Source organism: Pinus tabuliformis, chromosome 2_1 (genome assembly GCF_031772625.1).
Source record: "Pinus tabuliformis cultivar Carrire ecotype Pingquan chromosome 2_1, CPIR1, whole genome shotgun sequence".
Lineage (NCBI taxonomy): Eukaryota > Viridiplantae > Streptophyta > Pinopsida > Pinales > Pinaceae > Pinus > Pinus tabuliformis.
This window is the reverse complement of record NC_142299.1, coordinates 429392967-429537145: the sequence shown is the minus strand read 5'-3', so window position 1 is coordinate 429537145 and position 144179 is coordinate 429392967. Positions and strand designations below refer to the sequence as shown.

At 39.4% G+C, this 144179-nt stretch overlaps 1 protein-coding gene across 3 annotated transcripts; it reads left to right on the top strand.

Moving 5' to 3' along the window:
* Nucleotides 1-51439: 51439 nt before the first annotated feature.
* LOC149200726 (uncharacterized) lies at nucleotides 51440-120139 on the top strand. 3 transcript variants are annotated; one of them, XR_016253850.1, is made up of 9 exons: nucleotides 51441-52914; nucleotides 53644-53806; nucleotides 54092-54292; nucleotides 54423-54668; nucleotides 112414-112564; nucleotides 112725-112796; nucleotides 113620-113788; nucleotides 113936-114412; nucleotides 119832-120139. XR_016253850.1 is itself a non-coding variant. In XM_089402778.1 (8 exons), exons 1-8 carry the CDS (start codon nucleotides 52287-52289, stop codon nucleotides 114301-114303), a joined length of 1998 nt encoding a protein of 665 aa, XP_089258904.1. In that variant the 5' UTR covers nucleotides 51441-52286; the 3' UTR covers nucleotides 114304-114480. The 3 variants fall into 3 exon arrangements, 2 of the variants coding, with proteins under 2 accessions (XP_089258905.1, XP_089258904.1); XM_089402778.1 differs by lacking the exon at nucleotides 119832-120139 and having other exon boundaries at nucleotides 113936-114480; XM_089402779.1 differs by lacking the exons at nucleotides 113936-114412; nucleotides 119832-120139 and having other exon boundaries at nucleotides 51440-52914; nucleotides 113597-113776.
* Nucleotides 120140-144179: the final 24040 nt, after the last annotated feature.

The window sequence follows — 144179 nt, the reverse complement described above, 5'->3', positions numbered from 1 at the left end:
TTACATAAATTGCAAGGGAATTTAACTTTGTGGGGCTGATTGGAAGGTTTCGCCATACTAGTTGCATGGGTAGCAATGGTTGCTTGGTTGCCCCCCCTATTTTTCTTCTTCTGCTTCGTCCTCTTCTTCTTCTTAGCTTCTTGGTTACTAAAATAAAGTATTTCAATAGGAGAAGGGTAAGAAATGGATGAAGAAACAACAAGTGAAGAAGGAAAAGGGTCAACTTTAGGATTAGTTTGAAGTTGATACTCTTTAGGTGGAGCACTACTTGGTTGAGAAGAAGTTTGGACATTCTAATCCAAAGAGGTAAAAAGTAACCAAAGTGGAAAACCAATGGTAAATTTGGCAAAGGACAATGTTGCCATATAAGGAGCACCAAAATTTCCAAAAGAAGGAAAAGGACTAGGATTCCCACCCTAAGGGTTTCCTTGGTTGGTAGACTTAGGAACTGTTGCCATTAATCTCAACCTAGTATCCACTAAGCAGTTGTTCCACGGGGAGGATGTCGTTCCGTGGTCAATTAATTGATTTTAGAAATTAAAGACACAAACAAAAACACAGAGGGGTAACTAGGAAAAGGGTTTACCAAGTCACTGTGAAGTGAAATATGGCACCTTGGTGAACCAATGATTTATGTATGGGTAGAAAATCTCCCCAAAAGTTGTGTTCGGTGTATCACAATGTATAAGGCGGTTGACTCAGTTACCTATGGTGAGGATAGCAACCTATGGTGGAATTCCAAAACATATTCAAGGGTACGTGGAAGCGCAATCCGTTTGTCTAATGTGTAACCGTTTGATGAGAGAATTCCCATATACTTATCATGCGTGGAGCGCCATCCGATATACCCAAAGGTATGTGGAGAAAGATATGATACACTTATGTACGTGGAATGGGATATCACCCCCAGAATTCAACGCTGGAAAAAAATGACAGCTCCTATGTTTAAAGACATCGGAACACATCTCTAGCCTAGACCTTTATGTGTGTTGTTAATGTTACAAATGCTCCTCAGGTTAATTGAGTGAATTTTAGAGTTGATCTTGAATTATATTATGATTTCAAGGTTCAAAACTCGATGTCAATTGAACACACCTATGATGCAACTAATATAACAACGAGAACTCTTTTCATTTTCCTTTAAACAATAAAAGGCTTAACTGAGTAGGGGAAGAAGAAATCAATAAACAATGCAAAAAACAAGAGATGCAAAAATCGATCTCCTAAACTTCATTATTCTAATCAAAATCAAAGCCCTATATGTGATGCATGATGCATAAGACTTTTATTTTGGATACCACTTAATTTTCAAAGAAAAAATTAGATATTTGCATAATCATTGATAAAATAAACTATTCAGAATGATGACTAAAACACCACTTCTTTCAATCCCTCAATGATCAAGTGATTCAGTTTTCTAATGACCTAATGACAAGAACAAAGGAAAATCTAAGAAAAATATCATCAAAGGTACTCAAAACCAAAAGAAAACAAGATGAAAGCTTATGAGAGACCAAGACACACTTAGGGACATAAGGAGGACCAACTGGAACAAGGTTAATTAGAGAGAAAATCACAATAAGGAAATTTTTTGCATCAAACATGGAACAATGCAGGTGTTGAAAGGGTTAGGGTTCACTGCAACGTAGGTGAAAATAAGGCTAGGGTGCATTGCAACGCACTGTCTCCAGACCAAGGGTTGTTGATCAAGGAATCTCAAGTTCCGACACAAAAAATGCAATGGAATCTCAATGACAGGTCTTCCTATGTCTAATCAGGACTGACTCAAACTATAAGGATCAAAACAAGAGGCAAAATAGAAACTAAGGGCAAGAAAAAACCACCAAGGGACTGAATCGATCCCTAATGCAGTCGCCAATTTGTTATACGGAATCTACAACTGTGAACATAAGTGTCTTCCCTAGGCTTGGTGGATTGACCTAGAACAAAATAAAGCAAAGGGCACAATTTCTTCCTTAAAGTAATTGAATGATGGGATGAGGCCTACCTGGAATCTGTTGCAAGCTTCGCTCCTTCCTCAGCTTGTACGCTCCAATCCTAGCTCTGATCGCTATAATTAGAACCTGCACAATTAAACAACACAAGCCAAAGATATACGACATATATGTAGCATAATCCAATCACTTCATTCAATAGATCAACATGGTATTGAAATACATGAAATCATAACATCATATATAGGAAAACAATCTACTCTTTCTATTAATAGAAATGGAGAGAGTTACAACCAAAAATAGGAGTTGATCTTGTAAAAGATCTCCCCAAGTTGACTTGTCCTTTCCTTGCCACAAAGTATGCCTCTATGTAACCCTAATGCATGGAATAATTACTCTCAAAGAAATAACATGAGGGTAGAATCAATCTCCAAAAGCCAACCCCTTGCCTATGGATGGTTGTAAATATATAGATGAGGGAGGTAGTTCATGAATTCTTATCCATTTACCAATCTAGGCTTGAGATCCACTTGAGATGGGAGGATGATCTCAAGGGATAAGAGGTGAAAACTCCAAGGTAGGATCAGATAGGATTCAAGACTCTTATCCAAGGTAAATGGTTGAAACAACCTCAGGAAGCTTCTAGAAGAGGAAGATTTGGGATTCTTTTTATTTTTCCAGAATTTCTAGGATCAATGCATCCCCAAGGCTGAGAAACCTGTTAGTGATTAGTGCAAGTGCAGAGAGGTTCAACTTGGTGGTCAACGTTGGTCCCTAGAGGGCCAGGGTGTGTTAGGCCTTAAAAGCTTAAAAACGCAGCAGTCAAGAGCAGAAACTCAGGGATTTAGCAGAGTCATGCTTAGGGCTTTGTTTAGGGATGATGACAATATGTTGAAGGATGTGAATTGATCTCATTTGAAGGCCTATTGACGAGATGTGACAAAATGGCCTATAACATAGGTCACAATCCAATGCAAATCCAAAAGTAATAATGCGTAAGAGAATAGTTGAAACCATTTACCAATGTTCTCTGGAACAACTCAAATTTATATTGAAGCACTTAAAGGGCATGGGTGAATTTTAAGATAGCCACTAAACATCATTGTTTTCATATAAACAATGTTAGAAGTTTTGACTTGTATACTACTATTAAGTTTGATGTATTATAGGAAATTATAGAAAAAAAGTGCTTCCTAATCCATAGACTATGAGATACAAGGGTGTCAAGGTACAAAATGTTATAGGATTATTTTTGTTCCCAAAGAACAAGGAGAGTAAACTAATGTTTGAACAAGTATACTCCCTGAAAATCATGGCCAAATAGATTTTGTCCTACTAGGGACTGAAAAGTATGTTATCTCAAGTAGCTAGGATGAAATTAAGGGTGTGAGCCCTAATGTTTGACCAGGTCACTTGGAAAATGCCCAAAAGTAAGAACCCAAAGCGTCTAGAAAGGGAAAACATGTAAACAATGTTTAAAAAAGGGGGTAAAATATACGAGGGGGCCTTGCCTAACTATTGAAACAACATGTAAAAAATATAGTCATGTACCTAGGCTATATATGGTGATTTATGGGATAGTAAACTAACAAAAAGGAGTTTTGGGAAGGGCAATTTGAAAATAATTGTTATCCATGAGTTAATGTATGGAGAATACACTATAGGTACTCCCTATATAAACTTTCGAAGGGGTATGTATATGAGGAGCATGGAGTGATATATCCATACACTATAAATTGCTCCATTATATGAGCTTCTATCCATGAAGTGGAATAAGAGTGAGTTGCTTGGAAGGTTAGTTCAAGTTGTCAGACAAAAAGAGGGAGGAAAAAAAATAAGGTTGCAACAATTGGAAAACACAATGATAAATGAAAAGGGTAAGGTGTTCTATGGAGAAATCCCATGACATAAGGAAAAACTTTGATGTGGCAAGGTTTAGCCTCATGGCCATCATGGAGGTCCTCATACCCATACATCAACGCAAAAGTGTAGGGCCACAAGAGATGCACTTCAAAGTATGATGGTAAGTAGAAATACAAATGGAAAGGGAAGGTGACATCAACATGTTCAAGACAAATAATGGATGCTAGGAAGGGGAAAACAAGAAAATAAATTTATCACAAAAGTAAGCAATAGCAAAACTATGAAAACAAAGAGTGGAAAATAAATGTTTAAATGATAAATAAGAAAGGGAAATAATGCTTACACTTACCTATCTTAAAAATTTGTTGCACTACCAAAGAATAATAAGTAAAGGCATAAAATAAGATATTATATTACTAGCCACTTCTAGGGGTAAACCTCCAATATTATTTCAAGAGGGTGGCCTCCAATAAGTTCACATATGTTAGCATAAAACCCCATGCATGTGATGCCTTATGTAAAGAGTAGAAATAAAAAATAAATAAAGACTATATTGGATATGGGACAATAAGTGTGGATCTTACATATCATGTTAAAGAATAGGAAGCTCAAGATAAAGAGAACAAAAGAGCAACAATGTTGGTAGGTACATAACATAACTTGCCTTTAAAAAATATCTTTGGCCTAAAATTTTTATTTATTATTATTATTTTAAATTTTGGATATTGTAAAAGTAATTCCTGTGATTCCCATGTGGCATCATTAGAAGGAATATTCTTCCATTTGATTATATACTTATTTATTGTCTTATGAGAGAGTCTCTAGCTTTTGGTGTTTATAACTAATTATGGCTCCAAAATAGGTTTTCCTTCTTCATCTAAATCTAGTAATGTTGTTTGAGTTGGAGTGCATTAGTAAATAAACTTTTTGAGATAAGAGACATGGAAGATTTTCCCATTGCAAAAGCTGCAAATAACTCTAAGGCATATGTAGTCTTCCCCAGTTTCTCAATAATTTTGTAGGGTCCATAGTACTTTGGTGAGAACTCTTTCTACATGAATTTTTTTTTGTATGGATAAAGGTGAAGATAAACCTAGTTTCCAATTGTAAACTTTATTTTTTTAACTATTCTCACTACATTGTTGTGTAATTCCATTTTGTGTGAGCATAAGATTGTATTGGATAAGTTATAAGATGATCATGGACCTTTTATATGTGTGCTACAATTGCTTAAATCTTACAATTAGAAGGAACATAGATATCAAGGCTTGGTAGAGGATAGCAATAATGTGGTTTGAATGGTGTCATCCCGGATCTTGTTGTTGAAGTTGGTCTTCATAATTGTATTTGTCAAAAAAAAAAAAAAAAAAAAAAAAAAAAAATATTGTAAAAGAGAAATATTTGTGAAGCATGGGTTTCAAGCTCTTTTATTTATTCTCTAGGTCATAGCCTCCATTGAAGGCTTCTAGGTTTTGTCATGAGTCAAAAGAGTCTTTGTCACTTTTATTAGACCCTTCTTGGGCATTTGTATCATGTAAAGAATTTTTTTTTGAGTAAAAAATGTCATTTGTCACCACCTCACCAATTCAGCCCTATCTTGGAGAAGTCAACTGACAAAGAGGGAATTCGACTCTGTAGAAGAAGTATAAATAGAGGTAGCTTGACTCATTTGAAGAACACACTCACAAGTTCGATCTACAAGAGAAAGAGGGCGAAAAAAGAGAGTGAATTGTAGGAGAAGAAGACCTAATTGAAGGAAGAAGCAAAATCAAAGTTTGAAGTATATCTCTCTCTCACACATGAGAAGTTTTTAGGGTTTATGGGCTAGTAGTTGGGGCCAATTCTTTTTAAGTTACTACAGGTCTGAAATTTTTTATCTAGGGGACCAAAAGTTTGGATTGAATATGCATCTAAGAAGTCGACACTTGGAGACTTTGGATGAGATCATATACTTGAAGGAAGGGTTGACTTGGTGATTGGAGGAGGTCTTTGTCTAGGTCAAAAGGGTCTTGGATTTTCTCATCTTGATTTGGATCTACTAGTGGAAGATTTTGATTGTGTTTTCCCTTTGATAGGGGTTTTTCCCTAGATGAGTTCTTACATATTCTGATCTTCATTAATTTTTGATTTGGTAATTTCTTGATGAAAAGATAACATAATAAATAAGAAAAGAAGTCAACATGCATCACAAGTAATTATCAAGAAAAGAGGAATCTAACTCTAATCACTACAAGCATTGATTTTTCACACTTGTATGGTATGAAGTGTTATACCACCATCCAACCAAGGGTAGCCATTTAATCCATTAGGATCATTTATCATCAATGAAACAATGAAGGTAGTATTCAAGGTGCTTGTTCACAACCTTAGTTTATCCCTTTGTTTATGGATGATGGGTTGAGATCAGAGCTACTATTATGCCATCAAGCTTAAAAAATTATTTTCAAAAGTGAATGGTGAATTTGATCCCTATTATAGACAATAACCTTCAAGTAGCCATGAAGTCTATGAATAACCTTAAGGAAAACATTTGCAATTTAAATAGCATTGACAATGGACTAAATGAGTAATAAATGGGCTAATTTGATCCATGAAGACAAGGATGGGATCTTTCCCTTCTAATTTGAGAAGATTTGTAATGAAATTCATCAAGATTTCCTTTCAACGCTAATTTGGAAAGGACAGGGGATGAAGTAGACCAAGAAGTTTGATATTTTCCTATTTATTGCAATGACATGTCCCATGTTGAAAGAAAAACTTACAAACATCATCCTTAATGCCATTCTAAGAGAAGGAGCATTTAAATCTATATTTTCTTAAAAATCCAAATTGACCCATTGTAGGTGAGGCATGCAACTTAGATAAAATTAACTCATTGAAAATGTAATCCAAGCACAAAAATAAAATGATTTTTATACCTCAAAACATTCAATTTCCCAAGTATAATGATTTAGAACCATCTTGAAATTTGTGTATCAATTTTTATGTGGATGGGATAACATTTTTTTCCATGGGAAAATTGCAATTTTCCTAAAGAGAATGGAAAATAGCCTTCTCAAATTCATAGAGAATGATACATAAAATTAATGATCAAAAATTATATAAATGATTAAAATGTATAATGGTGACTCAATGTCCTACACAACAACTCTTTGTCTTAATGATTAATATTGGTTTAGATTTGAAACAATGACCAACTAAATGATTACTACTATGGATACTCCAAATTATTTGCATTTTTATTACAAATTATTGTACATTATCCTACATCATCCAACTTTTTTTGGAAACATAAAAAATTAGTAATACAAAATATGGATCTATACATATGCCCTAAAAATATGCCTCAAAAAAACTTGAGGGATCCATCATATACCAGGGAATAAAGAACCACTAAAATATCATTTTTTTTTATCTCTAAGACAACCCTATCGCGACCTCTAAAAACATAGACAAACACAAGTCCTACATGCATATTTGTAGGTAATCAAAAGACTAATTAGAGGAAGATATTATTTAATCTAAGAATGAAAGAAGCAAGGATTTCATCCCTAGATTATTCTAGTTCCAAATCCCCTTTGGTGAGTCTTCAGTGTTTTGTGAAAAGAGTGTCAACTTCAACATGTTAGAAATTATTGTGTATATCTTAAATTGCTCATGAAATTAACTAAAACACAAGACTCAAATCTACTCTACTCATCTGTGGAAGTTAATTCATGATCGAGAACACAAATCATAAACATGCAAGAATATTTATCACACATACACAAAGATTTATCTAGGTGAAATGAATTTCTCAAAACCCCTTACTATCTGTATTTCATTAATCTAATAATAGAGATGAAATACATATGTTTCTCAAGCTTGAGCACAACCTGCAAGTGTATAGTCTATCCATGTGCCTGACTGACTAACTTTGGACAACACTTAGCTAATTTTCAAGCCCTCCAAGCTCCTATTTCCTTGCACTATTCCTTGAGGAATTAGGTCCCTATTAATTAGGAAATTCCTCAATTGGAATTACGCAATCCTTCTAGGCTCATCTTCTAACTGTATGCACCACTTGTACACTTTGGAATAGTCTACAAATGATAGTACATTTCCTTGGAATCTCCATCTCAACTAGGTAACTCAAATTATCTTCATGCATCATTTATTTTGGGTTAGTTGATTAGTTAACCGGTTGATCACTAAGTGAGCAGAAGTTACATGTAACAGCCCAAAATAAACATGTAATTAATTAGATTATAGTCAACATGCAATTCTCCACTAATTAACATCAAAGTTCAAAACTATGAGTAGAGACACTTACCTGTGACTTCAGTTGAAGTCTGCTAACTACAACAAGGATTTGGGGACAACTCCCCACCCAATCGTAGGCTCAGTTGCACAAAATCTTGCTATAACTGGCCACCCCTGAGCCCTCGATCAACATACTACTGCTAGGGAATCCTTTGTCTTACACACTGTTCTCCCAAGAGAATGGATGGTGGAATCATAGAATGATGGAATGCCTCTCATCTTCCTCACCATTTATTAAATAGAGCAAACATTAGAATGGGAACCACATGCACACACTCCATGTGTCAACATGCACTTTACTGCTTTCTTGTTTTATTCTTTTGTTTTTACTTTTTGATAGTTTTTCTGATTTTTACTATTTTTCTTGTTTTATTTCTTTTGTTTTTACTTTTTGATAGCTTTACTGATTTTTTACTATTTTTCTGTTTATTCTTATTTATATTTATTTAGAGCATGTAATTAATTTATTATTTATTTTATTTATTATTTTATTTTATTGTTTATTATATATTTAATATTTAATATTTTTATTATTTATTATTAAGGGACATTACATACTCCCCACTTTAAGGAACTTCGTCCCGAAGTTTTTTTTTTTTTTTTTAAGTGACATTACATTTATTTGGTTATTTATTACTTCATGTAACAGTCCCGGCACCCTCTGTTGAACTAGTATAACCAGCAGGCATCGAAAGTTTCACAACACCCGGGAAATCCCAAGGAATCTATGTCCTTTTTCCCACTTTCGGAATCAGGCATAAGCCTCCCACTTTCGGAATCAGGCATAAGCCTCCTCGGTTTGTATCCTAGTCCAAGGCTCGCACCTAACTCAGACCTCATCAACCCCCAAGGCCCCAAGGCAGGCATCGGTACAGTGCTCAATGTCACCGGGCATCTCGCAAGGCTGGCCCACTCCCTCCACAACTCACTAAGGCGCACAACCCCAGGCATCGAAGTCCTTACACCCCCACCAGACTTCGGCATCCCAATCTAATAACAGGTACCTAGCCTAGAACATCAGGCACTTGGCCTCCTCAAGATGGTCCCATAGCCCTTCAAGAGCTATCCATCAAGAGCTACACAAGACAAAGGAACCACTAGCATATGTAGTGTTGATTGAGTTTGTCCCCAGCCCATATGGTGTTACTTATTCTCCCTTGTGTGTATGGGCTCGCACAAGATCATCAAATAAACCAGCCTTCTTGGCCCATTTGTGGAGTCCTGTGAATCATCACACCTCAACATGCAACCAATGCATTAGCTATACCATCACATAAAATAATCCATATGCCAAGTTTTGCATGTCATCATGAGAACATTCATCATTGTTATCACAACATTCTAAATAGTAAAGAACTACATTGCATGCAATTACCACATGTTTCACATCATAAAACACCCTCATAAGTTATAACATCAACATATTTGCATTAAAGATATATCATGACATCACATAATAAACAAAGCACTTGTCAATATAACCTCATATCATAACATCATTATCCCTATGCATATCATATTCATCATGAGCATTCAACATCATTATCATACCAAATAAATAAATAAATAAATAAGCACCACATATACGTCATTAACCTCTCATGAGAACTATATCCATTTACCACATACCATGATATCATGAAACATCATTAATATGAGAATCATCAAATACTTTATCAAATATAGAACAACAATACACTATAAGCATTCTTATCATGAATTAATTTTGTTTACATATATAAACAATGAATGCTAACTATGAATTAACATTAGTTAACATCCCTCTAGGATTTATGTTATCTTATGAGTACTATTAGTGTCATGATTTCATCAAGTTACCAACTACCCTTCAATAACAAATTCAAATTTCCAATTTACATCATTCTTAGTGGATTATCATTTAGAAATCAATATTTAGCAAAACATGCAATCTACTCCATATGAATAAACTTGGAAAGTTTCTCATCACTTGGTTCTTATAGATCTGATGTTGATTTTCTATCTAAAATCACTTCAATACCATCTCACCATTCAACTACTTAAGCTTTTAAATTTCTCTCATATTTCATGAACAACCCAATGTTATATATTTAACTAATAACTAAAAGGATCTATCCTATTGTGAATCTATATTACATCTATTAACCATAATGTTCAACCATACCACATTAAAATTTCTTGAGTTAACATTTTATAACTACTTGTATGTTGGTTTAGCAGTTTGACATTATCATTAAATAAAAACTCAAACACATAAATTTTTAAATATTAATTTAATTAATATACACCAAACTTGTGATTTTTCTTAAACAATATCCAATTAACCCTTTGTTTTTAACCATTTCTCTTAATAAATAAATAATTAAAATAATTAGATACTCTCACAATAATATAATAATAAAAAATAAAAAATTTATAACTTTATAATATATGTAACATTGTGTTTTTTTATGTGTTACATGTTTCCAGAGTATTTGTGAATTGTAATATTGAATTTCTAGATTAGCCATATTTTACTAATCAGATCCGCTTTCTTTAATATCCATATTTGTTGAAATCAATAATCTATATACTATATTTGTGACATTTTGTGAGATAATAAAATAATGCGATTTATGTTGTGTGTAATAATGCTCTCTCATTATTAAGTAGATGTGTAACCCTTCAATTTTTAAGGTATTCAAGATGTGTAACTCAAGAGTGTAAACCATAAACATCAAACATGAAGTCCAATACGAAGAAGAAAGAAAGATGTGAGATCGATGTTAAGATTGAGATTGATCACCTAACTGGTAATTTAAACAGAAATGAATGGACAAAATAGTGCTAAATTCATAAGCAATTATATTTAATTATAATAAATTTAATAGTAATTTGCAACTTAAATTAGAATATAAATAACATATAATTATATAAGAGCTTATAGTTTCAAGAGTTGGATTGAACACAAAATATAAAATTTAGATATTAGATTATTATATTTTTTTCTACATTAAAATGCCTATAGGCCTTAAGAGTTGAGCCTAAGCTTTGATACCATATGTAACAGCGCAAAATAAACATGTAATTAATTAGATTATAATCAACATGCAATTCTCCACTGATTAGCATCAAAGTTCAAAATTATGAGTAGAGATACTTACCTGTGATTTCAGTTGAAGTCTCCTAACTGCAACAAGGATTTGGGGATGACTCTCCACCCAACCGTAGGCTCAGTTGCACAAAATCTTGCTACAACTGGCCACCCCGAGCCCTGGATCAACGTATTACTGTAAAGTAATCCTTTGTCTTACACACTATTATCCTAAGAGAATGGATGGTGAAATCATGAAATGATGGAATGACTCTCATCTTCCTCACCATCTATTAAATAGAGCAAACATTAGAAGGGGAACCACATGCACACACTCCATGTGTCAACATGCACTTTATTGCTTTTTTGTTTTATTTTTTTTGTTTTTACTTTTTGATAGTTTTACTGATTTTTACTATTTTTCTTGTTTTATTTCTTTTGTTTTTACTTTTTGATAACTTTACTGATTTTTTACTATTTTTCTGTTTATTCTTATTTATATTTATTTAGAGCATGTAATTAATTTATTAATTTATTATTATTTATTATTTTATTTATTGTTTATTATTTATTTAATATTTTTATTATTTATTATTTATTATTAAGGGACATTACATTACACTTCCACAACTTGACTTTCCACTAGTTCCTCCAATAGTTAGAACTATTTTAACTGGCTATAACTCAATTTAACTGAAAGAAATTTCTACAAATTAGCAATCAATCATATTGAGAATAACTCAAGCTTCCCCAACTCAAATTAATTGAATTAACTAAGTAGCAAGTGCCATGTCACCTTAGTTAACTACCTATAATATTTCTGCTGAAATGGAAATTCGAATTTTCTCTAGTTTGACCAAGGCAAGGTCAAACTGAGATTTTCTTGTTGCATTTTCAACACTCCCTCTCAATAAGAAAGGGATTATTAGTTACCCCAATCCTGCCTCTATGGAACTCAAATTTTCCTCTTGACAAAGCCTTTGTCAAAATGTCTGCATCTTGTTCCTCTGTAGGAATGTATTCTAAAAACATAATCCGCCTTTGCACACAATCTCGTAGATGGTGATACCGAATATATATATGCTTGGATCGATCATGAAATACAGGGTTTTAAAGAGTTTGATACAAATCTGATTATCACAGTAGATCACATTTGGATCCATCATTTGACCAAATAGTCCCTCAAGAATCTTTCTCATCTAGATAGCCTCCCATGCTGCTTGATTGGAATCCATGTACTATGCTTCTGCTGAGCTGGGTGCCACAGATATTTGCTTCCTATTGTACCAAGAAATAGTTGCGGACCCAACACTGAAAATTACTCCTAATGTACTCTAATGGTTTGATGGACTCCCTACCCAATCTGTGTTTTTTGAAGCCACATAAATTCACTCCCTTTGTCTGTATGTACCATAATCCAAAATGGGTGGTGCCTTTGAGGTACCAAAGAACATGCGTAGCTTCCTTCCAATACAATTTGGTTGGCCTAACCATAGCTTTACTACGATGGTTGACTACATAACACATATATGGTTGCGTGTTCACAAGATACATTAGTGAACCCACAAGTTGTCGTTAAATGGTAGGTTCCACTTCCTCACCTAAAGTGGCATCCCCTTTCCTCCAATTTCCTATTAGAGGAGTCTCCATGGGTTTGCTACTCTCCATGTAGATCTTCTTCAGTATCTCGTTGGCATACTTGCTTTGAGATACAAACAGTTCCCTATCTCCTTGCCATACTTCCAAACCAAGGAAGTAGTGCATGAGTCCCATGTCCTTCATTTCAAATTCTCTTGCAATGTCCTCCTTACAAGATTTGATCAACTTCTCATCACCGGTTAAAATAAAATCATCAACATATAAGACAATAATCAATAATTTACCTTCTACCACAATATGATAAAGGTTTGCATCTGCTTCACTTTTGGTGAAGCCCAACCCAGTGAGATAGTTGTCGATCTTGGTGTACCAAGCATGGGGTTCTTGCTTGAGTCCATACAATGCTCGCTTGAGTCTGCACACATGCAACTCTCTGTCAAAGGTCTCAAAACCTTTTGGTTTCTCAATGTACACCTCCTCCTCAATAAATCCATTGAGTAATGTTGTCTTCACATCCATCTGGTGGATCTTCCACCCCATCTACACATCTAGTACTAGAATTGATCTGATGGATGAGTACCTTGCTATTGGAGCAAAGGTCTCCTCATAGTCAATTCCCTCAACTTGAGAGAACCCCTTGGCCACAAATATGGCCTTGTACTTATCTATTCTTTCATCTATTTCATGCTTTACCTTGAATATCCATCTCGAACCCACCACTGATTTATCTTCTAGCCTTGGGACCACTTCCCAAACATTGTTCTTGAAAATGGAATCTTATTCCTCTACCATTACATCAACCCATATAGGTTTCTCTACTACTTCCTCAAGAGAGGACATATCAGTCTCTACAAGCTCATTCATCAAAGCCATGTAGCCAGTGTGCCAATCAGGTGACCTTCTTTACCTTCACTCTGAAGTGGGTGCTCCCACATTCTCTCTAGCTTCATGTAATAATCTCTCAGCTTCCCGAGTTATTTTCCTTCCTTATCTGGATGTTTTTTCTTGAGTGGTTGTCTCCACTCTCTACTCCTCAACTTGTGGATGCTCTAAAACTTCCTAAGGTTCTTCCTTTGGATCCAAAATCTCTTGATCAAGCTGCAACTGAAACTCCTTCTCTAGAGAACATCTCATTTCTTTATCCTCATTAAACATTACATCCCTTCATACAATTGTCATTTTGAGGGATAACAAGTACACACGGTAGTTGTGAGGAGTTTCTATGTACCCCACAAATACCCCCAAATTTGCTGTCAGCTCTAGCTTCTTCCTTGATTCTTTGGAGACATGGTAGTAAACTAAGGCTCCAAAAAACCTGAAGTGTGACACATCAGGCTTCCTTCCTAATAAAGATTCCTCCGATGTACTCATGCCAAGAATCTGATGAGGACTCATGTTCTGAAACTAGACTGTTGTGTTGCATGCTTTAGCCCACAAGTGTAGTGGTAGGCCTTGGTCATGGAACACCACCCTTGCTTCTCCCACAATACTACACTTCTTTGTCTCAGCCACCCCGTTCTATTGTGGGTTGTGGGTTATTTTCAACTCTCGTCGAATGCCTTCTTCTAAATAGAAATTTGTAAACCCATTCGACACGTACTCACCTCCATTATTGCTCCTGAGAGCCTTCACCTTCTTGCCAGTTTCTTTCTCAACAAGTGCCTTGAATTCAAAGAACTTGGAGAATGTCTGATATTCTTATGCATGAAGAATATCGAGCACTTCCATGAGAAATCATCTACAAAGATAACATAATACTTATGCTTGGTAGTGGAGGTTTTTGAGAAAGGTCCACAGACATTAGAGAAGATCCTTTTAAGCACTGCATGCACCTTGCTATCTAGATCATGGAAAGTGGTTTTTGTGTACTTCCCCAAGGTACACCCTTTGCATATATCTTGTTGCTCTAGTTCTCTTTGTGGAGGCATGTGGTAATCCGCTACATAATCTTCAAAGCACCATGATTCAAATGGACAGGTATTTTATGCCATAGTTCATCTACATCTCGGCTCTGCACCTTCTCTTCCTTTCTGCTCAATGCAGCACTTTCTTCCGCATCCATCTTGGGTTCTTCACACGAACCCCAATCTAATTCACTTGTCCTATGGCTATGTGCCTCAGGAATTATTTTCATTTGTTGAATATCACATTGTAACCACGGTTTTCCAACACTGCAATGGAGATTAGATTCTTCTTTAGACACGGGACAAACATCACATCCTTGAACCTGAGAAGGTAGCCTGACTCCCTCCGAAAGATGAATGTACCAATCCCGGTCATGTTATACCTTTCATCATATCCCATCTCAATGTGCATCTAGAGATCTTTCTCCTCCAAGCCACTAAAAAATTCTTTGTTCCCCGTTATGCAGAACGAGGCACCATTATCTAGGTACCACACACTCCCCATCATTGTGCTCACCATGCATGGAATGGGAGTGAAATCAAGCCCGAAATATGAAGCCAAAGCTTCACCTACTCCTCCTCTTGAGGTCTTTTTGCTTGCTTTTTTGTGTGGACAATTTGTGGTATAGTGCCCAAGTTCGTGACAGTGAAAGCACTTGATTTTGGACAAGTCTTTCTTCTTGCCCTCTTGACTAGATTATGCTTTGGATTGGGATTTCTTCCTTTCCCCTTCTTTTCCTTTCCATCCAAGGCATAATTTTCTTCATCCTCACACTTAGATAAAGTCATGTCTCTAGTATTTCTCCTTATTTCCTCTTGTACCAAATCAAACCATAAGCATTCCCAATTTGTTAGTTTCTCCCTCCCATTCACCAAATCTTGGTAGTTGTGTCAACTCTTAGGAAGGCCTAGAAGGGATATGCTTACTAGATCATCCTCTACAATAGTAACACCAATGCTACCAAGTTCATCACGAAATTGTGTGAACTTGACCGGGTACTGCAAGATGGTGTTGTTCTTCTACATCTTGATATTTCGAAGCTTGTCCTTGAGTGCCAGCTTCTTGTGGTCACTACTATTCTGGAACAAATTTGTCAGTTCTTGCCACATTGCATACATAGTCTCTTTCCCATGGAGATTTGAGACAATATGGTCTCATACTCCCTCCAATATGATTCTTCTCACCTTGGCTACACACTTTTTCCATTTTGCTAGATTCTGAGCATCAACTATTGTTGGTTTTTGGATATCATTATCAATAAATTCCTTCAACCCATTATCTTCCAACACTGCCTCCATGCATTCCTTCCAAGCAACATAATTTGAGCTTCCCTCAAGGGCATACTCAAGTCTTAGTCCATAGAAAGACATCCTGCTAGCTCTAAAGAATTGATCCTGAAAATTTGATCCTCCTGCAATAACAATTTTGAAATCTCTTCTCTATTATGAAACTTGCTCTGATACCATGTAGAAATTATTGTGTAGATATGAAACTGCTCATGAAATTTACTAAAACATAAAACTCAAATATACTCTACTCATGTGTGGAAGTTAATTCACGATCTAGAACACAAATCATAAACATTAAATAAGATTTATCACACATACAAAAATATTTATCAAAGGGAAAGGAACTGCTTAAAACCCCTTCCTATATGTATTGCATTAATCAAAGAATAAAGATGAAATACATATGATGCTCAAGCCTGAGCACAACCTGCAAGTGTATAGTCTATCCTTCTTCCTAACTAACTGACTTTGGAAAACACAGCCAATTTTCAAGCCCTCCAATCTCTTATTTCCTTGCGTTGTTCCTTGAGGAATTAGGCCCCTATTAATTAGGAAATTCCTCAATTGGAATTGTGCAATCCTTTTATGCTCATCCTCTGACTGCATGCACCACCTGTACACTTTGGCATAATCTATAACTGATAATACACCAACTTGGAATCTCCATCTCAATTGGGTAAGTCGAATTCTCTACATGCATTAGTTATTCTGGGTTGATTGATTAGTTAACTAGTTGATCATTGAGTGAGTTGAAGTTACACTTCCACAACTTGACCTTCCATTAGTTCTTCCAACAGTTAAAACTATTTTAATTGACCATAACTCAATTTAACTGAAATAGATTACTACAAATTAGAAATAAATCATACTGAAATGAACTCAAGCTTCCCTAACTCGAATTAACTAATTTAACTGAGTGACAAGTGCCATGTCACCTTAGTTAACCACCTCCAAAATTTCTGCTGAAATGGAAATTCAAATTTTCTCTAGTTTGACCAAGGCAAGGTCAAACTGAGATTTTCTTGCTGCATTTTCAACTAAAATTTAGCTTCCTAACGATATGTGTATAATATGTTTGTTAAGAAAATTGTGGTGCTTCCTTTAATTGATTTTCAATGAGCCCATGATAGACATTATTGATATGAGAAATAACTCACATCCAATTTATCAATAGGGAAAAATCGCCAAATATATAGATATATTTGATATCCCTCTCCACTACACATTTAGGAAAAAATATCATAGACATGAAGTCAACATAATAGTTGGAACTCACCCCCTACCTTTCTTTAAAATTAAATAATGAGTAGGTGAGAAAAAAAGTCCCTTTAAGACTACTAAATTCAAGGGGCCCTATTTGACTCCATTGGAAAAAAAGCACTAGCATAGTACTTATCTATAACCACTTCTTTAAAAATTATACATGCTGGCAAAATTTTAGAGATGGTATATACATGGGTTGAATCTTCATATCATGGGGAAAATACATCAACCACAATGTTATCCTATCCCTTTTTTAGATAACCTCAACAACATAACCATCCATTTTCGTTGTCCAATTTTTCTTCTATTCAGAACAAGCTCCTTATTGCAAAAAAAATTAAGGCTAAAATTATTAGTCTTAGTCTTGAAATGCCTTCCAAGTAGATATTGATGCCATACCTTCACTACATGGAAATGGTCAACATTTCCTCATCATAAGTGTATTTTTCAAGATCTTTTCCTTTGGGGTGCTCACTTTCAACATAAATTTGTATACCCTCCTACACTAAGAATGCAACAAGTCTTATTTTGAGAAGTATCACATTCAATGATGAAAGCCTTATTAAAATCTAGAGTGTCCAAAAAAATTGTACATGTCATAGCTTGCCTCAAAGTGACAAAAGTGTTGGTGGTCTCGTTGGACCTCTAAAATGAATTATTTTTTAGAACATCTATGGGGGGGGGTAAATTTTTTGGCATAACTATGAAAAAACCCTCTATAGTATTCAAATAGTCCTAAGAATACTCTTAATATTTTAATGTTTTAAGGGATGTACCATGTTGTAATGTATTTTATCTTGTATGGATCAACTCCGCCCCCTTCTAGAGAAATGAGATGCCCAAAGTATACAACTTCTTAATAACATAGGTACACTGATTTCTTAATGTATTATTGGTTCTCTTATAATATTTGAAGCATTGTGTATATTTGAGACATATTACTAGGGTATGTCTTATTGTAACCAAAATGTTATTAAAAAAACTAAAACATGCCTCCATAAGTACAACTTGAAGATATTATTTGTGAGCCTTTGGAAAGTAGATGGAGAATTGTTTAATCCAAATGAAATTACTATGAACTTGTAGTGATCGTTCTTGTCCAAAATGAATTTTGGTAACACCATCCTCTCAAATTTGTATTTTATGATAACCAGAACAAAGATCAAGTTTGAAGAAGTAGGCATCATGTGGAGTTCATTAAATAGGTCATTGATTACTGGAATGAGAAATTAGTGTTTCATTATAAATTTATTTAATTCCTTGTAATTGATACACAAGTATGATGATCCATATTTTAATTTTCCTAAAATGATAGGTGAAAGGGAGGCACTACAATTGGGTCAAATTACTTCTGCATCCAATAATTCTTGAACCAAGCACTCAATATCATTTTTTTTTTGGTAAGTGTAATGGATGAATAGGTATGTGCTACCACACACATCAAGATAGTAGTGATGTATGACTACTTGAGCACACATGCATAACTTAAAGGAGAAGAGATGATACTAGAGTCATCACTTAGTTTAGGGTTAAATTGAGAAATTGTAGCATAAGGCAAAAGACAATGAAACTAGGAGAGAAAGCCATTATATTAATTAGGACCCTAAGATTTGGTTAACAATATCCTATGGATGTAGGTGATTAGGGTAATTTTATTAAATATTATATCTAGCTTTACCATATTTACTTAAAAAGGAAAGAGAGCCTACTAACTAAGGTTCATTAGCTTCCCATTCCTTTAATGAGCTAGAAACCCTAATAATGGAAATGCACGAGAAGAGGAAAAAAACACACCTAGAATTTACTATTGTATATGATGAAGCTTATTGGGATGAAGTGAAGAGTTATGATAGCTCCAAGAGTGATCCATGCCCCAAAATTATGTACACAGTCATATCCAAATTCTTAAAAGAGAAGACTTGCCTCGATCCTAATACAAAGATATAATTATATGAAATATAACTAAAACACTAGATTCACTATCGGAAATATAAACCAATGAAATATGAATAGAGAGATTGTATTACCTTAAAGGGAATGACACCTCCCTTGGTTTAGTTGTGATGGAACCCCCCTTGAGGTTGGGCTGAAACTTCCAAGACAAGAGTGGATTTATACAAATGAAAATTCCCTAGGATGAATCAATAAAACCTACAATATTGGAGTTAACTTAGGAAAGGGAATCATTGTATAGGTGATGGAGATGACATATAAAATCATCACCAGGGGCTTGAAAGAGGTGGGAGGAGATCAATTGTTATTTTTTTATGTGTACTTGCAAACTAAGTTTTTAAAAGATATAAGAGTTCAAGATACAAAAGGATTTATAAGGAGGAATTGAGAAGTATAAATAGACAAAGGAGCAACATCAAGATGTAATGGAACATTATATTAATTGTTGGTGTATCAATGTTGTTTGAAACCATCATATTTCCCTTATTGATTACATGTTGAAGATTTACTATAATTGTACCATAGGCCTAATTGAGGTCCAAAATAACCCTTTGTTATAAAACTCATAGATGGATAATCGTGGTAACCCCAAGGAAATTCATGGTACGATTAGTTCGAAGAGATTAGGTAGGTTTAAGAGTTTTCCCTAAAGTTCTCCACACTAGATAGTCTAACACGAGTTTGAATGACTTTGGGCCCAATTTAAGGCATCCTAAGTGATCATGGACCCCATCATGGTAATTGTACCCTCGATTGGACCCATGGAGTTGTGGAATGCTCTAATCCCCAAGGGGTCAAAATGGGTCAAATGAGTGACCAAGGGATAAATACTAAGGGAAGAGCATGATGAGGAACCCACTAAGCACTGGACATCCCTATGAGGTCCTAATTCTAAGCTATGGTGAGAAAAGCTCCACGAAGGTGAACCATCAAATTAGAGAAGTAGTTGAAAGTTACCATATCATCATTATGTGGACCATTCATGAATATGACATAGGGGGGACTATACAAGGTACCTTTTGGTGGGTAGATGTATGAGAGTACCCAAATATGAATCTCACATGCTATATCCCCCCCCCGGAAGAGAAACTATCTATGAGACGAAAATGGTTGTGAGTTGAAAGGAAGGAGAGAAGCAAGAAAGTAAATAGGAGTAACATGGGTGTTCTTGTAGTGTAAGCCAATGTGTCAATATTGTGAAGTAAATCCTCCCTTGGATAGGTCTAATATTCCACAATTTGTGTAATACCCATATGCCTAAGATTTTAGGAAAGTGATAGATAAAAGAAAATGAATATCAATAAGAAAGTGATGCATGTAAAACAACATTGTTGAAATAAGGGAATAAGCATGGTTATTAGCTATGATGTAAGGATGATATCCATTAAAATATTACATTTAAACGTAATGAATTTATAAATACCACGTTAGTGAAATAATAATTCAGAACATGAAATGAAGCATGATTGAATTCAATAGAGATAAATAAATGCAAGGAAATGATACCCGTGTTCACCCATATGAGCTCCAATGGTGTGTAGGTCTACTGCAATTAACTAGGTATTCACATCATAAACATTAGAATATTTCCAAATTTGGGGTAGGATAGTGAGACCAACTCTCAAGGAGATGACAAAGGATATATAGAAATAGAAATGGAGAAGGTGAAATGCTAGGTGCTTCTAACAAGGGTAAGAGAAGAAAGGGGAGAATGTTGGCAAAAGTATGAGGCAACATATGTTCACTAAGATCCAATGTGAGCAAGAGAGGTGACAAAAATTAATCTAAATCCATCATTAGAATAATGGCAACATATGATAAACGAGATTTAGTGTGAGCATAATAGGTGGCATACACCAGCGAGGGGTTGATGTGAGCACAAGAGGTAACATACACTAATACAAGGTTATTGCAAGAAAAAACATGACATAAAATGACCTTGATTTAGTTCTAATACAATAGGTGACATATATCAAATTTGGATCGATGTATTAATAGGATTCAACATATGTTAACACTAGGTTAATGCAAGCATAGAGAAGATAAATGGAAATGGTATAGAAGTAGAGGTAAAGAAAAAAGGAGAAAAAACTACCATAGAAGGGGCTACATAGTTGTAGACTATGGAATGCAATCAATGGAGGGGGATATCTTAGGAGAGATATTAAGGAATTGATAATATATTATAAATAGAGAAAGGTTTCCTTTAGTGGTTTTCTATTGAAGATAATGACCCAAAAAGGATGAAGCATTGATAATGCAACAAAAGAAAATGGATAAAAGGGGATGCTTGGTAGAGAAGATAAAGAAGAGGGAAATGATTTTTCTTGAGTGTTTGAGGGACACGTGAAAGAAGAGCATAATGAGAAAGAACATGGGAAACCAAGATAAAGAGAAGGCGAGGGGATAAATAAGGAAAAATAAGAGTTATTTACGTAAGATATGGCCAAAATCACAATAGGATGTCCAAGATACCTCCACAAATATCCCATTAGGGATGAGGCTTAATTTAACTTGGAAAACCCATGTTAAAACATGGGAACATTTTGAGATATCAAAGGTTATCTCATACAACTCATGGAAAATAGAGGAAGGGGATGAAGGGAAAGGGAAGGCAAGGAAGAGGAGGGGACACTCTAAGTGGATCAAGATAGGCACAAAGGTGAAGCAAGAGAAGTATCAAGTGGTCAAAAACAACTTAGAGGAGGCTCTAATGCATGTCATTTAGGTGAAGGTGGAAAAGAGGAGGGGTGATAGTGAGGAAACCCTGGAGGTCAACTACTTATTATGTGTATAAATTTCTCTATAGATCAGCTAGCTCTGATACCATGTAGAAATTCTGCAAATTCTCTACAAATCTACCTCTAAGATCATGTAGAAAATTTGACTATAGATTAACCCGATAATGCAATATACCAAAGCAAAATACTATAATCTACTTCTACTATCAATTTGCGGAAGCTTAAAGATTGAGCAAGATATAGCTAAACACATATAACTAGAAGAAGAAGAATCAATGCACATGAAACACAGAAAATACTCAGGGGAAAGCCTTAGCTAAAAACCCCACTATCTGTATTATCATACAAGGTGGAAATACATCAGAATTATACAAAGCCTTAGCTCTCACAGCTAGCCAGCTCTCAGTAAAATCCTCCTGGATGCTCACAGGTAATCAAAGCTTCTCATAAGCCTTCTCCTCTACCCTCCAAGCTCCTATTTCCTTGTGTAATTTCTCCGGGGTGATCCTCCTTCACCCAGTGGAACACTTCTCTCACACACTGTCAGAACTACGCAATCCTCAAGGAACCTTGCTTTTACTGCATGCATGAGTTTCCTTTATAGGAAAACACATGCAACTGATAGTACATTGTCCTTGACATTTAGCTCAACTAGGTCTTTCTCAGAATAGACATGCATGAGTTTCTGATGAGGGAATCTTCAGTTATCTAGAGTACACTGGTTGAGTGTATGCATGCATCAACTGACTGATAACTCACAATTAGTTCCTCAAACAGTTTGGAACTAATTTAATTGGACTTAACTCAGTAAACTGAGCTAACTAATTACAACTCAAATATAACTCAAACTTATCTCCTTAATTAAGGGATAATATCCTTAATTTAAGGGATAACTCTTGCATGACTGCAGAGAGACTTATAACTTGAATTTCTCTAACTAATTAATCCATAATGAATTAATTAATTATTTCCAAGCATTTGGTGAGATTAAATTCGATTTTAATTCACAATTTTAATTCAAGGACAAATTAAAATTAGAATATTCTGGATTCTATTTTTATCATTTCTTGTTGTTATTTTCAACACTCCCTCTCAACAAGAAAGGAATTCAACTCGATCCTGATCATGAACCTTTGGAATGTTATGCATGCAACACTTCTCTCTAGTGTTGTTGCTCCAGCAACTCCAGAAACAAAAAAAAACATCCAACCTGAATCAGTATGATGCATCTGTCATCAAAGTCTCTGACTGCTATTACCTTTGTCAACTGAAAACTTTGCGCTTCTACTGACTCAACCTTTCTGCACTATTGTCAATCATTCTCTGTTCTCTTCAGTATCTGACTGCTCTAGACTCTATCACTTTGATCTCTGACTGCATCAATCCCATCGATTCCTCCCACTACTATGTACTTTGGTCTCCTGTAGCAAGGTACGATCCATGAGATAAAACCTCTCAATGGACCCTGCCCAATTTCAGCCTTCTTGAGACTATCACTTCACATCGCCCCACCTCACACCTGGAGGTATGGCGGCATGTGATCCCATTGCCCACTTCTCCAATTGTGGCTCCTCCACGATTGTCTGAGACTTCTTCCGGGGCTACATGTTGAGAGGTAATTTACTCTCCCTCTCAACTGCCAAGTCTCTAACATTTGCCTTGCTCCTCAAGGCTTTGCATGCATCTTGAACCTCAAGAGCATACACGTTCTTAACTTGTGAACCGACCTGTTTCACCTGTCTCATGGTGATGTGTCTAAGGAAAACCTTTCCCTTACTAAAGACAACATCGTAACCTTTGTCCTCCAATATCGCAACTGATACCAAGTTCTTCTTCAGTCCAGGCACATACTTCACATCTGTCAAGGTGGTAGAAGCTCCATGCTCCCTCTGAAAAGCAACCATGCCCACTCCTGAAACACTATACGTTTCGTCGTCACCCATCTCTATGCGCATCTTGAGGTCTTTCTCCTCCAAGGTACTGAATAAACGTTTATCGTCGATCATGTGGAATGAGGCTCCACTGTCAAGATACCAAACACAACCCATCATCGATGACACCATGCATGCGATGAGGGTAAAGTCCATTTCGAACTAAGAGGTTAATGCCTCACCTTCCGATCCTTCCTAGGATCCCTTCTTGGACTTCTCCGACAGGAAATTAGTCGCATAATGTCCCATCTCGTGACAATTGAAGCATCTCACTTTAGACTTGTCACCCTTCTTCCCACCATGAGAAGAATTCAATTTGGAATGGGAAGCCTTCCCCTTCCCTTTCCCTGCCTTACTCGCTAAGGCCATATTTTCTTCATCATCATCCTTGGATGAAGAACCATCTCGTGTGCTCCTCCTGATCTCCTCCTGCATGAGATCCGACCATAGTCGTTCCCAATCCGAAATTTTCTCCCTTCCATTCACAGAGTCCTGGTAGCTATTCCAGCTCTTTGGAAGGCCAAAGAGAGTGAGGCTCACATATCATTATCGACAGTAGTTATTCCCACACTACCAAGCTTATCTCTGCAAGTGGTGAGCTTGTTCATATATGTGGAAATAGTATCGTCGTTCTCCATCTTGATTCTTCGAATCTTATCCTTGAGCACTAATTTCCTCTGGTCGCTATTGTTTTGGTAGAGGTCCTTTAATGTCTTCCACATTGAAAATGGAGTATCCTTCCCATGGAGACTCGAGACAATATGGTCTCAAACTCCCTCAAATATGATCTGTCTCACCCTTGCCACACACTTCTTCCACTCAACCAATTCTTGTGCATTAGTTGAACCTGGCTTTGGGATTTCTTGATCAATGAAATCCTTCAAGCCATTTTCTTCTAATGCAACCTCCATGTGATCTTTCCATGCTATGTAATTCGAGCTACCTTCCAATGCATACTCGAGTCTCAAGCCATAGAACGCCATTGGCCAACCTTGAAGTATGATAAGAATTCGAGTTGCACCTGCAACCCCGAACTTTAAACTTCGAATTCTCTTCTTCGTATACTGTTCACAGCTCCGATAAACTAGGATCTAATAAACTTGGCTATGATACCATGTAGAAATTTCTCTATAGATCAGCTAGCTCTGATACCATGTAGAAATTCTGCAAATTCTCTACAAATCTACCTCTAAGATCATGTAGAAAATATGACTATAGATTAACCCAATAATGCAATATACCAAAGAAAAATACTATAATCTACTTCTAGTATCAATTTGCAGAAGCTTAAAGATTGAGCAAGATCTAGCTGAACACATATAACCAGAAGAAGAAGAATCAATGCACATGAAACACAAAAAATACTCGAGGGAAAGCCTAAGCTAAAAACCCCACTATCTATATTATCATATAAAGTGGAAATACATCAGAATTATACAAAGCCTTAGCTCTCATAGCTAGCCATCTCTCAGTACAATCCTCCTGGATGCTCATAGGCAATCAAAGCTTCTTACAAGCCTTCTCCTCTGCCCTCCAAGCTCCTATTTCCTTGTGCAGTTTCTCCTAGGTGATCCTCCTTCACCGAGTGGAACACTGCTCTAACACACTGTCAGAAGCACGCAACCTCAAGGAAGCTTGCCTTGACCACATGCAAGAGTTTCCTTTATAGGAAAACACATGCAACTGATAGTACATTGTCCTTAACATTTAGCTCAACTGGGTCTTTCTCAGAATAGACATGCATGAGTTTCTGATGAGGGAATCTTTGGTTATCTAGAGTACACTAGTTGAGTGCATGCATGCATCAACTGACTGATAACTCACAATTAGTTCCTCAAACGTTTTGGAACTAATTTAACTGGACTTAACTTAGTAAACTGAGCTAACTAATTACAACTCAAATATAACTCAAACTTATCTCCTTAATTAAGGGATAATCTCCTTAATTTAAGGGATAACTCTTGCATGACTGTAGAAAGACTTCTAACTTGAATTTCTCCAACTAATTAATCCATAATGAATTAATTAATTATTTCCAAGTAGCTGATGAGACTAAATTCGATTTTAATTCACAATTTTAATTCAAGGACAAATTAAAATTGGAATATTCTGGATTCTATTTTTATCATTTCTTGTTGCTATTTTCAACATCATGTTTAAAGTGTCTTCGAGAGGGATGATATCTAAGTGTCAAGGAGTCATGTTGAGGGATCCTATAAAATAAGAGGGAAGAGTAAGGGCATTGTTATGCATTTCATCCCACAGTTTTGATCAGGGTAGTTTTGTAAATACTTTCAATATTACCTTGGGTTCGAAGGAAGTGTGGTATCAATAGATTAAGGTGGAGGAGTTTGTTTCAAAGAAGTATCATATTGATATTTGATGCCTTTTTTTATGGATAATACTTCATTGAGAGCTTAGAACTTGTATTGGGAAATATTGTGAGCCTAAACTTGGAAGAAGAATGCTTCCATTGAAGGACACAACATTTCTATTTGTTATGCGTGATGGAATTATAATTTGTGCAACACTTGTCTCATCTAGCTAATAGAGTGTTTAAGATGATTTTTTTTGTAAAGATTATTTCTTTGAATTTTTTTATATAGGGCATGAGTTTTTCACATGTTATACATGAGGTAGGTGGTTGCAAATTACATGTTTATGTGGCTAGTGTGAGGATAAGTTGTATGATTAGGAACAAAAAAGGGCATTACTTTAAGTGGAACTGGCAAGTATCCTCCATCATTGGTTAACTTGGTTCATGTGGTATGGGTAGGTCCTCCAATATCATAAGGATGAGTTGGGATTGTTGCATGATAACTTGGGTGAAAAATAGGAGGCATGTTAAACATGCTTATTTGTGTGAGATGTGATACATTGCACATTTTTTTAGGATAATATTGGATGACCACAATATTCATAGAGATAAGAAAAAAGGCTATGGAAAGAGGCCAATAAGAGGAATCCATAATACAAGGGAAAGGGAAAACAAGGAAGAGAGAAGGGAGGTGAGGGCTTTTGGTCAAGAGAGGGAAGGTTTCATGGGAACTTAGTGGGTTCACCAAAGTGTAGAAAATTTAATATATTTCTGCTACCATACTCAACATGAGGAAAAGGATGGAAGACCACCCAAGCATACAAACACCACTAAAATGTGAAAATAGAATAATGGAGTTGTCATTTAGTTTTAAGGGTAAATCAATAAATCTTAGGGTAAGGAAAAAGACGATGAAACTAAAAGGTAAATCCACTAGATTAATTAGGACTATAAAATCCCATTACTAATATTATAGGCCTTTAGGAAATTATGATAGTTATATTAGGTTTATGATAAGGTTTTATTAGAAAATTAAATGAGGAAAGAGAACCAACTAACTTGGGTTAATTAACCAACCATTCCTTTAATAAGATAGAAACAAGAATTTGAAAAATGATAGAGAAAAAGGAAGAGATCTCACCTAGAATTTTCCATTGTAGATAATGAAGCTCCTTAGATTAAAGTGAAGAGTTGTCAAAATCCTTCAAGAGTGATCCATGTCTTGGAGTGACTTGCACACTTAGCTCAAAATTCCTACAAGAAAATACTTTCCATTATATCCAATACAAGGAAAGATATATTAAATATATCCAATGCACACAATATCTACTACCATAAATATAAATCAATGAAATATGCATATATACAGAATATGTTCCCTCAAAGGGGATGTTACCTTCCTTTCCCTAGCTGGAATGAAACCTCCCTTGAGGTTGTAGGGTTATTCCAAGGTATTAGTACAACCATGCCAATGAATATGCCCCAATATGAACCAATTAAAACCACAAAATTGGATTCAAGCAACCCAAGAGAGTCCCTATAAATGTGTTGGATATTATGGATTTGAGTATCCCTATGGAATTGAGAGAGGTGTGAGAGATAAATCGCTAATTTGTTTGTGTACTTTCAAACCAATATTTTCAAATATAGAGGAGCTCAAAAGAATCCAATAGGATATACAAAGAGAAATTAAGGGCTATAGAAGAAAAGGAGAAACCTCAATTTGTCAGAGAATGTTGGATTAGGTATTGGGTTGATTAAGTCATGTGAAATTATCATTTTTTACATATTTTTTCATGTCAATGATCCATTAAAATGGTATTGTGAGTTTTGAGGTGTAAAATGACCCCTTGATATATGACTTGTAGATTAACACTAATGATGTGTTAATGAATTACACAATGTAGTTAATGCTAAGAGATAAAATCTATTTAAGGGTTTTACATAAATTTATTATGTAAATAACAAGTTGAACATAAGTTTGGACAACTATGGACCCAATTTAAGGCATCCTACGTGATTATGGACCCATCTAGGGGGATTGCTCCCTTGATTGGACCAGTGTGGTTAGTAAATTCCCCAAATAGGTGCCCTAAGGTGTCAAAATGAACGAAATGATTGACTAAGGTATAAATACCAAGGGGAGAGGGTTCCTCTGGAATACACTAAAGCATCATACATCTAGTGATGTCCCATATTTAGGCTAAGGTGAGAAGGGCTCTAGTAAAGTGATCCATCACATTAAGGTAATATTTGAGAGGTACTATATCATCATTTGGTGGGACTTGCACAAATATGACACATGGGTAGATCATATAAGGAAACTTTTTGTTGGTAGGTGTATGTGAATACCTAAGTTCAAATATCATATGGCAAAGTAAGGATAGTGGTATGGAATGATATAGGGAGGGATGCTCCTATAATTAAGGCAACGCTGTAGTCACGGTTATGGGATGCAGAGCTTTAATTATAAAATCATTCTTATCCATGATTAGTTTCAAATCGAAATGAAAAATATTGGAAATTTCATAAGCATAAATTCTATAAATATGGGAAATGAATCTGTTTATAAGTTTTTTTTTTTTTTTTGGAGGACCATTTATTTGGTTGAATTTATAAGTGTGAAATTCTTGATACAATTGCATGAATAACACATCGTATTCATATCAATGGTACCAAGGATACAAATCCATCGGACATGAGGAGCGACATTGATTTTTTTACTATTATCACCTTAAAATAGCTCCTCAGGAGACATATTTGATTGTCAATAATTTAATTAGAAAAATGGGACAAAGGCTACCCATAGAAATTAAATACAACTCAAAAGAAATGAAAAAAAGCATACAAAAGTGACTTTTAATCCATCCTATTGGCCGGAGGGGTCCTAACCCAGGTTCAAAGTTAGTTGTGCCAACCAACAAAACCTTAACTGTTGGCCCTTTCGGCAACAACCTATGTAGTGCAGGTTGCAGTCTCACCCGAAGTAGTATTGGGGGATGACAGAACTAGGTTTCTGCATCCAAAGTTCAATTTGATGGGTTCCTGCAGCTTCTAAGGCTTCTTTTAGTCTTCGCGAACCCTAACCCTTAACATATAAATAATTGTAGTAACTCACAGAAACATAATCTAAACCTTCGCAAAATGCTTTAAACATTCATAACAGTAAGTAAATAAGAAGATTTTCTACTTTCACACATCAATTAAGCATTCATTCAGATAAATTTAGATACAAAATGAAAATATACAAACTTGCATAAGTAAATACAGTCACATAGATACACAGGTAGATCTTCAAAATAGTCTTTTATTGATATAATCGTTCGGTTACAGACTCTTCTTCCGTGCGCACTCAACTGTAGGGGCCTGCACACTCAGCCTGAGGACTTACTAAGGTATCCATGCAATCAACAATAGGAGCCTTTCCCTTTTGACTCCTATGACCTTCACTCTCTGCTCCCTTAACACGCGAAGGCTTTACAAGTATACCAACACTTATTGCAAAACTTTCCCCCAAGGGACCTTAACCCAACAAGCCCCCAACACAATTCTGTGACTCGTCCTCAAGTCACTCTACTGGTGCTTCGATCTTGGCCTATAGTTCGCAGAACTCCAGCTTCAAAACTTACAGGTCAACAATTCCCTGTGTAGCAGATTGTTGCACTTCTTCGACCAACTTTTTAGTAGTTGGGCCTTGAACTGCAAGGTGATGAGCCCCAAAAATGGATAATTATATGGGCTCATTCAACATCCTAATTCGACTTAATCCACCATTCTCATTAGTTTATTGCATGTTTTTTATTATATTTATGCTAATAGAGTGAATTGGGTTAGTCATTATGCCAACAAGTCTAATGGGTGCTTTGTGCAGATTTTTAGTCAATTTTGAGACAAAATCAAAGGTTTTAACTACAAGTGCTAGTAAAAGTGTTGTTAACTACAAGTTTTGGCAACCGAGTTCCTAAAGTTTAGGAGGGTTGTTGGGGTCCTCAGTTTGTATAAATAAGAGGGCTTAGGGCCTCATTTCAGTTAGTCACTTTGTAGGCAGAAGTTAGCTAGTTTATAGTTCGATTTTAGTCATTTCTTAGGTAGTAGGTTAGCTTTGCATTTCAACACATTTTCAAGCTTTTCCCTTATGGACAGTTTTTGATGTAAATATTATTTTTTTCTCAATAAAGATGAATCCAGCTTTACACCAGCTCTAAATCTTTCTTAGGAGGTTGTAGATCTTGGGGTTGGGCCCATCTCAAGTGCCTAGTCCTTTGTTTATCTTTATGTGTTTTTGCTGCATTCTTCGAATAAAATCTGCTATTTAGATTTAAATCTTGTTTTGTTATTTAGATTACTTTTGATGATTAAAAAGGATTTTCATGTTCAGATTGAATTGATAGGTTAATAACAGGGAAGATCTTTAGAAAAAGGCCATCAGACACCTCTGATTTCACCTCTCCCTCAGTGGGATCCGGAGCTGGGATCAAGGTGACCTTGCTGCCACCAAAAACACTATCTTTGCTTCGCCATGCAACCATTAGTGTTCGATTCTTATTTGCAGAAGTTGGTTACTTGTTCAGATTCTTGATTGCTTCGTTGCATAAGTTATTTCACATGGTTTCATTGCAAATAGACTTCTGTTCCATTTCTTTGCTGTTACATAGGTCAGATTAGGTCAAAGTAATTAGCTTCTTGATTTTCCAAGTCTTCATTTGTCTAATTCAAAAAACGACTTGCAGAGCACCTGCACCACTCCTCTATCTGCCCATACTCCATCAAACCCATCTGCTCCATCCCTCAACTCAGCTTCTTGCCTTACGTTTGCCATTTGCTCACATAACCCTAGTTTTTGTGCATCATTGCTTCAGTCCTCCTTGAACAAATCCAACCATCTACATCTATCCTCAACTCCATCCACTAGGTCCTAAACCCCTTAACATCATTATCCAACCTCCATTTCCACTTTCCCACCATTTTTCCTCCATCAACCCTCCAAAATCCACTTTTCGGAACATCCTGTAGAAAATTACAGAACATCCTGTAGAAATTCCAAAACATCCTCTAGAAATTCCAGAACATCCTGTAGAACCCCTGCAGACTTCCTGTAGAAGCTCACGAATGAGGTTTCTTGATAGCCAAACTCTATGAAACTCTTTGGAAGGATGTTTGGGACCCCTTAGGCCCACTCCGAACCTTTTCGACCTCCTCCAAGCATTCCCTCTTGCCAATCCACCTCTGCACAGACAAAAATAATTAAATCGCATGCATGATAATTCTGACAAATTATTCAAAAATACAAAAAGAAATTTTTTTATTTTTTATTTTTTATTTTTTTTTCAAATGTTACTGTAGAAGTAGCTTAGACACATGCATTTTACCTTCTCAGAAGTCAATTGCATCTCTTTCAGTAGCTTGCATCCCCTTTCTTGCATCAGTAGGGCTAGCCGGTAAAATTAGGGTTTGCATTTCCTTTCAGCTTTTCAATTTCTTTCTGCAAGTAGATTAGCCTCCTTTGAGTTAGCTTTCATCCATCAGTTAAAAATCTTCTTTTGAGAGCTTATAGAAGTTGGCTTAAGCTCCTAGTAGACTTGTGCCAGCTGATCTAGTGACAGTTGTGGCAAGAGCTGGTACTTGTGCATACAGCATCGTCGCTTCTAAGTTTGTTACGAACTACCGGGTTGATAAAATTAAAGAAGGGAGTTCCAGGAGTTGCAACATTATTGCTACAATACTGGGGCCCAACACAAGGCCCATGGTCCTCTGATTCTACTGCATCCCCTTGAGCTTACTCTGTACTGACAGAGTCAGCTGGCTGGCCTCATATATCCATGTCTACGTTCATACAAAAAGAATTGCTTCCTTGTGGGGTAGCTCATTAATTTCATTTTTTACAAGCTTCCCTTCCTACAACCGCGTGAACCGTTGTACTAGTGCCAGTGTTGGCGTAGTAGATCGGATTTCATCGAACTGCCTTTGCTTTTCTCAGATATCCACTCCAATATTTTGCAGAGTTGGATCCTCCTGTAGCAAGGTCCACAATTCCATGGCTTGCTCAAATAGCTCAGTGCAGCCCTTTACTGCTTCTTCTAAAGTTGCCATGCCTTCTTTGATAGTAGCTCTACGTTGCTCTCTAACTTATGGAGGAGTCGTGGGTTGCAGCTTCAATTGTAGCTCTGATATCTGCAACTTCAGCTCGAACCGAACTCAACCGATTTCATCTTTAGACTCCTTCACTGTAGCGGCCGGATTTTGGATCTTCTTCGCGGAAGCTGCTTCGGTCGAAATATTGAGCTCTAGCAGGTCACTGCAAGCCTGTGCAATGGTTGCTTCCAACTGTTGGCTCTGTGCTGTGATTTCCTCTTTCTCCTTAAGTGCCTATGCCTTCTCCTCAAAAATTTGTTGGTTTTTTGTTTTAACTTCACTAATAACTATTAGCACGCTACTCCCTAATCCACAATTCATCAGACACCCCTTGGTGTAGATCATGCAAGGTCTAGATAGGGAGTGTCGCAAGGTTTAAGCCCAGGTTCTTTATCTGCATTAGTTGGGCCCTTTCTTCTTCTATGTCGGTGCATAAGGATGTTTCAAGTAACTAAACAACACGAAGATCCAAATTTATGTATGTATCGAGAATGGATGTGCTTGCTTGATTCAAGCTTGCTTTCTGCCAAATCGCCTATAACCTACTTGATTGGATCTGTAACTCGCACATGCCCTATTGAACCTTTCCAGACTGTCTCGTCGTATCATGGACCATGTTTCCTATCTCATTTAAATCCCCTTCAATAAGGACTAAAGGGGTCGCGCCTGCTAATCGGTCAGAATTTTGTTTCTTGCACGGCCCAATGGAGGTTTTCCTCTTCCTTGTTCGGACTACGAAGGGGGATTCTAACCCCGCACCCCTGCATCATGTTCCTCTGTTTCTTCCTCCTCGGGTGTTTTCTCCTTTTCTGACTCAATGTCAATTGTGCCATGTGACGTCATTTTCTCCTATGCTACTCTTTCTTTGGCTACCGCTTCTTTTTCTCTGGAACTAGTTTCCTTTTTCTGCGCAACTTTCTCCCGAGTGGAAGCCTTCTCTGCTTCCTTCTTTTTTTCTACTACCGATGTCTGCGTGATTGAACCTTTTGTGGCCTTACTAGTATTTGATTCAGCATCTGATGGGGTGAGACAGTCACTTGGCCACTTGCTGACGACCCCTGCTATGTCCTCCTCAGCCACCAAGTAAGGAAACTTGTGGCATATCTTCATGGGATCCCTCCTCGCGCGAATATGCAGATTTTGGAAATCTACTTTGAAATTAGCTATTGTCTCGTACTTCTTGTACAGTACCATTTGTTGGCTTGAGGGGTCCTAATTGTTGGCCCTTTCAGCAGCAACCCGCGTAGCGCAGGTTGCAGTCTCACCCGAAGCAGTATTGGGGGATGAAAGAACTAGGTTTTTGCATCCAGAGGTCAGTGTGATGGATTCCTGCAGCTTCTAGGGCTTCTTTCAGTCTTCGCAAACCCTAACCCTTAACATATAAATAATTGTAGTGACTCGCAGAAACAGAATCTAAACCTTCGTGAAATTCTATAAACATTCATAAAAGTAAGTAAATAAGTAGATCTGCTACTTTTGTGCATCAATTAAGCATCTATTTAGATAAATTTAGATACAAAACGAAAATATAGAAACTTTCAGAAGTAAATACAATGACATAGATACATAAATAGAGCTTCAAAATAATCATTTATTAATATAATGTTCTGTTACATAGTCTTCTTCCATGTGGCCCGCGCACTCATCTTGCGGACTTACCAAGATCTCCGCGCACTCAGTAGCAGGAGCCTTCCTGTTAGCTTAGTGGGCCCTGACCCAGGTTCAGTGTTAATTAGCCAAGAAAATCCATACGCTACTTGCCCTTTCGACATCAATCCACGGAGCGCGGATGGAAGTCTCACCCGAAGAAGTATGGGGGGATGCAAGATCAAGTTTTCACACCCAGAGATGGTAGTGATGTCGTTTTATACCTTAAACCTTCCTTCCGCAGATCGATAATCCTTTTAGGGCTTATCGATATACTTCCCTTATCTGGCTTCTAGACCTTTGTGAAGGTCTACAATCATCCTCCGCGGACTCTAAACAAGTGATTTATCTACTTACGCGCTTCTGTAAGTGTTATTACCTATGTATTTACCCCGATCTGCTTAAGTATCTCATAACTTCAACATGTATTAAGATATTCTTTGCGTAAACAGATATTATTACTTGTGTTCATATAACAAATTAAAACATATAGATTGATGCATCAATATAGCATTAAATCATAAGCCAAGTCTTCAGCATAACATAATTGCATAACAGAAGTAAATAGATCAAACACAGATAATTCTAGAATAATCTTCTTTATTAATGCTTCAGATCTTCTTACAAGTTCTAACTACCCTGCGCACTCAGCTACAGGGGTCCACGCACTCAACTGTAGGGGTCCGCGCACTCAGCTGTAGGGGTCCGCACACTCAGCTGCAGACTTCTACCCTAGGCCTCTGCACACACAGCTGCATAGCCTCTTTCCTATGCTAAGACTCTTCGCTCTTAGCTCTTACTAACCCATTACATCAACATCCTAGAACTAAACTTAAATAACTACTGCCTTAGACTCTTCTAAGACTTCCCTTTTATACAATCCCATGGTCCGCGGACCATGGGTAGATCTCCTAAAGCCAATATGACTTAAATAAACGAAGGGCAGAAACCCTTTATGACACTTTACATATTCGCACTCCCTGACCACAAAATGTCGAGACTTTACACTTTTTATACAAAAATTGGGCTTTTAACCCCAAAATTGACTCTAGGGGACCCGTTCCCAACAGGCCCCCAACACAAATATGGTGACTCGCCCCCGAGTCATTCTATTTGTGTGGAGAGACCTCCCAGCTCCACTTGCACCACTGCAACTTCAGCGGTACACTGTTTCGCAGCCTGCTTGACCTGCTCTACCAGCTACTCTGTTGCTAGTCCTGCGCTATCTGCATGGATCTTCTGTTGTACTACTTGCAGGTTGGACAACTTTCCTTCAATGGTGGCGGTGAGCGTATAGGCCTCATCGAGCCAAGGCCCCAATCTGGCCTCGAGTACTTCCTGTTTGCACTGTGCTACTTTCGCATGTTCCTTAAGTTCCTTTGCTTCTTGCAGTTTCGCCAATATTTGCGTGATGACGACAGTACACGCCGTCACTCTTGCTTCGTCGTACCGTTGTTGTAATTCCCTCACCTCGGTATTTAACCTCTGTAGGTTAGGATCTTCCTGTAGATTGGTAAGTACCTCTAATGACTGCTCAAAGAGCGTAGTTCAATCCGTCACTGAGTTGTCTACTATAGCAACTGCATCCTTGACAGTTGCCTCGTGTTGTTCTTTGACCTTTGGTGGAGTCAAAGGCTGGGCCTTCAACTCAAGCTTTGTAATCTTAAGGTTCATCTCAAACTGAACCTTGGCCTGCTCGGTCTTTGCATCGTGCACACCTACAGCCAACTTCCAAATCTTGGCTTCCACAAGCACCTCTTTGGGGATGTGCAGCTCCATAACGGTTTTGCACACCTCTGCTACCACCGATATTGTGTGCTCGTTCTTCTGCTGCACTTTCTTCGATGTGTCAATTGTCGAAGTCTTCTCGATGAACATTTGTGCATTATTGACCTTTTGTTCGCTAATCACACTCAGCACGCGCTGCTCTCGAGCATGAAGTTCTGCGATCACACCTGCTTGCAGGGTGTGAAGGGCTTCACTTGGAAGTGCGACCAAGTTCAACCCAATATGATTTAGTGCACTAATCATAGCCCTGTCAGCTTCCACTTCTGCAGTTAAAGCTCCATCCAACAACGCGATGACCTAGGGATCCAAAGAGCAAACCATCGCGCTGCTTCAGAGGTACTTGGCACTAAACTAATCGACGTCGCGCTACTTTTCCCTACATCAATCTGTAGCTGAGTAGTTTGGATCTGTAGCCCGCGCAGACCCGTCTAAATGGCGACCAAGGCTTGTTTCTACTGCTACTGCAACTGTTCCGCGATCACATCCCTAACCTTATCACCAATGTCATGTAATTCACCTTCTATCAAGGTGATCAGGTCTATCGATGATTTACTGGCCTTGGACTTCTTCCGTGACCCTTATTTCTCCTGATCCCGAGTCCACTTTATCTGGAAGGGTGTGGTTTCCTAGTCTCCACCACCCTATTTAGATTGCTGGTCATCCTCCATCTATGGTGAAGGAGACTTCTAACTTCTGTCAGAGTCGCACTCTTCCTCCTCTTCCTTCTCCTTTGCACGCTACTTAGTGGTGTGCTCTGCTTTAGCTCTAGATTTTTCCTCTACTTCCTTTTTCCACCTTTCATCCATTTGTTTCATTTTCAACCGAGCCTCCTCCTTCTTATTCTTACCTGTGGACTTACTGGATCCAGCGGAAACATCTGAGGTTGTGTACCATTCTGCTGGCCAATGATTGAGGACCGCTGCTATCGCATCATCTGTCGCAAGGTATGGGAGATCATACCATTTCTATTATAGGTCCTTCTGCGCCCAGATGGAGATATAGTGGAATTCCACCTTGAACTTTGTGTATCCCGACAACTTCTCATAAACAGTTAGTGACGATCGCGACAAATTTGCCAGAAGCAACAAAGTTTACTTCGCTATGGGCCACGAAGGATGCTGAGCGAGTCTGCGAGAGCAAGGTCTTCTGGGTTTTGATGGATATGAGCATCAATATGGCCATCAACCATTTTTTGTCTTAGTGGGCCCTAACCCAGGTTCAGTGTTAATTATCCAAGCAAATCCCTACACTACTGGCCCTTTAGGCATCAATCCACCGAGTGTAGACTAAAGTCTCACCCGAAGTAGTATGAGGGATGCAGGCACCAAGTTTCCACACCCAGAGATGGTAGTGATGTCATTTTATACCCTAAACCTACCTTCGAAGGGATCGATAAGCCTTTTAGGGCTTATCGATATACTTCCCTTATCTAGCTTCTAAACCTTCGCGAAGGTCTACGATCGTCCTCCGCGGACCCTAAGCAGGTGATTTATCTACTTCCACACTTTTGTAAGTGTTCTTACCTCTGTATTTACCCCAATCGGCTTCAGTATCTAATAACTTAAACATGTATTAAAATATTCTTCACGTAAGCAGATATTATTATTGCATTCATATAACAAAGTAAAACATATAGATTCGTGCATCAATATAAAATTAAATCATAAGCCCAGTGTTTAGCATAACATAATCGCATAACATAAGTAAATAGATCAAACACAGATAATTCCATAATAATATTCTTTATTAATGCTTCAGATTTCTTACAAACTCTAACTACCCTGCGCACTCAGTTGCAGGGGTTCGCGCACTCAGCTGTAGGGGTTCGCATACTCCGCTACAGACTTCTACCTTAGGCCTTTGCGCACACAGCTACAGAGCCTCTTTCATACACTAAGATTCTTCGCTCTTAGCTCTTACTGACCCATTACATCAACATCCAAGAACTGAACTTAACTAACTATTGCCTTAGACTCTTCTAAGACTTCCCTTTTTATACAATCCCATGGTCCACGGACCATGGGTAGATCTCCTAAAGCCAACATGACTTACATAAACGAAGGGCGAAAACCCTTTATGAAACTTTACATCTTCGCGCTCCGCGACCACAAAATGCGGATACTTTACACTTTTTATACAAAACTTGGGCTTTCTGCCCCAAAACTTGGGCTTTTAACCCCAAAATTGACTCTAGGGGACCCCTTCCCAATAGGCCCCCAACATAAATATGGTGACTCATCCCCAAGTCACTCTACTAGCATGAAGATATTGCTACGAAGATGTCCCAGCTCCAGTTGTACCACTGCAACTTCACAGTACACTGTGTTACTGCCTGCTTGACCTGCTCTACCAGTTGCTCCGTCGTTGATTCTGCACTATCTGCTTGGATCTTCTGCTGTATTGCCTGCAAGCTGGCTAAATTTCCTTCAATGGTGGCGGTGAGCGCATAGGCCTCATCTAGCCAAGGCCCCAATCTGGCCTTGAGTACTACCTCTTTGCACTGTGCTGCTTCCGCATGTTCCTTCAGTTCCTTTGCTTCCTGCAGTTTCGCCGATCTCTGCGTGAAGACGACGTACGCGTCGTCGCTCTTGCTTCGTCATACCGTTGTTGTAATTCCCTCGCCTTAATATTTAACCTTTGCAAGTTAGGATCTTCCTACAGGCTGGTAAGTACCTCCAGTGACTGCTCAAAGAGCGCAGCGAAATCTATCACTGAGTTATCTACTGCAGCAACTGCATCCTTGACAGCTTCCTCACGTTGTTCTTTGACCTCTCGTGGAGTTGAAGGTTGGGCCTTCAACTCAAGCTCTGTAATCTTAAGGCTCAACTCAAACTGAACCTTGACCAGCTTAGTCTTTGCATCACGCACACTTGTAGCCAACTTTTGAATCTTGGCTTCGATAGGCGCCTCTTCGGGGATGTGCAGCTCCGGAACGGTTCTGCATGCCTCTGCTACCACCGTTGTTGTGTGCTCATTCTTCTGTTGCACTTTCTTCCATGTGTCAATTGCTAAAGTCTTTTTGATGAACATCTATGCATTATTGACCTTTTGATCGCTGATCGCATTCAGTGTACGCTACTCTCATGCTCGAAGTTCTGTGATCACACTTGCTTACAAGATGTGAAGGGCTTCACTTGGAAGTGTGGCCAAGTTCAACCCAATATGCTTTAGTTCGCTGACCGTAGCCCTGTTAGCTTCTGCTTCTAAAGTCATAGATCCATCCGGTAGCGCGATGGCCTGGGGATCCAAAGAGCGAACCATCTCCACTACTTCAAAGGTACATGGTGCCAAACTAGTCGATGTCTCACTGCTTTGCCCTACACCAAGTATTTTGGATCTGCAGCTCGCACAGACCCATCTGAATGGCGACCAAGGCTTGTTTTTGCTGCTGCTTAAATTGCTGCAACAGTTCCGCAATCGCATCCCTAACCTTATCACCAATCTCATCTAAGTCACCTTTTGTCAAGGTGATTGGGTCTAGCAATGATGTACTGGCCTTAGACTTCTTTTGCGGCCCTTCTTTCTCCTTCTCCCAAGTCTGCTTTATCCGGAAGGGTGTGGTCTCCTGGTCACCACCACCTTGTTTAAATTTTTGCTCATCCTCTGTTTATGGCAAAGGAGACTTATGACTTTTGTTGAGTTGCACTCTTCCTCCTCTTCCTTCTCCTCTGCACGCTCCTTAGCAGTGCGCTCTACTTCATCTCTGGCTTTTTCCTCTGCGTCCTTTTTCCGCCTTTCAGCCATCTACTGCATTTTCAACCAAGCCACCTCCTTCTTTTGCTTTCCCATGGACTTACTGGATCAAATAGACAAATCTAAAGTTTTGCGCCATTCTTCTCATCAACGATCGAGGACCGTTGCTATCGCATCATTCGTCGCAAGGTATGGGAGATCATACCATTTCTGTTATGGGTCCTTCTGCGCCCGGATGGAGATACAGTGGAAGTCCGCCTTGAACTCCGTGTATCCCAACAATTGCTCATAAATAGTTGGTGACAATCTCGGCTTGTGGTTGATGGCCATATTGATGCTCATCTCTATCAAAACCCAAAAGACCTTGCTCTCGAGGACTCGCTCAACATCCTTCGTGGCCCATAACGAAGAAAACTTCACTACTTTTGGAAAATATGTCATGGTCGGAGGAAACTGACTTTCCTCTGGCAAATTCCATGCAACCAACACAATTGATAACAACATCCATGCATAATGGAACATCTTTCTTTGATCCTGTGCTTCTCTATAGTTCGCGAGGAACTCGCTGCAGAGGTAGCATGTCCAATTAAATTGTACACCCTCCACGCACTAGGCTACTAATGAGACTACTGGTGTTGGCACCTCATCTGTGTGACACTTCCGCATGATCTTCCCAGCCAAGATCTGGGTAGTTACCTTGACCACGGGGTCCATTATGTTGGAAATTGAGTATTTGCGCACCTTTTTGACAAGCTTAAACTTGTCCTTCATTCGCTCGGCGAGGTCGCGCTCGCACACCTTTCCTCTAAATGCCTTGGCTAGATTTTGTCCTGAATGGGGTAGCTGGGTGATTCTATGGATCATCATATCAGTTATCAGGATTGGCTCCTCCAACCAAAGGCACCCGTCGTGCTCCAGGGACAACAACTGTTTGATCACTATCAAATTTATGGGGGCACGGTGGTAATGCAACACCCATAGCAGGTTCAACAATCCTTCCTTCTTCACCCCTCTAATCCACTTCACTGGCTTCAGCGCGATGACACCTAAATCCTTATAGAAAACCCTTTGCATGAAACTATCAGTAGCTAGGTGGGAGAATCGCTCAGTATCCGCCAAGTCCCAATCCTCTAACTTCAGTTGTGGGACATGCGTCAAGTGCGAACCTTCAAATGTGATATGATCAGGTAGCAGATGTGTATTAAGAAATTTTTTTCCCTCATCTGGGTCCTTCGAGACCTTCACCTTTCCCCGTCATAGAGGAATGTATTCCAGTAGCTTTGAGATAGGGTCTACACCCTTAATTTCAATGACCTCTGCACCTTCATTGACACTCTCGTCGGATTCTAAGTTTACCACCTTGCCTTTCTCCTGCGTGGTGGGCTTCTCTTTCTTCTAGTGCTTCCTTGGCGACTCACGCACCGACTATGTCGCTTTCTGTTTATCTTTCTTCGTTTTAGGCCCCTCTCTCGTCGGTGTAGGCCTCGGCCTGGGCGACCTCGGCGAATTTGACACGTCTGTAGAAACCTCCATACTTACGACCTTAGGGGTAGCTCCCTCAGAGGCCATCGATCCTCCAACACTTGCAGTTTCCGGGGGTGCCGACATCAGGCTATTAAGGAGCTCCTGGGTTTCCTTAGGCAACTTGTCAAACACCGAACTGGCCACCAAAGCCTCAAAACTCTCAGGGTTCATGTGCAACTGATAGCTCAACACATCAACTCGCAAAGTGCAAAGTGTTTTTCACAGTGCAACCATCTGTAATTTATAGGAAAATTCAAATTCAAATCTGACCGTTCCCCCCAAAATTCGTTCATAAATGCTAGATTGGCAGCAAATTTTTGAAGATCTCACATTTAAATTATGTCTTAAATGTCTCCCCACCGCTCCTCTTAGCCATTTTCTCACTATAATAATATCTTATTATAGAGTAAAAAAAATTAGATTCACATTAATTTTTGATATTAAAAGTGGTTTCATTATTCTTATTCAATGGTGTTTGAATCAAAATGATGTATTGATTTTATCACTTATTTTAATATATATATATATATAGATAATTAAAATTTTTTGAAAGTTGGAAAATTGTTTGTAATAAAATTCCATACAAAATTAATAAAATTCCAAGAATAAAATTTGCTTATTTTGCTCTTTATCAAATACCATGAAAAAACAAAGATCAATAGTCATCATCTATGTTAGCATCTTATTACTGAACTCTCCTCGACCAAAGACATTTAAATATAATATAATATAACTGACAATCAAAATGATTTTAGTGATAGTTACATGACACTGAGGAAGTGTAAACCCAGAGCACCAAAACTTTCAATATAATATAACTGAGATTCAAGGTGATTTTAGTGATTGTTACATGAGACCTAGGGAATGAGACATTGGGCAACCAAGTATATTATATTTTGATTTGATAATTGAAGGAATGCTGTTTGTAAAAACTAAATCAGATCTACACATGCTTTTGCTAATCAGACTTGCTTAGCTAATTGTTATGAATACATTATAAAATTTACACTCAACCCTTGAATGATTATATACATCAATATATATATATATATATTATATTTAATGAATATTAAAACTCTATAAAATAAAATAAAATATATTAAATATTATATTTAATGAATATTAAAACTCTATAAAATAAAATAAAATATATTAAAGCATGTTTTTTTCGTAACTCCAATTTTGTATAGGAATTGAGACGACGCTACGTAAAGTGTAAATCACATTAATTAAATAAGTGATAAGAATGCTTAAAAAAAAGTGAATCTTATTATATTTAGAGGATATGTAGGTGTCTTCATAATATTTTAAAATTATTTTAATTAATCAAAATAATTTATTTAAATTTAACAAAATAATTTTGTTAATATATTTTTTTATTGTTTATAAAAAACAAAAACATATTTATTTATTTTATTATAAAAAATAATGTATTTATATAAATTAAATAGTTGGTAAATGCTTAGGTATTAAATCATATATCTAATAATGTTGTGTAATTATAAGATGTGTTGACTCTTTTTGTATAACACTCATTTTTTTCTTTTAAGATTGTGTATTTATTGTTTTAATTTTTTCTTTTTAATGTATAAACGGATTTAACTTCCTCAAAAACCTTTCGGAGATATCACAGATCTCAAACTTACCAACTTACCATTCCAAGAAATTCCAGTGAAATTTTAAACATAACATAACAAAATATATCTCATAGTTATCTTATATCTTAGTTACTAGAAGAAGTAAAAATTATCTCATAGTTATACTAAGCTTTATAAAATGATAAATTTCCATAATTAAAATAAAAGCATAAAATTAGTTAAATTTGTAACTTTATTTTGAGTTCTTATCATTATTTATAAAAAGATTTACATATCAAATTTTAATCATCCAGATTCAACTCTATTTTATTTCTGAATGAAAGTAGTAGTTTGAGTTCCAACACCAATTTCCCTCTAAAAAATCTTAAATTATTATTTTATGAGTTCATGAATATAATTTTCATTTACGTCATTTTCATTTTCTATGCTCTGTCTTCTATTTTGCATGGATTTTTAGTTGCAACCACTAAATTAAAAAATTGCTCTTCGTAATCAATGTTTCTCAATTCATTTCCAAATAATATTTATTTAACATTTATTTTACTGGAAATCAGAATTTTAAAATTTAGTGATCTAGTTTTTAAGATTATCTTTCCAAATTTTTGCTGGAGTGAGTGAGTGAGTGGGGAAACAGTTGGAGTGAGTGAGTGTTCTATGTGCTCTACATCAATATTGCACAAATTATCCGCGGCCATTTTGCACAGGGGATATTTGTGCGTTTTCCTCCGGGTTTTGTGGGACTTTCTTTGCAGCTGAGATTTCTGTGGGGTTTGCGTCTTGTTATGGCAGTACGGCAGGGGAGGGGTGAAATCCCCTCCTTCCGGGATGTGATGGCTGGTCAATCAAGCACCAGTCGGGGGAAAGGCCGGATGGACGACGAAGCTGATGATACGCCTGTCATGGGGCACAAATGGCAAGCCAGGTTGAATAATCAGTGCCTTCCACGAGCCCATAAGAAACCCAGGTACGTAATTCCCAATAATAAATTGGAAGATTACTGTGTCTATATGCGAGACCATGCGCTTATTTGTAAATTCATCGGTTTCTGGCCCCCTGAGAGAGATCTATTGAGATGGATCCAACAGCGATGGAAACCGAAAGGCCAGATTGATCTCAAACTGGGTGCTAAGGGATTCTTTACCGTTATTTTTACGAATTTACAGGATAAGGCCAGGATTTTTGAAGAGGGACCTTATTTTATGAATAATGCCGGATTATTTATGCGCTATTGGGAGGATAGATATAATCCGGACTCAGAACAGATCAAGGCGGCTCCGCTTTGGGTGCGTCTCTTTGGGTTACCTGATGAATTTTGGGATCCAGAGATACTGGAAGGAATTGGAAATTCAATTGGATCCTTTGTCAAAGTAGCGGAGACTACGAAGAGGGGAAAATATACCTCGTATGCGAGGATTTGTGTGTTCATGGATATCTCAGCCCCTCTACCTGATTCTATCGAACTTGAGTATCATGATGAAATTTGGCAACAACCAATCGATTATGAACATATACCTTTCCGCTGCAGGCGTTGTCATGTTTACGGCCACCTTGTAAGGGATTGTCCTCAAAATAATGAACAACTGGTGAAGGAAGGCTCACAGAGTAAACCGTCAATGGGGCCAAAGGATTTACCACAGGATGGAACTAGATCTCATACGGGGTTAGCCAGTGCTGTCCCTGACTTCCAAGAAGTACAGAGGAAACGGAGGCCTACAGGATCTCTTAAAATCTCGAATCAAGCGGGTAACATACTCCCTGAAAGTCACAATCCATATACTCTTCTTCAAATGCAGGGGGATGAAGGCTCTCATGGGATGGCTATAAATAATAATGTTCAGGATCAGGAGATAACCCTGGCGGCACCAATGGAAATTATCAAGGATGGAAAGCGGAAAAGTCGCAGTCCAAGTCGAGGACCTGAAGGTGAGGCTGAAGGCAGAGATGATAAACCTAATGCTTCCGTTCAAAAGCTGCCGGAAGCCTTAACAGCAGTGGGTATTGACGAAGAACTCATCCTGAAAAAATTACTTATTGAATGGAAAAAACTGGATGAAAGGTTTATCCCCGACAATGAGAAACAATTGTTCAAAGAAACTTTTCAGCGGTATAAGGAAAAGACGGCTGGCAGCTCAGAATCACGCCCGCCAAATGAAGCTCAGGAAGGGGATAGTCAGGGGAAGATTGGTAGGAAAAAAGGGCGACGTTCGTTGAATGAATCTATACAAGTAGTGGGTGAGAATTTGGTAAACTCTGGAAAGGTGATCCCTCTATCAGAGGTATTCCTACCCAATCCCCGTAAGTTTTAAATGATAGTTTTAAGCTGGAATATACGAGGACTTAACAGTCACGGGAAGCAGCGGTATTTGAAGGAACAGGTAAAGAAAGAAAAACCAAGTATCCTAGTAATCCAGGAAACGAAAATGGAAAGTCAGCAGTTGGAAGATATTGTTCAGAACATGCAAATTGGCTATGAGGTTATGGCGCTCGATGCTGTAGCCACAGCAGGGGGATTGGCGATTATGTGGAATCCAGAGGAGGTCATTTTTGAGCATTGGTATTCCTGTCCTAGAATTCTTTCCGGGAGGTTTCGTCTCGTTGGGATGGGAGAACGAATTTTGTTCACAGGGGTTTATGGGCCTCATAACCATCGTGATAAGCAGGCTTTTTTGCGGCATCTCCTTCCACACATTCCATGGATAATTGGGGGGGATTTCAATCTCATTCGGCATCTAGGAGAGAAGCGAGGTGGGGTAAGAAGAGAGGATGCACTAATGGAGGAGTTTAATGATATGATCAATGATCTAAGATTAGTCGACATACATACCACAAATGGCGTACATACTTGGAACAATCGGCGTGGAGGACAGAGTCAAATAGCCTCTCGCTTGGATCGTTTCTTGTTATCAGAGCACATACTAAATCGAGATGTATTTGTTGAGGCTACAATTCTTCCTACCATTGGCTCAGATCATTGGCCAATTCGATTGGAGATTGATATTAAGAAGACCAAAGGACTGAAGCCTTTTCGCTTCGAATCCTTTTGGTTACGGGATCCTCAATTTGTACAGAAGATGGAAGTCTGGTGGAGCCAGTGCACTTGTCGCGGAAAAGGTAGGATGCATACAGTTCAGCTTAAGCTTAAGGAACTCAAACAGCGAATCAAAGACTGGAATCGAAAAGAATTTGGCAATATTTTGGAAGCTAAGCAACAGCTGGAAGGTACACTGGAGACCCTACAGCAAAAAATAATTTTGTATGGCAGAGATGAGGCTACCAGTAGAGAGGAGGGAAGTCTAATCAGTCAATTAGAGGAACGACGTAAACAGGAGGAGATTTTATGGCGCCAGAAATCTAGAGTAAGATGGTTAAGAGATGGTGAGCGGAATACAAATTTTTTTCACCAGGCCATGGTTCAACATCGCCAGCGGAATCGGATTTTCTCTATTAAGAATGAAGCGGGTGATAGAGTGGTGGAGCAGAAGGACATTGAGAAAACCTTAGTGGATTATTTTAGAGAGGTGCTCACTGAAACCCAACCTGATAGAAGGGAGGCTATTCGAAATCTATGTGGAGACATACCCCGACTAGTTACTGATGAACAGAACAAGGCATTAATGCGAGCAGTCACCATGGAAGAAGTTGAAGAAGTCGTGATGGCTATGCCTAAAAATAAGGCTCCTGGTCCGGATGGTTATACAATTGAATTCTTCCAAGCATCTTGGAAATTTATAGGTCATGATATCCTGGCAGCGGTGGAGGAATCCAGGCTTCGTCAGCAAGTATGGCCAGGTATTAACTCAACTTTCTTCACTTTGATACCAAAGGGCACAGCAGCTGATGAACCAAAGGGTTTCAGGCCTATTGCCCTATGCAATGTTCTCTATAAGATTATATCAACAGTGATGGCGAAGCGATTGAAGCCTCTCTTACCTACCTTGATAGCGCCTGAGCAAACTGGGTTTGTGGAAGGTCGTCAAATTTTGGATGGCATTGTGGTCTCCCAAGAGGTGATCCATTCGTTAAAACAGCAGAAGAAAAAGGGGATGCTGATGAAATTGGATTTATCTAAAGCATATGATCGTTTGAACTGGGAGTATTTAAGAGCGGTTCTTGCAGCTTTTGGCTTTGATCGAAGATGGATAGATTGGGTCATTAGTCTCGTCTCCACTCCGAATTTTTCCATATTGATAAATGGGATACCTTCCGATACGTTCAATGCCACTAGGGGTATAAGACAGGGGGACCCGATCTCACCGTTTTTGTTTATCTTGGCTATGGAAGGACTAAGCCGAAAACTTAAACAGGAGGTCAGGACCAGGAAAATCAAAGGCATTCGTTTATGGGGTGAGCACTTACCCATTACACACCAGCAGTTTGTAGATGATTTGATGTTGTTTGGGGAAGCATCACTCAGAGAGGTAAGGCGGTTCAAACATATCCTGGAAGATTTTATGAGTGCTTCAGGTATGGCGGTAAATAATGAAAAATCTTGTACTTTTATTTTTAATTCGCCTGAAGCTGTTAAGGCCCATCTAACTCGTGTGCTAGGTTTCCGACAGGGTGAATTACCCACCAGGTACTTGGGCATTTCTTTAGATATGAATTCGAAGCGTATAAAGAATTGGCAACCTTTAGTTGATAGGATTCGAAAAAGATTGCAAAACTGGTCGTTTCGCTTGTTGAATCTAGCTAGTAGGATTGTACTTCTCAAATCTGTTTTACTCTCCATTCCTATATACTCTTTGTCCATTCTACCTGCTCCTAAGGGAGTTTTTTGTAAATTACGTGAAATCTTTGGTAAATTCCTCTGGGGAGGTCCACATCAGCAACGAAAATGGACCTTGGTGTCGTGGCAGCATGTCATTAAGAGGAAAGATGAGGGAGGCCTGGGTATTCGGGATCCAGAGCTTGTTAATAAGGTTTTCGGTGCAAAGTTGTGGTGGCGATGGGTGCAGGGGGGTATGGATATTTGGAAGCAAATATGGACTCACAAATATAATATGCCAAGATCAGTGGATGGTCGTCTTCGGGTGCATCTCACACCAGCAGGGTCGCACATCTGGGAACTAGCAAGAGCTAACAAGGATCTGGTGAGGGACTATGCCTTCTGGGAAATTCGAGAAGGTAATATAGCTAGGTTCTGGACGGATGGTTGGCAACAACGGGAAAAGTTGGTGACACATCCAATATTCCATGACCTTCAAGCTGGGACGCAGCGGGCAGGACTACACTATGTTAAGGATTTTTGGAGACCGGTAGAAGGGAATGCAGTATGGAGAGTATGGAAGAGCCCTCCTGATTGGCAGGTGCGCACTGCTCCGGAGGTGCACCAACGGTTCACCAGGGAATTAGAGTCGCGGAAAATTAAGGTACGTACTGGTAATGATATCCTACGTTGGGGAAAGGCAATGAAAGGTATGTTTACGGTTAAAGAAGCGTATTTCTGGCTAACAAAGGACGATAGAATTGCAGACCCCCTGATATGGAAAAAGATATGGGATGCTAAATGGTGGCCTAAAGTTACCACTTTTGCATGGCTCGTGTGTAAAGGTAGGATTTTGACTTGGGATAACCTACAGAAACGTGGTATGATTGGACCATCCCGGTGTTCGTTATGTAATGAGGCATTTGAGACCCAAGAACATTTGCTCAATCGGTGTAGGTATAGTCAGAGTCTGTGGGAGGAAATTCGTGCCCTCTTCGGTTCTTCGCACAGAGATCCTGATAATCTTTGCGGTACCATTATCCAATGGGGAGTGGGGCAGTTTCATAGCAAAATTGTTAGGAGACTATGGAGTTTATCGTTGGGTTTTGTCATTTGGGAGATCTGGAAAGAACGCAATCGTCGCATTTTCAAGGCTCGCAGTTGCTGTGAGGCTACAGTATGGGAGGGAGTTTGTCGTTCACTTAAAGAAACTGTCCTATCTGAATCTTGGGGAGAGGAAGATTGGAAAGTGACGGGGGCAGAGCAGAGAATTTTAATTAAATTGAATATTGAATCTTCGATGCTGTATCCCAACTTGGCCAGGGGCCAGCGATATATTGCGAAGAGTCCAAATTTTTTTCGCTTCCCAGGTGAAAATCAGATTAAATTATCCTTTGATGGTGCCTCAAAGGGTAATCCTGGAGAGGCCGGTTGGGGTGGGATTTTTCGTGATGGTCAAGGGCGCCCGCGCTGGATCTACGCCGAATGGGGCGGGGAGATGTCCAATAATGAGGCAGAGCTTTGGAGTGTCTTCCATGGCATCAGAATAGCCTTCAGGAATGGGTATCGCAACCTCGTTATCGAGGGTGATTCCCAAATGGTTATTGAATTGCTACGGAAGTTGCAGTATGGTAAAACGTGGGAACAAGTCACTAAGAGTTGGCGGATAGCGGCTATTGTCCAAGATATAGAAGGGCAGATGAGACAGCTCGAGTATATCACCTTGTGTCATGTCTTGCGGCGCGGTAATAGAGCGGCCGATCATTTAGCAAACTGGGCAACAGATGCACCCAATCGGGTGTTGGATGGAGGCTGGGGAGGATTTCAGGCCGACCCAGGATGGGCTGAGTTGGCCACAATCATTCGACATGATTATGATGAGGCGAGTGGTAGTGAAAATTTGGTGTAGACACGGTGTCATGAGGTGGATGCGCTGGAACTATGGAGGGCTGAGGGGGATACCAGTTAATGATCTCATGCTGGGGTGGCGAATATGGGAGACAGTACAAATCCGAGCCATCGTTGTAATCATTTGGAGGCGGTACGTTCCTGCTAAAATTCCCAGTTGGCAGACTGGTTTAATGCAGCTATGTAACGAATTTACAATCCCAAGGAGGCAGCCCGGGCGTGTCCAGAGGAGGGAGGGTGGTGGCATCACGATGCTGAGCGGTCTATCACATCAAGGGATGTGGGTCGAGACGTGTAATTCTACCCAGAGCTGGGGATTAATTATCAAACGAACCGGGAGGTGGTCGAGCTGTGCTCTTTTAATGTTGCATGCATGCGAGGGGATTCTGCCAGTTAGTAGAGGGTGGTCGAATGAAGTTGTTTTAGTGCAGGGTAGGGTGATACCGCCAGTCTGGTTGAGAGGTGAGGTTTTGTTGCAGGAGTGTAGCGGTATAGGGCATTGCGCACTAAGCTGGTCGCGCGAAGGTGAATTGCCGCAGAGAAGGGGGAAATATCTACCAACCGGTCGAAGAGAAGGGTTCTGTGACCATATTTGGGTGAGTGCCTCAGGTCGAGAAGGGCTCTGTGACTATATTTGGGCGAGTGCTTCAGGTACTGTCGAATTGGGCAATTGGACCTTGTTGTCTCAGAAGTTGACGAGGATGGCAGCCATGTGTACTGAGGGCCGGCGAACGCGTAGCCAGGGGGCTGTCTTGGAGGAGCAAGGGACGCAGACGCTGGAGGAAACTCTGCGGTCCATTTACCAAATTTCTGATGAGTCCGACGGGCAGAAAGAAGCTCCAGAGCAGGGGGTGGCAGCGCAAGCACCATGGCCGACCTCCGGTGGTAAGGTTGGCAAATGGATGAAGCATTCCGAGCCCGCGGATGCTGCAGATGAGTCTGTAGAGGAGGAGGTCTCGGAGGATGATGACGAGGAGGAGTATGTTCGTTGTCGAGGTCGTGGTCGCGGCAGGAGGGGACGTGGGAGAGGAAGGGGTCGTGGCAGGTATAGTGAACAATTTGCGGATGGTAGTCGACGCGTCAAGAAGGATATGCGACGCAAGCTTCACGAAGCAGAGGACGCTTTTGTTCAGGAAACTCATCCACATATTCGCCGTATCATCGACCACCTTGAAGAGCAGGCTTTGCAGGATCAGTCAGACCCTGAAATGCTAGATTGGGAGACTTATCTCCCTGATCCGGGTCATACTCGCGGGCGTCTGTCACTCTATAAGCAATCCTTGCATGTGTATTGGGGACTGAAGCGTCTTCTGGCACGGGCTATGGAGCAAGTTGCAGAAGAAATGTTGGAGCTCGCCCAGGCTAACCTCAAAAAGGAAATGAAGAATATTCAACTGACTCTTATGATGTAGGACAGAAAGCTGGATCAACTACTCCAGTTGCTTAGAGACAATGGGATAGTTAAGGCAGAACCTGAGGCCCAGCCTGCCGATGCTATGAAGCTGTAGAACCTGGAGGTCATTGCGTGACTTTTTTGATAATATGATATCGTTTTCAGTTCTTTCGTTTTCAGTTATAGCTATGCATAGTATGTCGATAGGTAGATTAGGCAGTTTTGCTATCAGATTTGACAAACTGGCAACTTATTTTTTTTGGATGGGTGTCATATACTTTCGAAGCCCACCCGGTTTCCCTTCTGGGCGGGTGGTGTTGTTTTAAACTTCTGTATATAGTCTGCTTTCGGTTATATTAATAGAATCCTACCTCATTTCACAAAAAAAAAAAAAATCTTTCCAAATTTTCTTTCTTTATATATATCTTTCTACCTACAATTATTAGTTTTATTACACTTAGTCTAAGGAGGTGGAGGAGTTGGGAGTTGCTCCGAAAATTCGGCAAAGAAAATTCTGGTGATATTTAGAGAAAATTCGGCAAAGATTTTTGTAAATCCAAGTTATAATGGTTAAACTTAAAAATTTTAGGTGTTCTGGACCTTTTTGATGGTGTTAAATCCATTTCCACCATAAAAACACACTGCTTCTACAAATTTTTTTGAAATTTTTTACCTAAATTCCAGCCAATTTTAAGCAGGGAATTCCGTTTTATTAATCTTTAAAAAAAAAGGAAGACTCCTCTAGTGCTACTTTATTACCCTTTCAAAAAATATTATAAACATGCATCATGTGTTTTTTCTTTTACACTGGCTGCCAGTTTGACAGCGAAACAGAATAAAATCTTTGACAGCATTTACGTTTCACGGTATCTTTTCATCGACCACATTTACGCTTTCAATCTTCCTGCACTGTTCCTGGATACCTATGAAACTGTGATTAACTTCACCGACAACCTGGATGTACTCTTGAAACAACTGACAAATTATATTTATTTGACCGAAGAGGAAAAGAAACTCCTGTCTCCGCGTGGTTCTCGCACTAGGGAAGGCCGAAAATCTGCCTGGAAAAGTGTAAGTCGCCTTGTTAGATTACTGCGTGCAAGAGGAGAATGTTCACATTTTGTTTATCAGCTTCGGTAGTCCAGAAAAAATTGCTTCAACCACTATACCATTACTCTCGATAACAATTTGAACAATCAAATCAACCTGTATTACATATTAGAAAGAATACCTAAGCAAGCCCCGTTTCATTAAGTTTTCGTAACTGACAAGAACCGTATTCGGCTTTCAATAATCGGTGGTAAACTTTCATGACTATCAATAATCCCAAATTAAACGACCTATCATGCAATTTCCAGATCAAATTTGGCCCAAATGTTACAAACTTTCGTTACTACACAATATCCAGATCAAATTCGGAGCACCTGTGGTAAATTTCATTACCACCAAGATTTTCAATTCAAATTTACTACCAGGAATCCCAAATCAAATTTGGAACATTTGTGGTAGTTTTCATTTATTTACGAAGTGCTGAGAGTCAAACCTGTACCACTTGTGGGAAAACTCCGTCGATCTAGCCCATTTGCAAATCTAGTATCATATATTTTCTTCTGACAAACTTCAAAGTTTATCATCAATCTTGCTCTGCTCTGTTCTGGTTACATTCATTCCACTTCCATTAATCTCATTCATTAGTTCTGAGTAAGAATGAAGCTAGCAGGAGGTTCTACAAGGAGATCTTCAAGCACATTAAGAGATCTCCATTGCCGGACACTTTTCCTCATCCTCGCATGGGTGGTGTCCCTCATGTCTTACTGGGTCTTCTTTGTTCATTCTCACAGTTTTTATCACATGTTCTTTCGTGGGTTACGCTTAGCAGATTACAGTGCCCCCCGTGACCGTGATCGTTATTACAACATAATAACGAAGACTATTCTGAACAAAACATTAGATGGGCATGTGGGTAACTCGGTCGCTGAAAATGCCGACAGACGTTGGGCTTATAGAAACAGTTCTGTTATTGCAAGAGCGCCTTTCACTGAAAATGCCGACAGACGTCAGGTTTTTAGAAACATTTCTGTTATTCCAAGAGCGCCTTCTGAAAATACTGCCAGAAGGCAGGCTTATATGAACAGTTCTGTTATTGCAAGAGCGACTTCTGACCTGGAAGACCATGAAAAGGATAGTGATCAATCGGTAGATACATCTCGTGAGAAGCAGAGAAACTCATCTGCATGTGCCACAGTAGAAGAAATGGGTTTTTCCTTTTCAGGACGAACAGAAGAAGCCAGTCTCAGAGTAAGGAAAATGATTCAAGATCACTTTGCTCAACATGGTATGATTCATCATCAATCTTTGGGCATTTTTATTTAAGATTTTTCTTTTGCTTTATCAAGGTTTTATGTTTATAGATCCACCCATGAAAGATGCTGAAACTACTGCATTTTATACTACCTGATATGCATTCTCAGGACAAATTGTGTTCTCTTTTATTTAAACGTGTTTTTGTTTCTTCTGGTGGACTTCCCCCCGGCCCGGAGAAGTGCCCTGTGTAGTTTAGTGAATAGCGATCACGAAAACTAAGGAAGATCTATTCTGGGGATAAATATTATCATTTGGATCAACATTCCCGAAAGATTTTTCTAATCATATAATTTTGTTTTTGCAATGGTATTCGTCCCACAATTCTAAAGAGTTCAGCCTTGAATCTGTTTTTCTATATAAGGCATTCCTTTTGGTGTTTGAACTTTGAAGAGAACTAGGAGAAATCCCTTGGTCATCTGGATTGGTTTTTGATTTTGACTTTGAGCTAGTGAAGCTAAGGGAATTCCATGCTTATTAGGAATGCATGTTCTCAACATGGTTTGGGAGGTCGGCATTGGCAACTCTCATTTGGAGGCCTTAATGGTCAGTTTGTATCCTGCAAGCCATGCGAGGATGTGGGCACCTAAGAAGTGATACGGATTTAGATCATGTCCAGTGTCCGTTGACTCTGAAGTCCCAATGAATATCTTCTCTTTAGCTGAATAGGAAAGACCTTTACACCTTTTAGTTCTTGTGGCAGGTGCAGCAAGAGTCAGAGAACTTTCTCCAGAACAGTTTTGCAGACAAAATTTTGTGTTTGGAAGAACATCTGATGCTGGATTTGGCAACGAGATGTACAGAATACTAACTGCAGCTGCATTGAGTCTTTTACTAAACCGATCTTTAATTCTAGGTGAAAACAGGTTAGTGATTTTTTTCAAGCTTCATAGTTCAAATTATGAAAGAGCTTTTGATTTCAATTAGAATATACAGTTTAGAGTATGAAAACTGGTCCATGCGATTTCAAGTTTCAACCAATGTAGATTTATGGAGATATTTGATCTGTCGTACACCATGGACAAAGACCTCCACCACAAAGCAATGACAATACCATCTATTATAGAGAACAATGCATAAACAATTGGTTAGAAAGAACCCGAAAATGCTTGCATGTGATTTATACATTGAAATTTCTTCTCACATTTCAGGGAAAAACTCCACTTTGTGGAATATATTGCTTATTCTGATCATTCATTTAGTCTGAAAGAGATAAAGCTACTTTGGGCAAGGAATGGGTGTGCGACCAAGTACAAAAGGCCTCTTGTTATGAGAATTGATGATTTTCAAAGGCCAGCACAAACTGGTGTTCTCTGTGAGGACTGGAGAGAGTGGAAACAGCCTATTGTTTGGTAAGGTCTGTGGCATGTTCTGAATTCTAAGACAGCAAAACTGTGACTTATTTGGTTTGTCTATATTTCTGTGCTTTCCACCTAAAGTAAGGGATTGATGATACTATTCAATCCATTATCCATGTGTCAGGTTTCAGGGTACCACAGATACTACCGCAATTCAGTTTTTCTTGAAGAATATACATCCCGGCATGAGAGATGGTGCTTTAATGCTGCTTGGAAGTCCAAGAATACCAAGTTCCAGGCCTAATTTATTTGGAGAGCTAATGAAAGTCATCATTTTGCCTACCCGTGCTGTGGAAGAAGCTGTGAATTGGGCTTTAAATGGTGGTCCTGATCCAGATATTACGTTACACATGAGAATGCGTGCAAGCAGGTATAATCATTCTGTCAAGTTCTTTTGTTGGAATCAAAAAACTTAAAAAATAATTATCCCCTCTTGGCATGAAAATACAGTTATGTTTTTAAACAACGAAAGAAAAATCCTATGCACATCCAGGACACGAAGTTGCCTTCTGATTTATTAGAATCCTGTCTTTTAAAGTAGAGGATTTCATATCATGTTTACAACAATTTTATAGTAATGGGGTGTAGATTCATTCTGGCCCTTCTGAAACTTGATCATATCACTTAATTCTGAGGTACTCATGATTGAATGCCCTAGGGGTAGAGAAGTATATCGCCATGTATCTCAAAGAATTATTTTGTTATTGCATTCAGGATCTTTACTAAATCTTTCATCCCTTCGCCAATACAAGTTCATTCTTCCTAGGCCTTATCAATCTAGGATCTCCTCATGTTGACAATGGTAATTGCCTCTCTAACTAGCCATTTTCCAGACCTGCAAGATCCCTCTGGTTTCTATCCATTTACCAACTTCCCTTCCTACTTTAACATTTCTTTTATGCTCCTTTTGCTTCTAACCTATATCCATTTTACAGTCTCTCTTTCTCTCTCAAGCAACCAGAAAATGCACACAAATATTTGCAGCTACTCTGATATTCTTAAAAGTCGAATCTTTTCCTTCTATAAATAAACTGCATGTCTTGTCTAAGCTGACCAATACCTCTGGTATGACAAAGTCCTGCTTGTCATCTTGCTCATCATTATCCCATCATCTTAGTTATTGTCCTTATTCATCTAAGCACCATTATTCATTATGTCCAATTTCTCATTTTATTTGATCTCAAATTATCTGGATATCTTATTGATTTGGTGGGGATTGGGGGGTGGTTATAATTAACTTTCCAAGTCCGAGATCAACCCCTCTGTCTGCCTCTTCATCTGCTAATGAGTTGAACATCCTTTTAATATGAACACTTAATAAACTCGATGCTCAAAAGTGGTATATTAATTCCTAGCATATTCTACCAAATCTTGCCTCTGCTTTTGAAGAGTCCAAAATTCCCTTAAAGATGTTTAAAATGGCAATGCATCTTTCATTGTTTTCATCCTTTTAATGCTCATATCTTAGGAGGGTTCAATTATTGCTAGGTCTACAAATTTTGTTTCGTTTCCTAGGGAGTAGGACACAAACATAGAACCATTGCGTTCATGAATTAGTCCACCATTCTATGCTTGTTAATTTTCATGGAAACCTAGCACCCAACAATTCATTGACCTAGTAGGTTATAGATCCACTGAATGAAAGCACAACTAGATTCATAGCGTAATTAGCAGAAGGCAACCTCAATCACAATGACAAACAGATTTTGCCCAACCAACAACTCTGTGAGAATTTCTGAATCTACACATCAGAAATCCTACTGCAATCACTGGTTTATCATCTCCTACTTGTTTTTACATTCAACAAGTTATTTAATTATTTAAACATTGATGAAAACACCATTGCAAACTACACATACATACACAAGGGACACCATTATTTTTGGACAAACGTCCCCAGAAAAACCCAATGCGGGAAAACCAGTGCAACATATAGAGGGTTTGTATTATTAAGCAGATTTTTGAATACAACTAGGGTGCCAAATTCGGCTCACCCAACAGAGAATAAACCTGGCAGAAGTACCTCTATCCGGAGACAGATATTTTGGCAAATCCAGCAACTAGATGATCAAACTCCACAGATGACAATGCTGTTCCCACTGCTGGGCAGCGATGGCTGCTCCAAGCTCTGCGTTGGAACTGCATCACCTCCTCTAGGAGCTGCGTCACTCTCCTAGTGAGCCTTCCTTTGCTAAAAAATCGATATGTTGAACTGCTGCTCTCTCTGCCTCACAAAAACCCAATGCTGCCTCTAAATGACTGCGTCAGCCCCTCTGGCTTCTGCATCACCCTCTCTGGAGCTGTGCTGTCTCTCCTGGTGCTACTCTGCCTCTCTGCTATGTATTCTCGGCCTTGGACTGAAGTCTCTTTGCCGAATTGCCCCTTTCACTGCAACTCAGATCACTAGCTCGATTTTCTCAGCAAGCCTCGCCCCAGAAAAATCGAACTCCTTGATCTCATAGATGTATTTCCAATTGACCCTTAAGCCTCCTCTTATACTTTTCCTGTTGATGAACCAACAACCGAGATTAAGTCCCTAATCGACGGCTAAGATTAAAACAGAGTTGATCCTTGTCACTTAGAAGTTTCTCACCCATATTCTTATTAATACCCATTAATATTTTTGTTTTCCTCAATTTAGACTTAGGAACCCATTAAAAATATTAATTATTTTAATAACTCCTCATCTAGGTGGAATTTCTCCAAATGATTTCTGTGTTCTGGAGATCTCAAGTATTCAAGACCCTCCACAAAATTTCGGAGCTAGAGCACATCCGATGCTACCCAAAATCAACAAACTCTTCATTAACTCCAAAACTTACTTTGGCTTCCATATTGGGATAATGGCCCGATTGAGAAAATTATAGATTACAATGCTTTGGATTTTATGCGTAGATCGTGCTCTAGATAGGCCCTCGATCTCCTTGGCTGATCTGGATCTCCAAGCTCCCCTTATGCACTTCCTTGGACCCAACACACTAGAGTATCATACTCCTCACTGAGATGCCTCTCTCAACCTTATGCTGCTATATGGTGTGTCTTCTCCCTTTCCTTAGCCTTTCTTTGATAACTTTACATTGAGCTAAATCCTTAACCCTAATCTCCAAGGTGATGGATGACCGAGATTAGATTTCGCCTTACTTGAGATAAAGGGCAGAGATTAAAACATAATCACTAAAGTAATTATTTCACTTTTCATAAGTTTATTTTAGCTCAATTAGCCAACATAATAGTTATGTAAGTCAAAACTTAGGTTAAGTTACAAAAGCAACTTGCTCACACTAGAGCAAGTATCTAAGGAGATGTTGGGCAACTTCTGCATGCTTAGACACTTAGGCTTGTGCAGAAGTACCTTCACGAGCTACAATCATCAACATTCCCCCTCTCTTAGCGAGGGAGTTTCTTTTGCCCCCTAGAATTGACTTTTGTCTATGAACTGCATCCATTGCCGTGGTTGATCCCTCTCAACTAGAAGCCTTTACTGCCACCTGGTTTGGAAACATCCTCAAGTCCTGCTCCACTTGGTCTGCTTCTAAGAAGTTTCCTACTCTTGAACATCTTGTAAGGTCATCTTACACCCACCTAAACTTGAACTTGAAGGCCGACTTCCTCTGAGCTGCTGAACCTTCAGAGCTACGTACTGCTTGTTTTCTGTCACTAATCTCTTTCTTGCCATCACTTAAATAGGCTGGCCCTTTAGCCTATATAGGTTTCTTTCTCTAACTCCTATGACATGTCCCTCATCAGAGCTAGATCCTATAGGTTTGATCAATGCTTGCCCACCTTGGAACCCTACACAAAACCCCTTCTTCTCAATCATAGAGACTAAGAGCAAACTCCAATTGAGTTTTGGCACCCATAGCACATCCTTTACTTCTAGCCTGCCTCCTAACTCAAGCTGGAATGCCATTGTTCCAACCCCCTTCATTGCATGTTTGGAATCAACTCCAAAGTCTACATGCAATTTTGAGTTCCACTCAATCAGGATGTTAAATAGCTTAGGTGCCCCTGTCATATGCTATGTGGTTCCACTGTCTAGTAGCCATGCACCCACTAGTAATGTGCTTGAGGTAAGATAAGAAATAAGTGAGAACTTGGTTTCAAACTTCTTGGCAGACTCCTCCTGAGCTTTTGCCAACACAACTACTGCTGATTGTGTGCCCTTTCCCCCTTTCTTCCTCTTTGGACATTGTGAAGTGTAATGTCCGTCTTATGATAGGCAAAGGACTTGACTATAGTCAAGTCCTTCTTCTTCTTGGGTTGTGAGGTTAACTCCTCACCCTTGTTACTCGAACCGTTGCTTCCTGTTGCCCAACTGGTTAGAGCAATATTTTCATCATCCACACTCTTTTGTTGTCCTCTAGACAATGATTTCTCCTAGATATCTTTTTGAGTGAAGTCATGTCATAGCCTGCGCCAATCTGGTAGTTTCTCTTGCAGTAGAACACCTGTCACAAAGGTAACCTAAGATTTTGTGAACCTTGTTATGTAAAAATTAGTTAGTTTAGGTTTATTATTTAATTTTCAGTTAAATTAGACTAAAGGGCACGATCATAAGATCATGCCCTCTCCCCAAAGGGTGTCCATGGCGGTATATAAGCCAGGAACACCATTTGTAAACACTCATCATCTGTAATTTCATCTTTTAATAAAATATTTATATAAATAAATCTGTTATCAAGAAGTTTCTGCACCATTGGTATCAGAGGGGTTCGGTTCTCAGGCTATACTCCGCTGTCCGCTCAGTCGAGTTGCATCCCAAACCTCGCGTCCCGATTTTTTTGCCCATCTCCATTCCCAAACCACGCTGCTATCAACCTACGTTGCTATTCCAACCCGCGTCAATCACTGAACCGACACCTTCGTCTGTCAATCGTCCTTCGACACCTCCTTCCGTCAATCATCCATCGGAACCTCCGTTCGTCAATCCCTGTTCAGACGTCGAACCCTCTGCGGTGATATCTGTGGGTTCCATTGCGGTGAGTCGACGGTGTCTGTTCATCGCGGTAAGATCGACCGTGTATCTGCTCGAAGCATTGGTCAACCCAAGCGTGACTTTCCAGTTGGACGCGACTATCCATAGAATGCACACACACACACACACACACACATATATATAAGTTATATATAATATATATTATAATTTAATTATAAATTATATAATATATAACTTTAATTTAATTATAAGTTTCATATATATATATATATAACGTTAATTAATTAAATTTATTTTAATTAAAAAAAACTTTACGTTATAATTAAATTAATTAATCTAATTTAATTATATAAAAAAAATTTAAAATTTTAAGTTGGCAGATAAATACACCCCCCTACAAACTCGCTCAATGTCGACAATGACAATGGCGGATTTCCAAAAAAAATTGTTGGACGTGGAGCATAGGATAAGTAACAACCATGATGAGGTCAGTAAAAGATTAGATGAATTCAAGATCAAGCTTGAGGGCAGGCTGACATTATAAAAAAACAGGTTGACCAAATAAAAAATCTTCAGGATACGACAAATTGAATCGAAAGAAAGATGGAAAATCAACATGTCCAAACAGAAACAGACATCAGAGAGATCTTAACAATGTTGAAAATTCTGTGTAAAAAGGCGAATTGTACATCCGAACAACTACTAAAAGAAAATGAAGAGAATCAAGAACACATCTCATCAGATTCAACGAAGTCAATAGACTCTCATGAAAAAGTTGAATCCCAAAAAAATCAGCGACACCCCACCAAGAAGTGAGTAACACAGCCTTTACAAACAAGCAACTTTGGGATACCTTTACCAATCAACACCCTTTTTTCGCTCAACCATTAGCAACATACCAGCGAAGGGCAAAAGTCGAGATGTCTAAATTCGATGGAAATGAAAAAAACAATGTTGCATGGATAAACAAAACAGAAGAATACTTTGAGATATATGACATCAATGACGATGACGAAAAGCTCAAGCATGCATCCATGAAAATGGAAGGAGAAGCATATAATTGGTATATGTGGTGGAAAAAGACAACACACGTCATTAGCTGGAGAAAATTTAAAGATGCATTCTTTAAAAGATTCTAAGGTGTAAGAGAAGAAGAGTTCTTTTCAAAACTCATCAAGTTACGACAAAAAGGAAGTGTGGACGAATACACTCAAGAATGGGAGACCTTCGTAACACGAGTATCTGGGTTATTAGAATCTTGTCTAATTCAATCATACGTATCAGGACTCAAAACCCATTTACAAGTAGAACTTGAGATGCATGACATTTCATCAATAGAAGTAGCAAGACAAAAAGAAAAAACAATCGAAAAGAAATTTGAACAAATATTTTGGTCAAAATCCAAAAAAACATATTCAAGACGAAGAACACCTCAGTATGCGGACGCAAAAATACAAGATATGTTCCACCACATCATCGTGAAGATGAAAAATCTAATGTGGAAACGCAAAGGATAAAAGAGGGTAAATGCAAGCGCTGTGGTGAGAAGTGGGACCCCAAACATAGGTGTGCTAAAGGAAAAGAACCAAAGAACCTATATAATTGTGAAGCAACCAATGATTCAAACAATGAAGACTCTGACATAGAAGAAACAGAAGATACCCCAAAATTCTCACCAGAATTAGATGATGAAGGTATTCCGCAAGTGTCATTATCAGCCATGACGGGTATATCACAACCTCAGACCTTAAAGTTAAAAGGACACATAAAGAAGAACAACGTGGTGGTTCTCATTGACTCTGGTAGCACACACAATTTTTTAGATGCAACCGTGGCAAAGAGACTCAATATTTTTTCATTTCCCTTACCAAACATGAAGGTGATGGTAGCTGACGGTAAGAAGATTGAAAAGGTGGGGAAATGCCATAAGGTTAAATTGCAGATTCAAGACTTCAGTTTAGAGTCTCCGTTTTTCACAGTACTGTTAGGAGTAGATGTAGTCTTAGGTATTCAGTGGTTACAAACTTTAGGTATTTATGCTGCCAACCACCAAGTACAATATATAAAATTCAAATGGGGAGGTCAGAAGTACAAATTACACGGATTCCAAGCACCAAAAAATCAAATTGTATCATCATCGCTGATGATGAAGATGATTCGAAAGGGAGCACCCGCTTATGTAGTACAATGTCATCAGTTAGAAATATTATCTGCAAATATGACCAGTGAAGAGTCACCAGAGATACAAGATCTAATTAGGAAACATGAAAAAGTATTTCAATACCTACCTATGAAGATGCCACCTAATAGGGAAACTGAGCATACAATAGAAGTCAAGGCAGGATTAGACTCGGTCAACATCAAGCCATATCGATATCCACATCACCAAAAAACAAAAATCGAGAGATTAATCCAAGACCTCTTAAAGTGTGGAATCATCTCGAAAAGTAAAAGTCCTTACGCTGCTCCAGTGGTGTTGGTAAGGAAGAAAGATGGGTCATTCAGGCTAGGTATTGACTATAGGGGATTAAACAAAATAACAATTAAAAAAAGTTCCCAATCCCCTTTATCGACAAAATGTTGGATGAGCTACATGGCGCAAGGTATTTCTCAAAATTGGACTTAAGATCAGGCTACTATCAAATTAGAATCAAATTAGAGGACATACCAAAAACGACATTCCGAACACACGAAGGTCACTACTAATTTAAAGTAATGCCGTTTGGATTAACCAATGTACCAGCAACGTTTCAAGCAACTATGAACGAATTATTTCGCCCACATCTTAGAAAGTTTGTATTAGTATTTTTTTGACGATATTCTAATTTACAGTAAAACTTGGAAGGAGCACTTGCAACATTTGGACAAAGTTCTTACACTACTTAAAGAACACCAATTTTACGCAAAAAAATCCAAATGCACCTTCGGAAAGGAAGAAGTAGAATACCTTGGACACATGATATCCCATGAAGACGTAAAGGTGGGCCCTAACAAAATCAAAGCTATAAAAGAATGGACCAAACCTGCTAATATATCCAAGCTAAGAGGGTTCTTAGGTTTGACTGGATATTATCGAATATTTATTAAAAACTATGCACATATAACTGCACCTCTAACAAATCTTTTAAAGAAGAATTCGTTTCTATGGGATGAGGAAGCAGGAAGGTGTTTTGAAAAATTAAAGGAAATTATGTCTAATGCTCCTGTATTAGCAACACCAGATTTTTCTAAACCATTTATCATTGAGTGTGATGCTTCCGGATTTGGTATAGGTGCAGTATTAATGCAACAAGGACATCCAATAGCTTTTGAAAGTAGGAAGCTCAACAAAAGAGAACGCCTCAAATCCACATACAACAAAGAAATGCTCGCTATCATGCACGCACTAGCTAAGTGGAGGCAATATCTTTTGGGAAGTAAGTTTTCTATTCGAACAGACCATAACAGTCTCCAGCCTCCCCTTCAACAAAAAACACTTTCCGAAGAACAACAAAAATGGATTGAAAAAATTGCCGCTTTTGACTTGGAAATACTACATAAAAGAGGTAAAGACAATGTAGTAGCAGATGCCTTATCCAGGAAAGATGAAGAACCAACACTACTTGCAATTTCGGTTGTTGTCCCTGAGTGGCTTAACGAAATTCGAAGTGAGTATGCCAAGGATCCAGAAATAATGACAATAATCAATAACCTTCCCAACAACTCAAAATTTGAGTGGAAGAATGATATCCTATGGTATAAGGGAAGAATCTATCTAAATACAAATTCCAAGTTTAAGTTTAAGATACTCAAGGAATTACATGACTCACTGTCAGCTGGACATGTAGGATTCTTTAAGACTTACTATAATGCACGTCAATCCTTCTTTTGGAAGGGAATGAATCGTGATATTCAAAAGTATGTAGCAGAATGTGACACATGTCAAAGGAATAAAAGTGAAAATATTACGACACCAGGATTACTTCACCCTTTAAACATTCCAAATCAGAAATGGGAAGAAATCTCGATGGACTTTATCGAAGGATTACTAGTATCTGAAGGCAAGGACAAGATTTTCGTAGTAGTCGATAGACTCACCAAATATGCTCACTTTATGGCAATAAAGAAGTCATACTCAACAAAAGAAATCGCTGAAATATTTTGCAAAAATATATATAAGTTACACGGTTTTCCGAAAGTCATTATGAGTGATAGAGATGCCAAGTTCAAAGGTAATTTCTGGAAGGAATTGTTCAGCCATATAGGAACCTACCTAAATATGAGTTCCGCTTATCACCCTCAAACAGATGGCCAAACAGAGGTTGTCAATAAATGTTTGGAGGCCTACCTACGTTGCTACGCTACAAAAAAACAAAATAAGTGGGCTCAATGGTTACATCTTGCTGAGTGGTGGTATAATTCCACTTATCATACATCAGCAAAAATGACGCCATTTCAAGCTCTATATGGGTATGAACCCCCGAAATGGAAGGATCTAGCTATTGTCTAGACAAATCTACCTGCTGTTAAAGATCAACTAGAAGAAACCCAAAAAATCGTCCAAATATTAAAAGAAAACCTGAATAATGCAAGGAATCGTATGAAGCAACAAGCAGACTGTAACAGAACCGAAAGAGAGTTTGAAGTTGGAGAATGGGTATTTGTTAAGCTCCAACCATACAAACAATTATCCTTAAAACAGAAAGGGAAAAACAAATTGGCACCAAAGTTTTATGGATCTTATCAGATCAACAAAAAGATTAGCCAAGTTTTGTATGGTTTAAGCCTTCCAGAGACAAGTCGTGTTCACAACGTCTTCCATGTATCTTGCCTTAAAAGGGCACTAGGTAACAATCAAACAGCGCAAACAACACTTCCATCCTTAGATGATGAGGGAAGAGTCATTTAGAACCAGAAGGTATTTTGTCTACTAGAGAAAGAAAGCTTCGATATCGTACTATCAAGGAATATCTGATCAAGTGGAAGGACTTACCCGAAGAAGAAGCTTCTTGGGAGAATGAAGCATTTTGTCAACAACATCCGTCGTTACGTATGCTTTGAGGACAAAGCATTCTTTCGAGAGGAAGGCAATGTTATGTAAAAATTAGTTAGTTTAGGTTTATTATTTAATTTTCAGTTAAATTAGACGAAAGGGCACGATCATAAGATCATGCCCTTTCCCCAAAGGGTGTCCATGGCAGTATATAAGCCAGGAACACCATTTGTAAACACTCATCATCTGTAATTTCATCTTTTAATAAAATATTTATATAAATAAATCTGTTATCAAGAAATTTTTGCACCAAACCTGCTCAGGGTTACCCCCAACAACTCCAAGCTCATCTCGAACTCGCTAAATCCTAGTGAGGTATGATGCCACTGTGTTTGATTCAGTCATCTTGGTGTTCCTAAGATTTTTCTTGAACACCATTTTCTGATTTTGATTATAATTTATTGCTCTAATACCATGTTAATTTTCACGCAAACCTAGCACCCGACAATTCATTGACCTAGCAGATTATAGATCCACTGAATGAAAGCACAACTAGATTCATAACTTAATCAGCAAAATAAAAAATAACCAATGCCAATCACAATGACACAAATAGATTCTGCCCAATCAACAACTCTTCATTAACTTCAAAACTTGGGCTCCCGCCTTGGGATAATGGCCAAACTGAGAAAATTACATATGACAATGCTTTGAATCTGATGTAGTAGATCAGGACCTAGATCAGTCCTTGATCCCCTTGGTTGATATGGATATCCAAGCTCCCCTTCTAAACTTTCTTGGACTCGACACACTGAAGTATCGCATTCCTCACTAAGATGCCCAACTCAATCTTGCGCTGTTGTATGGTGTGTTTTCCCCTCTCTTTGTCCTTGCTTCTATAACTTTACATTTAGCTAAATCCCTAACCCTAATCTCCAAAGTGATTGATGGCCAAGATTAGATCTCGCCTCAATTGAGATCAAAGGCTGAGATTAACGCATAATCACTTAAGTAATCATTTCACTTTTCCTAAGTTTTCTTTAGCTCAATTAGCCAACATAATAATTATGTGCTTTCTTGAGTAAAAACTTAGGCTAAGTTACAAAAACAACTTGATCACACTAGAGCAAGTGTCCAAGGAGATCTTGGGCGACTTTTGCACGCCTAGACACAGACGCTTGTGCAGAAGTACCTGCCCGAGCTATAAACATCGACACATCTTGGCCTGCCTCGGAGTTATTAGAATTGGTGGATTAGAACCAAATTGGTAGTTTCTGACCAACATTCCCTCTAAACCGGTTTTAACTGGTTCTTTGAACTGATTTTGGACCAGTTTGAGCTTGAACTGGCTGGTTTGGGGCCTAACTTCACCAGTTTAGGAATCCCCCAAAAACTTCGTCATCCAATGATTGAAGAAACTCAACACTCTTCGTTGTTCAATGGACCAACTTTGACTTAGTCAGGTTGGATAGTCGACTTCCTTTATAGAATTGTATTTAACTTTTAATATTGACCTTTGGCTTGACTTATATTTTATTCTAAGGAACTTAAATTTTAACATTGAAAGTTAAAGTAGGATCTAATTTCAAAATTTTTGGTGAACCCAACAATATTCACGCGGAGAAGATATAAATTGGGGTATTTTTCAGCTTTTGGCTCACTTAGCAAATTTTTTCAGCATTTCAACATATGTGTAAATTAAAACCTTGTATACCTTCCATCTGCACCTTGAGCTGGGAATTGTTGGATTCTATGATATAAACCTAGAAGGAGAATGGGCTTCTCAGTGGTGCCGATTGATTGAAACCTTTTGGTGCAGCCACAAGCTGCATCTCAGTGTGCACAACAAATATTATGGAACAGACAACACAAATATGACATCCATTTAAGAAACCAGAGATTAAATTCTCTCATATAGTTTCAAACAATATCACCAAGTCTCATTTACTGTCAAAAATCATAATAGTCTACAAAAACAATATCAAAATTAGTTAAAAGGGCTTGAAGCCTTTATTTCCAACCACAACTTCCTACAATAAAAATAAACAAGGGCAAACACCCAACATTGATGTATCATTGTATTGCCAAACTCTATAGAACTGATTCCAAAAACATCACATTGTCACTACAGCCAAACTTTGGCCAATGCCAAGGACCAATCAATACATCAAAACACGTGTAAGTTTGCTATCACCTTGTTCTTGGACCTGTTTATCTCAAATCTGCAATTTGCTTTCCTCAACTGCAAATGCTCCCCAAGATGTTGAGCTAAAACTTTAAGCTGTCTTTTGTGCCATCTCAAGCTCTTGACTATTGAGCTAGTTCAAATTGCCTTGAAATAGATGTCCCTGTACCTTATATAGTCATAAACATGCCTATCATCCATGTTAATTGGGTTCACTTCCTTCCCTATGTCTCTGCCACGTGGATTCTATCCCAATTGCCTCTTGGATTTATGCTTGGGTCTGCAAACGTTTTTGGATGATGTGGGATGACCCATACACCATGGATGTCGCTGCTTCATATGCCCTTGGTACAAAAAGAGGTGAGCATCCTGCTCACAGGGTTGTCGATAAATCAACACTATTGTTATCTCAGTCCCATCCTTGATCCTTCTTCTTACTCAGTAAAGCCTCCATTGTTGCAATAATCCTCACGTTCCACTTTGCAAACTCATCATTGTTAATCCTGATCATTGGTTTTTGCAATCTATTGTAAAACATGCTCAATGTCTTCTTGCACTATCTTCAATGCTTGTTGCACTCACTGTACAACATTCTCTCTGTTGCAATCTCTTTGCTATCCCACTCATTTCTTGAATTGTCTTCGTTGGAGTCACTTTGCATGTACACCAACAAATTGGCATCTACAGTTTGCAATGACACTTCTTCACAGGGCCCATTTTTTCTTTTTTTGGAACAATTTCTTCCATGTTTTCATAAACATACATACCTGTCCTAAACTCATCGTTAACTGCCCATCTACATCCGAACATAAACTGCATGTAGGCATCATATCATTCTTTTGAAGGGCATATTTCAGATTCTTCATGGTCACACTCAACAATGTTCTCAACTTCTCATCATCTTTGCCTTGCATACCTGCACACAAATCAACACAAAATATTTTACAGGAATCAAAAATTCCCTTGTGCACTTCATCTTAATGTTTCTGCAAATCTACTTTGCATATATTCTGCTGTAATCTCCTTTTCCACTTCCTCTGGCATTCACTCAATCACATGCTACTCTATCGCAATTGCTGTACAGTCAATCATATGTTCCTCTATCTCAATTGGCACACAGTCAATCACACATTACGCTATCTCAATTGGCTCACAGTCAATCACAATATCTTTGTTCATACTTCTTACTCTCCACATCATCTTGAGGAAATCTTGTGCATGCAAACTTCACTCACTTGGAGTTGTCAAACTAGTTGCTATCAAAGCGTTGCTGCATACCTCCAATCCAGTCCATCAACTCATCTGCATTCGAACTCCCAAAATACATAAGAGTATCTCACTGCCATCTTCCTTCCAATATTATCATGGCTTCCTTCATCCCCCTTTCTTCTAGTTTTTTTTTAAATCTCTTTCTAGGAACTTCTGGTTTCTTTTCTCTATTACTCTTTGTAGGGACCTTCCCTAGGGTGCATTTTTTTTTTTTTTTTTTTTTTCTTTTACAACCAAACTTAAGATAATAGCAACAAGTTATTAAATGCAGGAAACCCTACTTAAATTTTATTAACAAATTTGTGGTGCAGTCTAAGTTACTTTATTGCAATTAATAAGCAAGTAAAGATTTTAAAACTAATCATTTGTTAGTAACATCCAATATGAGAATCACATAATCATTAAAAGCACATCAAACATGAGAACCACATAATACTTTTCAAGAGCATATATCAACAGTCTATAAATTACAATTATACGTTGTAACCTTCTCTTTTACAATCCGATAAATATATACAATCAATAAGCATGTAAGAGACTTTACGGAAACCCAAGATACCATTCACCAAAGGGGTGGAGTCTTGATCTCAGCTTCGTGGGTTCTTGTGCTCCCACGTGTGAAGGATGTTTCGTCTTGACTAAACATCGCTGACTCACCAGTTGATCTCCTAGCCTACTCCTTGGGTATTCTTTTTCCCCGCATACCCCTGAGCTGTAATGGGGCTGTAAAGTAGAGGAAGAATACTAGCAAGTGGAGGAGAGCACTCCTGGCTCAAGAGTTCCCTTTTTAATAGCCTCCACTACACCAAACTCACTATATACTTAGTACTCACTATTACAATAACATTATGCAATTTATCCAACGAGGGGCAAAAAAGTCCCTTTTCCCATAGCTTGCTCTTCTCTTATAGGAGGCTTCACAAGTGACACTTGTCACTTCATGCAAAAATAATTATTTTTATTAATCTAAAAGTTTGATTATTTACCCATCCATGTGTCAGCCTCTCGTTCTTGCCAATGCTCTCCTAAATTATTTATTTATATTCTTATTGAAAAGTGTAATTTCTCTCACCCCAATACGACTCCCTATCTTTTCTCCTAGTTGTCTCTTGATCCCCCTTTTATACTTCTTATTTTGTGTTCATTATGTTGAAAATGTAGCGATGGAAGGTCTTCTGGCTTGTGCCTTAGCCAGTGAAGACCACGAATTAGTCTTTCTCTCACATGAGTGCGAATTCATGAGATAGAATTTAGTTATGATGATTTGATTTCCAATTTACTAGAATGGTCATCAAGTTTGTATGCGTAGTGTAGGAGCTTCAGTTAGTTGGAGTCTTCTTCAGTTAGACTACAGGGGGAGGTGGAAGTGACAAGTTGAGTTAGAACGAGTTAAGACTTCAATGTTTATTGGAGAGAGAATGCGTTGAACTCTCAGTTAACTCGTAATCACAACTAGAGTAAATCAAGGAGGAACTCAAGCTAGTTAACTGAGAGCTAGTCCAAGTGTAACTGGGACTTGCTGTAGTTAACTAGCAAAGGAAACTTGTGACACTAGTGTGAACTGAAATTTGACTAGGCCTCTTGCATGCATCTATTTCTATCTATAAAGAGAAGGACGAAGGCACAAGATCACAAATCATTCTTTGTGTGCATAATTGAGGAGCAATTGTGCGCAAGGATTTAGGAGCCTAAATGCGCAAGGATTTAGGAGCAAGTGCGTAAGGATTTAGGGGCTTGAAGTGCACAAGGATTGTGGAGCAGGGATCAAGATTCTCAGGGCAATTCGAGACTATCTTCAACAAAGAACAATCGTAGTGCTGAGAATAGTGAGGAGAAGCCTAGTGCTTTCTCAGAGATAGATTGTTGGCTGTAGTAACAACGTGAATTGTAATAGATCCATTTGTTCAAAGAACAATCAATAAAATACCATGTGAAAATTTCTGAATCTAACACATCAAAAACCCCTACTGCAATATCTGGTTTACTATCTCCTACTTGTTCTTTACATTAACAAGTTATTTAATAACATAAACATCGAAGTAAACACAATTGCAGCCTTCACAAATATATAGATCAACAACTGAAATAAACTGAGACAACACAAGGGACACCGTTATTTTTGGACAATCGTCCCCAGAAAAACCCAATGCGGGAAAACCGGTGCAGCATATATGAGGGTTTTATTATTAAGCAAATTCTGAATACAACTAGGGTGCCAAAAATGGCTCACCCTTCAGAGAATATCCTTGGCAGTAGTAGCTCTCTCCATAGACAGATATTCCGAGAAATCAGCAATCAGATGAACAAACCCACAGTGACTCTGACTGTTCCTTGTGCTAGACAGCAAAAGCTGCTCCAAGCACTCCTTTGGAATTGCGTCACCCTCTCTAGAACTGCGTCACCCTCTCCTAGCTGATCTGCTCTTAGTATGCCCCACAGAACCTCCTCAGCGCAAACTCTTCAACCCAATGTCAGCCTCTACAGCCCTTTGCGCTGTCTGCATCAGCCTCTATGGCTTTCTGTGTCAGCCTCTGCGTCTGCCTCTTCGGCTTCTGCATCCTCTGCACTGGCCTCCTTAGCCTCTGCGTCAACCCTCCTAAGCTGCTGCCTCTTCCGGCACTTTGCTGCCTCTCTTATATGTACTCTTCAGCCTTGGATCGAAATCCCTTGCTGAACTGTCCCTCACTGCAATTGATCTCTAACTCGATTTCCTTAGCAAACCCAGCCCTAGAAAATCGAATTCTTTATCTCTCTTGGTGTGTCTCCAACTGACCCTCAAGCCTCCTCTTATAATTTTCCTGTTGATGATTCAATGGCCGAGATTAAGTCCCTAATCAACGACTAAGATTAGATCTGGCTTGATCCTCGTCTCTTAGAACTTTCTCACCCATTTTATATTAATACATATTAATATTTTAATTTTCCTAAGTTTAGACTTAGGGTCTCATTAAAAATATTAATTATTTTAATATCTCTTCATCTGGGTGGAATTTCTCCAAACGATTTATGGGTTTTGGAGATGTCATGTGCCTTAGCCTCTCCACCAATCTTCATGGCTAGAGCACATCTGATGCTACCAAAAATCAACACTTCCTCTTAGCGAAGAATGTGCTCTAGTAATGCTTCACCATAGAAACATCACACTAATCTTCCGCATCGGTACCTGTGCTGATGCTTGGCCAACTGCCTCACATCCCTTGCACTATTGCTTCCTGTACCGCTGCCCATGACACTGCCATTGCCACTACTACATCTATATTGCAACTCCCTCTCAAAGCATTGCCTCATGCTGCCCATAGCACTACCACTGCTAATTGTTGCATTGCAACTCAGTTACTAAGAAGTAAGTAATTGACTTCACCCAATCATTGACATTCCGGTCAGTCTGGAAGCCTCGTGATGTTGAAGCTACCTTTGCTGCTATCTTGTGCTCCCTCTGCTGCCATTGTGTTGCTGCAACCTCTTCTGTGCCTCTTGCACTGCTGCAACCTCCACTGTGCTGCTACAAACTTCTGCACTCTAGCATTGCCTTGCCGCTCCACCACACTTTGCTCCACCCAACACTTGTCATCATGTTACTGTCGTTAACCTCACGTAGCCTGGGATCCAAGAGTTTGGGCACCTCAAGGATCTTGCCCCTGTTCTGTAGTCCCCTTGACTACAACTCTATGTCTCCCCACCTCTTCTCTAGAGGCGCATGAGCACTCATGGCACAATCGTCATCAGTCTCGACATCTTTCTCCGCCTTTGTTGGAGCAGCCTTTGAGTCAGAAGCTTCTCCCTTGCCTTTCTTCCTGGGGCACTGAGAGGCATAATGTCCCAGCTCCCCACAGTTGAAGCACTTGACCTTGGAGATATCCTTCTTCTTCCTCTTCTGAACCCCCTGCTGTCCCGCAGATGCTAGAGCCGCATCCTCCTCCTCCTTTTTCCTGACTCGAACTCCCTTACCGCTACTTCCTGCCTTGGTCAACCTCCTGATCTCTTCTTGTCGAAGAGATGCCCACATCTCCTCCTAGCTGGGGAGAGTCACTCTGCCCAAAATTCTTTGGACAAACATCTCCTAGTCCTTGGAGATTGCATTCAGAGCAATCCTGACCATAAACTCTAGATCCGATGTAGACCCCACGGAAGTAAGCTGGTTGCGAATTCCTTGCAACCTAAGAAGGAAGTGATCTATCTCCTCTCCTTTCTACATCTGATATGACCTCAACCGATTTTCCAATAACATCTTTCGCTGCACGGAAGAGCCTTGGTATAAGGTGGTCAGGGTCTCCCACATCTCCCTTGCTGTTGACTTCTCAGCAATATGTGGTATTACATGATCCTTGACCATGTCTAGGATCATGCATTTTTCCTTCGCCATGGCCTCCTCATACTTATCATTTGCATCAGGGTCAATTGGGACAACAACTGTTTTCAAGGCATAGTCCTTGATGCGATGTTTATCCAGGATTGCCAAGATCCCAGCCTTCCAGATGAAAAAATTGGAAGCCCCGTCCAATCTGTCCTGATCCCTTAATCCGTTCACTGCCATCTCTGCTCTTCTCCGCTAGACTCCCTCTGAGTCCTGATTTCCCTCTTGGAAATCCTCCTGCCAACTGTCGAATCACTCCTCTCCAATCCCCCTTTGCTGCTGCAACTCGGATCTGGATTTCTTGGCTAGAAATCCGTCAAGGTAGTGCTTCCCTCTACCTTGGTTCCGTCTCCTTAGACACTGTTCTATACAAACAGAAACAACGTCCCACTAGCTCCTCAAATCACAATTTGCACAACTCCCTTAGCCCCGACAACTGAAGAATCTGAGCCCTTCAGGCTCTGCGCAATCACGGCTTGGGCTGAATCTGCTCCTCTCGGCCAACTGCGTCAATCCTTCTTGGCTGATAAGGATGATGTGGTTCTGCGTGAGCCTATTTTGCCTCTGGTCTGGCCCTTCTCCTGGATGAGAATGTTGACACAGGCTCTGTGTGAGCCTTTGCGTCACCCTCTTTTCACTGCATCACTCCTCCTCTTGCCTCTTCAGCTCTGGAAAAACGCTGTCTCTCGAGACAGCTGCTTCTCTGCTACAAATTCTCAGATTTCTTTGGCTGGTGTCTTCAGTCTTCTTTGACCTACAATCGCTCTAATACCATGTGAAAATTCTTGAATCTAACACATCAGAAACCCCTACTTCAATATTGGTTTACTATCTCCTACTTGTTCTTTACATTAACAAGTTATTTAATAACATAAACATTGAAGTAAACACAAGTGCAACCTTCTGAAATATACAGATCAATTACTGAAACAAAATGAGACAACACAAGGGACACCGTTATTGTTAGACAATCGTCTTCGGAAAAACCAAATGCAAGAAAACCGGTGCAACATATATGAGGGTTTTAGTATTAAGCAAATTTCTGAATACAACTAGGGTGCCAGAAATGGCTCACCCTTCAGAGAATATCCTTGGCAGTAGTACCTCTCTTCGGAGATAGATATTTCAACAAATCAACAACCGGATGGACAACCACACAATGACTCTGACTGTTCCTTGTGCTGGACAACGAAAGCTGCTCCAAGCACTCCTCTGGAACTGTGTCACCCTCTCTCGGCTGATCTGCTCTCTGTTTGCCCCACAGAACCTCCTCATTGCAGCCTCTTCAGTCAATGTCGGCCTCTACAACCCTCTGCGTTGTCTGCGTCAGCCTCTGCGTCTGCCTCTTCAGCTTCTGCATCCTCTGCATTGGCCTCCTTAGCCTCTGCGTCAGCCCTCCTAGGCTTTGCGCTGTCTCTTCTGGCACTTTGCTGCCTCTCTAATATGTACTCTTCAGCCTTGGATCGAAATCCCATGTTGAACTGCCCCTCACTACAACTGATCTCTAACTTGATTTCCTCAGCAAACCCAACCCCAAAAAATCGAATTCTTGATCTCTCTTGGTGTATCTCCAACTGACCCTCAAGCCTCCTCTTATACTTTTCCTGTTGACGATTCAACGACCGAGATTAAGTCCCTAATCAATGGCTAAGATTAGATCTGGCTTGATCCTCGTCTCTTAGAACTTTCTCACCCATTTTATATTAATACACATTAATATTTTAATTTTCCTAAGTTTAGACTTAGGGTCTCATTAAAAATATTAATTATTTTAATATCTCTTCATCCAGGTGGAATTTCTCCAAACGATTTATGGGTCTTGGAGATCTCATGTGCCTTAGCCTCTCCACTAATTTTCATGGCTAGAGCACATTCGATGCTACCAAAAATCAACATACCACAACAAAGAAAGCAGGTTTTCTTTTTTGGGTTTCCTGGGTAAAATAAGGGTGTCAATTTTGTGTGCATGTGATTGTATCTCGATTATTTTTTGTTGCATGTTGAAAGTTAAGAAACTTTGTCTCTTGGTGAAAGTAAATTTCGTTTTAGTTTTCAGTTGCCTTGTTTTCAGTAATTCATCTTAGTAGTGAGCAGAATTTCAAGAAAATTAACATGATATCATAGCAGATTTTTGCATAAAAACCAAGCACCAGGATTGTTTAGTCAGTGAAGAGTGCAGATTACTCAGTAGGCTTACGCTATAGTTTTGAAGAGCAGTGTTTGGATAAGCAATATGTTGTTCCAAGGACTAAGGGCAGATCACTGTTTAGAGGGAGCCTTTAACTTCTACTCATGGAGGGAGTGGATCTCAGTGGTGTTAGAAGATAATGGGGTGCTAGAATTTGCGGAGAATCAAATAGTTCCACCCGTAGATCCCCAACAGTTGATCCAACATAACAAGAATGACACCAAGGCTAGGAGGATCATTCTTGAGGGGGTCAAAGACCATATTATCCCTCATCTCCATGGGAAGAAGACAACATACGAGATGTGGAAAGTCATCTTGGATTTGTATTAGGGTTCTGGTGATGCCAGGAAGCTTACATTGAAGGACAAGCTAAGAAATGTCCAAATGAGCAAAGGAGAGCCCATCATTATGTACCTTTCCAAGTTCATTTAGGTTCAGGATGAGCTAGCTGGAGTGGGAAAGACTGTAGCAGACAAAGACCTTGTGAGTCTTGCGCTACTGGGACTTCATAAGTCTTGGAAGAATTTCCAAGATGCAGTGAGTGGTAGAGAAAATCTTCCGAACTAGGAAACGCTATGGGGAGATTGTGTTCAAGAAGAAATCCGGAGGGGTATGAGAGTTGGAGTTTCAATAAAGATAGAGGACGAGGAGAAATTTGCCTTGACAAGAAAAGGTAGCAAAGCCAAGGGCAAGAAGGGCCAAGGAAAGGCCGAGTCCAGTCAGAAGGGCGAGAAGAAGAAGAAAGATCTGAGCAAGATCAAATGCTTCCATTGCCACCAATTCGGGCACTATGCCACTAAGTGTCCTAACTGGAAGAAGGGGTCCAGTAAAGACCATGTGGTCGCATCAACTGAGGTATATGCATTTTCTTCTCAGTTGGAGAAAGACTTCTCATTGATAGCTTGCATGACAAGCTCAGTAGGCTGTAGCATATGGTACATTGATTCTTGAGCATTATTCCACATGAATGGAAACAAGGAATATTTCAGCCAAGATAAGGAGAAGGACATGCGGTTTCATATTGAGCTAGGTGATGATGGAAAGTACTTGACTAGAGGAGTAGGTACTATCGGTTTTGAGAGGGAGTCTGGTAGTTCTCTCTATCTTAGGGACGCCCTCTATGTTCCAGGCCTTAAGAACCTTGTTTCTATTGCTATCCTAGAGGACAAGGGTTATGATGTCATTTTTAGCAGAGGTAAGGCTTATCTCAAGCACTTAGCTTTTGGATCCAAGAAGCAGATTGGTGTGAGGATGAAGAATCTTTACAGGCTATAGGCTGAGACATGTGCAACCTTGAGTAGCAAGGCAGGAAGTGTGCAAAGCAGAGATGTGGGGAAGCTTTGACAGAGATGCATGAGGCATTCACATCATGGGTTGCTGAATATCCTTTAGTAGATAGCCACAGGACAACCACAATGCGCATTTGACCAACATGATGTGTGCAAGGGGTGCACACTTGGCAAGTATGCCAAGTCATTTTTCAAGGCTGAGACAACAAAGCCAAGGGATTTTGGAGCTAGTACATTCAGACGTATGTGAGCTCTTCTCTTCTCCATCCCTCATGAGACACATGTACTATGCCACTTTCATGCATGACTATTCTCGGAAAACATGGATCTTCTTTATGAAGAAGAAAGTGGAGGTCTTCTCCAAGTTCATGGAGTTTAAGGCCTTGGTAGAAACTAAACCGGGAAGAAGATCAAAGCATTGAGGAGTGACAATGGCAGGGAATATGTCTCCAATGCTTTTAGGGACGTGTGTGCCAAGGAGGGCATTAGGAGAGAGCTTACAACACCCCATAACCCTCAACGGAATGGGGTGGTTGAGAGGAAGAACCACAACATAGTTGGAGTGGCCAAGGCCATGTTGCATGACCAAGGGTTGCCCATGTTCTTGTGGGCAGAGGCATGCAACACTGCAGTATTTTTGCAGAATAGGAGTCCACACAGGGTGCTTGGATGAGTTACATCGAAGGAGGCTTTCATAGGCAAGAAGCCTGATGTTTCTCACTTTCGCATCTTTGGCACCAAAGTTTATTACCATGTGTCCAAAGAGAGTAGGAAGAAGCTGGAGCCCATAGTTGAAAAGGGAACTTTCGTGGGTTATAGTGAGACATCCTAGGCATACACGGTGTATATACCATCACTCAAGAAGAAGATTATCAGGCAGGACGTGAGGTTTGAGGAGGACAAAGCTTTAACGGAATCCTTGGAGTGAGAGCAGGTTGGAGTACCCGAGGAGGAGCTATTTTCTCCCAAGTAGGAGCCTCAACCAGTACCAAAGACTGAGTCTCATCCAAGTGGCAAGCAAGTTGTACAACAGGATGACAAGGAGTCATTAGAGGATGAGGAGAGACCAGGATGAGTGGAGGCAACCACTTAGTTAGTGACTCCCAACACAGGGAGGAAGAGAGCCAAGTGGGCCGAGAGGTTGATTCAGGAGGCCCAGGAGCGAGTTGAGGCTCCCAACTTTATGTTCAGGGAGAGCAAGTAGCCACAGAGGTACACCATATATATGGCATTGATGATTGAGTTATTGTGGACACAAAGCCTTCTTGTTATGAGAAGGTAGCCTCTTAGCAGGTTTGGCGAGATGCCATGGTGGAGGAATATTCCTCCATCATGAAGAACGATGTTTGGGAGATAGTGTCACATCTAGAGGGCAGATCAATGTTAGGCTCATGCTGGGTGTATGAGGTGAAGCACGGAGTAGATGGGAGTGTGGAGAAGTATAAGGCTAGGTTTGTGGCCAAGGGCTTCTCGCAAGTTGACAACATCGACTATGATGAGACGTTTGCCCCAATGGCTCATTATTCATCCATCAAGACGATTTTGGCACTTGCAACTCAGATGGGGTAGAAGATCCACTAGATGGATGTGAAGACAACATTCCTCAACGGGGTGGTCAAGGAAGAGATTTATATGGAGCAGCCAGAGGGGTTTGAGACTTTCAGCAGAGACACTCATGTCTGTTTGTTGAAGAGAGCTCTTTACGGGCTCAAGCAGGCTCCGAGAGCATGGTACACTCACATTGATAGCTACCTTTAGGGATTGGGCTTCACTAAGAGTGAGGCGAATGCCAACTTGTAACACATAACGGTTGGAGGGCTTCTGCTCATTCTGATGCTCTATGTTGACGATCTTATCTTAACTGGAGCAAACAACTTGATCCATGATTTCAAGACAAATCTTGCAAGAGAGTTTGAGATGGACATACAACTTATGCACTATTTCCTTGGGCTGGAGGTATGGCAGGGTGATGAGGAAATCTTCTTGGGGTAGGGGAAGTACACTATAGAGATCCTCAAGAGGTTTCATATGCAGGATTGTTGACCCATGACCACGCCTCTAGTCACAAATTGGAGGAAGGTGGACGCTAGTAGAGCAGAGCGAGTAGATGCTACATTGTACAGGTAACTCATCGGGTCATTGATGTACTTAGTCAACACATGACCTGACATATGTTTTGCAGTGAACCAGTTGAGCCAATTCATGATGGATCCTACTAGAGTTCACTGGGTTGCTGCGAAGCATGTTTTGAGATATCTTAGAGGCACGAAAAATTATGGATTATGGTACAGACAGGTTGATGGAGTGAGGCTTGAGGGCTTCACAAATGTAGATTGGGTAGGGAGCTCCATAGATCGGAAGAGTACTTCAAGTTGTGTCTTTAGCATTGGGTCAATCGCAGTTTCCTGGTTCAGTAGGAAGCAAAGATCAGTTGCACTCAGTTCAACAGAGGCCAAGTACATGGCTGCCAATTTGGCAGCGTGTGAAGCTATCTGGATGAGGAAGTTGCTTGTGGGAATTTTCAGGAAGGGGATGGAGCCCATTGTCATACACTGTGACAACCAGAGTTGCATTAAGCTCTCTGAGAATCCAACGTTTCATGATCGCTCCAAGCATATCGAGATCAGGTGTCATCATCTCAGGGACTGTGTGCAGAAAGGGATAGCGAAGCTATTGTACATTCCAATAGAGGAGCACACAAAAAATATCTTGACTAGGGCATTAGCAAGAGGCAGTTTCGTCTACTTCAGAGATAAGTTGGGAGTTGTATAGAATCCCTTCCTTGTTAAGAGGGAGTGTTAAAAATGTAGCAATGGAAGGTCTTCTAGCTTGTGCCTTAGCTAATGAAGACCACTATTAGTCTTTCTCTCACGAGTGCGAATTCATGAGATAGACTTCAGTTATGTTGAGTTGATTTCTAGTTTACTAGAATGGTCATCAGGTTTGCATGCGTAGTGTTGGAGCTTTAGTTAGTTGGAGTCTTCTTCAGTTAGACTATAAGATGAAGTGGCAGTGGCAAGTTGAGTTAGAACGAGTTAAGACTTCAGTGTTGATTGGAGAGAGAATGAGTTGAGCTCTCAATTAACTTGCAATCACAACTAGAGTAAATGAGGGAGGAACTCGAGCTAGTTAATTGATAGCTGGTCCAAGTGTAACTGGGACTTGTTACGGTTAACTAGCAATGGAAATTCGTGACTCTAGTGTTAACTGAAATTTGACTAGGCCTCTTGCATGCATCAATTTCTATCTATAAAGAGAAGGATGAAGGACGAAGGCACAAGATCATAGATCATTCTTTGTGTGTGGAGTGTCCATAATTGAGGAGTGATTGCACACAAGGATTTAGGAGCCTAAGTGCGCATAGATTTAGGAGCACATGCACAAGGATTTAGGAGAAAGTGTGCAAGGATTTAGGGGCCTGAAGTGCACAAGGGTTGTGGAGCAGGGATCATGATTCTCAAGGAAATTCGAGACTATCTTCATCAGAGAACAATTGTAGTGCTGAGAATAGTGAGGAGAAGCCTAATGCTTTCTCAGAGATAGATCGCTGGTTGTAGTAGCAATGTGAATTGTAATAGATCCACTTGGTCAAAGAAAAATCAACAAAATACCACAACAAAGAAAGCATGTTTTCCCTTTTGGGTTTCTTGGGTAAAATAAGCATGTTAATTTTGTGTGCATATATTTTTATCTCGATTATTTTTCGCTGCATGTTGAAAGTTAAGAAACTCTGTTATTTGGTGAAAGTAAATTTGGTTCTAGTTTTCAGTTGCCTTGTTTTCAGTAACTCATCTAAGTAGTATGCAAAGTTTAAAGAAAATTAACACATTACTGAAGTCAACTGGTAGGTCTCAGATTTGGTTCCCCAACTACACCCTAGTTTATCTCAAATTGAACTCTTAGATGGAGATCTTTGTGTTGGCTCTTGTCACATGGAGGTTCTCTCATGAAACTAATTTTTTTTTCATTTTAAATTATTATTCTTTAATCTCATTCACCACCCCATTTCCTTAATGAGGTTAAACTATCCTAGGATTAATGTTTCTAATCAACTCTATGTCACTTTACCCTTTGCTTATTAGAACACTTATACACTTTAGAGTTATTTTAAATGCATATTATCTACCTAAGATTTTCCAAATGTGAGAAGGGCAAAGTTACTTATTTGATCTAGTTTTTATAATTCTTCCTAACCTCCCTTTATCCCATGGTTTACTCTTGATGTAGTTAATTTTATTCTAAACCTCACTTACTACATGGTGTGAATTAGTGTTCATCATTGTTTGATTAGCAACTCTTAATTATATTTTAGCTTTTCTTCTTGATGCCAAGGGTACCAAGCCGATTGTGCCCTTAAAGAACTTCCCTTTGAAGTTCTAAGAGTGCCACACCAATTCGTTTCTTCTTGATGCCAAGGGTGCTAAGTCAGTCATGTCCTTCAAGAACTTCCCTTAGACGTTCCAAGGGTGCCACACTGTTTTCCCTTCAACCATCCTGTGCCTACGAGGGGAAGAATTTGGGCGTTACGACGAAGACCACTGTTGTCTCCTGTCTCACCTTCTATAGTGAGAGTAATGGTGCTGGGGATCAAGGAATCTGCCTCGATGTGTGGCCCCCAATAAATACTTGTGAGCGACCCAATCCGAGGTTCACCCTCATGACATCATGATCTTCAAGGCGAAGGTAACCCAACACCTTCCAGCATAAGTCATGGCAGGAGTGCTAGCGGGTGAAATCAGGGACGTTGTCCCACCTCTCCCATGAAGTTCCACCTATTTGTATAGCCCCATCACCCATGTGTGAGTCCTTTGGCCAAGCAACTAACCTGTACCTATAGCCACTAACGTGCCATTAGGAATCATAGCAAAATATAAGTTTTGAACTTTAAATTTTGAGACAATAGTATGTAATTCAATCAAACCAGAGCTCATCGACTCATCACATGTAGGTTTATCTGGGTGGTCTCTTGCCACACTCAATAATCATAAATAATATATGTTCATAATGTTAGTCATCGATATAATTGTGTATGCGAAATCATCATCATCACATAATTATCAACATAATTGCTAATTGTAAGCAAGAAACTAATGTAAACAAGAGAACATAATGAATCCATCACGGGATTAGAAATAATCATCAAACAAGTCCATCACAACCATTGTCATCATAACATCAAACTAGCATATCACAATTATTATCACATCCATTAATAATGAAAGTCGAATAAACGGATACTCGACCTAAGATCCTCAAGAAATATTGTATGAGCCTGAAGGCTATATCGAGGCTCATGCAATATCAAAGTTAGTCAACCAAAGCGGGGCACTACACTCTTAGCTTCCACAAATTTTGACTTTCCTTCTTGTGCGCCACCTCTAGGGCTTCCAACCAAATCCATATCTTTCTTAGCTTTGCTACAATGTTACCATCAATCTTTTGAGGTTTGTCTTTACCTCCTTTTGCACACACTCTTCCATTTTGTGCCATATTTATTCTATTTTCAACAATTCACTTTGCAGATTTCTCAACACCTCCTTACAATTTCAACAACATCTACCTAGCCCATGTGCTGGGGTTGTCTCTTTCCTTGGAAAACTCTACCCAACAATCTCCTTCGCTGGCGCTGTCCTCACCACAAGTTCCTCCTACTCTGATACCATTTATTGTGGCTACAGGTTGTGTTTCAGAGTACACAAGTAAATTAATGGAAGTGTTGCTACACAAACTAGCCAACCTAGTATACATGTCAGAACTAGAGGACACAACAACACTGTGGGAAAGAGGCCCACTGTCACAATAGCCTAAGTCCCCTTCTCTTCTCGAATTTTCACCAAAGGGAGGAGTCCTAGTATGCACGAAATCACTTAGGATGATAGGATCAATGATGTGATATGAAATGATTTCCAAGTTCCATTCAAGGAGAGGCTCAATTAATGGTTCAAATGCTTCAAGGGAAGCTGAAAGGCTCTCCAAGAAAGAAATATGAAGGATGACTAGACCTCAAGCTCAAGAATGTTCAATAATGATGAGAGCCTAAGATCAAGACTTCCAATATTCTTCACTTGTGATTAATATGTCTATACTAGGGTTCAAAGTGAGGCAAGGATGGTTCATTCAATGGAAAGATTCAATTAACGTATGAGTTTTGGGAGAAGCTAGGATGGCTTTCCATGAAAAACCCCTTTGAGAGAAATACTACAAGAGACCTAGGGTTGAGAGATATACCGAGGTAAAAGCTCATCCAATGGTGAACTATAGTTAAGAGAAAATGTTTTGAATGATGAACTACAAAGTGCAAACCTTCATGAAATCCCCAAGTCAAAAGCAACGTCAAGGGTTCCCACTTGGTGTGATAGCTAGGACATCAATTTATTTGAAATTTGAATGTTAGAATTCGTTCAAAATTGGAGGATGCCTAGAGGAGACACAAATGAAGAAATTTGTTTGGACGAAATCCCAAAATTCCTCCTCCCTAAAATTTTGCACCAAGCCCTAGAAAATCTCCTTATCCTTAGAGGGACGAAGAAAAAGGAAGAAAAGAGGTGAAAGAATGATATTTTGTTGAGTTAATGTGATCACCAAGGATCTAGGACCAGTGCCTAACTATTGGGAAGATTGGAGTCAAAATGATCAAGATTTGGGAACTTCGCTCTTCAAGGAGGCCTAAAGAAGCAACTTCACTATCTATGGATGCAACTACAAGACAATTTTAGACTTTTACACTTTGATGGCAATTATTATGGAGTTTCAAGGATGCAAGTGCAAATTATCCCCTAGGAACATTCATTCGTTCTTTGTCCAATTAGTAACATTGCAAAAATCTTCAATTGTTTCAATGATTCCACTAATTCACATTAATTAGGGCACATTATTTCACCATAAGAAATTAATTCCATGCATTAGACATCCATTAAAACAGAAATATAGCATTATATTGCACTTACAAAACAAAGAAGAGTATATCCATCCATAATCTTGCTAACAAGAAGCTCAAAGAGAGATAACGAAATTTTTCCACACATCAAAATGCATTTATTCATTGAAATCATTCCACAATAGCAGGTCCGAATCCTTTAGAGAGATATATCCCAAATCCAAGTGATGATGATTTACAAATGAGGCTCTTCTTTTATTTATTTGAGCCTTTAGGGGGTCAATTTGATCTAATTAGCCTAATAAGCCCCTAGTGTAAAATAACAATCCTATTGGTGACAAGCCCACCAAATAACTCAAAAGTGTGAAATAAGCCTTCCTAATGAGGCCGAAATGATAGAATAATGGTGCAAAGGGTCATTGGAAGGCCAAGATAAGTCCTCCATGTGCCATGATGAAGAGGAGGGTTCTCAAAATGATGACCAAGGGGGTGGCCCCTTGGTTTCCAAGCAAAACATCAATGGTGCTCCCAAGTGGCTGTGGGACATAGTCAATGGTCTCATGTGTCTCCAACTGGATCAAGCATGTCGATGCTCCATCAATAAGGGATATAATGATGACACAAGCCCTCCCATGTCTCTCCAGATGAGACAAAACCTCGTTTGGGCTCTGGATCAACTGCCAAGTGTCAGGTAAGAGGGTGGCCGACTGGGCAATGTGGTCCAAGTGCATCATCATCTCTGTATGGCTGGGGCACGAACAAGTAGTATGTGGTATTGAATAAGCCCATGGCATGGAAATCAACGCTCTGCTGTGGAGGAGGCCCATGGCTCTCAATGCTCACCCTACATATGCAATTATGACCCTTTGGAAGGCTTGGATCGCATATAGGGAGGCCAAGTCCAAGATGAAGACCCACTTGCAATCTTGTATAAGATTCAATGCGTCTCCTCGCCTTCCAGTACAACCAATCATTAGTGCAATTGAGTAAATAAGCTTGCAAATCAAGGGCATAAGTGGACACTTCATAGTGGCATGCCCTTCCAAGTAGGCTCTAGAGTGTACAGGTGTCACCAAGCTCAACAAGAGAGGTTAATAAAGGACCCTATTAGGTGGTTTCAACCTCTGAGGGAGCAACAGGTCCATGATACATCCCTTAGATGGCAGGTGTCATGTGAGATAGTGGTGGATCGAAGCGAGGCAACAGGGAAGGCTCCAAGCCACATGCCATGGTAAAAGAGTAGCCACAATGAGGGAAGCCCACACATTGGGTATATAGATGTAAGAGGGAGCACTTGTGGCACATGAGTTACCTCGACTTATGTTTTTCCACCCTTCTTCATATGTCTTTTGCCTTTTATTGATTTTTCTTTCTTCTAACTGCTCAAGGCTCAGGGATGAGAGCATGGTGTGTATGATAAAGCAGTGAATACTCCCCTTAAGGTTGGGCAATTCATCGCCCACTAAGGGTTGGGACAATCATGGGTTCCTTGATGATGCAAGGGGCACACATAGGGGCCCTAGGAACTAGGGTGATGGCCATGATGATAGGGGGTAAAGCTCATGTTTGGCTTTTGCCCATGCGCTAAATTTTTTCTCCCGACCATCTTTTGCATTTTATGGTTTAAGTACATTTCTTGTTGTAAGTGGTGAAATTATGTTTTTTTCCTTTTAGCTGCATCAATATCCAGGGCATCATTCCAGGCCCGACCCAATGTGGACAAGGGGAGGGGGAGGCTAACACCTTGTGGACCCTGTTACCCACCACTTTGTGGGTGATATACATAGGAGAATTTTTTTCTCCAAGATGGTCCTCAGCCGACAACCATCAACCCCTTGCAGCCACTAGATAGCTCAATGTCTCATTTTCTCGGCCGCCCAAGCTAGCGTTGTGGTCCCTTGCCCATTTGTTATGATTGCATGTTTGAAGGTGGGCCTCCCAACCCCAAAGGTATGACTTTTCATTGGTTTAGTTGAGTAATTTTGTTTACTTATCATGGATACTTTTGGGCATGGATTGGTGGGGGGATTTGATAGAAAGAGTGGGCTAGGGTTGTACTCTTGTCTCCTCTTGTTGATTCGGTAGTTAGCCTTGTATCCTAGTCTCGTGGGATCTCTTTTACTGGCTATTAGCTTTAGGGATGACACAACATGGGAAATCCTGATTTTCGCTGTGTTGTTCCGCTTCTCGACACCATATACATAACTCCTCTCTTCTCATTTTAATCCCATTCATCATTTTTCACATCCGGGGCCACATGTGTCCACTGGGTCCACATAGGGTTAGACTCCCCTTCCCTTGTCCACACTTTGGGTCGTGCCTGAAACGATTCTCGAAGGTTGATGCAACTAAAACAAAAGGAAAAAGCATAATTTGGTCACTTACCACAGGAAATGTACCACAAAATGCAAAAGATGGACGAGGCATACAAATGTAGGTTTTAACCCCGTACAAAAATTACCTGCATACGAATTATAGAACACAGAAAATAAACAATGCGAGAGCATAACACATAAAACAAATATACACAGAGATTTCCCCCTGGATCCCAAAATCGGGACTACCAGCGTGATTTTTCATTATGTTCCTTTCAATGTTACAATATATATTTATACATGCTGAAGCATCCAATACCATGAACCAAAAACCATCGCGTCCAAAACCATGGACCGAAAACAATTGCGTCCAAAAGCATGTGTGAAAATCATGCACATAAAAATAGGTAGGTCCGCCCATCCTAATATAGGGTCCAAAAAACAAAATTTTCTGAGGTGTTGCCCCGGACCCCATAGAGGGGGGTTACCTGCACTCCTCAAACCCTCTGTGACCCCCTTGCTACGCAATCGGCGCAACGAAGGGGGGGCTCAACCCCCCTTCTAACCCTTTGGTTAACTACGTGGGCTAGTCGTGTAAAGAATATAACACAACCTAACAACAAATTTAGCACGTGGGCAAAAGCCAAACATGAGTTCTACCCCTCATTCATGGCCATCACCTTGGTTCCTATGGGCCCTAGATGAGCCCCCTCCACATTAAGGAACCCATGATTGTCCCAACCCTTGGTGGGCAATGAGCTGCCTCACCTTAAAAGGGAGTATCTACTGCTATATTCTACACATCATGCTCTCATCCCTTGGAGCCCCGAGTAGTTATGAAGAAAAATCAATCAAAGGCAAAAGGCATGTGAAGAAGGGTGGAAAAACAAAGGCTGGGGCAACTCATGTACCACGATTTGCTCCCTCCTACACTCATATACCCAAGTGTGGGCTTCTTTCATCATAGTTACCCTTGTACCATGACATGTGGCTCGATGCCTTCCCCTGATCCCCACTCCGTCCCATCACTATATCACATGTCGTCTACCCACTGATAGATGTACCATGGACATGTCACCCCCTTTAAAGGCTAAAACCACCTAATAGGGTCCTTGGTTAACCCAGTTATTGAGCTTGTAGACACTTGTACATGCCAAATCCCACTATAGAAGGGCATGCCACCATGAATTGCCCACTTGATTCCATGATTTGTAGGCTCTTTTACTTGATTACTCTAATGATTTGTTGTATTGGAAGGTAAGGGGACGCATTGGATCTTACGTAAGATTGTAGGTGGGTCTCCATTTTTGGGTTTGGTTTCCCTATACGGGGTCCAAACCCTTCAGAGGGACACATTGACACTTGTAGGTTGAGCATTGAGAGCCATGGGCCTCCACCATAACAGAGAGTACTTCATGGATCACCAACACCATTCAGGGATTGGTCGTGTTCCACCATTTGGATGAGGATGATGGACTTGGATCACCATGCCTAGCTAGCTCCGCACATGTATCACACACTTGGCAAATGTTCCAGGGTCTAGATGAGGATGTATCTCACTGCAGGAGACAAAGGGAGAGCTTATGTCATCATCCTAACCCTTACAGATGGTTTACATGCATTATCGATCCGCTTGGAAACCCATGAGGATGTCATTGTGCCCCAACACCCACTTGGGAGCACTACATGTGACTTGATTGGAAAACAAGGGGCCAACCCCTTGTCCACTATGTTTGGAGCCTTTTCACTCAATTTGGCACTTTTGGACTCCATTATCCAACAACTCATCATATTCATTATTTTGTCCTCTTGAGAGGCTATTCTTTGTATTATTGAGCTATCTTAGTGGGCTTGTCACTAAGTCATGTCATTATTATGCATTATTTTATTATTTGGGGTTAAATTAGGCCAATTAGGCAAATCGAATACCCTTTAGAGTTGTATAAATATGAGAGAGGCTCATTCTAACCTCTCATCATGACTTGGATTGGATTGGTATCTCTTGAGAGATTTTCACACTTTTTGCTGGGATAAACCTTTTGGAGTTTCTTGATGCACTATGATGTTTGGATTTTCGCTATTGTCTTTGGAGCTTCTTTCTAATGCAAAGTGGATGAATGGATATACTCTCTCTCTCATGTAAGTCAAAATTTTGATGCTATTCTTGTTATCTTGTTAAATGCATGTATATTGTTATCATTATTCTTGTATGGGTTAATGTAATGCGAAATTCTTCAGGGACCTTAAATAAGTGATTTAATGCATGCATTTCTCTTTGATGGATTGGGTGAATGTTCCTAGAGGCACCTCTTAGGTTGAAATACCTCAAAACTTCATTTCTTTGGCAAATTTGAAGTATAAATCCTTATTGACCTAGTTGTTTCCCTTAGAGAGGCTAGCAAAGATCAATTAGGGCTCCTTAGCTCACAGAAATTCTCGATCTATGTGTATCTTGACTCCATTAAGCCCAAGCAATAAGACACTGATCCTTGTATCCCTTTGGTGGTCAAATTTACCTCTTTTCTTCACTTTTCCAAATTCTAGGCCTAACCTTAGAGGGTCACCTAGGGCATCAAGAGAAATATTTTGTAGCCATCCAAACACCTTGAAAATTGGTCCACAACTGCACTAGGGTCTTCTCAAGGGGTCCTCCAAATTTGAGCACAATCTGACGGTGGAATCCTGAGATATTGCAAGCCCTAGCTCGAGGATCATTTCTCTCCCTAGGTTGATTTGGGTTAGTGTCCTCATTTGGATCATTGCATTCAAATTTCAAAAGAAAATTAGTCCTTTGATCCTATTCTCTTTCCTAATTAGGTCAAGCCCCTCTTTGGTCGATCAACTCCATACCCTTAACCTAGTTTGGGTCTACTTGGGTTCTCTGTGTTTCCACAACTTTATAACTCAAATTCCACCAGGATTACATAGAATCCATTTCTCCATAAGGATCCTTAAGTCTAGGAAGTCCCTTGTCAAGGCATATCCTCTAAACCTAGGCTCAAGTGTCCTCTTAGCCCTTCCTAGAGAGCCTATCACCTTGCTTCTCAAGCAAGTAAGCTATTTACTTGAGTCTCTCTTGTGAATAGGCTTTAAGAATCACTCTTTATTCAATCATTGATCTATTCATCATTGTGATTCCTTTTCTACTGGGTCTCCTCCCATCGATGAACGTTAGTAAAGAGTAGGGAGCCTTAGCTGAGGTGATAGTGGGCTATCGCTCCATTGTTGCCCTTGACCTAGTAGTTGCTCTATAGGATCCCCTCTTAGGACCCTTTCTAGTTTGAGCTGTAACATTTTTGGTGCCGTTGTCAGGGACACGAGACGTGTGTCTTTTTCTCCATACAACAATATCGATATATTATTCTTAGCGACTCCATTGGAAGAATGAAGCCCTAGTTCTTCATTGAGCTTTAAAGTCAATGCTTGGAGGGTGAAGCAAGCATTTCTCTAGGCATCTTTAAATTCACCTTGGCGACTCCTACATAATTTAAATTTATATCTCGATAGGATGTCTTTCTTTGATGATTTTCATGCTTTAGACATCACTAGCATCCCTAGGCACCCTAATCATGTCACAAGGAGGATGGTATGTGGGGTGCCTGTGTTTGATGGTAATCCACTCTCTGTAATCGATCATGTAAAAAGATTTAATGCACATGCTTCAAAGGAGAAAGTGGTCCACCAAGATGTCCTTATCTTGTTGTTCATGAGATCTCTTTGTGGTCATAACTCATGGTTGCATAATCACAAACCTAGGAGCTTCTCATTTATTAAGGAGTTCTTTAATGACTTTCTTAGACACTTTCAAGTATGCCCCGCATTAAACATTCAAGAGGAAGCCTTCATTGAGCATCATCATGACCTTGGGAATCTAGATGATGAGTAGGAAAGGGGGGCCTCCCTGGGTCTGCATGGTGAAAGATGGGATGATGATAATCCTAAAAGCATGTGTGATAGTGAGGATGATCTTGTAGAGAGTGAAGTTAGGGTTAACCCTATGTTTTCTAAGGATACTATCTCTGATGATCTACCCTTTGAAAACCTTGGAGAAGGTGATCCCATAGCCCCTTCAAACATTGATATCAATGATTCCTTACATAATGAAGAAGGAAAATGGGAGGTCCCTATCTATGTCAAGGACCCTATCTCTGACACCGATGGAGATGATATTGATAAGACCCTTGTCTTTCCTCACAATCCTAGGGTTGTAGTTGAGTTTCGTGTGGACCCTTTCCTCAACCCTTCTTACACTATCACTAACAATGAGGAATCCTCCATCCCTCCTAAGTGTGATCATCGTGGGCAACCTACTTGTGTTTCTCCATCTCATCAATCTCCCTTTCCTACTAATCATAACCCTATGGAGGTCATAAAGCATGACATAAATGGTAAGGACCATGATGGAAGTGATATGCCTGAGGTTGCCATCCATCAAAAGTTTATGAGCCTAATTGTTGACATCTCTATCTTTTGGTTAGAGGAGAGGATCTCATGGACTAGATTACATCCCTTTGTTCCCTCTTCTCTCGTGATCATCCATGTATGGGCATTATATTTTCCCAACTCCCATCTTGACCCTCCATATGATTGTTTCTGTCCTTACTCTTGGATTTGCTACATAAGTAATCATTGGGGAAAATGTTTTTATAATGATCCAATGATGTCCTGGTTGAATTGGCTCTATGATTACACTTAGTGCTTCTACGATGTAATATGCATGTTAGGGTAGGATGCATTGCATGCTAATTTTCCTCATTAGAACCAACATCATATGATATTATCATGCTAGATTAGTTACATTTAGATTAAGATTGCATTTGAAATTTTATTTACTAGTTGATTTTTAGTGGCCTAATATAAGGATGTGTGATCATGAGACGCCGTGAAAGCATGTTGCCCCGTGTGTTTGATTTGTGATATGTGTAGGTGACAGGTTTGCGGACCCAAGAGATTGTTGGAGTTCTCATGGCCTCCCCGTTCGAGTACATTTGTGCACTCTCCAGAGAGATCATGTCCCAGTTGGAGCTAGATGTTACCCACCACTTTGTGGGTGATATCCCTAAGAGAATTTTTATCTCCAAAATGGTCCTTAGTCGGTAGCCAACAGTGCCTTGCAGTCACCAGATAGCTCGATGTGCCATTTTCTCAGCCACCTGAGCCAACCTTGGGGTCCCTTGCCCATCTATTATGATCACAAGTTTGAAGGTGGGACTCCTGACCCCAAAGGTATGACTTTTTGTTGGTTTAGTTGAGTAATTTTGTTTACTTACCATGGACCCTTTTGGGCATGGATTGGTGGGGGGATTTGGCAAAAAGAGTAGGCTAGGTTTGTACTCTTGTCTCCTCTCCCTGATTCGGTAGTTAGCCTTGTAACCTAGTCTCGTGGGATCTCTTTTACTGACCATTAGGTTTAGAGCTAGCACTACATGGGAAATCCTGATTTTGGTTGTGTGGTATCGCTTCTCGACACCATATACATCACTCCCCTTTGCTCATTTTAATCCCATTCATCACTTTTCCCATCCGGGTCCACATGTGTCCACTGGGTCCACATAGGGTTAGCCTCCCCCTCCCCTTGTCCACACTTTGGGTCGGGCTTGGAACGATGCCCAGAGGTTGATGCAACTAAAAAGAAAGGAAAAAACATAATTTGGCCACTTACAATAGGAAATGTACCACAAAATGCAAAAGATGGTCGGGACATACAAATTTAGCACGTGGGCAAAAGCCAAACATGAGCTCTACCCCTCATTCATGGCCATCACCTTGGTTCCTATGGGCCCTAGATGAGCCCCTTCCACATTAAGGAACCCATGATTATCCCAACCCCTGGTGGGCAATGAGTTGCTTCACCTTAAAAGGGGTTATCTACTGCTATATTCTACACATCATGATCTCATCCCCTAGAGGCCCGAGCAATTATGAAGAAAAATCAATCAAAGGCAAAAGGCATATGAAGAAGGGTGGAAAAACAAAGGCCGGGGTAACTCATGTACCATGATTTGCTCCTTCCTACACTCATAACCAAGTGTGGGCTTCCCTCATCATAGTTACCCTTGTACCATGACATGTGGCTTGGTGCCTTCCCCTAATCCCCACTCCGCCCCATCACTATATTACATGCCACTTACCCATTAATGGATGTACCATGGACATGTCACCCCCTATAAAAGCCGAAACCACCTAATAGGGCCCTTAACCCTCTTATTGAGCTTGGAGACACCTGTACATGCCAAAGCCCACTATGGAAGGGCATGCTACCTTGTCACCCACTTGATTCCATGATTTGTAAGTTATTTTAATTGATTACTCTAATGATTTGTTTTATTGGAGGGCAATGAGACTCATTGGACCTTATGCAGGATTGCAGGTCGGTCTCTATTTTGGGGTTTGGTTTCCCTATATGGGGTCCAAACCCTCCAGAGGGGCACATTGGCACTTGTAGGGTGAGCGTTGAGAGCCATGGGCCTCCACCATAGCAGAGAGTATTTCATGGATCCCCAACACCATTCAAGGATTGCTCATGTTCCACCTTTTGGATGAGGATGATGCACTTGGATCACCATGGCCAACCGAATCCACACATGTACCACACACTTGGAAGATGTACTAGGGTCTAGATGAGGACATGTCTCACTGTAGGAGATAAAGGGATGGCTTATGTCATCATCCTAGCCCTTACAGATGGTTTATAGGCATTATCGATCCACTTGGAGACCCATGAGGATGTCATTGTGCCCCCACACCCACTTGGGAGCACCACATGTGACTTGATTGGAAAACAAGGGGCTAACCCCTTGTCCACTATGTTTGGAGCCTTTTCACTCAACTTGGCCCTTTTGGTCTCCATTAGGCCTCCTCAATGGCCCAACAACTCATCATATTCATTATTTTTCCCTCTTGAGAGGCTATTCTTTGTATTATTGAGCTATCTTGGTGGGCTTGTCACCAAGCTATTATGCATTATTTTATTATTTGGTGCTAAATTAGGCCAATTAGGCAAATTGAATCCCCTTTAGAGTTGTATAAATATTAGAGAGGCTCATTCTAACCTCTCATCATCACTTGGATTGAATTGGTATCTCGTGAGAGATTTTCACACTTTTTGCTGGGATAAACTTTTTGGAGCTTCTTGATTCACTATGATGTTTGGATTTTCACTATTATCTTTGGAGCTTCTTTCTAATGCAAAGTGGTTGAATGGATATACTCTCCCTCTCATGTAAGCTGAATTTTGATGCTATTCTTGTTATCTTACTTGTCAAATGCATGTATATTGTTATCATTATTCTTGTATGGGTTAATGTAATGCAAAATTCTTCCGGGACCTTGAATAAGTGATTTAATGCATGCGTTGCTCTTTGAGGGATTGGGTGAATGTTCCTAGAGGCACCTCTTAGGTTGGAAGACCTTGAAACTTCATCTCTTTGGCAAATTTGAAGTATAAATCCCTATTGACCTAGTTGCTTGTTATGTAATAAATTAATTAGTATAATTTAATGAAAGGGCACGATCAGAAGATCATGCCCTTTCCTAAAAAGGTACCCATGGCGATATATATGCTAGGGACCCTTGTTGCAATCATCATCATCCATCAATAAAAATGTATATTTATGTCTATTACTGAGTTGTATGCTCCATTTGTTATCAGAGCGGGTTGCTCTTCAATTCCCTGTTGCTCCAATCACGTCGTTTTAACTGTTTTTCTCTCTGCTGTATTCCACTATGTCCGATTCACCATCCAACCGTTGCTGTCTTCGTTCCCTGTTACCCTGGTATTCACCACAGACTCCACTGTGCCATGCACCCATCTCCTTTGCTGCTACTCTCGTCTGCCCTCTCTCTTAGTTGCCGTTTCCAATCTACCGCCTCTGTTCCACTGTCCATACATTCTCCATCCAGTTTGACCATCAACCATTCTTCTAGCCTCGTTGTCTCATTCGCTGTCTGCCGCGTCTAGTTTCACTCGCTGTTTGACCCACCCTCGTACACGCCGACAACCTCCCTCCCGTGGCTCAACCGCTTGCCCGACTACACATCAACTATTTCGGCTGATTCAAAAAAATAATTAATTCAACAAGTCACACTGTAGTTATATTAATGCCTATATTGTTGTAGTATTAATATATTATATGATTTATTAAAATTTAATAACTATATATATAAATTAATATTTATAAAGTGATTTAAAATATATATATAAAATTACTACATAGTTAATAAAAAAAAGAGGGTTAAATTAAAAAGAAAGAAAAGAAAAAGTGAAGCTGGAGAAATATACTCCACCGCATACCCAATCAATGTCTTCGTCAATGTCAATGGCCGATTTTAGTAAAAAATTAATTGATCTTGAGAATAAGGTTACTGGATATTGGGAAGAGGGAAAAATGAGAGTGTTTACGGTTCGCAGTACGGGATACTGCTGCAGACAGCGAAACCGACCCATCCCGACATATTTCTCTTGGAACAAGCAGTCTAGGGGGGTTTTTTTTACTTTAGTTTTTATCTAAAGGGTTTTTACATTACTCTCCTCGCTAGCTCACGGACGCGATACCCTGGCTACACCTCCCCGTTTACCCGCTACCTGCTACCTCCTCGAAGGATCAGCACCCTTGATGGCATTGCTTCTCCACCGTTCCTGTGGACATTGTCGGATACTGCCCTTGTCGTCGGACTTACTGCTCGTAATGTTTTCCTGCTCCACTGGCAACTAGTGCGATGGACATAGACCTAGTGGACTACTCGAAAGACCCGCTGGAGGAGGGATCCATTTGGATGTCCACGCATTCAGCATCGGAGGGATTGCTAACCTACAACGACGTCCTAACCGGCACTACTGATGAGCTACCATAGTTCTCTGGTCCTTCCAACCCTGCGGTTATCTTACCGGATGACCCGCCAACCTAGCCGGCTCTCTCCTCACCTCCCCTGTTGCCGTCTACCTTGGGGTTTATCTTGGGTTTCCTTAACCCTAGCCCTGATGACTCTGGCCCTGTTCTTGAACCCCTGCCGACTTCGGTTACCCACGCTACACTTGTTGTTACCAGTGCCGCTACTGAACAGGCTCCCCTGAACCCCCTCTTCTCTTCTACCCCCCCATTGGGTTGTTTCACGACCATTCCGCTGCTCTCGGATACCATCCCCGCAAACCCTAACCCTTCGGTGGAAGTTACAGAGGATATCGAAAGAGGCTCGGAACACCACCCATCTGTAGGTGAGCCTCAACCCCTGAAGAAGCATAAATGCTTTAAGACCAGGGCGGAGGACGTAATTTTGAGGTTCAGAGAGGATATTCAGTGGGGTGACACCATGGATTTTGCAGATAGTGTTCTTGTCGGCAGAATTAGGGGTCGAAATTACACTACGGCACACTTGAAGATTTGGGCCTCGGAGGTTTGGGGTCACCACTTGGTCGACATCCCCTTTGTTCAAACATTCATGCGCAGTTGGTTCGCGTTGAGATTTGCCAGACCTGACCACATGAACTGGGTACTATCCTCCTACTGGCATTTCGAGCATGCCCCAGTATTATTGAAGTGTTGGATGCCCTTATTCGACTCAAAGACGAAACAGATTGGGGTCGGACCTATTTGGATCAGACTACCTGGCTTGCCGCTGCAATTTTGGTGAGAAGATATATTCAGAAGGATTGGGAACTTGCTCGGCACTTACATGGAATATGATAAATCGTTCTAGACCACGGGTATGATAAATCGTTCTAGACCACGGGTATGATGTCTTATGCGAGGATTTTGGTGCACTTAGACACGAGAGGAGGACTGCAGGAACACATCACCATTCAATGGAGATCCTTCTCGCGCAAGCAGTTATTGGATTATGAAGGAGTACCTTATCAGTGCCGGAGATGTCATAAGGTCGGACACCTATTCAAAAATTGTTCGCTGAACCTCAAGGATAAGAAAGAGACTTAGAGTAAGGATTTCGAAAAACCGGAACCTCATCCACAATAGCCGACCGAGGTGGAAGATACAAAGGAATAACAGACGAAATATGAAGCTGCGAAGGTGGACACTGCTAAAGGATCAAAGAAGAAGCGTGGGAAGACACCTTACCAGCCACCCTCCCCTCCACTGACGAGATCTCGGGCGGCTCAGGGAGATGTCTTCTCCACGGGTATGTCTAATTCCTCTTTACCTCTCAACTCATCAATAGTTGTAACAAATAGTTCAATTAACTCAAATCCCACATTGATCTCATCTGCATTTAATCCGCATTCATCTCACTGTATTCCCCCCTCTGTGGGTCATATGATTAATCATGGTACCAGGCTGTCTCAACCCATCAATGTGGCTTGCACCTTTCAAGCCCCCCTCTGATATTTTCATTTACCCAGCCATCCATCACTTCGGCACCCTTCCACCCCCACCTCCCCTTTCGATAGCCTCCAACTCCCGATATCCATTGCATTCAAAAGGCAGACTTCATGAGCTGGATGCTGTCGGTTTTGATCTGGAGGACACCCCTATACCCCTTAAACCTCCCAGGGGTCGACCATCATCCCGCTCCAAAGCCAAGCACCTTGCTGGCGAAGAGGTGGCACTAGGCAAACAACAGACAATTGACAGGGTTCTTAGAGCAAGGAATACCCTAACACCCCCCCTTCCATGAAGATCATATCCTTCAATTGTCGAGGGTTAGTTAGCCTTGGTAAAAAACCAGCTTTGAGAAGACTTTTTACATAAGTTACAGTTGACATCATATTTCTACAAGAAACCCTAGGCATGTCCAGCACTATTATCCCTCTCTTGGAATCATGGTTGCCTAGTTGGTCATTCCATGCACTGGACGTTTCAGGTCACTCTGGAGGCATTGCCCTAGGAGTTAAGAATCACACCATTGAATTGAAAAGGGTTTGGGGGGGAATCGGATACTTGGGGGCTGACATATACTCTACCACCTTAGAGGCAGAATACAGAATTATCAATGTATATGGCCCTTGTCATGACAGGGTTGATTACTGGAGGAAATTGCTTAGCTCCTCAATTATCCAGAAAGACAATATCATCCTGGGAGGGGACCTAAATTTCTCTATTGGTTTCATGGAATCGTGGGGTCAACAGGCTCAGATAGATGGGCTGTCTGACTTTTTTTCAAACCTCTTGGAGGATCACAACTGGATTGACATCCCCTCTGCAAAGATTCAATTCACCTGGAGGAACAATAGAATTGGGGAACACAGTCTTGCCAGGAGACTGGATAGATTTCTCATCAAGGAGGCCTTATACAATGCGATCCCACGAATTAGACAATGGGTAGGATCAGGAGGCATATCTGATCACAGACCTATTTTTCTTGAACTGGATGGTGATAAGCACAGAATTAAGGCACCCTTCAAGTTTAACTCTTCTTGGTTACAAGACCCCACATATATCAAACTAGTATCTGATTACTGGATTAATCACTTGATTGGGGAAGGAGGGGATGTTGTTGATGGGTTTGTGCGCAACCTAAAGGAGTTGAAATCCTTATCCAAAGATTGGGCACACAAGAAGAGGATACAGGATGATCTCATACTTCAGAATGCTGAACAGGAAATCTCCACATATGAGGAAAACACTGAAGGCACATTTTACACCTAGGACCACAAAGATATGATCACCTCCCTTATCCAGCAGAGGACACAAATACTGAAGGACAGGGAAGAAAGCTGGAGACTTAGAAGCAGGGCGATCTAGTTAAAGGAGGGTGATGATAACACCAGATTCTATCATAAATTTGCTAATGGACGGAAGGCCATAAATACTATATGGGAACTTCAGAATGAACAGGGGCATATAGTGTAATCATCCTGCGATCTGGCTAACCTAGCCACCCCACACTTTAAAGACATTTACAAGGATCCTCATATGGTTAACTTGGTGGAAGTTATGTGCAATGCTGAGCTTTTCCCTAGGTTTGTGGAACATGACGAGGCTCTGGAACTTGCAAGGGAGGTCACTATGGGAGAACTTGAGGCCACATTAAAATGGTTCAAGAAAGATAAGAGGCCAGGACTGGATGGCTGGTCTATTGAGTTCTAGATTGCTTTTTTGACATTCTAGGCACAGATCTACTAAAGGTCATTGAGGAACGTTGTAGGAATGGCAAGATGTCTGCAGCCATCAACTCTACATTTATTGCCTTTATCCCCAAATTGGATAACCCCTCCACTTTCAATGACTTCCGGCCTATATCTCTATGTAACTGCATCTATAAGATTATCGCCAAGATCATCGCTAAACGCCTAAAACCCATTCTATCTACCCACATATCCCCTGAGCAATTTGCTTTCCTCCAAAATCGACAAATTCATGAAGCTGTTGGAACAACTCAGGAATTACTTCATTCTGTCCATCTGAGAAAATTGAAAGGCATGATTTTAAAAGTTGATTTATCAAAAGCTTTTGACAAAGTCAGCTGGCTCTACATCAGGATGTTACTAACTCATTTGGGCTTTCCCTATGCTTATATTAAATGGATAATGTGCTGCATCACCAATGTGTCTTTCAGTGTACTAATCAATGGAGCAGCTACCCCCTTTTGCCATGCTGAGAGTGGGCTCAGACAAGGATGTCCACTCTCCCCACTTCTATTTCTTCTCATCATGGAAGGATTGAGCAGGATCATTGGAGCTGAACATAGAAGGGGTAGGATAGAAGGCATTAAAATCACTAAATCATGCATCCTTACACACCTTTTATTTGTGGATGATGTGCTCATCTTCTTGAATGGGAGCATTGGGGATATCACAACACTTCAGAATGCCTTTGGACTATTTCAACAAGCTACTGGTATGGCCATTAATGTCAGCAAATCCACACTGACAGCCACGGGATGTACACAACATGAGATTCAATTTGCACTCCGGCGTTTTCCCTTTACCCTTCTATCCATTGAAGAGGGGTTGAGATACCTTGGATATAGACTAAAGCCACAAGGATACAAAAACGCTGATTGGATATGGCTCATCACCAAGATTGAAAAGTGCCTCAACATCTGGTATCACAAGTACCTTTCAAGGGCTGGCCGACTAGTCCTCATCAAAGCAGTCCTGGAAGCTACACCTGTATATTGGATGACGCTAGCTTGGATACCCAGAGGTATTCTAGCCAGATTACAAAACATTTGCTGCTGTTTTTTATGGAAAGGGAATCAACAAGGAAGAATATTTGCCTGGGTAAAATGGGATACCATCGCCAGACCTAAAAGATGGGGAGGATGGGGAATAAAGCAGCTGGACATCTTCTCCAAAGCTCTGGCGGCAAAACTGGGTTGGCAGCTTATTAATACAAACAGTCTATGGACTAAAGTTGCTACGGCCAAATATATTAGACCCTCCTATATCATGGACTGGATTCGACATGAATAGAGGGTCAACTCTAATATATCGATCATTTGGAAGGCTGTCATAAATTCCATCAACCTCATTCGAGATGGACTTACATGGAGAATACAATCTGGAACTTCTGTTTGAATCGGGGCTGACCCTTGGATAGGATGTGGCAATGCTCATAGACTGCCCGCGGATTTGAAGCATTATCTTGCAGGCCAAGGAATTATGCATATCAGTCACATAGTGGATGAGGTGCACTCCTCAATGTTTCAACAAGCCTGGAAATCTGTACTTGACCTCAACATACCTGCACAATGGCAACAGAATTGGCTTCATTATATTGCTGCATTGACTGAGTCACATATTTGGATCACTGAAGGAGAAGACGAGATCATTTGGGCTCATGCCAAGCATGACAGTTACACACCTAAGGAAGGTTATTTGATCTTGATGGAATCAGTCAAGCCTCAACATATTGAGCCTGGGTGGAAAGCCTTATGGAAACTTAAAGCTGCGCCCAGATCTCGTGTTCTCATGTGGACAATCCTCTTCAACAAGATTTCGACAGGCTCAAACCTGATGAAGTGAGCTTTCCATGGACCGTTTTGGTGTCATTTATGCAGAGAGAATTCTGAGGACACTGATCATTTATTTCTGGATTGTCTTGTAACTAAAGAGCAATGGAGACATATAACATCACACTACCCCTCTTTAAAATCTTGGCAGGGAAGGAATATCACAGAGGCTTGGAGCTTATGGTGGACTGCTCATAGTGGGAAAGAAAGGAATATGCCCTTAATCATGTGCTGGGCTATCTGGATTGCTAGGAATCAGGCTATTTTTCATCATAAGGCACCTCACTGGAACTCAATATTGGTTAGGATCATCGCTGATTATGACCTGCTACCTGAAGAAGACTTTGTGGCTTCCACTAGAGTCATACAATCTGAAATCATCAATAAGCCCATCCCGTGGGCCTATTTCAATGGATCAGCCCAGGATTTGGGATGTGGGGGAGGGGCAATTCTATATTTATCTGATGTTCACTGTTTTAAAATTCAAATGGGCCTGGGAATGGGAACCAACAATTTTGCTGAACTCTGCACTGCAAAATATCTCATACAATTTGCCTTAGAAAAACAATGCAAACACCTACAACTCTTTGGGGATTCTAAAATTGTATGCAATTGGTTAAATAAAACAACAAATTGCACTGCATACTCATTGAGGCACATATTGGCTGTGGCTCACAGGGTTATATCATTATTTGACACATTTGTATGTCATCACATTTTCAGGGAGCGCAACACAGGGGCAGACTTCCTATCAAAGGATGCAGCACACAGGCAAGATGACAATTGGTTAATACAGGAGGAGAAGGATGGTGCTTTCTACCAGCACTACCATAGACCGTTCATAGATTTACATGCAGTATAATGGGCTCACGAGCCCGGTAGAAATTTTTTGATTATATATCTAAGTTTTTTTATGGATTTTCACACAAACAATACTATGATCGCTCTCTCTGCGTAGAGACAGTATTTTATGTTGATATATCAGTGCTCCCTGCGTGGAACACATGTTTTTGATTTTTGTACATCTATATCAGTGTTGTTAAAATCGCGATAAAATCGCGATTTTTATCCCAAAAAATCGCGGGCTTTTTTTTATAACGATTTTTTCCAAAAAAATCGCGATTTTTATTGAAAAAAGCCCCGAGGCGCGGGGCAGCGGGCTTTAAGTTATGAAAATCGATTTTTTATTAGTCATTTCTGACTTTCACTGCGCGGAGGAGGAGGAAACGCCTTGTGGAGGAGCGCTGAAGGGTTTGGGAGCGAATCCAAGTGGTTTTAGGAGAAATCCAAGACAAGATCACCAATTTGTCCATAAAAACGGTATGTAGATTAAATATTTTTTGTTTTCCTTGTTATAAACTTTGTTTTTCATTGTTTTTGGTTGAGAAATTTCATATGGGCACCATTTGTTTTCAATGTTCATTGTTTTTAAAGATTTTTTTGTAATTTTTCATTGATTTGGGATGGGTAACTTGGTATGACTATGGGAACCAATTTTTTTTTTTTTTTTTCATTTTTTTTAAACATTGTTTATGTTTTTTGATTTTCATTGTTTTTTGGCATTTGCCATTTGGTTGGGTAACTTGGGATTTTGTAAATTTGTAACTTGTAATTTTGTAAATGCTAAATTGTAATTTGTAATCCTAAATTCCTATTTCCTAATCCTTATTTTTCCATAGGTTTGCAAATTCAAAATTCAAAAACAAACATGCCAAGGAAATTGGATCCTTTCTAGGAATATGGTGAACCTAAAGCTCCGAATGATAGACAAAACTTGAATTGCAAGTTGTGTGGAAAGGAGATATTCGGGGGGGTGTACAGGTTGAAGTTCCACCTTGCACAAATCCCTGGACGTGATGTGGGGCCCTGTATAAATACAAATCCTGAAATTATCCAAAGAGCCATGAGAGCATTGGGAGAATTAGAGCACACTAGAGAGGCCAAAGAAGAACTCAAAAGGCAACTAAAAAGGTCAGCTGAAGGAGGTGGGCCAAGTGGCACTGGTTCTACTGCAGCGTCAGTCAATCCGGTAGCTGCATCATCATTTTTTGTTCCTCGAACCACACCTGGTTCACAACCAACTATCGGTTCAATGCTAAAAAGAACTGAAAAAGAACAAGCTGATAGGTTGATGGCAAAATTTCTCCTCTGGAGTGATATTCCTTTCAACATTGTAAGGAATAATCCATTTTTCCAACCTGTTGTTGATGCTATTGCCAGTGTTGGCCCGAGGTACAAAATCCCTTCTCTTCATGATTTCAGAGGCCGGATTCTTCAAGAGGAAAAGCGTGACTGCACCCAAAGATTGGAGGATTTTAGGGCATCATGGGCACAAACAGGATGCACTGTTATGTCAGATGGTTGGACTGACCAAAAGGGGAGAACCCTTATAAACTTCTTGGTTAGTTGTCCCAAGGGGACTATGTTTATCAAATCTATTGATGCAACTCATCAAATCAAAGATGCAAGAACTTTATGTGATTTGCTGGATGTGTTTATTTTGGAGGTGGGTGCAGAAAATGTTGTCCAAGTCATAACGGACAATGCTGCAAATTATGTTGCTGCTGGTAGAATGCTTATGGACAGGCATCCTACTTTATTTTGGACACCTTGTGCTGCCCATTGTATTGATTTGATGTTAGAGGACATAGGGAAAATTCCCTTTGTCAAAGAGATTGTGGACTCATCAAAAAGCATCACAAAATTTATTTACAATCACACATCTGTGCTTAGCTTGATGAGAAAATGCACCAACAACAAAGAGTTGGTGCGCCCCGCCATTACACGGTTTGCGACGAGTTTCATATCTCTTCAATCCCTCTTGAATTCTATGTGGGATTTGAAGAGAATGTTTCTTTCAGAGGAGTGGCGTGCTTCGTCAATGAGCCGCAAACCAGAAGGAGAGGCCGTGTGCAGACTAGTTTCATACCAGGAAGACTTCTGGGCGGGAGTGCAGGAGGTGTGCGCTGTTACTGAACCTTTGGTAAAGGTTCTTCGGTTGGTTGATGGTGAGAAGCCCGCAATGGGCTATTTGTATGAAGCCATGGACAGGGCCAAAGAAGCCATTCGGTCCTACTATGATGATAAGGGAGATGATGGGTTTCAGAGACAACTCCTATGGGAAGTCATTGATGAGCGATGGAACAACACACTCCATCGTCCCATTCATGCTGCTGGGCTTTTCCTGAACCCTGCATTTTCTTATGCATGTGGGTTTGATTTTGATGCTGAGGTCGTGGAAGGATTATTAACCTGTGTCCAGAAGATGGTGAGATCTCCAGAACAACGTATAGAGATCTCTAGACAAATTGAGACATATAAGATGTCAGGTGGCACATTTGGCTTTGAGATGGCTGTCACTGATAGGACGATTAAAATGCCAGGTATTTTTTAGTTTGTACTTTGTAACTTTGTTACAAATTTCATTGTCTCTTCAAATTCCATTTTTTTCTTATGTTTATTTAAAATTTTATTTGTAATTTTGTTGTAGACGCATGGTGGAAGATGTATGGTGGCAGAGTACCCCTTTTGCAAAAGCTTGCCGTACGCATCCTCAGCCAAACATGCAGCTCCTCGGGATGTGAGCGCAATTGGAGTGTATTTGAAAAAATACACAACAAGAAGCGTAATAGGTTAACACTTAAACATTTAAAATATTGCAAATTTCCAAATAAATTTTTGAATTCATTAAAGTTTTAAACAATATTTTTTCTATAATATTAATTATTAATTATTATTTCATGAACTTTGTACAGGTTGGAGTCCCATAGACTTAATGACATGGTCTATGTCTACTACAATCTTCGATTGTGGGTGAGACAACTAGAGAGGACACCTGACACGGAAGCCATCTCATTGGATGGGATTGACACCACTGCTGAATGGAGGGTTGAGACCGAGAGGCCTCTCATGGATCCCACTGATGATTGGTTAGTGCAGGATGAGGGGGAGGAGGAGGGGGAGGAGGAGGAGCAGGAGGAGGAGCAGGAGGAGGAGGTGACACCGCCTACCCGGGCTACCACTACCACCAGTAGAGGACGTGGTCTCCGTCTACCTCAGCCTCCTGTAGCTGCTACTACTAGTTCTTCAGCTTCTAGAGCATGTCAGACTCCACTGCCATTTCCACCAGCACAGGCACCAGCTTCTACATCTAGAGGGAAAGAGAAAGTTGTGCCATTTTCTCGCAAGAGGGGCAGAGGAAATCAATAGGATTAGACTTTCATTTTATTGTATATGACATTATGACATGATGCGATACATTATCATATTTTTTGTTGATATTTTGAGGTTGAGTTGGGACTCAGGACTTACTATTCAGGACATGATTCAATGTTATGTGTGATTTTAGCGCTAGAAATGATATTAAACATCTTATATATTAGTTTTTTAATCATATTTATGTGTCAATGTATTTATTTTATGTTGTAGATGGTTTAGATATTAAAAAAATTGAAAAAAAATGAAAAAAAATGAATATTTTTGTGCCAAACGCTTTTTTCCCGCTTTTGCCGATTTTTTCCGCTTTATTCCCGGCGCCGATTTAATCCTGATCGCGCTTTTAACAACATTGATCTATATACTGATAGGCTATCACCTCACATATGCATATGCTACGACATCTACAAAATGTAATTTTCAAACATTAATGGAAATTATGACTTTTTTCCAGGGAAAAAAAAGGTTACTGGACATTCCAATGAAATCAAGGAGTTCCAAGATACAACAAAGAGAATAGAGAGTCAGCTTGAACAGAACCATGATGAATATAAAAAGGATCATGCAATCCTTTCAAATGAGGTGGATCTAAATCATAATTAAGCAATGGTGATGTTGACCTGTATTTGTGACAAGTTGAAGATTACACCGATCAAATACCCCAGAATAATGAAGCTACTCAACATCTCAATTCTCCGGATACATCAAACTCGTCAGACTCACATGAGAACCCTGAGTCTCCAAAAACATCGTCCATCTCCCATCAACAAAATAGTAACACGAATTTTCAAAATATGCAACTCTGGAATCAATATTCGAATATGCATCTCGCAAATCAATACCTCTTCTTCACTTCATCAGTTGCTACATATCAATGAAGAGAAAAACATGAGATCTCCAAATTTGACGGTAATGAGAAGTGCAGTGTTGCATGGTTCAATAAAGCAGAATAATATTTCGAGATTTACGGTATTGACAATGATGATGAAAAGATCAGGTATGCGTCCATGCAAATGGAAGGCGAAGCATATTATTGGTATATGTTGTGGAAAAAGACGACACTTGCTATGAGTTGGAAGAAATTAAAAAAGTGCATTCTTTAAGAGGTTCCGAAGTGTCAAGGAAGAAGAGTTCTTCTCAACAATCACCAGACTGCAACAAAAAGGAGATGTGGATGAATACACTCAAGAATGGGAAACTTTAGCTACATGAGTACTTGGATTATCAGAAACTCGTCTCATTCAGTCATATATCACGGGACTTAAATCCCATCTCCAAACTGAGCTTGAGCTTCATGACATCACTTCTCTAGAAGTAGCAAGACAAAAGGCAAAAACTGTTGAAAAGAAGCACGAAAAGATGCAGTGGCCAAAAGTTGAAAGAGTATATTTGAGACGAAGATTTCCCCAAACTGCGAACACAGATAATACAAAATATGTTCCACCACATCTTCGTGAAGGAGAAAAAACTAATGTGGAAATGCAAAGAATGAAAGAAGGTAAGTGCAAATGTTGTGGCAAAAAATGGGACCCTAAACATAGATGTGCGAAGGGAAAAGAAACCAAGAACCTGTATAAGTATGAAGCAACTAATGATTTAGACAGTGAAGAATCCGACGTAGAAGAGATTGGAGTTTCTCCACAATTTTCTCCAGAACTAGATAACGAGAATATTTCGCAAGTGTTATTATCGGCCATGACAGGTATATCGCAGCCCTAGACATTAAAGTTAAAAGGCATATCAAAAAAGGCAATGTAATGGTTCTAATCAATACTGGTATTTGGACTCAACTATGGCAAAAAGGCTCAACATTTTCACGTTTCCTATGCCCAACATGAAAGTTATGGTAGCTGAGGTAAGAAAATTGAAAAGGTAGGGAAATGCCATAAAGTCAAATTACATATTCAAGACTATAATCTAGAGTCTCCGTTCTACACTGTACCATTAGGAGGAGTGGATGTGGTCCTAGGTATCCAATGGCTACAAACCCTAGGCACTTACTCTGCCAACCATCAAAAGCAATTTATAAAATTTAAATGGGAAGGGAAGAAATACAAGTTATATGGGTTCTAGCCCCCTGAGAATCAAATTGTATCATCATCCCAGATGATGAAAATGATTCGAAAGGGAGCACCAGCTTATTTAGTGTAGTGTCATCAATTAGAGATGCTAACTTCAAACCTAGTTAACGAAGAGTCACCTGAAGTTCAAGAACTAATTCAAAAGCATGAAAAAGTGTTCCAAGACCTTCCAATGAAGATGCCTCCTAAAAGGGAATTGAGCACACAATCGAAGTAAAATCAAGATCAAATCCCGTCAATATCAAACTGTATCGATATCCACATCATCAAAAAAAAATTGAGAGATTAGTCTGGGATCTTTTAAAGTGTGATATATTCACAAAAAGTAGAAGTCCATATGCTGCTCTAGTTGTATTAGTTCGAAAAAAATATGGATCGTTTAGACTAAGCGTAGACTATCGAGGGCTAAACAAGATAACGATTAAAAACAAATTTCCAATTCCTTTTATCGATGAAATGTTGGATGAACTACATGGAGCTAAATACTTTTCGAAATTAGATTTGAGATCAGGATACTATCGGATCAGAATAAGGCTAGAGGACATAGCGAAAACTGCTTTTAGAACCCACGAAGGTCATTATGAATTTAAGGTAATGCCCTTCAGATTAACTAATGCTCCGACAACCTTCCAAGCCACCATGAATGAGGTATTTCGTCTATATCTAAGGAAGTTTGTGTTAGTATTCTTTGACGATATTCTAATCTATAGTAAAACGTGGAAAGAGCATCTACAACATCTGGAGCAAGTTCTCACCATATTAGAAGAACATCAGTTCTATGCAAAGATGTCCAAGTGTACCTTCGGAAAAGAAGTAGAGTACCTCAGACACATAATATCTAGGGAAGGAGTAAAAGTAGATCCTAATAAGATCAAGGCTATAAAAGAATGGCCTACACCAGTTAACATCTCCAAGTTAAGAGGATTCTTAGGGTTGACTGGGTACTATCGACGGTTTATTAAAAACTATGCCCATGTAACCGCACCCTTAACGAACCTTCTAAAGAACTCATTTCGATGGGATGATGAAGAAGAAAAGTGTTTTAAAGACTTGAAGGGAATTATTTCTAATACACCTGTATTAGCAACTCTAGATTTTTCAAAACTGTTTGTAATTGAATGTGACGTTTTAGGATTTGGCATAGGAGTAGTATTAATGCAGGATGGTCATTCAATCGCGTTTGAAAGCAAAAAACTCAACAAGCAAGAACGTCTCAAGTCTACATACAACAAGGAAATGCTCACCATTATATACGCCTTAGCCAAGTGGAGACAATATCTTTTGGGAAGTAAGTTCTCCATACAAACAAACCATAATAGTCTCTATTACCTCCTCCAACAAAAAACACTCTCTGAAGAACAACAAAAGTGGATTGAAAAAATTGCTGCATTTGACATGGAGATATTACATAAAAGGGGAAAGGACAATGTTGTGGTAGATGCTCTCTCTAGAAAAGATGAAGGAACATCCTTGTTTGTAGTCTCAACTATAATCCCAGAATGGCTTAATGAAATCCGTAGTGAGTATGCAAAAGATCCAAAAACAAGTGCTATAATCAATAACCCTCCTCAGACTTCAAAATTTGAATGGAAAAACGATATTTTGTGATACAAGGGAAGGATTTACCTAAGTACAAATTCCAAATTTAAAGTCTAGGTTCTCAAAGAATCCCATGATTCATTGTCAACCGGACATGTAGGTTTCCTTAAAACCTATTATAATGCACATCAACCATTTTTTTGGAAGGGAATGAATAATGATATTAAAAAATATGTAGGAAAGTGTGATCAATGTCAACAAAATAAAAGTGAGAACATTTTGACCCCAGGTCTGCTCCACCCTTTAAATATCCCAAACCAAAAATGGGAAGAAATATCAATGGATTTCATAGAAGGATTATCCATGTCAGACGGAAAAGATAAATTCTTGTAGTAGTAGACAGACTCACAAAGTATGCACACTTCATGGGAAGGAAGTAATCAGATTCAGCAAAAGAGATCGCTGAGATATTTTGCAAGAATGTCTACAAATTACATGGATTTCCTAAAGTCATTGTTAGTGATAAAGATGCCAAGTTTAAAGGGAATTTTTGGAAGGAGCTTTTCAAACATATTGGAACATACTTCAATATGAGTTCTGCATATCATCCTCATATGGACGGTCAAACATAAACTATTAATAAGTGCTTAGAAGCTTACCTTCGTTGTTATGCAACAGACAAACAAAACAAGTGGGCTCAATGGTTACATCTCATTGAATGGTGGTACAATTCAACTTATCACACTTCCGCAAAGATGACCCCATTTCAAGCTCTGTATGGATATGAACCTCCTAAATGGAAGGATTTGGCCATTTCTGAGACAAAAGTTCCAACAGTTAAGGAGAAATTAGAAGAAACCCAAAAAGTTTTTCAAACATTAAAAGAAAATCTAAGTATTGCAAGAAATCGCATGAAGCAACAAGCCGACCGACACAAAACAGAGAGAGAATTTGAAGTTGGAGAATGGGTATTTGTTAAACTTCAGCCTTACAAGCAATTATCCCTAAAACAAAAAGGAAAAAACAAATTGGCGCCAAAGTTTTATGGACCATATCAGATTAACAAAAAGATCAGCCAAGTAGCATACAGCTTAAGCCTTCCGGATAATAGTTGAGTTCATGTTGTTTTTCATGTATCTAGTCTTAAAAAGGCATTGGGCAAACACCAATCAACACAGACAACGCTTTCGATATTAGACGATGAAGGCAAGTTCATCTTAGAACCAGAAGGAATTGTTACTGCTAGGGAAAGGAAGTTGCGATATCGAATAATTAAATAATACCTTATCAAGTGGAAGAATCTACCAGAAGAAGAAGCCTCCTAAGAGACTGAAGCATTTCGCCAAAAACACCCGTCGTTACGTATGCTTTGAGGACAAAACATCTTTTAAAGAGGAAGGCAATGTTATGTAATAAATTAATTAGTATAATTTTACAAAAGGACACGATCAAAAGATCATGCCCTTTCCTGAAAAGGCACCCATGCCGATATATATGCTAGGGACCCTCGTTGTAATCATCATCATTCATCAATAAAAATATATATTTATGTCTATTACTGAGTTGTATGCTCCACTGCCCTTAGAGAGGCTAACAAAGATCAATTAGGGCTCCTTAGATCACGAAAATTCTTGATCTATGTGTATCTTGACTCCATTAAGCCCAAGCAATAAGGCACGGATCCTCATATCCCTTTGGTGGTCAAATTTACCTATCTTTTCTTCACTTTTCCAAATTCTAGGCATGACCCTAGAGGGTCACCTAGGGCATCAAGTGAAATATTTTGTAGCCATCCAAACACCTTGAAAATTGGTCCACAATTGCGTTGGGGTCTTCTCAAGGGGTCCTCCAAATTTGAGCACAGTCCGACGGTGCAATCCTGAGATATGGCAAGCCCTAGCTCGAGAATCATTTCTCTGCCTAGGTTGATTTGGGTTAGTGTCCTCATTTGGATCATTGCATTCAAATTTCAAAAGAAAATTAGTCCTTTGATCCTATTCTCTTTCCTAATTAGGTCAAGCCCCTCTTTGGTTGATCAACTCCATACCCTTGACCTAGTTTGGGTCCACTTGGGTTCTCTGTGGTCCCACAACTTTATAACTCAAATTCCACAAGGATTACATAGAATCCATTTCTCCATAAGGATCCTTAAGTCTAGGAAGCCCCTTGTCAAGGCATATCCTCTAAACCTAGGCTCAAGTGTCCTCTTAGCCCTTCCTAGAGAGCCTATCACCTTGCTTCTCAAGCAAGTAAGCTATTTAATTGAGTCTCTCTTGTGAATAGGCTTTAAGAATCACTCCTTATCCGATCATTGATCTATTCATCATTGTGATTCCTCTTCTACCGGGTCTCCTCCCATTGGTGAAAGTCTGTGAAGGACAAGGAGCCTTAGCTGAGGTGATAGTGGGCTATTGCTCCATTGTTGCCCCTTGACCTAGTAGTTGCTCTATAGGATCCCCTCCTAGGACCCTTGCTAGTTTGAGCGGTAACAAACCTAATGGACAAATGTGGACCCAAATGGGAAAAGTGTGAAAAGTGGTTATAATGAGTGGAGGGGAGTGAGATATACAATATTAGGAAGCGGGACCATGCAGCCAAAATCAAGGTTTCCCATGTAGTGCCACTCCTAACGTTGGTAGCCAATAGAAGAGATCCCACGGGATTAGGATACAAGATTAACCACCAAGTTGGGACAAGGGAGCAAGAGTACAATCCAAGCCCATTCTTTTTACTGAGCCCCCCCCACTAATCCATGTCCATATGTGGCCAAGAAAAGCAAACATAAACACCTATTTACATAATGAAAAGCCATACCTTCGCGGTTGGAAAGCCCACCTTTAAACATACAATCATAATAGATGGGCGAGGGCACATAATGGTTGGTTCAGGTGGCGAAGAGTGGTGACACAACGAGCTATCTGGTGGCTGCAAGGGGTTGTTGGCTGTCGACTGAAGACAAATCTAGGAGAAAAAATTCTCCTATAGGTGTCACCCATTGGGGGTGGGTAATAGGGAGCATCAAAATAAATATGGATCCATTTAACAAACGCGATTTAAAATACCTTCATATACCACCAAACATCACCAAATCTCATTTCACTATCAGAATCATAACCTAAGTGGTGCCAACTAAGGTACTGTCAGTTTTTAGAGGGAGTCACGTAATCCTCTTCATCTCAGAGATGTTCTTTATGTTCTAGGATTGAGGCAGAATCTTGTTTCAGTATCTACCCTCGAGGACAACGATTATGATATCATCTTCAGCAGAGGTAAGGCGTACCTCCAACACTTAGTTTCTGGACCTAAGAAATAGATAGGTGTGAGGGTGAAGAATCTCTACAATTTGCAGGTAGAGACAGATGTAGCCTTGAGTAGCAGGGCAGGGAGAGCTCAGAGTAGAGAAGTGTTGGTTGAGCGAGAGTAGGATAGAGCTCTCAAGAGGGAGCCTCATCCTGTATTTCAATTTGAGTCTAAGCTAGTTGGCGGTTGGGCTGACGTGTATGATGATGAGGAGCATAGCCCAGGGCGAGTGGAGGCAACCACTCAATTAGAGACTTTCAGTATAAGGAAAGTTCGACCCAAGTGGGCAGAGGAGTTACTTAAGGGAGATGAGAAGAGAGTTGAGTCTTCCAACATCAAGAAGCATATACACAGGTACACAGGATACATGGCACTTATGACTAAAGAAGTGGAATTGTAGAGCATGGTGGTAAAGAATAGGTCTTCAACGCGGGTTTTGCAGAAGAAAGCAGGGAAGTCTTCAAGTTCAGAGGGAGCAACTGCAACAACAAAGAACTTGGTAGTGTTGGGGACAGATCCAAGTGGACGAGGTTCTTCTGGGAATCCCTTCCTCGCTAAGAGGGAGGGTTGAAAATAGTTACGAGAAATTGATTCCTTGTTTGTGCTTTAATTCAAGGAGTCAAATTCGAGTTCCTTCTTGTGCATGCTCGAGTTCCTAAAATTTAGGAGTGTCCCTAAAAATTAGAACAAGTCAGGTTGCAGTAAAATGATGTGTTGAAATTGAAGGTCGAGTTCTTGATTTTCTAGTGTGAGTTGATTGAGAAAAAACACAAGTGATTGAGTTTCAAGTGGTTGACTTGAAATAGACGAGTTGCATGAGCAGTTAACTCGTGCTTACTCAATCACAAAATCATTCCTTAATTAGGAAATTCAATAATTTTAGCCATCTAAATTGCTATAAGAAGGAACAAAGGCACAATTGTAGTCACTCTTGTATGCACCAGTTTTATGTGTAAGCTTGTAAGTGAGCATGACACGAAGACTTGTGCGAGTTGGTAGAAGGAAGTTTTCCCTTGGCTCATCCGCTAGAATTTAGGAGGTAAAGGATCAGTTCTTGCGTAAGGAATTAGGGACTTGGTTCCTTGGGTTTGCATTAGGAAGTCAGAGCAGAGGAGAGAGCAAGCGAAGAGGGCAGCATGAGCAGCATTCTTGCAAGGGTTTCATGCTTTAGGATAAGCAGGGAGAAGGGTGTATTCTCCAAGTGAAACTGTTGTATCTGTAAGAGATCAATTATTCAGTTTCTATCAATAAAGAAGCAGAGGGTTTTCCCAGTTGGGTTCCCTATAAAAATTCTGTGTCTTGAAATGTGAGTTTTATTTATTTCTGTTCCTATTCTGCTGCAAATTTGTAGAGAAATTCTGTGTTTTAGTGAAAAGAAACTAGTTTTCAGATTGTTCACTATAGCAGATCAGAATTTTGTGGATTTTCTACTAAAGGGGATTTTGGACATCTTCTGTATGCTTGAAACCTAGCCTATGCAGAAGCACCTGTCCGGCTATAACCATCAACATCCCTGTCTTCAACATCTTTCTTAACTTTGTGGTAATTTCCATTGCACAACCTAAATCTGTTGGTTAAATTGTAACAAGGGAAACAGTACCTCTAATTTGGAGATTCTAACTGGATATCTTGTCACATATACAGCTACATAGCTACTTTCCAATTCACATCTTTTATTGGAACTAGATGACCCTAAATCCAGGAACGTTGAGAAGTAAACTATCCATCCCATGGTTTTATGAACTCATCCTCGAAATTTTTTCATATATGTTTAGCATGTTCAAAGAATCTTTATTGTTAACTCATTAAATTGATGTTTGAACAAGTTGAGTTTTCTTAAGATTTTTACATGTTGGAATCTCATCTTTATTTGACTGATTTTGTTAATTAGATGGCATTCTTCCTAATTAATTCTTCACTGTACATTTTCAAGAAGTGGCTTTATGCTGCTCATCCATATTTCATGTTCAAAATCAGATTAGAATGCATTTCAACAGTGTTGACTGCTTTTAGTTCATCAATGATTGGGAACATAGATCATAACTGAAAGATGGGCAAAATAATTTTTTTCTACCTTCAATCCTTGACAGATTTATTCATTCCACGAGGATGAATCACTCTTCATATTCTATGGTAGTACAGATAACTCTGCATAGGTCCTCCTTGAGATCCACCACCCACAGTAATTTTGTGAAAGTTTTGTCACACATCTCCTTAGTGGACTCTATATTTTGCACCTTCAGTCAATACATAATGTTAGTAGTTCAAAGAGATGCATGTAATAATTATTTAATAGATGGGAAAGGTTATGGTGGTTGGTAGTTCGAAGGAAGGATTTCATAGAAATACCTTTTCTATGAGTCAAACAAATAAGAATCCGACAATTTACATTGAATTAGTCTCTGAAGAAAGGCTCCTTTTTATTGTAGTCAGTTGACTTATATGAATAGTTGTTATAGTATTTACAATCTCCAACATACATTTATATAAAAGTTATTGATGATCATAGTTATATGTTTTTCTGTGGATCGATATTTTCCATATTAAGTACTGGGTTAATTTTGTAATGAATGATGATAGGCAACAGGATTTTGCAATAATATGCAGTTGCATTCTAATACTGAATTGAACTCTGTGATTTATGGCTGATTGCTAATTTCTAAATGCAATTATACATTTGATGCCAGCTCTAGAAGAGCACTATATGCAGCCTATAGCTGTATTAAAAATTCCCTTCGTGAACTTTCGCATAACACTGCGAGACCTCGAGTGGTATTGGTTACTGATACGCCCTCAGTTGTACGGCATATTAAGAAGGAGTTGAAAGAATATGCTGAGGTGAGTAGTTGTATGTTTCATAGGTGAACATGAATGGAGATAAAATATTTTATTTATACAGATGGTCATTACAAATATGGACATTTTGTAAAATTGAGATTGATCTTATATTAGTCTTTTAAGTTTGTGAGATATGGCTTATTATTTTTCTTTTATACAGATTATGCACTTTGATTACATGTCATACTCCAGTAAGAATGCTAGTGAGATCATGAGTGCAACCTACTTTCAGGTTTGTTTTACTTTCTTTATCAAAGAAGGGATTGATGAACTTGTTTTGTGTCATTCCTGCATTCAGAGCTATATGTTGTGGATTGTTTTACTTATGCTTCTAACAGTTTGAAATGATTTTTGCCAATACCAGAATCATCACAATTTTAGTTTGTTATTGGATTTCTTGAACTACTAACAAAAAGAAAATCAACTAGACTAATCAGGAGAAAGGCGTCAAGTAGCTTCTCAAATTGCTTGGATTGTGATTTTGCATGTACATTGATAGCCAATCTGTTTACACGTGCATATATTCATCAAATGGAATCATTGTGATTACTTGAGAGTCAACTTTATTTCTGTTCAAGTAGCACAAAATTTGTTTATTTCTGCTGCTTTGTTGGTTGCCTGATTCCTTGAATTGTCCTGCAATTTGTTGGTTCTAGTTCCTTGTTCATCTTCTAATATAACTGGGTTTCTCCGATCAATGCTTTCTACACTACAACCAACAACTCATAATACAACATTATAGCTGGGTTGACTGACTGAAGAATATCTGTAACATCCATAAAATCCACAGTCCATGCTTTACATATGGTTTAAATTTTATATTCATAGACTCTGGGATATGCCATCCCCTCAGAGATTATTCTTTCGTTGTAATGATGTAGTTAACAGCAGACCCTCCTTCAGGTCGTTTGAACTTTGGAATGATAGTCTGTGAGATGCTTATCAGGGTTCTGGCTTAGGCTTCTTTTTGTCCCTTTGACTGTCATGAATGCAACAATATAATGCCACTGTGATATTGGAAGCTGATTTCAGTCATTCATCCACACCTTCTACAGCCTTCTAAATTAAGAGCAAGGGACTGGGGTCCCATGCCAAGATGGGTTGCATTCGTGGACTTCTTCCTTGCATCACGGGCCAGGCATGCAGTTATATCTGGAGCTCACAGGCGAGTGGGTACCACATATGCTCAGCTCGTTGCTGCCATGGCAGCAGCAAACAAGCTTGGTATGTTTGCAAATGTTTGAAGGATTCTTTATTCTCATAGTTTCTCTTCTGGAGGTTTAAATCACAGCAGTGTTCTCAATTGTTTACAAAGGGTCTTTTTTTCCCCTTTGGTTGTAGATTCTAAAAGCTGTCATATGTTGTATGCAGACGAGACTTTGGCATATCCATTAAACTTTTCTTTCTACAGCAGTTTTCAGAGCACCCTTTTGGCAGGTGGTTTGGGCAACCAGGTAGGGTGGGGGCATGTCTGGAATCGGTTTGGAGGAAAATTGAGCTGCCATAATCAAACTGATCAATGCGCCCTCACACCTTTACTTCCATGCGGATGGTGGGATGGACCATGGCAATCACCTATTCTCCGTGATATTCGCCGACTAAAGAATTATGGAGTTGACATGAAAGACACGGGAGAAGTTCTGGAAACTAGCCTGCTATCATTCTGTAAATCCAGGAAAGTTCCAGTAAAGACTATGGCTCTTCAGCTTCCTTCTTGCAAGAAAAAATGTCAGCGGTAGTGAAATTGCATTGGAGGAGCAGAGCATCCAGCCTGCATACACACCTAGGAGGGCAGTAAGCAATCTCTGCAACTCCCTGGAGACTATGATATGTATCCAGTGCAGGCTGGTAATTTGCTCCCATATGGGTTTGTAGCATTATATTTTTGGAATAAAATGAGAAATATCAATTCTTTTTGTGGTGCTCAGTTACATTGCTGCTTCTCCAAATGACTTTTAAGCAGATTCTTTTACTTATTTTCCATTTTTTAGCAAAGCACGATTTGTATGGTGGATTAAATTATGAAAGACTTACTACAAAATGTAAAAACGAATGCAATTTATTAGACCCCATGCAGTCCATTTCAAGGATGTAAAGATATTTTACAATTCCTTCTAAGTCTAAATTTGCCACAAAACCAGACATCCATCAGAGTATTGTCATTAAAGCCATTTCTGATAATCCCATTTTCAAACTCACCATGATGGCTATCTACTATCTACTAGTAACAGGATTGATTAGGTTTGTACTGTCTTAGGAGAAATTACAGAAATCACTGTACAATTTCAAGAATCCATTCTTTTGGGAATATAGTCATTTTAGATCAAGTTATCCAACCTACCATGGAGATTTACCAAACAATAGGTTGGTCCCCAACTTGTAGGGGAGAGTGCCTTCATTTGATATTGAAATTCACAGGAGAGAGGGGATTGAATGGAATCAACCGGCAAACTCAATTTCTGTAATAAAGAAAAAACAATACTGGTTTGCAAGAGAGAGAAGCATAATGATACAGCACTAGTTTGCTAGAGAGAGAAGGATGACCATCCACAATAGTGTGGTATAGAGAACTAGAACCCAACAAAAAGAGAGTGCTATAGTTTATGGTTCCTGTAGGCTAAATCCTTTTATCAATGATGAAAGAATGATCACAAGATACGAATAATACAAATATATGATATGAGTTAGTGCATATATACACAACTCAAGGGGTATGGCACTTCTCTAGTAGTGGTTATGAGCTATATTGACTAGGTTTTCGTTAACTGAATCTAAATATGATAATGAGGGTGGCCTTTTGTGAAAGTGAAGCTTACACCATTTTCAACATCCCTTCTTAAGTTGACGAGGAGGCCATTTAAAAAAATGATGAATACAAATGGCAGTGGGTTTATAAATACCCAACTCAATATAAGGTTATAAATGGAAGTGGGTTTATAAATATCCATTTATATAGGTTGGTCATGGCACAAATAAGAGTGGATATATGAATACCTAACTCAATATAAGATTGGCTGTGGCAGGGATACGAGTGCCAGTGGGTTTATAAATATACAACTCAATATAGTGTTGGTCCTGGCTGTAAAAGAAGATGACACCCCTATTGTCAACATCCCCCCTTAATTGGAATAGGAGGTCACTGGTAGTAGAGATCTCATCACAAAAATCACATCTTCCCTTGAAATTGAATATGTGGAACATAGAAAAGACATTACATATCATTTCTTTTGAACACCCCCTAACATCACATATGGGGAGCATAGAGAAGACATTACATATTAATATTATTCCTTTTGAGCACCATATCTTTGACACCAACACAATTCCACAAGCTGATGAAGATGGCCTCTTGCAAAGATATAGAGAGACTTCTATACGGTAGGATCCATACTGTAATTTTACATCCACATGATATTCAGATTTGCACTCAAATAATTCATTCTATGGTAAAATTGCAAGATTGAAAAACCAATAAAGGCTCCATGTATGCAGAAACAAAAGCATTGAATGGAAAACTCAAATGTGTAGATACTGCAGATCAAGAGATGAGGTTAGTGGTACATCAAATAACAACTAGTTCTAAGAAATACAGAACATTAATAGTGAGATTTTTCCCATTCGTACCAAAATAAATATTGCGTCACATAGCAACTTCTCTCAAGAACACAAAAGGAAACTCGATCTTTGAACTATTCAACCTAGTGTGCCTCCTCTCCTCTATAGAATAGGAGCAAAAGGGGGTTCAGAGTTGGCTAAAATAGCCTGAAATGAAGCGTTTGATATCCTGAGGAATATCAGCTAGTGGAGTGGCCAATCTATGCAAACGATAACACCTAATCATTGAGGTTTTATAATAATATATCATTTGTACACATTATTCTCTTCCAGGAATGCACTTTAGCATTTGTATGTCCTGTCATAAATGCATCATTAGTGTAAATGAATCTTCCTCGGAATAGTGTGCCTTACATGTGTAATAGAATTTGTCATAGGTGTAACGAATTGTCATAAGTGTAAGAGAATCTCTCTTATAGGTGCCAAAAGAAGAAAGTGAAACTTTTTCATGAAAAGAGTAATATTCCCCTATAGTAGTGTGTTGGAAAATCAGAAAGGCAGAAATATTTTCTTAACTTGATAATTACATGTGATATTTTAGTTATTTTTTAATTTCTTTGTCTTCTTATCATCAAGCAACTACCAAAACGAAACATGAAGATCAATGACACAAGATGTAGGCTCTCAGCTAGGGCAAAACCCCTCCTTGAGGGGAAAACCCAAAAATCTCTTCTCTTCTTCAAGAACCAAATCAAATGAGACAACTAGGACCTTTAGACCAAGACAAGGACATTCCTTCAACCATCAAGCCAACCTCTCAAGTCGATCTGTCAAACACGAGCCCATTTCTTCATAATTCAACACAAAATTGTTCCTCAAAAACGAGTCAACAAGGTCTTGGCCTGCTCTGTCACACTGAAGCTTATACTGTACCTTCGGTCCCGCAACTCTCATACTATACCTTTGCCCTTGCAAATCTCATACTGTATCTTTAGTACCTACAACTTCATTGTGTTGGAAAATCGGAAAGGCAGAGAGATTTTCTCTTGTTGATAATTACTTGTGATTTGTTTGAGTTATTATTGTTTTTCTTATGTTCTTTTATTATCTTAGTTCATCAAGCAATTTGGAAAAACCAAAACACAAAGGCTGAGGACACTAGATGTAGGCAGACAACTAGGGAAAAACCCCTATATAGGGGAAAACCCTGTCAAAAACTCTTCCTTCAGTAATTCAAATGAGATAGACCAAGACCTTAGACCAACAGACCTTCCTCCTCCACCAAGTCAGCCTTCCAAGATGATTTAGTAGTCTCTTCTTATCCAACAACTTCAACCCAACAACAATCTAGAAATTTCAGCTTCTTAGCAATAAAACTTCGACCTAGCTTCAAGATTGCAGTTTCGATCTAGCAATTTCAATAGCTTCAGCCTAGCAGCTTCACAACTTCAACCTTGATGTAACTTCACAGCTTCGACCTTGATGCAACAACTTCACAACTTCGACCTTGATGCAACTTCAGAATTTCGTTGCACATGAGAGAGAGAGAGACCCAAAAAATTCGATTCCAGCTTCCTTCTTGAACTTTGCACCTTTTTTGCTTCCCAGCTACTTCAATTCGAACTTGTGTGAGATGTCCTCCAAATGAGTCGAGTTGTTGCTTATATATAGTCATCTTAGGTGATCAAATTCTTCTAATGAGTCTGACTTGTCCTTCCTTGAGGCCGACTTGGTGGAGGAGGCCTAATTGACCTAATTTACATTAAATTATTTTTCTTTCTTAACAAATAATTCCCAAGAAGGGTTCTTTACATTGTGACATGGACAAGGACACTTAACATAAACCCTAGAAGTCTTCAATGGAGACTTTGACCTAAAAACAATTGACCCAAGCATGAAACCCATGCTTTAATAAGCCAATTTATTTAATAATAATTTTTTCTTTCTTTATTTTGACAAATACATTTCAAATATAATTATGAAAACTGACACTAGTTACATTCTTCAACACGTTGTTCCATTATAGACTTCTTTGCTAGGCTTCTAGATTCCTTCACTTGGCTTTATTTTACTTCGCGCAATAGGATAGACCCTTCTTTTATGTATCTCGCATTTCCATCTTCACTTGTAGCTGCAAATCGAATATTGTTTTTCATGCTTCCAAATTAGGTCGAGTTCATTTTCTATATATAGTGGTTGGAGTTTGTTCTTTGAGGCCGACATGAACACTAGGTAGGCCGACTTGATGGTGGAGGAATAAATGACTCAATTACATCAAAATAATTTCATTTCTTTGATACAAAATTCCCAATAAGGGTCTAGACCATAATGACAAGGACATAGACTCATGACTCAACCCTAGAAGCCCTCAATAGAGTCTTTTACCTAGAAATAAAATAATTAACCATGAAAGCCATGCTAATAAACACTTTTTCTTTTTCTTTCTTTTGACAAATACATTACATCATGACTCAAAGACAATTATGAAGACCGTTACTAGTTACATTTCTCAACACTCCCTCTTAACTAGGGAGGTATTCATAATTGTTCAACTGGTACAAAGTTGACCTCATTTTGAAGTGTTCCAAATCCAAGAAGAGTACAACAACATACACAATGCTAGGGATACCCTAACTGCCAGGATATCCAACACATCAAAGATCCAAGTGTCATGACACTATTGCCATACACTTATGCAAGGATCTAAGATACTAACATGAACTAAGGTGTTATCCAGGTATTTGCCACTATAGATACCATCAAGCTTCAACCCTAACACTAACTGTTAACACCAGAAAATCGTACACATGTTTGCACAATCCAGAAGACGCTAAAAGTCATTCAACATATTGCACAGGTGAAGACTTTTCAGCTGAAGACATTATGGAGTTCAAAAAATGTAATTTCTCCTAAGGTCCAAAGTTTATGGAGTTTAAAAATTGAAGTATGCGCAGTTATTTCTTCGATAGCCACGCACCATGTGGTATATCCTTCGAAAGCTGCGCGGTCGAGAAAATGGCCGACTTAGCAAAATCGGGACCACTTCCCACAGTTGGAGGCAATTCCCTGACATGATCTTGGTATAGGATAGCTGAATTCAAGTCGCCCTGAAGATATGCAACCCTCAATGGAATCATCTTGTCCTACTCATGAGTCATTGTCATTCATGAACCAAGAGAGGGGAGATGGATTCAAAAATTCTCTATAAACAGGCCACAAGAGAACCAATTAATGAGATAATGTTATGTTGGCCAAATTGCTATCAGAGCAACCCAACATTTCATTGTTGAAGCAAAGAAAGTAAGAGCACTAACATGTTGGCCATATTGCTTCTAAGAAATCCATCATCTTAGTGAGAGGAGAAGAGTCCACCATTGAGAGAGTCTTCATACTTCTTTGAGAGAGAGGAGAAGCTTGCAAAGAGATTGAGGAAAGGAACCTCCTTGCTGAGGATTTTTGAGCACCATAGCTCAAAGAATTCTCTTCAAGTGTTTAGTATTCATCTATTGTATTCAACTTCTACTACCAACAATTAATAAAGGGAGTTTTTTCCATTATTTTGTTGACTTGTTTTCTCCATTGAAAATTGTTTGTGTATTTATCTCTTTGTTTTAGTTCATGTTTATATATGCATTGTTTTCACTATTTGCAATGCTTTGTTTATCTAAGTCTGTTCACTAACAACACCAAATTTGTCTGTGTTCCTTTGCAGGGAATAACCAACTGTTAAGGAGGTGTCTTTTGGTACACCATTGCTACAAAAACACTACCATAGAAATGGCGACCATACTGTTGTATTTTATTTAATCTAAAGGTTGTGTTTGCAAGACTTTCTCTCTGCATAATCGATTTACAAGGCGTTCAGTACCTCTCTAGAATTTTTGCAGGACCCTGTGGACCTATTGTTGGCCGAGAAACTTGTTAATTAACAGTTTCTTGTCGACTGGGCGACTACTTCTCAGACAGACGCACACTCCATGACTTTTCCTCTGACAAACGTGCCACCATGTCTGTGCATTGTGAAACACGCGTGGTTTTCCAAAAAGCAAAAAACACCTTGTAATTTCTCATTTTTCAAATGATTGGCAACCTTTAATGAATTTCCTTCACCTCTGCAAATTTTTTCCAATCAGTTTAGATTACTTAATTACTCTACTAATCATAATTAACTGGGTAATTAGACTATCTTTACTTTTATTGTCAATTTTCACATAGCTTAATTAGTAAAGGAGTAAGTGGCCCATCATCCACAAATCTTGTTACTAACCAAAGCATTCATTTCTTTCATTTTATGGGACTAGGAGCAAGTGTTATTACAGAAAGTAAGTAATCTCTACTTCCCTTGTGTCTCTTAGATGAACCTGGGTTTGCATATGAAAACTTTCTTAAAGCATTTGAATTTCCATCTCCTTGTTTTGAAATTCACATAGTGTAATAGGAAAAAGAGTAAGTGGCCCATTATCCACATATCATTTCTTTTTCATGCAAGGAACAATTGAAATCTAGTGTAATTAGGAGAATATTGGAACAGATCACCGAATATCCACATCTTCTCACACTTTACATGCTCACTTCATCACTTGCACACAATTACACACCACACACTAAGCTTCTATAAAATTTGTATTAGAAGGCATCCAATTTTTGGAGATTTTGATACTTAGTTTATTTTAGCTTACATCTCACACCCTAAAGAAAAGTAAGACCCTTAAAAACAACCATAACTTGAACCAACTAAATTCCCCATAAGGGCCACCAAAGAATTTATAGTTCAGGTTAGGACCATTGGGGGTAGGCATCCCATAAGTTGCCATGGTCATGTTACATCTTTGAGACATAGCAGTTGACTTTTTAGGGAGCTTAAAATCCTTCAATCATCCCATGGAAAAGAATACCCGAGCATGGCAGAGACCTGATTCATAGGGGGTTTGACTTAGGTCCAGTGCATGCAGTACTCTTTGGGGCTACCCGACCCATCTAGTGCTCGGTACTGGTAACTGACTACCAAGAAGCTAAAGACTCAAATGCTCACGTGGGATAAAGGTACTTTAGTGGCCAAAATCTAGGGCATCCTTTCCCTATAGGTGACGGTGCGGGCATCACTTGAGCCTCATTTTCATTACCTTGGTTGATTCTTCGGCTGCTGGAAGGCGTCACCAGTTCTTTTGAGACGTTGCCCCAGGATCCATCAGAAGATATTTTCGCAAGGCCCAGTTACTTTGAGAGTGGAAAGGACGAATAGGTCTTCTTAGGATCTTTTTCATACAAAAAAACAAACGAAAACCATTTTTTGTTTGATTGATCACATAGGCTAAAGTTAAAGGGAATTTTTTTTTTCGCTTTGTTTTATGTATGTGATTTATTTGCTTTGAATAATCATCTCCTAACGTCACCATACACAAAGTAGAACACACTCTAATCGACACCATAGGGGACCCCAGGCTACCCGTCGATCTAGACACTTTTTAAACCTCCCCCCATTACCGAGAGGTGTGCCAGGACTCCTGCCATTTAGGCGTAGAGGACATCACACAACCACCATTATAGGATCTTCCTTTATCGGTGCATCTTTGCTCGGGACCCCTCCCCGTCAAAGCACACCTTTCATGACCCCACAAGGGTCCCCACATGCTACCCCTTTGGGGAGCCCACATACCACTCCTCCGGACAGTCCACGAGACACCCACCAAGGTAGTTCTCATGACACTTCCCCACAAAGGACCCCTTTACATATAGCTATCCAAAATCGTTTCGCGATGGTGGATAACTCGTAGATCCCATTCTTAGCTTCTTTAAACTTACCGGATTTAAGAAAACTAACCAATGACTCGATCGCTCATAGCCAAAATTAGCCAGCCATGCCCACCAAGCTCCCTTCAGACATTCCAAAATTCGAAGGAAAACAGGGAGAAGACCCAGGAAAACATGTCATGACTTTTCACCTATGGTGCTCATCTAATAGTATCACAGACGATACTATTCGACTACGACTATTTCAACGCACCCTTACTGGGCCAACAATGAAATGGTACATTGACCAACCTTCTGCGTCACATGGAAACTTTAGCTCCCTAGCTACAACATTCCTCACATTCTTTCAGCTCTCGTGTTAGGCCCCTATACTACTAGCGTAACCCCTTATTGTTATTAGTAAAACCCACTTATTATATTGATGTACCAATGTAGTGCCCATATTGTTACTAATGTGCCCCATAGAGGCCCACTATGGTTATTATTGTGCCCTTACATTATTATTGTTATGTCGGCTCTAATTATGTTATGACCCCTTAGACTCCTATATATAGAAAGGAGGTCTTTTCATTTGTATCATCCAAGAATTGTTCATTTATGTAATGTAAAGGAGGTTGCCCCCTCGAAGACGCTGAATTCTAAGGCGTTGATCTATATTTTCTATCTTTTCTTGAGCTGGTCTCATAACATTTGGTATCAGAGCTTTGGATTCTAGGGTTTCGCTGCTCCAAACAGGTCATCGTGGAATTTTCACTATAACTTTTTTTTCTGCGACGTTTCAGAAGTTGCAAAAAAAACCCATTTGAGAAGAAATCGCGCTGAACCTCGGGTCCGAACTTCAGAGCTTTTCGCGCTATATGTGCAGAGATATGATCTGAGGAAGTTGGTCTATTTGCAGACTTCTGAATTACATTCCAAACAGGTGACCTAGGGAAAATTGTCAGAACTTTCTCTTTGGGGATCGGATTGAAATTTTGTAAGAAGGTACAGAAAGAGGACGGACTGTAGTTTTTTGTATATCTTTTTCAAATCCAAAGGTCGAAACAGTGACACGTGGCACTTCATACAAGTTCGCTCTTCTGGAAAGGTCTATAATCAGGTCATCTTGGGAGATTGTGCATAACTCTTTCTTAGAGAATCCAATTTGGATCAGACTAGTGGCATTGGAAAGAGGACACAGAGGGCTACTATAGGTCTCAATTTCAGAACTTAAAGATCTGAAAGTACAGAGTTACAGTCGTTTCAAGGTCGAGCTCCTAAAATCATGAAAAAACAAGATGAAGAAGTTTGATGGCAAGGATCCGGTAAATTGGATACTTCAGATGGAGCAATATTTTGATCTACATGGTGTACAACTGTTACAAAAGGTATATATTACATCTTCATATTTAGAACCAGATCAATTTTTATGGTACAAAGGGCTTTGTTCTCGTAAACAACTTGTTACGTGGTCAATTTTCACGGAGGAAATGATAGCACATTATGAGGATACAAAGAGCAACAACTTCTTTAGAGCAACACCACAACAATTGGAAAGAGTAAAAGGGCTATGGAAACCAGGAAGCGTACCCCTCACAACTATAAATATGGAAGTGTTGTTTCTCTTAGCCTTCCACAACCTACAAGGGTTACACCACAACAATTGGAAGAAAAAAGAGAAAAAGGGCTTTGTTACAATTGTGATAGCAAATGCACTAAAGGTCATAAGTGTGCTCAGAAGAAATTATTTTACATAGAATATGAAGAGGAGGAAGAAAAGGATCAAGAAACAACAAAAGAAGAAGATATACGCCAGGACCCCACCCCAGAGAAAGAAGAAATGAATCAGACCATATCTTGTAAATCATTGGCAAGAATTACCACTCCTCAAACTCTCAAGATAGAAGGACATATCAAGAAAAAAAAGGTGCAAGAAGTGAAAGATCACATCGAGAAAGAAGAAATGAACAAAAACATATCTTGTAAACTATTGGCAAGAATGACCACTCCTCAAATTCTCAAGATAGAAGGACATATCAAGAAGAAAAATGTTTAAGAAGTGAAAGATCACATCGAGCGTCAAGAAATGAATCCGACCATATCTTGTAAAGGATTGGAAGAAATTACCACTCCTCAAACTCTAAATATAGAAAGACATATCAAGAAGAAAAAGGTTCAAGCAGTGAAATATCACATCGAGCATCAACAACAAGTTCTCCAACATTTAAAGGATAATGCCACTTTGGTGCAAAATCAAATGAAACAACATGTAGATCAACATCAGAGTGAAAAATGTTTTGATGTAGGCGATTGGGTATTTTTACTGCTACATCTAAAGCAAGCTATTTATGAGAAGGAAATGTTGGCAATACTACATGCACTTAAAAAATGGCAACCTTACCGAATGGGAAGACTCTTCAAGGATGAGGATGTGGAAGCATTGTTTTGTGCTATTTCTATTATCCAACCAGATTGGATAAATGAAGCAAGGGATGAATGGAAGAAGGACAAAGAAGTATGGCCACTTATTCAAAAGTTGCAAAAGATCCCAATTCAAACAATATTGCCAGATATTGAAAAGGAAGGAAAAATCATATTGGAACCTGGAGCAGTCATAGAAACAAGAACTCGACAGCTACGAAATCGATCAATTTCAGAGTATCTCATCAAGTGGAAGAACTTACCCGCTGAAGATTCCACATGGGAGGACAAGAATTTTATACAGAAGCATCAAGAACTACTCAAGCGTTGAGGACAACGCTTTTTGAAGGAGAGGAGCATGTTAGGCCCCTATACTACTAGTGTAACCCCTTATTGTTATTAGTAAAACCCACTTATTATATTGATGTACCCATGTAGTGCCCATATTGTTACTAATGTGCCCCATAGAAGCCCATTATTGTTATTATTGTCTCCTTACATTTTTATTGTTATGTCGACTCTGATTATGTTATGACCCCTTAGATTCCTATATATAGAAAGGAGGTCTTTTCATTTGTATCATCCAAGAATTGTTCATTTATGTAATGTACAGGAGGTTGCCCCCTCGAAGAGGCTGAATTCTAAGGTGTTGATCTATATTTTCTATCTTTTCTTGAGCTGGTTTCATATCATCTCGGTTCGTCATGATTTGGGCCTAAAACTCCTCACCCACTTCAAACAAATACCTACTACACACATATCGGATCATATCCATGAATGGCGGAAACATTGTAGCTTGTCTAAAGCACAGTTTGAAGACAAAATCCTCCTCGACTTATTTTTGAGATCCCTTACATCGGAAATTTCAAAAGATGTGGCAAACTTATCCCCACATAACGAGGAAGAAGCCATTAGCAAAGCTCAACATTTAGAGCTTATATACACATAGTCTAGATATATTTATCATGTGCTTCCAGACACCCTGCACCTGTAGACCTATAAATAGACACCAAGCACATCCAATATTGCTGATGGGTTGATAGGGTCCATAATCGAAAACCAAATCAGCAACACCTACATGTACCTTGGATACTTGTTCAATGGCCAAGCATTTGATGCTACGCAAAACACACCACCACTACAACATACATGATACTACCCTGTCAACCCACGCCGATGCAAAATCCGGTTAGTAGGGTTAACCAATATCAACCCCCACATGGAGGCCCATACCCTCCCCCATAGGGAAACCAATACTCCTCTAGGAATACAAACACAATGTCCTCTTCCCAGAATCCATATACCAATCAGGGACAAGGAAATCAATATTCTCCTTTCCCCGCACAACAACAAAATAACCCACCAGTGAAAAATAATGCAAGGGTTAACCTAGTGCAACCTTCTCTCGCTCAACAACAACAATTAAAGGAGCAGCTGAACTTAGCTAACCCACCTAATGTTGCTAAGAAAAAACCAAAGAGAAAACCAAAGGGAGACCTTGGACAGGGGGGCAACAACCAGCAACGACCCCCACTGGCACCGGACAAGGGGAAACCCTAACCAAAATCAAAACCAGAGGCCGACTAACAACAATCTACAGAGGAAAAACAAGAACACCAGTCTACGGACTAATCATTTCTGTGCCATCTACAGGGAATATGGTCATTATACCCATCATTGTCCTCAACTCCCTGAGTTGAAAAGGATACATGACAATAGGGGGCAGGGAGGGCAACAAACTGCAGTAATGTAGGACCCTCTCCCATCAGGGAGTGGTTAACACTCAACAACAACCATCCCATCCACATCCTTATGGAGGGAACCCTCATAATAATTCTAAACACGACATTTTCATGACAGGAGAAGATATTCTCCTGCAAACGCAAAACAGAAGTTATGAAGCTCCCCCAGAACCCAACCTATCCACCTCGACCACAACAACACCTACAACATTGTTGACCATTCCTCAACTTCCTATAGAACCCATGCCGAAGATGGTCAAAGGACCTTTACGACGAATATGACATAACTCAAAAGCTGCTCATAGCTACAACATAGTTGACGACTTAGCGCAATCTCCCTCAATTATGTCAGCATTAGAGGTCCTACAAACATGCCCAACCCAATGGAAAGCCCTACTTTCCACTCTAGGCACAATCGACCCAACCGATTCTTGCCTAATGGTCTTTGACTTGGATAAAGCTACCCCATGACTTGTTGAAGAATGTAACTATGTCCAGTCTTCATAATTGTACTTGAAGTCAAAATATAATATATTTGTCAAAAGAAAAGTAAAAAGATTTATTATTATTATTAAAGCACGAGTTTCATGCTTGGGTCAATTATCATAGGTCAAACCTCCATTGTAGGCTTTAGGATTATCTATTTGGGTCAAAGTCATTTTGTTGATTGGTCAAAGACTCCTCCATCAAGTCTCCTTAATGTCAACTTCAAATAGATCATCATCAAGTCAGCTATAATTAACTGAACTCAAGTTGGCCTCAACACATATGGAGACACAACAATTCAACAAAGTCATGTTGGCCTATTACACATGCAGAAAACTATATATATGAGTATAAGGTCTTCGCATTACACCAATAGAGAAGTTCGGATTTCAGAGAGGAAGTTTTGATACTATTACAAGAGGACAGTTCAAATCTTTTCCAAAGATTGGGTTCATAGGATTTCGACAAAGGCATAGTATAATGGAGATATAATTTCACTGTAAATTGCAGAGATGATTTTGGTGCAGTGACAAGATCTAGATGTTATCACAATGAAGATGGTTTTGGTGCTGCCACAGTGACAAGGTATAGGTATAGTGAAGAAGGTTTTGGTGCTGCCACAGTGACAAGGTCTAGGTACAATGAAGAAGGTTTCAGTGCTGCCATAGTGACAAGGTCTAGGTGCAGTGAAGAAGGTTTAAGTGATGCCAAGTGACAAGGTCTCGGTACTATCATAATGATAAGGACTCGGTGCTCACACAGTTTCAAGGATGACTTGATGGAGGATGTCTTGGGTTTAGATTATAAGGGTCTTGGTCATCTCATCTATTAAATCTACTGAGGGAATAATTTTCACTGACTTTTCCTCCAGAGTGGGGTTTTTCCCTGGCTGCATGCCTACATCTTGTGTCCTCTTCTATTTATTGATTAGCATTAGTCTTGATGATAATGAAAATATAATTTGAATGAAAGAAGAATAGTAATAGACCATCACAAGATAATGTCATAATAAGAGAAATCATTTAACTACCACACTTTGGATTGCTCAACACGACTACGATCAGTCATTGCTTTCCAAATCCTAGTCTCAGTCCAAAATATCACCATCCATCGTTGCATTATCGACAAAGGGGCATCTACATGTATAATGTCCAAATCTATTTGGTAGAAACTAGGATCCCCTGAACTCAAACCTTTTGACATCACGCTTAGAGTATACGACGGGCGCCCTTCAGTTCCCGTAGGCCTATACCAAGGCGTGCCAGTACAACTGGCCGACAAAACCGTACTAATAGATATCAAAGTATTGGACGCTCAATTGGATTACAATATCCTGTTGGGCTGAAGTTACATGTACGAGATGTTAGCAGTTGCCTCATCTGTATTCAGGGTAATGATGTTCCCCCATGATGGAAAAATCATTACAATAGATCAACTCACATATTATGAGAAGAAGACATTACCTGCACCAGATGGTGTGCTACCTTTTGTCTCATCTTCTCTTGAATGGATCACCACTTACATTGAACTCAACCCAGGCCAATTTAAGCCATCAACACTCCTAGGGACATTCCTAGGAGACCCTCTTGTGATAGAGGAGATTTCTCCAACCACAGGAGCACCAGTGTGCATGATGACTTCATCAAACACCCCCCAAGCTCAAGAACCAGTTTCGGATACCAACAACAATGTTGTTACCGATCCTACTTTCTTACCATATGCCATCACTCAAACACCCTTCTTATTCCCCCCACCTAGTTTTGTCTCACACCAAGTCATCGCAACACTCTCGTTGCCCCATATGGCTCTGGCGATACTGGTCTGGTATATGGCCCCTCAAGCCATGTCAACAAGCTCAGGTATCACTGCAACAGGCGTCAGTCCTATTCCTCCTCAGGATAGCACACCGCAACAAGCAATGCCTACACTGACACCAGCCGGTGCCAGAAAAAGGGATAAGCAAAAAGGAAAAAAGTCAAAAAGGTGGAAGCTTCAAATGCTCCCTCCTCTAGGGTCCCTCAACCCTGTGCTTTGTGTGAAATAGTTGGGCACCCCACCAATATGTGCCCTAAGTTAGATGAGCTCAAAGCTCTTCTGCATGCCCCAAAAGCACTAGTGAACCCTCCTCCCCCTGCTGGAGAAAAGAGCACACCTGCGTGTCATAAGGCATTGCGCACCAACCACACATGTGCCATATGTGCGGAATATAGGCACTACACTCATCATTGCCTCGAAATCCCTCGATATTGAGATGCGTTAGGTGCACTCACCCAAACCAATACCCCATTACTCCCAGCAGAGGATGGATCCAAAACCATTTTTTACGTCATGAGGGAAGAAGCTTCTTGCTCCTATCCCTCTTCTGGTCCATCAACCTCCCGCCATGATCAGAGGCAACCCGGATCAACGACACCCCTACATACACCCACGTGCACTTTATGCAACAAACCATATCATTTGATCAGCCAATGTCTCGAATTAAGGGCATTTAACCGATTGTATCCGGTTACCCGTGTTTCCCAAAGCACCAGACCTAGGCACAAACGTCACACTTGCCAAATTTGTGCAGGAAATCATCACGTGCGACACTGACCCCATCTTTCTAAATTCTGTTCTATGCTAGGATTCATGTGGCAATTTATTGCAGAGAATTCTGATTTAGTCGGGTCAGATATTGAACCATCAGATCACACCACACCACAAGGGAATGAAGCATCTAGGTCCATCTTATGTGTGTTTGAGGAGAAAAGGCTGCTGACAATCCATCAAGGCCCCCATCAACACATCTTCTCTCACGATCATCAATCTAGATCAGGCAAAAAATGATCTAAGGTCGTTTGGCAAAAAAAAATCACCTGTCACATGTGCCCTATGTGATAAACCCAACCACTTGATAAATCAATGCCGCGAATTGAGTAAGTTTATTGACATCTTTCGCATATCGGTCCAAATGTTTCACATACCAAGTTATGCCTTTCAGTTTTAAAATGCTGGCGCCACCTTTCAATGGTCCATGAATTACATCTTCCATGATTTGGCTCATCTTATCCTCGCCTATTTGGACGACCTTATAGTACGATCTAAGAAGCGTGCTAACCATTTGGAGGATCTCCGCATAGTATTTCAGAGATGTCGACAATATAACCTATGCTTGAACCCTCTCAAGTGTGTATTATGTGTCAATGCCAAAAGACTACTGAGATTTATAGTTTCCTAGCAAGGTATTAGAGTTGACCCTCTCAAAGTACAAGCCATAAAGGAAGTACCACCTTCAAGAACATTGAAATAGTTACAAAGATTACAGGGTAAGGCCAATTACTTATGAATCTTTGTCCCCGATAATGCTACTTTCACGTAAGGCTTTCTGTGCCTCCTTTGACAGAATATTCCCTTTCATTGAGATGATCAGGGTCAAAAATCATTTGAAGCTTTAAAAGACGCGTTATCTCAAGCTCCTTTCAATTAGCCCACACGACCACAATAAAGACTATATCCTATATCTATCGGCATCAGATGTAGCCATCACTAGCGTATTGGTCTAGGACGAACCATATAATAAGGAGCACATAATTTATTACATTAGCAAGAACCTATTCGGGCCTGCATTGATGATCCAAGAGGATTTCGTTGATTCAATTGTACAAGTGTTCAATGTCGTTGTCACTTCAGTTCAACTTCGACAGTACGACAATGTTGGTTATGGATCAGGTTGTTCAGGTAATGTTTATGGTTTCATGGCATTCAGTTAAGATGGGTCAGCGCCTGGTTGTCAACATAAGTTCATCGACAGATCCCCAGGTTTTGGTCGACGACATGTGTTTTGGGCGTTCGTCTTTGCAGGATTGGTGTCGACATGGGTGTCGTTAATGTCAAGGTTCGATATGGTTCACCTTCTTAAGGTGTCGTCGTAAATGCTCTTGTGTTGATGATGTGTTTTGATTTTGTCACATTGTGACAAATGTGTTATAAAAAAACCTTAATCCTAAAAAACTAGACCATAATCCTAATGCCCTAGACCTATGCCTAAGTCCTATCCACCATATTGCAATACAAACAAAACCATGTATTAATCATTAAACCTAAACTCTAAATGACCTAGTCCTAAACCCATCACAACAACCCTCGGCATATGTATTAACATATAAAACATTGCAAATTAAAAGAAACACAGTCAGAAGACCGCGCGGTCATCTAACTGCGTCAGAAACATGTGACCAGGTATGGTTAAGCCGCGGGTTGTCCAAAACCAGCGGAGGGCAGTCACCGTAACTGCGACCTAGACCGTGTCATGTGAATAGTTTACGTCGTGGGTTGTAAGCGAACAGAGATAGTTGCAGTCTAACTGTCAGCGAGAAAATGCGTCAGAACCACCAAAGGACAGGCCATGTGAACAGATGGAGGCCGTTACCGTGGCAGTCGGGGTCAGTTCACCGCGACAGAGAATGTGTAGTTAGTCAGCGGAGCTACCAGAGTGTTAACTGCGACATTAGCTGTGCGTTCACATGCACTGTCTCCTTCCTCTGCCCAGTTAGCTAACGACTAACAGTTTCAAGACTATTCTAAGGTTTTTGGTGGGTTTTAACGAAGTTTTGATAAAACAAATTAATTCCTAAATGGTGAATGTCACTATGTGACACTAAAACTCAACCATAAACCCTAAATTGTACCTTCAAGTCAGCTAATGCATTCCAAATTGAGAAACAATGGTTATGATGCATCTAATCACTGTATAAATAAGCATTTGCAGCCTTGTGAAGAGTTAGTGAGGATTTTGAGTGTTTTTGGTACTTGTCATTTAGAGGCTGAGATAGAGAGGCAGTCGGTGTTTTGATCATATCTTGGGCATTTGGAGGTGGAATTGGAAACCATAAGCGGCGTTGGAAAGCTGGTTTAGAGAGATTTCTGGTTACAGAGGTCATATTTTCTTGTGTGCAAGTTCAGTCTGACAGAATCACTGTGTAAACAACTCCTTCTTTTCATTCCTAATAAAAACGGTCGCCCATCTTGAAAGTGGACCCGGAGACGTAGTCCATCAGGGACGAACTCCGTCATCAATCTCGCTGTTTGGTATAACTGTGTTTTTACAGTCTATTGCTTCATTTCTTATGCATCTAATGATTTAAGTTCCGTTGCATATCCTTCTTCATTGCTTATGTCTTCTCGCTTAACGCACCTTTGGTTTCATTCAATTCACTAATCGACGCTAATAACTTCTGCTTAAGTTTTAATATATGATCGATCAGATCATATAATTTGGTATCAGAGCAGGTTACGATAGCAGAGTTAGCCAGTGAATGTTAACCAGGTCGAGGTCGCGACGTGGAGAAGGAACAGTTGAAGAAGGCGATCCCGAAGTGGGAAAGCGAAGGACCGTTCATAAATCAACCATGTTAGGACCTGATGCAGGTGAAAACACTAAAACTAAGATGAGTGAAGAACAGTTTTAGCAGGCATTCTTGACTATGTAGCAGATGTTGGGATAATTGTACGAAGACAAGAAGGTAAGAGATTCAACTTCTTCTTCAAAGACATCGAAGAAGGACAAAGGTAAAGGCAAGGTTGATAAACCTCCTTCACCTCCATCATCTCCATCATCATCTTCTTCATCTTCTTCTTCCAGTTCAGAATTAGGAGAAGAAAAGAAGCCTCATAAAACTTCTCTTTAAAACTTGACATAAAGTTTGAGTTGCCTGTTTATAATGGAGAAATGAGTCTTGAGAAATTGGATAATTGGATAAAGCAAATAGAAGTTTATTGTCGAATTCAAAATATTATTGATGATAAAACTAAAATCCAATTAGCTACCCTTAGGATGGGAGGTACAACCCTAATTTGGTGGGAAAGTCAAACCCAGTCAGATTTAAAGAATAAGGGTAAATTAATTTCTTCATGGACTAAGTTTCTAAAATCCCTTAGAAAGAAATTTTATCCTTTAGGGTATATGCAGCAAATTGTAATTGATTGGCAGCACTTGCGACAAGGGAAAGGACAAAGTGTTCACAATTTCACTCAAGAATTTCGAAAGACAACACTTACACTTGGAATCTCAATGAAGTCAAAAGAAAATTTGTTAAAGTATATCGGTAGTCTACATTCTTATTTACAACATACGTTGTTAATGTTTAATCCCAATGACTTTGATCAAGTTTGTGTACAGCCTATTCATGTTGAATTAGGAGGTAGACCTTTCAAGTTTACACCAAAAACTTCCAAGCAGTTGGAAAACAAAGACTCAAAGGATAGCAAGAGGAAGGGTTTTAACAAGGGAAAGAAATCAACAACAGTTCAGAAAGACAGTGATCGACCTACATGCACACATTGTCAGAGAGTTGGCCATGACCAAGCTAGATGTTGGAAGCTTCATCCGAAACTCAGACCTCAGAAGTTTCAGAAGAAGAAGGGTGAGAAGAAAGCTATTATAGTTGTCCAACATGATCTTGGTTCAGATTGAGGAGATGAATCAAAGGTAACTGCCATGGTGTTAGCAGGTAAAAGATCTGATGTAGCCTCTAGTTCTAATGCTACTACTACCTCTTCAAACATAAGTCCTTCAAATGAGTATAAAAGAGTTGAACTCTTCCATATAAGGATTATCTCTAAGCATAAAAAATAGACACATTATTTGATAGCGGGTCACAAGCTAATCTAATATCTGCAAATCTAGTAAAGAAAATGGGTTTGGAAACTTATGATCATCCAACACCATACCCATTAGGATGGCTTACTAAGGATACACAGCTGAAAGTAACTAAGCAATGTCACTTAAAGTTTTCCATTGCAAATCATTTTATTGATGAAGTAGATCTAGATGTGATTCCAGCTGATATATGTGGGGTTGTGCTAGGGAGTCCTTACCTTTATGACCGTGATGCAGTATTTTACAGAAAAGAGCATAAGTATATCTTAAAGAAGGATGGAATTGAATTTATTATTAGAGCACATAAAACTAAAACTCATCTGGATTTAGTTACTGCAAATCAAATGAAGCGGTTGATTAGTTCCAGTAAGAAATATGTTCTCTTAATGATCAAAGAACAACCTAAGGATTTTAAAGATGCTTTTTCAAGTTGTGAAATTCCATTTAAAGATAGTTTGGTTGAAATAGTAGAATCTTTTTCAAGTCTTTTTGAAGATCCCAAACATCTTCCTCCTAAGAGAGAAATACAACATGAGATTCAGTTATTGTTAGATGCTACTCTTCCGAATGTTGGAATGTATCGTATGTCGGTCATAGAGAATGAGGAAATCAAGAAGAAAATCCAAGACTTGTTAGAGAAAGGTTTTATCCAGCCAAGTTCTTCTCCATGTGGTTCACCCATAATCTTAGTGCCAAAGAAAGATGGTACATGGAGAATGTGTGTTGATTTTAGAGCCTTAAATAAAATTACCATCAAGAACATGTATCCTCTTCCAAGAATAGATGATTTTCTTGATCAACTAAAACATGCTATTTATTTCACTAAGTTAGATCTAAGAAGTGGATATCATCAGATCTGTATTGCAGAGAATGATATCTGGAAGACTGCATTTAAAACTAGACAAGGATTATTCAAATGGTTAGTAATGCCTTTTGGTTTGACTAATGCACCAACAACTTTTATGCGGGTAATGAATGATGTGTTCCATCCATATCTTGACAAATTTGTTATAATCTACTTAGATGACATTCTCATATTCAGTAAAAGCAAAGAAGAACATGTTAGACATGTAAAGCAGGTATTAGAAGTGTTACAGAAGGAACAATTGTATCTAAAACTTTCCAAATGTGAGTTTGGAAGGACTTCACTAAATTATCTTGGTTACATAGTTGGAGGAGGTAATCTAAAAGTAGATCCAGCTAAAATTGAAGCAATTGTTAAGTGGCCAAGACCACAAAATGTAACTGAAGTTCGAAGTTTCTTAGGTGCAGTTCAGTATTGGAGAAAATTTATTTCTCAATTTTCTTTAATTGCAGCACCACTACATGCTTTAACAGGGTCTAAAGTTACTTTTCAGTGGGGAGGAAAGCAACAAAAAGCTTTCGATAATCTTAAGCAAAATCTAGTCACAACTCCAATCTTAGCTTTGCCTGACTTACAACAGCCATTTGAGATAGAGACCGATGCTAGTGGTTATGCCATGGGTGCAGTTTTATTACAGAAAGGAAAACCTATTTGTTTTCATTCAGAGACTTTTTCCAAAGCAGTGATAAATTATCCAACTTATGACAAAGAATTGTTTGCATTGGTAGAAAGTGTTAAAAAATGGAAACATTACTTAATGGGAAAAGAAACCGTGATTCATACAGACCATCAACCACTTCAGTACCTTCAGCCATAGACTAAATTGCAACAATCTCGCCATTATAGGTGGATGGGATTTCTTCAACAGTTTCATTTAGTCATCAAGTATAAGAAGGGAACAACGAATAAAGTAGTTGATATGTTGTCAAGACCATCTTTGAATGCTTTTGTAGTACTACAAAATAGGTCTTTAAAGCATGAAAGTTATTTAGAACAATATGCTACAGATGCTGATCTTAAAGATGTTTATGAATCACTGACTCAGGGTACTCAGTTTGAAGAAATCAATTATCATGTTCATGACAGGTTGTTATATCATCTGGGTAAGTTGTGCATACCACAGACAGAAAGGGCACATGTCATACGGGAAGCTCATTCTTCTCGTATATCAGGACATTTTGGTGTAAGTAAGACAATGGCGCAAATACAAAGGTATTGTTACTGGCCCCGAATGTATGAAACAATTGTTAAATACATCAAGGGATGTATAATGTGTTCCAAAGCCAAGCAATCGAAAGATTGGATTGTATATGCCACTTCTGGTTCCTTTACGACCATGGGACAATATTTCCATGGATTTCGTAGGAGGATTACCAATGTCCAGGAAAGGACATGATTATATGTATGTTGTGGTGGATCGATTCAGCAAAATGTGCATTCTAATTTCATGCAAAAAGCAAGTTACTACTAAGCAAACTGCACAGATGTTCTTTGAACAGGTATGGGTTCATTTTGGGTTACCTACTTCTATTATTTCTGACCGAGATACTCATTTTGTAGGAGAATTTTGGTCCACTTTGTGGGGACTCATGGACACAAAACTAAAGAAGAGCACAACTTTTCATCCGCAGACAGATGGACAAACAGAAGTGGTTAATAGAACCGTGATACAAATCCTTTGAGGTTATTGTAGCAAACATCCCAAGCTGTGGGATGAATCATTGTCTTATGTGCAACATGCTTATAATAGAGCCTTGCATTCTTCGACTAATAAGTCACCATTTGAGACATGTTTTGGGTATCTACCTAAATCACCGATGAATTTCATGTTTGGTGAAGATGAGGAAGTAGATGGACATAGAGAAGCCAACAGGGTGCTCAAGTTCATTGAACGGATACAACAAATACATGAAGCAGTTCGAGAAAAATTAGAGAAGAGTCAGGCCAAGTACAAATGTCGCCATGACAAGCATCGAGTCGATCATCATTTTCAGATCGGAGATCAGGTATGGTTGTATATCAGCAAGGAAAGATTGAAAGGAGAAGGTAAAAAACTGAAACCCATCAGGTATGGACCTTTTAGGATTATTGAGAAGATTAGTAATAATGCTTTTCGGCTAGATTTACCTTCTTATATGTGTATTTACTCAGTTGTTAATGTGGAAAATATGAAGTTGTATGAAGTTGTTAAGTTGGAAAATATGAAGTTGTATTTACTTAGATTCTGACTATTGATGATCTAGCACCTGAGTATATGACAGAATTGCAGGAAGATACTATCTTGGATAGAAGAACTCGCTCTTCAAAGAGAGGCGATGTTGAGTACCTTCGAGTGGGACTCAAAGGTACAAATCCGAGCAAGGAAAAGTGGATTGAGATCGGGAGAGTGAGGGAGCTCTACCCTCACCTGGTCTCTGCCTAGAATCCAACTTTTGCGGTCCAAAAGATTTCAAGTGGAGAGGAATGATCCAGGAGGATTCCATTGATTCAATTGTACAAGTGTTCAGTGTCATTGTCACTTCAGTTCAACTTTGACAGTACGACAGTGTTGGTTATGGATCAGGCTGTTCAGGTAATTTTTATGGTTTCATGGAATTTAGTTAAGATGGGTCAGTGCCTGGTTTTCAACATAAGTTCATCGACAGATCCCCAGGTTTTGGTCGACGACATGTGTTTTGGGCATTTGTCTTTGCAGGATTGGTGTTGACATGGGTGTCGTTAATGTCAAGGTTCGATATGGTTCGCCTTCTTAAGGTGCCGTCGTAAATGCTCTTGTGTCGACAATGTGTTTTGATTATGTCACATTGTGACAAATGTGTTATAAAAAACCCTAATCCTAAAAACTAGACCATAATCATAATGCCCTAGACCTATGCCTAAGTCCTATCCACCATATTGCAATACAAACAAAACCATGTATTAATCATTAAACCTAAACTCTAAATGACCTAGTCCTAAACTCATCACAACAACCCTCGGCATATGTATTAACATATAAAACATTGCAAATTAAAAGAAACACAGTCAGAAGACCGCACAGTCATCTAATCGCGTCAGAAACATGTGACCAGGTATGGTTAAGCCGCGGGTTGTCCAAAACCAGTAGAGGGCAGTCACCGTAACCGCAGCCTAGACTGTGTCATGTGAACAGTTTACGTCGCGGGTTGTAAGCGAACGAAGATAGCCACAGTCTAACCGTCAGCTGGAAACTGCGTCGGAACCACCAGAGGACAGGCCATGTGAACAGGTGGAGGTCATTACCGTGGCAATCAGGGTCAGTTCACCGCGATGGAGAATGTGCAGTTAGTCAGCGGAGCCGCTGGAGCGTTAACCGCGGCATTACCTGCATGCTCACGTGCGTTGTCTCCTTCCTCTGCTCAGTTAGCTAACGACTAACGGTTTCAAGACTATTCTAAGGTTTTTGGTGGGTTTTAACGAAGTTTTGATAAAACAAATTAATTCCTAAATGGTGAATGTCACTATGTGACACTAAAACTCAACCATAAACCCTAAATTGTACCTTCAAGTCAGCTAATGCATTCCAAATTGAGCAACAATGGTTATGATGCATCTAATCACTGTATAAATAAGCATTTGCAGCCTTGTGAAGAGTTAGTGAGGATTTTGAGTGTTTTTGGTACTTGTCATTCAGAGGCTGAGACAGAGAGGTGGTCAGTGTTTTGATCATATCTTGGGCATACCTATATGGATTCATTATTTAATAACATAAAGTCCTACCATGGAAGGGACATGATGGACAACGCATCAGAATTTGAGAAATTAAGATTATCCAGAGCGAAAATGATACTTAAATATAGCTCTTGGATACATTATAAATATCTCTAGAATATCTATTGTCGCATCCCCTGATGATGGACTCACTTGGTAGCCCGAAACGTTGGGTTCATAAAACTCTATAACAGGTCATTCCTCCCCTATTTAAAACTATCCTCACTTGTATGGATTCATTATTTAATAACATCAAGTCCTACCATGGAAGGGACATGATGGACAGCGCATCAGAATTCGAGAAATTAAGATTATCCAGAGCGAAAATGATACTTAAATATAGCTCTTGGATACATCATAAATATCTCTAGAATATCTATTGTCACATCCCCTGATGAGGGACTCACTTGGTAGTTTGAAATGTTGGGTTCATAAAAATCTATAATGGGTCATTCCTCCCCTATTTAAAACTATCCTCACCTATATGGATTCATTATTTAATAACATCAAGTCCTACTATGGAAGGGACATGATGGACAACGCATCAGAATTCGAGAAATTAAGATTATCCAGAGCAAAAATTATACTTAAATATAGCTCTTGGATACATCATAAATATCTCTAAAATATCCATTGTCGCATCCCCTGATGATGGACTCACTTGGTAGTCCGAAACGTTGGGTTCATAAAACTCTATAACAGGTCATTCCTTCCTATTTAAAACTATCCTCACCTCTATGGATTCATTATTTAATAACACAAAGTCCTACCATGGAAGGGACATGATGGACAACACATCAGAATTCGAGAAATTAAGATTATTCAGAGCGAAAATGATACTTAAATATAGCTCTGGGATACATCATAAATATCTCTAGAATATCTATTGTCACATCCCTTGATGATGGACTCACTAGGTAGTCCGAAACGTTGGGTTCATAAAACTCTATAACATGTTATTCCTCCCCTATTTAAAACTATCCTCACCTGTATGGATTCATTATGAAAAAATAGTTTTTAATTATTTTAATAATTAATTCTTAACATGTAATTTATAACTAAATCTTACTTTAATTAATTTAAAAAGTGATTAACCAATTTTCTAATATTTATAACTATAATCTTCTAATATATAATTATTAAATTAACTATTTTTATAATATATTTTAATTATATATATTTGTTAGGATAATTAGTTGTTCTTTAATTATTTTAAAAACTAATTGTTATATATTTTAATTATATATATTAAAAATAATTATAATAGAAATAATATAATTAAAAACCATTTGTTCTTTATTTATTTATTTTAATTATATATATATATATTAAAAATAATAGAAATATTAATAATTTTATAATTAATTCCTAACAACTAATTTATAACTCAATCTTACTTTAATTAATAACTAATTAACTAATTTTCTAATGGCTAATTCCTAACGGTTATCTCTGGACCCTGATGCATCCTTGCTATTTATTCCTTAGGATCCACTGCTTTTTTCACCTTTGTCCTGAGGATGAACCACATTAGTTGGTTCGAAACATCGACCAAATCCTAATGATGTGATAAATCCAAATGACATTATTATTCATATCCATTCATATCGTCAGCCTTTAGTATCATGCCTTGTTTGACCCACACTATTACAGTGTTTTTTCACCTTATATTGATTCCCCGAATCAGAATGTCAGGCGGTTGACACTTCTTTCCTGTCGACTTCAACATTCACATTCTAGGACTGAGGTAGTACCTTGGATACTCCTCCCTTGAAGGGATATCCTTGGGTAGTACAATGGGAATCAATATTTCCCACTGATGTCATTGGTCCCTCTGACATTTGACACCAACACAAGTGTTCATGTCAAGGTGGTACCGTACTTAATGATTGTTGTAGTTATTTCATTAGCAGTGCTTACATCATGATACAAGGGAGGTACCCAAAGTCGAAGACCCATGAATACATCAACACCTCATTCAACAATGCTTCACCTTTCTTATGCATGGGGGAACTAGATTGTTAATTTTAGGATTAACATTTTCTTTACATAAGTCAATCACTTCATTAGCCCATTATTAATTTCATTATTCCATTATGAATCATATTATCCATTGACTAAAAGAACATCCAATGAAAATGCAAAAGACAAGCCAAGGCAAGAGAACACAAGGATTGGCTCAAGCCAGGGAAAAGCCCCAATGTGGGGAAAATCCTTGAACGATTCTTCTTATTATTAAAATCAAATGATCAGCAAAGAGAAGTACAATGAATGACGATTTGAACCATTGTCCAATGCCAAGCAGGCAACCTAATCAAGTATGCAATTCTGTCCTCAAGTAGCAAAAATCAAATGATAACTAGAGAGTAGCTTAAGCAACGAAAAAATGATGTCCTAAGGGAACTCGGCCCTTGATCATATAATGCGACCTTCTTTGCTTAGTGGAATGTGTTGAAGAATCTAGGGCAAAGTAGTGTAAAGTGATTCTTCGTTACTTGATAACAATTTGTGATGCGCTTTTATAATTTATCTTCTTTTACTTATTAGTGTGTGTGTTTCATCAAACTTCTATCAAAACAAAATAACAAGAACACAAAGTTTGGCTCTCTGCCAGGGACAAAACCTCTCCACTCCTTAGAGGAAAACCCTTTGTAAGTTTTCTCTTATTGAAGCTTCTTATTTGAAATATTGCCAAACCCTAGACCCTTGACTAGGATATCCTCCAAGAACAAGTCAAATCCTTCCTCTTTCTGCACTATAACTTCTGGCACATGGACTTTGTCTTTTGACACTTTGTCCTTCTTTTGGTACTTTGTTCTTCCTTCTATAGTAAGTAGGTATTCTAGGAGAGATACCTTTACTTAGTGATATCCTTCACTTAAGCGTACTCACTCTTTCTCTAGATCATTCGAGTTACTTTTAAGGTATGATAGTAGGCTGTGTGTGACAGTAATGCACCCCTAATCTTCGCATAGGTGAGCATACTTGCTGTAGATATTGGGGTCCTTTTAACTTCGCTCGAGGTCCTCCTCTCTTCACTTGGAAAGGAGGCCTAGTAAGCCTAGTTTGAAGCCCAAACAATGATAGATGCAAGACTGTTATATTACTACTGTTGTAACCGCAAAGATGGCTCTGTTTCTCGCACGTGTGACTATTTTTCACCCTAAAAACAATCCCTTTGACTTAGGCTTTAACTTCTTCTCCTTTGATGCACTAGAGTCTCCTCAAACTTGTCTTCTCTTCACCTTTTCTTGGTTATCCTTCTTCGCTAATTTCAGAGCTTGATGATGCCTTGTACAAGGAGTGGACAAAATCTATAAATAAAGGTTTGTCCCTCCTCTTTAGGCCAACTTGACTGTCCTTTAGGCCGACATGATAATTTCATCATAATTCATCTTTTATTTGTTATGCAGTTGCTTGGAGACTTCGTTAATGCTAGGAGAGGATTTGACTTGCATTGGAGGTGTTCCCATGACCTTGTATGTTTACATACATGATGTAACATGCCCTCAAAGGGTCTCATCATAATTACATTTTGACTTTGACTCTCTAGAATCACTTCAAAATGTGCTTGACCTAGTTTCAATGAGCAAGAAACTCATTGACAAATAATATCAAAATAATTTCTCTTTTCTTGAATAAGTACAATTATCAAAATTACATTTATGAAGACCAAACCTAGTTATATTTCCTTCAACACTCCCTCTTAAATAGGGAGGTATTCATACAACATTACAAGGTGTTTGGAAATTTTCAATCTTGAAGAATTCACATAAGAGAAACCAGATTAGCACTCCATCTGTTATAAAATCATATTCATCAGCATTGTCATAGTGCAAGGCCTTGACTAACAACTCCATCTCTTTACAAGACCATGAGCTACAAATCTGGTGAGACCAATGATTTATAGACACCTTCATCATTGTCTCTTAAGGTACATACCCACCTGGGTGTTCATCGAGTATGACCTAGGACTATTCTTATCTTGGGTTCCCAGCCCTCAAAGAATATCGATCCTCTTGCCTACTCTTGTCTTGGATGCCCTACACATCCTCAAAGTATTGGATGCTAGATGATTACCTAATCCTCCCATTCTTTCTTCCTAAGTGAAGACAAAAATGTTGTGTCTACCTTGTGTCTATGTCTCCATTCATGGCCTTCATCTAGACTTATGGCTGTTAGTCTTGGTCTAGTGCATGACCCATGAAATGGAAAACATAATTTTCACTCCTTTGTAATCAGGGGTGATCCAAAAACTCCCTCTTGATCAGGGACCTGTCACAGCTCCCTCTTAACTGGAGACTCTTTCCTTCGTCAATAGCTTCTTCTTTGTGGGTCCTTCAGCTGCTTGAGCTCCTTCCTTTCTTGATGTCATGAAGTCATTGATCACACTTCTTCTATGTAGGGCAGCATCCATCGATCACTTTCCTTCTTGGTTTGTCATGTTATTTCTTCGTGGAAAGTGACTATCAGGTTTTTCTTGTCATCTTGGCTACTCTTTTGTCATCATGCTTTAGAATACTCTTCTCATGGATTGTTAGGCCCCTATACTACTAGTGTAACCCCTTATTGTTATTAGTATAACCCAATTATTATATCGATGTACCCATGTAGTGCCCATATTGTTACTATTTTGCCCCGTAGAAGCCCACTATTGTTATTATTGTGCCCTTACATTATTATTGTTATGTCGGCTCTGATTATGTTATGACCCCTTAGACTCCTATATATAGAAAGAAGGTCTTTTCATTTGTATCATCGAAGAATTTTTCATTTATGTAATGTAAAGGAGGTTGCCCCCTCGAAGAGGCTGAATTCTAAGGCGTTGATCTATCATTTCTATCTTTTCTTGAGCTGGTTTCATAACATTTGGTATCAGAGCTTTGGATTCTAGGGTTTCGCTGCTCCAAACAGGTCATTGTGGCATTTTCGCTATAATTTTTTTTTCTGTGACGTTTCAGAAGTTGCAAAAAAAACCCATTTGAGAAGAAATCGCACTGAACCTCGGTTCTGAATTTCAGAGCTTTTCGCACTATATTTGCGGAGATATGATCTGAGGAAGTTGGTATTTTTGCAGACTCTTGAATTACATTCCAAACAGGTGACCTGGGGAAAATCGTCATAACTTTCTCTCTGGGGATCAGATTGAAATTTCGTAAGAAGGTAAAGAAAGAGGACGGACTGTAGTTTCTTGTATGCATTTTTCAGATCCAAAGGTCGAAACGGTGACACGTGGCACTTCATACAAGTTCACTCTTCTGAAAAGGTCTATAATCAGGTCATCTTGGGAGATTGTGCATAACTCTTCCTTAGAGAATCCAATTTGGATTAGACTGGTGGCATTGGAAAGAGGACACAGAGGGATACTATAGGTCACAATTTCAGAACTTAAAGATGCGAAAGTACAGAGTTACAGTCGTTTCAAGGTCGAGCTCCCAAAATCAAGAAAAAGCAAGATGAGGAAGTTTGATGGCAAGGATCCCGTAAATTGGATACTTCAGATGGAGCAATATTTTGATCTACATGGTGTACAACTGTTACAAAAGGTATGTATTGCATCTTCATATTTAGAACCAGATCAATTTTTATGGTACGAAGGGCTTTGTTCTCATAAACAACTTGTTACATGGTCAATTTTCACGGAGGAAATGATAGCACATTATGAGGATATAGTGAGCAACACCTTCTTTAGAGCAACACCACAACAATTGGAAAGAGTAAAAGGGATTTGTGACATATTGCAAAGCAAAATTATGGAAAGCAGGAAGCGTATCCCTCACAACTATAAATATGGAAGTGTTGTTTCTCCTAGCCTTCCACAACCTACAAGGGTTACACCACAACAATTGGAAGAAAAAAGAGAAAAAGGGCTTTGTTACAATTGTGATAGCAAATGCACTAAAGGTCATAAGTGTGCTGAGAAGAAATTATTTTACATAGAATATGAAGAGGAGGAAGAAAAGGATCAAGAAACATCAAAAGAAGAAGATATACGCCAGGACCCCACCCCAGAGAAAGAAGAAATGAATCAGACCATATCTTGTAAGGCATTGGCAAGAATTACCACTCCTCAAACTCTCAAGATAGAAGGACATATCAAGAAGAAAAAGGTGCAAAAAGTGAAAGATCACATCGAGAAAGAAGAAATGAATCCAACCATATCTTATAATTCATTGGTTGAAATTACCACTCCTCAAACTATCAAGATAGAAGGACATATCAAGAAGAAAAATGTTCAAGAAGTGAAAGATCACATCGAGCATCAAGAAATGAATCCGACCATATCTTGTAAAGGATTGGAATAAATTACCACTCCTCAAACTCTAGAGATAGAAGGACATATCAAGAAGAAAAAGGTTCAAGCAGAGAAAGATCATATCGAGCATCAACAACAAGTTCTCCAACTTTTAAAGGACAATGCCACTTCAGTGCAAAATCAAACGAAACAAT

What these genes read in the sequence shown, in the direction of transcription:
- LOC149200726 (XM_089402778.1), top strand. Translation starts at nt 52,287, where the DNA reads ATGAAGCTAGCAGGAGGTTCTACAAGGAGATCTTCAAGCACATTAAGA. An exon ending in AGATCACTTTGCTCAACATG is followed by an intron (nt 52,915 to 53,643) that starts GTATGATTCATC and finishes TTCTTGTGGCAG; the next exon opens with GTGCAGCAAGAGTCAGAGAA. An exon ending in ATGAGAATGCGTGCAAGCAG is followed by an intron (nt 54,669 to 112,413) that starts GTATAATCATTC and finishes ATTTGATGCCAG; the next exon opens with CTCTAGAAGAGCACTATATG.